This window comes from Argiope bruennichi, chromosome 6 (genome assembly GCF_947563725.1).
Source record: "Argiope bruennichi chromosome 6, qqArgBrue1.1, whole genome shotgun sequence".
Taxonomy (NCBI): domain Eukaryota; kingdom Metazoa; phylum Arthropoda; class Arachnida; order Araneae; family Araneidae; genus Argiope; species Argiope bruennichi.
Genome location: NC_079156.1, coordinates 1,927,552 through 2,071,730, shown reverse-complemented (window position 1 = coordinate 2,071,730; position 144,179 = coordinate 1,927,552).

Genomic DNA, 144,179 nt, shown 5'->3' with positions numbered 1-144,179 from the left:
ATCACCTGTGAGATAGTAATAAAAGAAAATCTCAAATTAAAAAAAAAAAACCGATGGTTGGCAGATCTACATATTTGAATTTAGAGTTGTGAAAGTAAAGGACATCTGATATCGCAAAAGCAAGGGGAAAAAATAAAGAAGTTTGTAAGATATTTGTTTTCACTCAGAAAACAATCGCAGAAAATTTCTAAGATTTAAAACAGTTCATTAGACGCAGTCTTCTCTGTTATAAGATCAGTGATCTAGCTTCGTTGTTATCCGAAAGAACTGAAGTACAATAAATTCGAAAAAAAATCCAAGCACAATGAAGAGAATTTCGCGAAAGCGAATGGTTAAAAGAGATTTAATGCCTATGGTGCATCATTAGGAGTTTGTTCAAACTATAAGAACAAAGTATAAGAAGTTTGAACAAAGTATAGGAAGCTTACAATAAAAAGAGCATAACCAACGTTCTGTGGGATAATCTTATGGAAGGAAATACAAGGATATTTCATTTAAAAAGGCCTTATACATTGTTTTTTCAACAAGCAGTCAGAGTGTCGTTAGACAGAATTTCTAATTGAAATTCTCAAAAACTTGTGTCTAGACCGGCCTAAAAAAACTAAAAAATAATAAAAGCCGAGGTAATGAGAAAGGAGAAGGTACAGTGCAAAAGAACTGCAGGTTTTCTACAGTACAATTTCAGCGACTGAGCCCCCTGGAACTTGCAGACAGAAAAGGCCATAAAAAAACAACCTGAATAAGTTCATCTGGAAACATTTATGAGCACTTTCTGATTCTGCTTAGGTGCTCGAAGTTTAATAAAAAATTTAAAAGAATGCTGATTTTTTTTAAGTAAGAGAATCCTTCTCCATATTGCAGTATCGAGCAAACACCCGACGAAAGAGTGAAGTTCTTCGCATGGATCCAATGAGAAAAAGGGTTCCCCACATCAAAGAGAAAACCTTACTCTGTGAAGTGGATTTTTCTTCGAATTTCCTATTATAAGGCACCTTGCTGGAGCATTTTGAGAGACTACAATACAATTTCAGGCAGTTTGGAAATTGCTGAAGTACTTAGGGACTCTTCTAGAAACTGAGAAAGAAATAACACACCTCAATTACTGAGGGTCCTTGCCCAGTGTTTCCACATAAAGCATGGTATCAAGGGACTTCAGTATGAACTAAAGTCCAAAATGCAAATTCGCCAAATTAATGAATAATGAAGTCACACAATACCCAGAAACAAAGATTATCTTTAGTAGTCTATAGGCGAGTTAGCCAGCGAACTGACGAGCGTTAGAACCAGCGAACTGACGAGGACCTAAAAATGCATCTGATCTGAATAAGTACACCTAGAATCATTTGTGGAAGTTTTCAGCATCTGTTGTGCGTACGAAGTTTTATATAAGATTTAAATGAATGTTGGTCATAAAATTAAGAGTGCCAACCTTCACATTCTATCTCGAGCAAAGACGCAATAAGGAATCAAGCAGTCCTTAAGTATAAAGAGAAAAAATGAATGCTCTGGAACAAAGAGAAAGACTATTCTCTTTAAGGCGGCTTCTTCCATCGAATTCTACTTTAAAAGCCACATTTGGAAACCGTATTAATCACTTTTTTAAATAAATAATCATTTGAAATATTCAGGTGCATTTGGGGCCTCTTTCAATAATTGAGGGAAGCATTCAATACCTCAATTACGTAAAATGCTAAAATTGCTAACTGGGCTTTGCTTCTGAGCAAGGTTGCGAGGGACTTGAGAGTTAACTAAATTAGAATCAAAGTCCCTTCTGGTAATTATTACATGAACGTTCTGTACCACGTTCAGTATTTTTATTCATAGAACTTTTGACTTTTAACACATCAAAAGAAGAAATCTGCTGATAATACATATTGATAACTGAAAGATCATGCAATCTACGTCTATCTGCTTGCCTGTCAAATCGATATATAAACAGGCAATGACTTAACAATATCTTTATATGCAGCACTTGGTACTTCTGTAAAACCTTTTTATGTACCAGTACTATGACTTTTTGTTGCAAGAAGACCCAATACTTTCGTTATCTGCAGTGCCAAGATTTGAGTCCTAAATTTCTGTGTGAACATTCTGCTGCATATGGTTTTTTAATGTATTTATTGGAAATCCAGACAACCCCTCCAAACTCTTTCATGGATATCGAATTCTTAAATAAGTAAAACATTGAGACTGATAATTCTCAAATTTGGATCCTAACAGACAGCAAAAGCTCAATACAAAAAAGACTGACCACACATTCTAAACAAGTTGGACCAATGCATTACCTCCAAATTAACTACATTTGCAAGGACCTGATCAGGGAGCATACCATGGATCCCTTCTCATGTGGGCAAACACGAATATGATATTGCCGAAGCAAGGAAGGCCAAGAAAGGAAGTCCCAATCCTTTACTCTTCTAGACTGCAGTGCTTAGAGATCCATGCCTTGTTTAAACTAAGAACTAAATCGAAATGGAAGATTCCCCCAAAGCATGACTGGTATGCCGGGAGGTGTCCAGAGTTGTCTCTGCCGTGCACTAGTCCAAGGAGTGCTCAAACGCGCTTATCCAGACTAAGGTCTGACCATATAAAAAGGACTTTTCTTCATCAGAGTTGAAAACATCTATACACATTGCCACTGCTGAACACATGCTTTCCCTCCCCATATAATTGACTCTATTGGCACCTCTGTGAGAAAGCTGGTGAATGACGTAAAGTCAGTTTACAATCTTATAGTTCAAAACATTCTCTTGGACTTGGTTTGGATTGGTTTTCAATCCAAAGAGGAGGAGAAACAGCAACACGTCTGTTCCCAATTGATTTCCTCAATTTCTATCTGGAATTTTGATTTGTTGCCCATCAGCTCACCTCTCATCTTTATAAAATAGCCTTCCAACACTTAGAGGGGAAGATGCTGGAAGACCTTGTCATGAGACATTGTCACTCATGTTCTAATCAAGATAGATGATGCATCATTTAATTAAATAAGCAGTTTTCATAGCTTCAAATGATTTCTATCATTTAGCTTTTAAAATAAAAGAAATGACATATTCATTTTCTTTTTTCACGTGTGAAGACGGAACTGGAAACCAAATTAAATATATTGTTACCTAATTATATGGTTTTCAATTCGTTTCGTCAAATATTTTCCCAGTAGTGCAGCTGAACTTTATTCTGAGTAAACGTATTTGCAGATTAAAAAAATACTTTCGTCAAGTTTGAGGAAACAACATTATTAAATTATCTGCAAAAAATAAAAATACTACCGAAAGAATAGATTCATCGTGCCCAGACAGACTTTTGAAATATCAACTAACCGTCCGAAGATGCATCGTGGCGGGGGATGCCGCTGGGCGGAATGGGTGAAGTACGTCGGGAGTTTAACTCCTGTCAGGGCTACCCTAGGCGTGAAGGCCATTCCATTATGCCCAGCTAAGGTTTACAGGCATTGGCGCTAAGCCAGATGTCTACCTTTGATGATCCAGTCTTAGGACATTGAATCTGACCATTTTCCCCGTCTACGAGACTATCTTTAAGCAGCTAAAATATTTCGGTTTTGTTCTGGATCCTGAAATACTGAGCAACAATCATATAAATCATTTTGTGCACAATCATTCTAAAATATATCTTCGGACCTGAATGTGGTGGTAACACTACTACTCTCAGAAGCATCTATATTTCTCTTATTCGGCATATCCTGGAATATTGATATCCAATATATTGTTGTGCTTCAGATTAAAACTTGCAGAAATTTAGACGAGTCAAGCTTAGTGCTTCTCGAATCATCAATGGCCTATGGAATTCTTGCCCCAATGACATGGTTAAATAATACAATACGCTTTGTAGCCAGTAGTCTTGGGTCACGAAATAGAACCTCCGCTTTCCGAATTTGGAGTAACAACCAAAGACTCAAAAGAAACAGTCCGTTTAGTCAAGTACTAACAAGCAGCATTGTCTCTTGTTTTGTGGAACAAAATCACTTGATGCAGTGTTTCGATCCCTCTGATGGTCTTGCTGGTGTATTTTACCATACTGACTACCTGTTCAAGTGAACAGATAAATCATCTAGAAATTTATCTAAGGCAACTGACTCTTGAGAGAAATAATCATATTCCATGAGACGCAGTTCAAATACATACGGAAGGTAATAAAAATAAAAATAATTCTAGTGGAATCTACATCAAATCTCAAGATGAAGAGTTAAAAATCTAGAAGAGTAATCCCGAATTCTGATCTGTTTTTGTTAGAGAGATTATTGCCGTCAATGAAGGACTAGAATTGCTCAAATCATTCACTTATAAAAATAAAATCTGGATTCTGTTAGATAATAGAAGTTCAGCTCAACACTTCACTAACTGGCGTAGTGTGAGATATAATGTGGCAGTGAATACACTCAGAAATCTAAAATCTCTTTCCTTGTGTCATCAGAATCACCTATAATGGATAATCTCACACAGTGGCATCATGTGTAATGAGATTGTGAGTACCGTTGAAAGTGATGCCTTTGTGCCTATTTACATTCTTACCTGCGTAGATATTTTCTCGAGAGCTAAAAGCGAGAATAAAGCCATTTGGATTGTTCCACCGGTACGTCACTGGTCATGAAGTGGGTCTCTGTCTCTTGAGTGCTGGAAGCAGGAGCCGACTCCTCTTACTGTCTGTCTTAGTGGTCATCTTAGAACTTTAAAATTATATGAGGGTTCAAAGCAAGGGCTGAAATCTTCCCCAATTATTTTAGGGAAGAGACTTCAGCTGATTGCATGCTTATTTGCCTGAGCCTCTCCAGCTAGGGTCTTATTGACAATCCATTTTACGTGTTTGACTTCTTCATGATGGACAATTTCATAGACTTAATATAGCTCTGCTGTCCATTTGTATGTGCAACAATACAACAACCGAATCGCAACAAAAAATCAAAAGAAAAAACTTGTTGGTGGTGAAACACTTGAGCAGCATTCGGAGAGTACATTTTTAAAATACTATTATTCAGTTTCCAATACTCTAATCAGTGATTTGACTTCTAAAATTTTGGAATCGACAAAAAAAAAAAAAAAAAAAAAAAAAAAACAGACGCTGTATTTATTTTTTAAGAAATTATTAAAATACAGATTCTTCAGCCTATTACAGAATTTTGAAGTTATGGAATAAAGGTTTGCAGAATCCAGCAAAAAAGCTTTTTAAATAGCCATTTTGGCTGAGAAATACTTGTCCAGCACTCAAGTCATTCCTTTAAAGTACATTTCTTTAAGTACATGTTTTTAAGGATTCCTAATTCGGCTTCAATTATCCTGTCGTACGATTTCTATTCTGCATGGATTGCGAAAAAAAAAGCAAAGAATTCTACTGATTGCATGAAAAATAATTACATACACATATTCACTGGAACCATATAGGCTATTGAAATATTGACTAAGAATATAATGAATCAGAGCAAAAAATTAAAAAAAACATTACTAAGTCTTTACTTTACAAAGAAAAATATCCAGTATTTTAATCATGAACATTTTGAAGATCAATCATTCAGTTTCTTATATCCTGAGATTTTAATTGATTTCTTCTTAAATTTTGAAAGCGACATGCTATATTCCAACAGGCATTGCAGAAAAGCTACTGGAAGGTGCATCGATCTTCTGGAAAATATTTAAAAATACAGATTAAATGGACCCATATAGACTTTGAAATATGGATTAAATAAAGGTTCTGAAGAATCGAGGCAAGAAAAGAAAAAAAAAAAAAAAGGCCCTTGATCAGCGTTCGGACTATGTATCGTTTTCTTAAATTTTGGAAGTCACATGAAATATTCAAACTTATTGCAAAAAAAAAAAAAAAAAAAGCTATTTGAAATAGAATTTATTTGCTGAGCACTGGATCACTGCTTTAACGAATTCCTGAAGGTTAATTAGGCCTCTTTTGAACAAACATCGACTTCATATTGTTTCGTTTTCATTAATAGTAGTGTAGTATTAATAATAATAAAAACTATTATTCATTTAATTAATAGCTTAATCACTTACGAAAAAAAATGTCCTCAATATACATTAAAAGTGATTTGGAATTATGAAATCAATCGAATTTGAGATTTATTATAAGACTGAGCAATAGGATGAAAAATTAAATATATTAAACGATTTATAGACATCCGAAAATACTTCCTTTTTGTATTTTCATCTTTAAAATTGTAGTTTGATTCATTGACATCTATAACACGAAAATAAAAATATTTTATTTCCAGTTGGAAAAATGAAATTCGAAAGAATGGATGTGAGTTTTTAATATTTCAAGATATAACTGAAAGTAGGATTATGAAGCTCTGAACATTTTAAAAGTATATACGTATAAAAAAAGAAATCCAGTGTAATATTTAAAAGAAAATTCTAAGATGTAGTTTAAGTTAAAAATTTTTTGCTTTGTTTTCTTGGTGTTTTTCTTTATTTCTTTGAGAACAGCTCAAATGTTTTGGCTTAAATCTTGAAAAAAATTCTCTCAATAACACTTCTTGTGGATTAAGAAATATCACTTATAATTTAGAGATTTCCAATTAAAAATGAAAAAAAAAACTATTTTAAAATAATCCCATATACTATAAAATTTGTAAACACCATAGATAGGTATTCAAGGAATCCGTTAAATAACGCCTGCTCTAATATATAATTCTTCAGCCATATATTATTTTAATATCAAAGATATTTTTAGATTAGATTAGATGAATTGAAACTTATTTATAATTGATAAAGTTTAATTGAAGGGGCTTGAAATCTTCTTGATGGCAAAAATCGGGAGAAAAAGAAAAATTAAAAAAAAGAAAAAGTCCTGCATAACTTAGTTTATTCAAGTGATTTAATATTATAATGTATTAATAAATTAAAGTTCTACCACTCCAGAATAATTGTTTTATAGAGTTTGGTTTTGAAAAAATTTAAAAAATAACACCATTTGTTGGAGTCTCATTCTTTTAAAGATCATTTTACTTTTTAAATTAAGTGGACACGTTTCGAAAATCTTTTAATGAATTTGTCAAACGAGTGATTGAAAAAGATCGATCGAAGAATATTTGTTTTCAGTCGGAATTTTTTAAAAAGATTTCATACTCTTGAAAAGAAATGTTAACGAAAAGTTTAAAAAAGTTTCGAAGGATAATTGCTTATTAAATTTAAATAAATAAAATAACACTTTTTGGATTTTGAGTTATTAATCTGAAAATAATATTTTAAAGTAATACGATAAAATTTATAAACACCACTAAAAATTTATTAAAAGATATTTGCATATAAATGAAATAAATTAAATTTATAATTTATATAAATACACACATATGTATATAATAACTTTCAAATAAATTCTTTCAAGGAGAAACAAAGAATGTTTCAAACTTATAATATATTTTACAAATTTGTTTTAATAAATTCAAACTTTTATCTCATGCAAAGATTTATAATTAGATGACCTCTTATTGAAATAGTTATGATTTTATTTGTTTTCATCAAATATATGTTATTTTCATGTATATTTATAAAATTCATATTTGAAAAAAGGGGATGAAAAATTTAAAAAAAAATAGAAAATAGAAAAAAAAAATTGAAAAGAAAAGAATGGATATAAAAAAGAAGAAACAAAAGAAAAAAGTGAAGAAAAGAAAAAGAAAAAATATATAAAAAATACAAAAAAATATAAAAAATTGTTAAAAAATGGAAAAAAATTTAAAATAATGAAAAAAATTAAGAAAAAAGGTCGAAAAATTCCCATTAATTGTACATGCTGCATATTATATAGAGTAACAATTTTATATATTGTTGTTTATCAGCCGACGAAGCAACGTTTTTGTAATTTTTCTATTGCCATATAAAATGTGAAATGTTATACATGATATATATATTTAGTCATCGTGTAATTGTCAAAAATCTTGACAACTGAATGTTTCAAACATAGAAAATAATATATTTAACAAATTTGTTTTAAAAAATTGAAACTATTTTCTCATGCAGAAAATTTAAAATTAGATGATTTCTTGTTCAAGTAGTTTGTGATTTTATTTGTTTTCCTCAAATGTATGTTATTTCCATGTTTTTTCATTAAATTTATATTTGTAAAAGGGGATTAAATAATAGAAAATAGGAAAAAAATGACGAAAAAATATATAATAAAATATAAAAAAATAAAAAAAAAATTTGAAAAGAAAAAAAATAGATAGAAAAAAAGAAGAAAAAAAAAAGAAAATGAAAGAAAAATATCAAAAAAATAAGAAAATATAGAAAATTACAAAAAATAAAATATAAAAAAAATGTTAAAAAAAGAAAAAATAAATAAATAAAAAAATTAAGTAAAAAAATCCCCTTTAATTGTGCTTGCTGTATATTATATAGAATTACAATTTTATATATAATTGGTTATCAGCTGTCCAAGCAAATGTTTTGTAATATTTCTTTCGTTATATAAATGTGTAATTTATACACGATATATATATATATATATATATATATATATATATATATATATATAGTCATCATGTAATTTTCAAACATCTTGACAACTGTAACGTCAATGTCCACGTTGTATGAAATTATAAGAAATTTTATTTTTCTCTCTGAATTTTTAATTTAAAAAATTGTTTATCTTATTCTATTTTAAAATAATATCTTTTTATATTTTTTTTCATTTTAATTAAGCATTATTGTAAGGCTACAAAATTATAAATACTTTTTAAAATAATAGGTTAATATTTAAATTCGTTAAGTTCCTAATTATGATTAGAATTTTAAAAGGGAATATCTTTAAACGATAAGAAATTATTTGAGCAACCTGGTATTCTTAAGTGTATTGATGTTTTGCTTCATTATAAATTTTTATTATATAGTTTCTCATTAAAATACAAATTATAAGTAAAGGAATTATTTTATGCACTGCAATAATGAAATTCACAATTAATTAATTATCACAGTTCTATAAACGCACATCTTTTGTATGCTTTCAGATAGTATTTACTTATAACTGTAATAAATACGTAAATTATTTTAAAAAATTAAGTTTTGCCATTAGGTATTTTGGATTAATTTGTTGTTGGCGTAAACTGAAATCTACAGAGATTTGAAACTTGTCTGAAATCTAAATAATCTTTCTTTCTAAATTGTAATATGGTTCATATGTTTCAATAAAATTTTTTGACATCTTTGAGAGACTATCAGCTAATTTTAAAAATCTTCTTGAAAACGGATTTTTAAGATTAATTCCAAACTCTGTTCACTGCAAAATTTTGTAGATAATAAATGAAATTATTATTGCAATAGAGCATTTTCGTTCAATTATTAAGACTGAGACAACGTGGAAAATTTTTCCTTTTATGAGCTTTAGGTATTGTTTCTGAATGTGATAACTTTCCTAGTGCCACTATAGTGTAGTAAACGGTTGTAAATATTTACGCATTTCCATTGAATGGATAAAATGCATACAAAGTAACTTGGAAACATCTCTAAAGTAGCCGGGCACATCGGTAGTCTCCACAAAAAATATTCACTCTATTTCGATAAAGATAAGCGATTAAGAAATGAGAGATGAATGCACGCGTATTGTTTTAATTAGGTATGTGTAGATTCTCACTTAAGAGCGAAATAAAGTGCGTTAGATTTCTTAATTGAATCTTTTCTTTTTCCATCTAAAGGGCCCCTTGTCAGAATATCCAATAAGGCACGAAGAATAGCTCCACCATTCATATTGTTTTATAAAGCTATAGCGTTCCGGACTTTTAATCATTAAACTGATCATAAAGGAAATAAATATTTTTTCTGTAATTCGTCAGAAAGAATTATCTATGAAATTGTTTTTTTAATTTATAAATACCTGTCATCAAATAATGCAATGGAAATTTGGTCCAGGTGTAGATTAGATGTAACAAATAAGAAAGTTTAACAATTATTTCTTTCATGTTATTTGATTATTAAAATTTGCTAACGTTTTGCCTTTATAATTGAAATGTCTGATTTTAGTATTTCTAAAGAATTTAACTAGTCAAGAGTATTAAAGTTTACTTGATAGTCAATTTGATGAAACTGAAATAGTTGTTCTTAATTGCAGAAATATTTCACGATTATTTCTTGATTCAATCAGAATTAATTTGCATTCAGTATTTTTAAGTGATTTAGTGACCGGTGATTTAAGTTTTCTGCTATCTAATTTTTGTTACAAAAAAAGAAAAAAATAGAGAAAGAATTTTTTTCACATTTATTTAAAAAAAATTTTGTGTCTTCGACATTAAAAATAAAAATATAGTTTCTATATGTGATCAAGGAATGCATAAAAAACAGGTAGGAGAGGGGACGTTTTCGATATTCAATAGAAAGCCATTCCAGTTTAGAGGACCTATGTCAGTACGTTTTCTAATTATGCAAGTTTTTCAATATATTTATCACTCTGGTTTGATGCGTTTTTTTCTGTTTGGCTTTAATGTTGTGATGTTGAGCAGTGTAGTCTTTTGAATCTACATGTATGCGTTTAATGGGTCTGCATCATACTTCTCATATGATATATGGTTAAGTTAGATTCTATAGTAGTTTAAAGGTATTTGTCAAGATACCTGAGTTACTGCCTGCCGTATCTTGTCATAGTCAGAAAATTAATTTTTTTGTTCAAGATATTTGCATTTCTATCTTGTAAGCTGGGCCATTATTAATGGCGCTTAATTGCTTGTATTTCTACTTAAGATAGTTAATTTATTCTAAGTTTCAATTACATTCATAAGTCAGGGAGTTATTAACCTGGAAAAGAAATACATTCCCCGCATTACCCTACATCTGTGAATTGTCTCTTATGAGATTGTTGCCTGAGTTAATAACATTTTTGATGAAATTTAGGTTGTCAAGTTCAAAAGAAACTGTGTGGTTAAAATTCGAGGTATGCTTCCTTTTTCGGACTGTTGTAGAGAAAGATTTCTATGTATGAATATAAAACGAAACCAATAATTCTGACGTACGTGATGTCTTCTTGGCCTTGAAAAAGAGATGTAGGATCGTTGTATGACTGGTGGTGTTAATTTTTTTGGAAATGAAGATAAGAAATTACTGTTGCTAAGAGTGGAACACTCAAATTTGTCAAGTTGTTAGAGTAGACCAAAACTGTTACTTCCAAGCAGGATTATTCTTTCGGCCAAAAAATGAATGCAGAATCGGAATTTACTTAATTCTATTTTGTAATATAACTTATTTCCTGATATTTTAGTCACTTTTTTAAAAAAGAGTTTGAAGCTTTTGCGTTTATTATGAGAAGGATCCAGTTTATCTTGTGGTTTATGTTGCTTAAATGTGTCAAGTATTTTGTTGGACAGATTATTATATTTACTTCTTTTGTACGAAAAATTAACGAATAATAATATTGCTAGATTTTTCAGTCGGCTCATTTTGACTATAATTTTCCACTTTTGAAATAAAAAAAATAATAAAATAAAAAAATCCTCTTCAAGAATAAAAATCATCAGAATATTCAAAAGTCAAACTAACGTAATAAATGGAAGCCTTCTTAGTGTAAATATACATATATATATATATATATATATAGATATAATGGTCTACATATCCCACTGGCCTCAGCATTGCAGGGACAATTACAGATCCAATGGACCTTTATGTATTTTTGAAACTTGGCAATGTAAAGGGTCCGGAAAATTACAGCAAGAAGTTAAAAAAGCTCTTTCTTGGCGAAGAAAAATACTCGATCGTTCCAACCATTGTAAGGATATATTGTGACGATTCTGTGTTTCAATTTCGAATTTCCTATCGTGTGACTTGTTTTCTGCTTCAATTTGAAATGCACGTAAAGAATGCAAATATTCGTGCCAAAGAAAAAAATATATATCGTGTACTAGAAAAAATTATTCCACCAGAAGCTGACTCATGCGATGGATTCATATAGGCTTTTAAAATCTGGAGTAAAAAAATTGTAAAAACAATCATTGCAAAAGAAAAAAAAATACTTCCTGGAAGCAACTGGGCGATTGTTCCAACCTGTAAAATATCTGTATTATGAAGATTTTATCATTCCATTACGAGTATGTGAAGGACTTTTGACTGTGATGAGTTTTTTAATGATTTTTGAACTCTTGGAACGTAAGATATGCAAATATAAATAGTAAAAATAATAATAATCGTATTATACTCGCAATAGACTCAGCATTGATCGCCTTGGTACTGATAACAAATACATATTTAACGTATTCATTTAGAATTCTTAAAATCTGGATTAAGTGAGTTGTCCGAGAATAATTGCAATAAAAAATCCTTAACGGATAACAGTATAGCATTGTTGGAACTATTGCAAAAACTATGATGTGCATTAAAATCCTTCAGTTTGGAAAATACTGTTCTATACTCACAATTCTGAATGATTTTTGAGTTTGTCTTACCGACTGCAAGTAATCACAGTAAAAATAAATAAATAAAAAAACCACTTTTGCTACCGGATGCAATATTTATCGTTTGAGAAGTAATTGCAAACATAAATATCACACACCCATACAGAATTTTAAAATCTTGAGGAAATAAAAAATCGATAAAGAAATCTGAATCGGGAAAGAAAAAAAAAAACTTCGTGCGGAAGGCGATTGCTTCAACCATTGCGAGGTATAATAGTGACGATTAACTGATCCGTGACAGATACTTGAATGGCCCGTCATGCTAAAACGTTCGTGTCCCAAGCTATTGCAAATAGAGGAGCACTATAAGTGACCATTGAATTCGAGAAAGGGACTGCAGTATAATGGTTTTTGGCTGTAAATCATTTGTTTCTTTCTTGGAGATTATAATTGCCTTCTTGGTAGATGAGCCCTTAGTAAATCAGTTTGTTTGAATGGGGCAGTTTGTTTTCATGTGATGTCTGAGGATGTGGATGCTGGAAATGTGTTCGATGAAAAAGTTTAAGGATGTGTAAAGCTTGGGTAAGCCATATAGGATTGCCAGAAAAGATCTGGGATGAACGAGTCAGTTAATTTTCACGCGGTGTTGGAGGATGTAGATGTTGCAAAGGATTTTGAGAAATAAGTTTAGGGATGTATAAGGCCTCGGTTATTGACATATAGGATTGGTTGTAAAGATCTCAGATGATTGGTCAGTTTGCTTTCGTGTAATGTTGGGGGATGTTGGAGATGTGTTCGATGAATAAGTTTAAGAATGTCTAAGGCTTCGATTATTGTCATGTAGGATTGCCTGAAAAAATCTGGGATGAATGGCTGTGCTTGTTTTCATGTGGTGCTGGAGATGTGGATGTTGGACAGGATTTTCAAGAATAACTGTTAGGATGTATAAAGATTCTATTATTACCATGTAGGTTTTGTTGGAAAGATCTAGGATGAATGGGTCAGTTTGTTTTTGAATAATCTTGAAGGATGTGGATGTTGGCGATGTGTTCGATGAATAAGTTTAAGGAGGTGTAAGGCTTCGATTATTGTCATGTAGGATTGCCTGAAAAGATCAGGGATGAATGGGTCAGTTCATTTTCTTGTGGTGTTGGAGGATGTAGATGTTATTCAGGATTTTGAGGAATAGGTATAAGAATGTTTTAGGCATCGGTTATTGACATATAGAATTGACTGAAACGGGCCTAGGATAAATGGATCAGTTTGTTTTCCTGTGATGTTGGAATATGTGTATGTTGGACAGGATTTTGTGGAATATGTTTAAGGATGTGTAAGACTTCGATTATTGCGATGTAGGATTGGTTGAAAAGATCTGGGATAAAGGGGACTGTTTATTTTCATGTAGCATTGGAGGATGTGGATATTGGGCAGGATTTTCACGAATAAGTTTAAAGATTTGTAAGGCTTCAGTTATTGACATAGAGGATTGGCTGCAAATATCTGGGATGAATGAATCAGTTTGTATTCAAATGATGTTGGATGAGATTCGGAGGAATAAGTATAAGGATGTTTTATGCTTTTATTATTGACCTATAGGATTGGCTGAAAAAATCCTGGGATAAATGTGCCTGTCAATTTTCATGAGATGTTGGTGGATTTATATGTTGGATATGTCTTAGAGGAAAGCATTTAAGGATATATAAGGCTTTCCCTCTTGACATATAGAAATGACTGAAAAGTTCCTAGGATAAATGGGTCGGTTTGTTTTCCTACAACGTTAGAGGATGTGGATGTTGGTGATGCGCTGAAGGAAAAATTATATGGAAGGGTAAGAGTTTTTTCTTATACCATGCAGGATTAACCGAAAGATCTTGATGGTGAGTGGCAGTAATTTGAAATCAAGAACATTTTGTTTTCACAGTAATACTTTCATTAAAATTTGTTTCTTCAACGAAAGTGCTTAGTAATTTTTTTTTTTTTTCATTTTTTCGACTTGCGATTTCTGCATCACTTTCAATACTATAGAATTCTTTTATTCAGTATTTAAAATTTTTTGTTCTCAAGGGGATCTCGCAAGATCTTTCAGAATTTTGATATTATAAGTTTCTTTAATACTTCAAAATTTTTTGATTGGATCTGATTTGTGGTTTCTGTTCATTCGTTCTGTATGGAAATAGCTGTTATTATTTAGTAAGGAAAATGATTGGCTTAGAATGTGTTGTTATAAGCAGTTTGATGAGAAAGTAGTTCTTTTGACATTAGTTTTGATGTAATGTGACTTTAGAGAGATGAATCTTCCAGGACAATCCAATTTTAACCTATGGAACTGAAGTTAAATATGAGATGTAATTTCAATATTTGTGCGAAAATTCAGTCTTAAAATCAGAAATTTTTTATCATTATACAAACTTTAATTATACTAGAGTATATATATTTAATTTTAAATTTTAAAAAATTCAATACCTTAAACATTGTTTTTTAATATCTTTAATTTTTATCTTGAGAATTTTTGAACTGTGACAAAATGAAAGTAATTAAAATATATTTTTTGTCCCTCTAAAATGATAGGTTCATAACAATTCAAAAATTCCACTCTCGATAAGAACTAAAACCTTTTTTCCCGTTATAGATTAAAGTGGAGTTCTGAATTGAAATATTTTGTTGTTGCTTATCATAATATTTTTGGTATTATATAAATTTCACTGCGTCATATTTAAATCTGTGAGAATCAGTATTTGAAATTAAAATATTTTAGGATTGGAACATCAAGAGAAATGTAAAGTTCGACTGTTCTATTTGTATGTTCAAAATATCTATAAAAATTTCAACAAATAAATGGAACTTTTAGATTAGATATAGAAATTCGAGTATGATTTATTATCACTTTTAATATCAATGTTATTAGAACAAAATATTCAACAAGAAATTTTTAATAGAATCCTACGGCAATATAATTGACTTCGAATAAATTTATTTATTAAAAAAATTATCTCATATCAATGCAAATTATCTTTATATTTTAACAAAATTCTAAATCAATGCAAGATGAATAGTGAAAATGAATGGCATTTAAATTCTTAAAATTATCTTAATCCTCCTTTATTATTCAGATTAATTCAGATCTTTGGTTTGCAAAATACACTTGAAAGAATAGGTCACAATTTAATATTTTAAATGGTACTGAATTTCTTCTTTGTTAAAACCACGTTGTCATTGGTTTTCTTCAAGTATTAAAAAAATAACGAATCATTAACTTTATTATGTATTTGGTAGAATTTTGTTTACTGATGTTTCAGCGAGCCCAACAAGTTGATAATTTTAACAAAATAAATATTGACGGTGAAATTAAAACCAATTTCTTATCCATGTTTGATGGAAAAAAACACAACTAACATCCAGGAAGTAATATAAGAATTTAATATCTATTACACTCGAAAAATGCTTCGCAAATTAAGAACATTTCCTTTAACTTACAAAATCATTACAAAATGTAAGTGGTCGCAGAATAATATTGACATCTATCATTTTTGTTCTTTGCCTCTAAAATTTAATTTTCTTAAATAGCATATATTTTTACCTCAACTGAAATTATTTGAAAAATGGAAATTAAAACTGAAAGGATCAATCTTTGAATTACTTAAGGGAAGATTTCAAAAAATTAGTGCTACTAAATTTACTTTATGTATACAATTTGAGACATTTTTTTTTCTATTACAAAAGGGCGAAATCAGAATTTATTTATAGCGACCTGCAAGACAGAGTTTAGGAAAATTCACCTTATCAAGGGGTTTATCAATTAACTTCGAAACATAAAATAATTTATTGACGTTGGTTTTTAGAATATTTCAGTCAAAAGATTTCCCGTGTTATAGATTAGTGAATAATACCCATATGTTTTAAATTATAAAAAAGGCTCCTTTTGCTTTTAAAACTAAAGAGCAAAAAATACTCATCAAAGAAATGCTTGCTTATTAAATTTGCGATGCAGCTTAGGACGTAAAATTTTTTTATTGGAAATTGCATCGTTTCGAAGTCTTTGTCGAATATTCGGACCAAATGACTCTGAGCTCAAGCGTATGACATTTTATTTTCTGTGTAATAACTAACTTCTATAGATTTAAAAATTCGAGAACAAGTTCCTCTTCTTCTAGATTCTGATTGAAATTTCTTTTTAATTAAATAAATCTTATAATTATTTTCCTGAGACCAAAGAGTTCTTAGTAATATTTGACACTATAAGGAATGCTTAATCTAATGCATTTCGAACAATAAGAGACAACTTCCATGTCTTAAAAAATCACAGATTTTTACCGTGTTCAAATGAGATGGGAATTGAAGGTATGATTTTGTTCTTTATTAACACAAAATTAATGATAAGTCAGTGACGTAACTTTACCTTTTTAGCATTGATTTCTTAAATGCATTATCGGATCTAGATTCTGAACTAAGTACAAGTATGTTATATGTAAGTTAAAATTGGAAGAATGCTATTATTAAATGTCATTATCCAATCTCTTCATTTGCTCATGCATTCCATTTCAATCGACTCTTCACAAAAAATGAATTATAAGAGAGTGAAAATTTACTTCCCTCGAAATTTGTAATAATCATTCGAAAAGAATTTTCATTGTTTAAGGGAACTTTATAGATTAATAAAGTATACTTGTCTCATTTAATAAATAAAGATTTGTGCATCAATGGAAACTTCTCTCAGATTTCTACACGAAATATTGTCGTATCCATTGCACCTGCATCGTTCAATAACGCTAGATTTGTCCCAATAACTTTCTGTTTGGTGATTGAAATTTCACAATATCTCATTTATCGCATGCTTTTTGCACTTACAGCAGCATTTAGATTTTGATTTTTGTCGAATTATATATATAGTAAATTGATCCAATTTCTCAGAAAACTTAGTAACAGATGTAGATGAGCAATTTATAAAGTAAAATGAAAATTCTGCACACGTAATTTCAAAGTTTCTTAGAAATCTTAATATACACTGAGGAAAGTGAAAGATTAAATTTAAAACAAAATCATTTAAACTGATCTTATACTAAATAAACATTTCGAACTGATAAGACTATGTAAAATTCGATGCATGATCATGTGACTTGAAATGATACAGACTTTATGCTGTTATGCATGGCAATGAAACGTAATGATGAATTAATTATGATTGTAGACGCGTTAAAAATAATATTTACCGGTTCATTTAGCAAACAATGTCAGCATATATCAGATAAAAGCTCTTACAATTGAAGAAATAATTTTTATAATTTGGTTTCATGCAGGTGAAAAATAATATGCGAAAGCATAACGTGGTACTAATTTTTTACAAAAATATTTTTTATGCTTTAGTTTTTGTATATCACAGTTTTCTTGAACAATGTACTCATTTAAACTGGTTTTTAAATGGATCTTTAAAAGAAGTGACAAAAGCTTCAATACATAATCTATTAAGATTAGTTTACTGTTTCAGGGTATAGTATTAATATGCCAAGTATTCATTTCGCATAGAGATTGGGTTCATTGGGAACGTTTATAAATATCGTGCGCCTTTCTAACCCATTAGGATTAAATAATAATTCAAAAAAATATGGCAAAAATATTTTTTTTGAAATTTAATGTCAGAATACAAATGATACCTGTATTTGTAAACCTGTAAAAAACGTGATGTGTCATGAGTGCTATCATAACTAATGCCACAAAATTTCATTGACAGTGTTTTCAAAATAATTATAAATGGAAATAATACAAAGAGAAAAATTTGAAACGCTATCAATTTGGACCTTAACCGAATAATCAGTAGTTCTTAAAAAATGTGCGCAACAAGGAGAAACTAACTACTGAGAAATTTATAATTTAATAGCTGCAGAGGTATTTCAATTATATGGAACTTGAAAGAATCGGTTTGAAAATTGTGTTATTGCTTAGAACATCAATTTTTACGAATCATTTTTAGTATGCATAAATAAAGCTTAATTTTGTCAAATATCACTTCATATTAAACATTATTATTTTATTTATTTCTGCATTTTCTAAAGATAAAAGTTTGTTTATCTGTGGGTTGTGTTTACGCTAAAGAAACAAAACTATTCGATTTAGAACTTTACAACTGACATATATAATCTATGGATGAAGGAATGTGCACATCGGAGGACTTTTTTAAAAATGAAATTATTATTTAAATTAATGAAAAATTAAACGAAATTTTAGTGTCTGGATGGCATAACTTTCAAAACTATTACAGCAAAAAAATGATTGCTTTATCATCATAAAATTGAAAAAAAAAATTATAATTTTTTTATAGTCCGTATTATTTTGGCTTCGGAAGAAACATATCAATATTCAGCTTATACGCATCCGGAAACGTAATGTAATAAATTTGCAATAATTTTTTTCGATCCGACTTTGTTTTAAAAATTATTGCATGGCACACAGAATTGAATTAAAACAAAATTGAAATTAACTGAAAGCGTAAGAAAATAGCATAAAACAACACGCTTTTAGTATGTACGAATTATGGATTTAATGTGTACGATAATGTTTTTTTTAGATTAGTAAATATACAAGAAACCGAGGGTCATAATAGAACTGAATGTATTGCCGAATAAATGATATGTCTGCTTTAAAGTCATTCTCACACATGCATTAACTCGTCACATAAACTAAAAGAAGCAATCTCTAGAAACGTTCAAGGAATGCATTTTTACAGTTTTCTCTTACTTCAAGCGTCGAAATACTCAAATAGTATGAAGAAGACACCGTGAAATTTGTAAAAATAGAGTATGAAATATTCAATCCAAGAGGATTAAGATTAAAAATTTCTCTCAATAAATGAATTGTTGAAATATACCGATTATTGCTCTGAAAATCTCTTTGGTATTCCAGGTATGATTTAGAAAATAAAAAAATGAAACAGGATGAATTATAAGAAGTAAAGAGATGTAGAAAACCCTATGGTAGCTTTAAAAAGTAACAAAGAGATATATAATATTTTGCTTGCAATTGTCTGGAAGAAAGTATTCGGGTTATAAAGAATCTTAGTAAATTTTCTTCACAGAAGAGTGCTTTCTCCTTCTGCGGAAGAAAAAAGAACAATTATTTAGAGAAATATTCTCTTGGGAACTCCTTGACTTAGACTGTAGGAGCGAAGAACCAGCACAAGAAATAAAAATGATGCAAATTTGTGCATCTTTTATTTAAGATCCTTGCTTTGAATGATGCTGTACAAAAGTACTGGAGCGACGAGCATTATAAAGTCTCCTAAGACTAACTAGAAATATCAAAGAACACACAGGATGCTTCGGAACAGACAGTGCTCGGAGATAATATTGGGCAGATAATATCTCGCGCCGTAAACTTAGTGGTAGATTATGGCAGAGAACATACAGACTTTTGACTTGTGAGGTGCGAAATACTCCTAAGCTGATTCTCAAAGCAGAATGATGTATAGTATCAAGTCTACGTAGAACCGTAGGACGAGCAGAGCCATACACCATACTTCCGTAATCTATACGGGATAAAGTCACTGCTCGATAAATTCTGAAGTTCGATCTGCTCCCAAAGTGGTTCTGGACAGTACCTTGAGAATGTTAATGACCTGTCGCACTTCTTCCGTAGATGTAGGACATGCGGAAGAAAAGTGAGCTTACGGTCAAATATTACCCTCTAAAACTTTATTTCATTTACCACAGGGATGGTAGCCTTACGAATCTGAACTTTGGGATCTAAATGAATACCCTGTTTCCTACAAAAATGTAAGCATTTACTTTTTTCTGGTCAAATCTTATGTCCATTTTCATTTCACCAATCTACAAGTTTGTTTACAGCAACCTGCAGTTGTCGCTGTATCAGGTGCATATTACTCCCTTGGCAAGAGATCTGTAGCATATAATGTGCCTTGAATAGATGGAGGTAAACCAATAATTATTTGGCTAAAATGGACAATAAAAAGAGTAACACTAAGAATGCTCCCTGCGGAACACCTTCAGTTTGAATAAAATTATTTGAATAGACGTTACCCATGCGAACTTTAAACGTTCGACAAGATAAAAACAAACGTTCGACAAGCTTTAAATTTAGAAAACCAAAGTTAAAAAGTGTTGAAAGTATGCCGTGACGCCATGTACGGTCGTACGCTTTCTCTATATAAAAATAAAAAAAATTATACATGGTGATTTCTTCTCACATATGTATTGCGGATTTGCGTTTCCAGAAGGACGAGGTTGTCAACAGTAGACTGCCCTCTACGGAAACCACTCTGCAACTGAGAGATGCATCCTTGTTTTTCTAATTCAAAAGTAAGACGAGAATTGACCATACTTTCTAAGGTTTTACAAAGACAGCTCGTCAAAGCTATTGGTCGGTAGTTTAGAGGATTGGATGGATCTTTGCCAGGTTTTAGGTTCGGGATAACAATAGCTTCGCATCATTGTAAGGGGTACTTGTACTCGATCCAGATTCTGTTAAGTAACAGTAACAGGATTTAAAGGGAAGCAGTATTCAAATGACGGATCATATTGCATGTAATTCCATCTGGCCCTGGACTGGTATCATGAGATTTAGATAACGCCTTTTCGAGTTCAAACATTTTAAATTTACAGTTATGAAAACTTGCGACGTCATTAAAATGCAAAGGCAACCGTTCCGCGGGATTCTTAATCGCCAGAAACTCAGGACTATAAGATTCTATTGCGGAAACTTGTGCGAATGCTTGGCCCAGAAAATTGGCTACTTCTAATGGGGCAGAATGTATCACACTTCCTGTTTTTAAAACAGGAATGGAAGGTTCGCAATAAATACCATTAGCAGCCTTTACTTTTTTCCACAACTGTTTGCTGGAGGTCATGATGTAATAGACGATACGAATTTAATCCAGGAGTCCCTCTGACTCTGACGACGAATGCGACGAGTTAGCGCTTTGGCTCTTTTAAAATCAATGAGATTTTCAGTTGTCGGGTACCTCCGAAAAATGTTCCACAATTTTTTCTGCTGCTTGTGGCTGTCGCGACAAGTCTCATTCCACCACGGTCTGCGAAGTTTTCTGAGACGTGGGGAGGTCTTTGGAATGGTGGCATTTGCGGCGTTTATTATGGTGTCAATAACAAGTTGCATTGCTTCCGTGATGTCATAAGTACTGATTATGGTCTCTGTGATATCTGCCAATTGTGTGAAAGTATCCCAGTCTGCCCGCTAGAATAGAAAACGCAGAAGACAGAGAGTCACACCGCCACTATCAGCATGGGAGACAATAATAGGGAAATGATCACTGTTATGTAGATCTTTGCTGACTGCAAAGTTCAACAGCGGCAAGAGTTCAGGAGAGTACATGGCTAGATTAAGGCTATGGAATCTATGGGTGGGTTCATAGAAGTACGTCTTCTCATCATTATTGAGCAAACAGAGACAATTATTAGTAATAAATTGTTCTATCTGTTGCCCATGAGAATTTGTACTGCCCTAACCCCATAACGTACTATGGCCGTTAAAATATCCAAGTATAATAAATGGCGAAGGGAGTTGGTCCACAAGGTTATCAAGATCTTGTTGACGAATGACATCATGAGGCGGTAAGTAAATGCAGCAGACTGTGACAAAATTTCGTGTGTGAACTTGAACAGCCACAGTCTGCAGAGAAGTGTGTAATAGGAGAGGTGTGCTCGGATTTAAATTCGACGTGAAAATACAAACTCCATCAGAAGGATGAGATGCTTTTTCTGCATCTTTACGAGTACAGTTATAACTGCCTATTTTGATGGGGATATTAGGTGTCAAGAAGGTCTCCTGAACACCAAAGCAGATAGGATGAAAGTTGTTGAGGATGGTCTTTATGTCATTTAATTTGGTCCGAAGGCCTCTGCAATTCCATGAAACGAAGGTACCCATTAAGAAACTTTTGCTTCAAGTGAAGGATTGAGAACTGTGTTGGGAAGTTTCGAAATTTCGGAACTCATTTTAAGTTCTTCATCCTCTTCTTCAGATGGATGAAGTGCCATTAAGACTACACGTTTGGAAGCGCCACCAAAAATGGACGTTAAGTCTTTGTGGAATGCATCCTGATTTGCGAGTCTCAAAGCAACCGAATTGCGTAAGGTTGATTTTCTAAGTTTTGGTCTAATTTCCTGTGGAGAAAGACCACGTTTTGAAAGTTGTAGTTTTAAATGCTTTCCATATTTCGATTTGTTTCTATTAGGTTTATCAGGTTTCAAGAATTCAATTTCATTGTTTGTGGAAGGCTCTGTTTCTGAATCGTTGACTTTTTAAGTATTTTTGTGTGGGTGACCGATTTAACACAATTTGGACAAGAACAATCTGCACAAAACTGTTTCTGTACCATAGAAGCATAAGTTAAACCAGGCGTAGGTGTTTGAGCTAGAATTGTACGTCTAGCTTCAAGATAAGTTATGTTTTCTTTGAATTTGAGAGTGGTTATTTGTTTCTAGAGTGTCCAAGTTTGCAAAGTCTCGAAAAGGAAGCATGATCTTCACCACAATTGACGCACTTTTCTCAGTGCGTCAATTGTGGTGAAGCCAGGAGTGCACTTCGCGCAGTGCACTCCTGGTTTTCATGACCTTTTTCAGCACATCGGGCACAAGTTTCTGTCCCGTGGCAATTAACTTTGGAGTGGCCGAAACATTGACATTGGAAACGTCTCAACTGATTAGGAATATATGCTGTAACAGGCAATTTCAGATAGCCTTTATATATAAATTCAGGTAGTTTAGGCGAATGGAATGTGAGGATCAGATGTTTCGCATAAATGAGTTGCCCATCCCACCGAATGGTTATGCGGCATACATGAAGTCATTTCTAAGAATTGAAAGTTTTGCATTTTGGGTTTAAGCGCTTTAAAGGACTAGTTCAAGTGTAAATAGAATGCATATGCCTGCTGCGTAGGAATTATTATACCCGCTGGCATGTTTCAAAGATTTATTATGGATCAGGAAAATGAATTTCAAATGAGTTAGTTGAGTATTCATTTAATATTGAGCATCATATCTGAGGAACTTTCATTCATTTTAATTTAAAAGTTTCCATTTAATTGTTTTCCAAAGAACCAAACCCTAAACTGTAGTAGTTTTTGTAATTTTTTATTCGAAATAAACCGAGTTAATCGAAGAAGTTTAACTGAGTGCCCAGCCCAAAAATGATCTGTCCGTGCGGACCTTTCTGAAGCTTGACATTGAATGGAGGACTTTTGCGATTTTGCGAAGATCAGGTGAGGAGTCGATTGTGTCTACCAAGACTAAATCGTAGAAGACGTGAAAACACATGTCGTTGCTGACTTCTTTCTAGAATATTGCACTTCGAGGAGGATAAAACTGTGACATTTTTCATATACGACACAGAAACGGAAATGAAAACACATGCTTCTATTGCACATTTAAAAATGACATTAAAACACTGGAATGGAGAGGGAAACCGGGAAAATGCCATAAAATGTTTGATGCCAAAGCAACTGAAAAAAAACATTTACTCGAGAGAATGGGAAATTAAAATAAGGACAAACAGCTTGTCGAATTTATTGATGGAATAAGATCCCTTAGCCCCTCCGAGAGATTCAATCACGTTTCATCCAAAACCCAAATGTTCTCTTTAGGTGGATAAAAGCACATATTGGGCGTTACGGCGATGATGGAATCAAGACTCTCGCCATCATCGAAGATAGATCTGTGAAAACTTTAAATCCTGGCGGTCAACTTAACCATTGTTTAAGGAAATCTATAGTCATTGTTTATAGAAATAGTTTTGAAGAAATGGTAAAACATTTGGTGCAGTGGAAACTCGGGCTGATTTGTTTTTGAAATCTTGAAAATTGTCAAACTTTCCTGAGATCCTCAAAAATTTCAAAAGTATAAAAAATAATATATAGCAAAAGAATGTCTGGTACTTCCATATGTTTCCCTTGGTAGTTCTATGTGGTAAAATTTTCCCGTTTATTACTGCGAAAAACGAATCTACAATGGAAAAAGTCACAAACATTTCCAAAAATTTAGGTGACGTGAGTATAAATAACTTTGGTTTTGAAAACAGCTTTTGATTCTCCCATATTGAATATGTTTCTTAAAAAAATGTTTTAAAAAACGCAGTTTATAAATTTAGTGTCATCATAATGGAACATGAAGTTTAGTTTTGTACAAAATCTGTTCTTTGAAATAAGAAGATCAATTTGACAAATGTTAACAATCTTTTAGAATCAAGTTTGCGATATTAAGCTTGAAAAAAATCTAAAATTTAAAAAAGGTCAAAAGCTAAGAAATCTTATGAGAAAAATTTAAAATAATTACCAAAAGTAGAAGTTCTTTTATCAAACAATCACAGTATCATCAGATGCTGGATAATTAAAGAAGGGATTAATTCAAGAAATGCACAGTTTGAGATATATATGATATAAATTTAGAAAACAAGATATTTCGGAGCTGTAAATTAGCAAGAGCAATGGTAGCAATTGAAAAGACGCGTCAGAAGAAAGAACTGAACAGAAGGTTAAGTTAAATGAAGATTTGATGATAATACGAAATAGATAATCGTAAAAGTAAATGAACGTAATAAAGTAGTAAACACTGGTGCGCAAAACTTAAGCAACAATGTAAATTTTAAACAGTTAGCATGAAAATGCAGAAAAGGGGTTATTGTGATTAGTACAAAGAACACGCAATTCAGTAGAAAGATGATGCATATGCAAATATCAGGAACATAAGGGTATCAGCGACGTGAATGTGCTGAAAACACGTACAGTTGGAGCAAAGAGCTGAAGACTACATGGAAAGGAATACATTCGCTACAAGTGCAAATAAGTTCTTTCGTGAAATATGGCTAGACGAAATCACCTGGACGACTTTACACGTGGAAGAATGTTTGTAAAGCAAGAGGAGGGGAGCAGTTAGACCAGTATATCTGAAAAGTTCGGAATCAACAAAAGTGTCATTTCGCTTGGAAGTGTGTGCTTGGTACCACCTAGAAAAAGTACCACCCTAGAAAAACAACTACATTGGATGGCTTTTATATCGTCATGCATGCGAAAAGACCCCGATACCAGTCAGCAAGCCCCACTGCTCAGCAAGTGTGTACAGAATCAGGGAGACAAATGTCGCGGTTTACTATGGCCAGTCGCCTTTACAAAGGTGGCCTATTCGTCCACCGCCCTGAAAGCTGCATCCCTTTGAAAGTTGGCCATCCGTGACACCGCTCAGAGTTGTGTTAGGAGTGTAAAAACTGGAAATATCATCCATGGAGTCGTGTCCTCCTTACGGATGAGAGTCTTTTCAGTACCACAAATGATTCTCAACGCCAATTCATTTAGAGGGAGGTCGGAAAATGCTTTCATTCGAATAACATCACGGACAGAGACCTCTAAGGTGGTCATGGAAATTGTCGTCGATGAGGCATTGTGCTGAACAGGTGTTCTGAACTCTAAGTTTTAGGCAAAAGTTTTGTAATTGGAGATCGCTATTGAAAGAAGGTGATCCTTCCCCATGTATGTCTGCTCTGACATGCTATTAGACCACACTTCTTTTTCATGCATGACAATGCACGATCACACCGTACTGCTGATGTTCAGCGGCTACTTCAGAGTAAAGATATCACACGAATGTATTGGCCAGCCTTTTCTCCTCATTTAAATCTCATAGAACATGTATGGGATGTTTTGGGGACATGCCTTGCTGCAAGATTCCATCCTCCAGGAACATCCAATAACTAAAACACAGGCTGATTGAGGAATGGGCACTCTTACCTGAAGAACTGTTGGACAATCCGGTGCTGAGTATGGAGAGACAGTGCAAAGCAATCATTTCAATAAGGATTTGGCATATCTCATATTACGAGATATCTGCTTGTTTTTCTTCTTCTTGGATGGACAATCACTTACTATATCCATTGTATTCATTTCCGCACCTACACTTTCGTCATCGTTTAAGTACAAAATGCTGTCTCTCATTTTTGAATTCTTTATCTCACAGATGATTTTTCGTTTAGTAATGGCAAAAAAGCACCTTTTGCTTAAGTTTTGCACACCAGTGGAAAAGAACGTATGTTCAGCATTTAAAACCCCATGAAGACTCCGAAACGATATGAAAACTATATAGCCTGTATTTAAATAATATTAATATTTTATGTAAATATTTGAAGATGGACTCAACATTTACTTTAACATTTAAAAATAAATGTAAATCATTCAACAGCAATGATTTTATATAGTATTTAAATGGATTTTATTTCAATGTATTAGATAATTTGCAAAGAATTGGTAATAACGTTTAAGCAATAATCTGAGAGTTTGTTACACTCGGTGTAGAAACTTAAAGATCTTTGTTAAGAAAAGACGATATTTGATATTTTTGCTGGGTATTTTTTGTTGTTGTTATTGAGAGAAAGTTATAATTGATTTTATTTCAGTATTATTGTTGCCTGTATTCCATTTCATGTGTTTTGTACTAAAATTTCTAATGTTAAATATAGAAAGATTTATCATGGCCATCTATTCTGCCATTATTAAGAGGATAAATATTCTATACATCAATTATTATGGAAGTGATTAAAAACATTACTGGAAGGGTAAAGCGATGAAGATATTTCTTAAAATTAATATCAATCCAGTTTGTTAAATATGTAAAGAGATATACTGACTAGCAATAGTAAATAGAAGTTATGGTTGTTTACAAACAATGGTTATTAGTTTTTGCCTATTGTCTTCTAGCTTCGTTGCAAATATTTATCACCATTCTTTATAAATATAATTTAGAATCTTTACTATTATAACAGATTTTGTTTTCGAATTACTTGTGCTACGAGCATTCTTCAAGGCAAACCGAAAGTCATTTCTCCTTTGAAGGAAAATTATTTTGTGAATGACGACATTTTATAAAATATAATTGTTATAAATGGGTTTTGCATTAGCATGAAAATAAATGTTCTTTTAGAAGTTTTTTTAAATTAATTTAAGCGAAACATGTGTCTTTTTATTAAGACGTGCATTATTTTATTGCTATATTTTAAGACTATGTAATGTTTTGACTGTAAATTGAAGTGTTGCTAATATTCTGGACAAAATCATTAGATCACATTTCACCAATATGAAAAGAACTTATTCATATTTTCCTGAATGCATGCTTTGTTTTGCTGGAAAATATGTTTTCTGAAAGTATGTGGCATGATATAAGGAGGTCTAGAAGTATAGCAGAAAAATGACTGATGTGAAAGATATGCAAATACGTATTTAATTAAATTTTTTTAATTTAAATAAATGAAAATCAATTGCACTTTTTTTCAATAAATTAAGCCAAAACAGAAGCCACCAAAATTAGAACTGACTTCATTTCATGATGAAGGTATGGGTTGATGAAGTGTAAAGGGATGACGAGATTCAGCGTTTCATCTAGACTGTTACTGAAAGAAAGATGACACAGGAAATTATAAACATTTGCGTACCATCAAATGAAAATTATTCTAAGCCATGCAAAAATGAAAAATTGTGTTTTGGCAAAGATGGTTTGCTAATTGAGTGCTGCTTTGATGATCTTCTAAAATTCATTACAATCAATTCTACGGAAATCAAATGAAAATTATATACATCTCGTATTCATAACAATATAGAAACATAGGTATTCTGGAATCAATTTGTTTGGCAAATATTATATATTGTTTTCTCATTTCTTTCTTGTCTTGTATAGTAAAAGACATTTTTAGTGAATTGCAAAGTAATCTTATTATTATTTCAAACGATGGCTCATTAAACACTGTTTATACTTAAAATCATAAACATTTTTATCTCTTTCGGGAAACAGATAATATAAAGTGAAGAAAGAATTAATTTTGCAAAAACATAGTTTACACCAAACGAGAATAATAAGTTTAAATTTTAAAAATTCTCATTTTGCTGTATTTCCCTTCTCTACATGCTTATATTCAAAAGAAGGACAGAAAGTGAGGATTGTTGGTTACTGAATTTTTTGTGAGAAATTTCATGCCAAAAAAATATGAAATTCTCCTCAAAGTTTTGAAATCGATAAAAAAAAAGCAATTTTTTGAAAAAATAACGCTTTATTTGATTCAAATCAAGAAATAAATCAGGATATCAGGAGTTAAAAACTATGGGCTTGATTTGCATTAAGAGAATTGGGACATCTGAAATAATCTGAGATGATAAAACAAACAAAACGATCGCTGAAAACCATTATTTGAAAATGATGCTGAGTGTAAGTACAATCAATTGTTGTGATTCGGAAAATTTCGCAGTTTATTATCGGTAACAAAGCAAAATACAAAGACCAATTCTTTTTGACGGTGGTTTCTAGTTCTCTTTTTTGTTTACAAAGGTAAATTAGAAATAATATCCTGCGAAATTAAATGTAGCAATATTCAGTATTTAATAGATACAGATAACGAAAAACAAGATAATATATTTAATTGAATATGTCTTAGTATGCGTACGAATATTAGTACGCGTACGAATTCGAGTACTAATTTTTCCTGTAATATCCAAATACATCATTAACAAATTATCGGCCAAAATATACTTCATATCAATAAGAAAACTATGAAAGATAATTTAATTCTCTTTGAGATGACTAAAATGTGCCAGACATTGAAATGTTGACATGTTTAAATCGAAAGTTTTACTGTGCGCATTTTGAGAAAACAGAAGACATGCATTGAACTGTAGTTTAGTTTTATATTAGACTCTTATGAAATCCGAGGAAATGATTTTGCTCCTCTATTAATATTGCTGTTTTTAGAAGATAATTCTATTGCTAATCGTTAAAGACAGAAAGTTCGGATATTAGAAATCTATTTCATAATAAATGTATTGAATAAAATGTAATAATTAACTTTATGAAGACAATGATTCGAGCTGAAAACAAGACATACTTAGGCACATTACTTTTGACAGAAACAAAAGATATTCCATGAGAAAATTGATTCCTAACTGAAAAATTGTGTATTCGAACCACCGGAAGCTTAATTATTATAGGGATTACACAATTTCAGACTGTTTTCGAAGATGGGCTTGGTGATATTATCATACAAAATATTTATAACAATTAGGAAATTCAAGTTTTTATTTACTTGAAACAATAGTTTCTAGGAAGAACTATACAAACAAATTTATATCCAGTGCAACGCTTCTTGTCGAACCAAGAAAACCCAAGCTTTAAATGAGTCTGGAAAAAATTCTATTCTTTCTAATGAAGTTTTGTGATAAAGTAGGGTTATTTTCCTCTACTAAAAATGCTTTTTTTCAAAATGAAATACTAAACATAAAGATGGTGGTTTAGAATTTCTATAAAAGGTAATTTGGGAATCGAGGAAATAACCTTTTTATACGTTGTGGATTTGTTTATAGCATCACTTTCAGCCCTTTCTCTTCGCGGTAGTTATAAATGACTTTTAGAGAGACTAAAGAGCAGTTTCTAGAAAGCTAAGAAAATTGCATCGTTCTCTTTACTTCAATAATTCTATGATCTGAAAGGGAAATATTTTTTTGGATTAAAAAAAAGAACTGTAGAAATAATGGTCAGGATTTCTGTTCGATTTTATACAGAAATTTAATGATCATTTTCTCACAGCAAGAAAAAAAAAGTAGCTTATTCAAAAGGTATTATAAAACACCGTCTAGAAATACTAAATGCTCAGTTAAAGAACATTAAAAAAGCCTATCAACTCAGATGACCAAGTTTGGATATTTCGGGTTCATCTGCTGTTCTTTTTGAATGCAATGATAATATCTTTGGGATCAAGTTGATAGTAATAGATAATAGAAAAATAAGAAATTCTGCTTTAAAAGAACCTCGGAGGAAACTCCAATGCTCTTGAAATTTTATTGATCGCACGTAGTGTGGCTGTTCAGTCCAATAATTTCCAAAATAGGTTGGTTGGAGTATCCAGCGGTGAAATATCCCAGACGGATAGTAACGTCATTTTATTCAATCTCGAAAAAAAACTTTAAAAATGAGAAAATTGGAACTATTTTATTACTCAAATTTTCTTTCATGTTATTTCCACGAAGATCTCAAGGCATATTGAAAATTGTATGTCTATTAGTTTACTTCTGTGCCTTACAGGAAATGATTGCATAATTGGATTCAGCGAATAACAAATTCGTCCAATCTGTGAATTAAGAATCTTCAAGGAAAGAAAGTATAAAATCTAAACGTAAACATTTTACATATTCACTGATCTCAATAGAATAATCAGATTACTCTACGTTATCCATCTTAGTTATAATAAGGAATAAATATTGTAACGTTTCCCCGTTTACCTCTTATGATCATTGGCAATCCGGTCAGATGTAACGTCATCTGTTTTCCCCACACATCTTTATGTGCCTCCGGACCGGCAAATGGGGACCCTCTTCCCCATTAGAGACATTGTGTCTGATCATTTGTTGTATCCAGATAAAGGATCACGTATGTGTGTTTCGTCTTTTCGAAGAAATCCATCGTATCTTTAGGCGAAAAGAACTTTAAAACGTCCAGATGTTAAACTTCTTTTTCATTATGAAGGTACTCCTCGCATCTTTGAGGAACGTACAAGCACGAGCAACCGTTGTCATTAAATTTCGAAGTCAACTGGACCTCAGCCGGTGTGTTAGTGTTGGACTGAATGTAATTAACGTGTGTTGGGGAGAGTCAGCTGCAAAGACGAATTATGAACAGACATTCCCACGATCGACTGGAAGCCATTTAGGAAGCATTACGGAGCAGCTATTGGGTGATAAGGAATTCAAATGATTCGATGGAGATAAAATGCCGGATTTTTGTTTTGAGATGAGAGAGGAGCAATAATAGCCATTTAATGAAACATGTAGGTGTTCGAAGGTGTTCCAAATTTTGCTTCGTGTGAATCGGGTTTCTGTGCTAAGATCCACCCATAAAGATCGGTAGATTTCTGGAGCTGCCCCTGTAGTAACTGCATAAATTAACAGCATATTACCGTGTTTTTCTTCTGTGTGTGTATTCTCCGAATTAATAGAGGAACTAATTCATGAATAACTTTCAACTGTAGTGTGAATTATGTAAATAATATTAAACAATATTATATAAGATATACTAGATCAGAACAAATTAAATTGGTGTTGGTAATTGGTTATATGTACACCAAACAAATTTGGTATACATATATAAAGCTGTAAATAAAGGATTTTTTTACGCTACTCTCTTATTAATCAGTCAGGATCAAGACATTACAATATACTTTCTTTAGTACGCGTTTCAGGTAAGATATACTTCGATTAATAGAAGTGTGGGTGCATATGTATATACTGGGGCCCATAACATTAACCATAGAGAGCTAACATAATAGGCGATTTTTTTTTGTTTGTTGTAGCATATGTTATTTCAAAATCTTTCAATAAATGCGCTAGTAACTTAGATGTTTGAAAGAAGGGATGTGTTGTTCAGAGTATATTAACATCTCAAAATCTGAGTCTCTTGGATATGATGAAAATTTGTTTTACTCTAATCCACTTCATATGCGACCACCTGAGATATGCACGTGATTGCTACCATTGGCAGAAACTTGTTGTCGTTCAGCATTAACTTGCTCTTAGTAATTGCGTTACTGGTATGTCTTTGATTAAGACAGGGACACCGGTTATCAGAGAAACCAGTTAAAAGAGATTGTTTTTTTTTATATCGTTCGAGTAGTTGCCATTTCTTATGAACACGGATGTAGCAATTAGATGATAGTCAAAATAACCTTTCTTGGTCGTTGTCTCCAATGTGTAATTTTTTTTTCTACGTTCTTTTCTATTCTGCGTCCCATTCAGTGAATTATCGAATGTTACAAGAGAAAAAATTATATTGTTATATTGTTTTTAGATGAGTGAACATCGAGAATCGAGCGTGAGAGAATGTTTCTATTTCCCAGGTTAAATCAATGGCAAGCTACGCTTATGTTGAATATTTTTGAATGTTGATAAATCATTGTTGAGTTGCAGAAATCGAAATGGATCTTAAGTTCCAAGTAGTAACAATTTGATACCGAAACGAAAGCGTTGCGATGAGAATGCGGAAGGTGCGTAGAATGTGTGTTTTAGAATGGAAGAGAAAAAAAAAACACATGCAGGTCAATGAACCGAACTTTTGAAAGAAGACCACATGCATAGAAAACATATCTAATCAGAATTTTTATTGTTAGTTGAGTTTGTTTCTTAGGTGTAAGGAAATAAAAAAAATTGAGTTGTGTGGGCCAGATGATACCGATCAAAGAGCAGTCAAGCTATGGATAGAAGAAAATTCCACATCCATAATAGCTGAATGATCAATGTTAGATATGATAAATGCGTATGAGAAGAGATTTTATTACAAACCTCCATATGAATCCACATACATGTTCACAAGGGTAAAAGTAAAAGAAGCGAAGGTATTCAAAGCCCATGTAACTATTTTTGCTGAAAAATATGACAGGAGGGAAAACAAATTTCAATTGTAAAAATGAAATATTACAACATTTAAAGAAATCGTGATTACTCAAAGTGCATTTCAATGTGCATAATACTGAAGAAATGTTTGCAGATTAGTTTTGCAGTTAGGCTCTATTGTCAAACGGTGACATTTTGTTTTATTCTAGCAATCGTCCATTCATGTGACTGAACTGAATTTAAAGCACACTTAACCAAGTTTTTGTTAATGAATCCGACTTATCTTATCCTTAAGATAAAGGATATTAAAAATCATCCGTACTTTGATGTCGTCTTAATGAATTGAAATGAGTGGGAAAATTATGAATGCAATTCACATGGACTTAGAAGAGAATGGAATTGCGAAGAAGACTTTAACTTCGTAAACTAAACTTTGTGCGAAGTCTCTGATATGACCATAAGGAACCATTTTCGCTCACGGAAGTTAAGGAAGACCAAGACTGGTGGCTGACTGTAATTTTTGTAATGTCAGCTGACTTCCCCAAGAAGACTGATAAGCCTGCATCGGCGTCAATGCAAATTTTGAGAACCAATAAAACCTACATAAAAAAAGCAATTTGTCTAACTCGGAAACATCAAAGAGAGGGAGGCAGACAACTTGAGGATAAAGATGAAAAAAAGGAGACAAAAAAAAAAAAACAGCATCAGTCAAGGAATTTCTGTTAATTTTACATTAAGAAAAGCAGGCCTATACCTTATTTATATTTTGATGAACATTATTTGAATGATAGGCTATTGCCTTCAAATGCCTCATAGCTCGACAAATATATTAGTGTCCAAAACTATTATACGAAAGATTAAAACATAAAATGTGTATTAATTTCAATTCAATTCTGTACATTGTGGGAATTTTCCGTTTCTAAATAAAATGAATGAATATAATAAATAGTATTTTGTGATCCATTTTTTTCTTTCATTCTTATATAATTATAGATTTCGTATTATTTTTAAAGGCAGTTAGAATGTGTATATTTTTTAAATGTAATAATTAGTGTCTTGGATTCAAAATGATAATTGTAAATGACACGTAGCATTTAAAATAACGCAGTTAAAATTCGAAAGCGAACAACTTTTTTAGTAAATAGTAACATTATTTGATCTAGTTGTCTGTGTGATAATTAATTGAAAATATTTCCTTTCTTAAGCATTTAAATATTTCTATTAATTGTCTGTCTCTTAGATTTTTCCTAGGAGATGTTTTTTAGGAAATATTAGGAGGTATTATTATTATCAATCATCATATCAAAGAGGACAGTAATATAAATATTTCATATATATAAGAGGATTGTTAAGAACGGGGTTTGGTCATCCTTTTTAATTAATATTGTTGTTTTGAGAGGAATTGCCTTCTCTTATTAAAAGAAAAGCTAACCATTTATGAATAGATTCTGCTTCTGGAAATCTTGATTTATCTCGAGAATTTCTCACGTGAGAAATACAGAAGAGACATAGGAAATGAAGAAGACAGAAAAAAGGTACAAGTGGTCTGAAAGCTAAAAAATATCAATATTTTAAGGAAAACTGAGACATTTCTCGAATATTTTGACACTGAGCCATATCATGCAAAATGCGAATTAAAATAAAGAAAAACAGTAAATATTTGAAGAATTATTAGTACAGTAGATATAAAAAAAACTTTTTTTCGTTGATATTGTTCAAGTTAGACTTTCAAGGAATCATTTTAGATCAAAAGTTACAGTTGCTTGTTTGAAAATTATAACCCGATTCCCAGTCAAAGATTTCCAAGTTGTTTCTTTTATAACACCACATACACCTTAGGTTTGAAGATTTTATTAAAAAGTTACAAGCACATAGAGAACCACCAAAATTTGTTTACAAAAGGTAGTAAAAATATTTGCTTTTTTTTCTCAGTGCCGACTTTTTTCTATGTATACCAAAATCTTCAGAAATATCTTCTATGGGTCAGTATTCCTTTTTTCAGCGCCTTCTGTACAACTTATAACGAATCTTTGAGACCTCAGAACTCTACAATAGAAGCAAATAAAACTACTCTCACTGGTCACTTATTGGTCATCTCTCACATCCTCTCCACATCAGCCTCACAGACCATTTGTGAAACGCCATTTTTCACTACAAAGCCTCCCGGATCTCTTTGAATTTTAATGATCCAAAGGGAAATCTTATCTTTTAAGACTACATTTTAAGAGATTACTCCGAATAGATTTTTTTTTTCGTTCTTTTCTCCGCAAAAGATCTTTGAGAAGTGCGTACAATTGTTTCTGATGATCCTATAACAGTTTATCCTGAAAGATAGGTCGTGAAAATAAAAGTAATATTCCCGAGTGTTTTAAAAAATCATTTGGTCTTAAAAGCTAAGATTCAAAATAAAATATGTAAATCCTTGAAAATTTTCCCTGTTTATAGTCAGGGATTTCTAAAATGTGACTCTAGAAAAAAATTATAACACATGTGTCAGCTGATCTACTCGACAAAATTTTCAAAAAGTTTCATTCATTGGTTGTATTGAAAGATCACTACATCGAATTTTTGAATTTTGTTTCCTCGACAATATCAGAAATGTATCCTAATTTAAGACGTTTTTTTGATGACAGAAAACTTAACTCATAATATTAGAAAACTCTCGAATTAAAAGAAAGATAATTCGATATTGAAAATATAAAGTTTTAATAAAAAATGATGTTTAAACTATATTATATACATCACAGATAAATGGAGGCAGCGAACTCCTCGAAATGGCAAACAAATTAAGTTAATTCAATGAACAAATAAAATTTTCTTCGGCAGTGAAAACAAAACTGAAAAATCTTTAGTTAGATTTTCTAGCATCTGATTTCAAGTATTTAAGAAACTTAAAATAAAGCACTTGCACTTGATTGAATCCATTATCATTTTTATACTTTTAAAGAAAAATAATTGTTTCGAAAAGCCATGCAAATCAATTTAATTGGATATGATTGGGTTGATCAAAGAATGCATTTATGGGATTTTTTTTTCTAACTCCTGTGTCCAAGAGACTATCATAAATTCTGATTTTCCTTATTCATTTTAAATAGAAGATTACTGAACGAAAAAATTAGAATTCAAGCGAAGCTGTAAATAGTATCGATATCAGAAGAAGAATCATGCGATGAGCATGTAACAGAGAAACTTTTAAGAGACGATATACAAAAAGTCAAACCGTAACAGGTTAAGAAAGCTGAAACGCATATTAATATTTTAAACAATGGGAGCTTGTGGATTTATGACAGTATTTAAAAAGCCAGAAATTAATAAAAAGCCATTAAATTGAAACAACAAAACTTTAAATGGTCAGCAGTCATTTGTTCTAAATTAGCATTTTTCATTTTTAGAAATCTGGAATTAAAAAAATCAAATATGTTTCGAGCCCTATCATGAAAATGAGCATATGAAAAGAAGTTTTCCAGTGGCTCAAAGAACAATTAAATATCAAACGTTATCAGGCTTTTAGACCTGCAACAAAATTTCAGATGGTTTTGTTAAATATAAAAGTTTAAACAAATCTCTACACATTAAAACATAATCTTATTTTTGGAATGATTTTTGAGATTTTATGTTGCTGCTGACTTTATGTCTCATGTGAAGCTAATTCCTTCTGATATACAGTGGCTCCCAAAATTGTGTATACACTATACTCTTTCTTCTTTAATTTTATTCTTTTTGATCTTAAAATTCCTATTTATGGCTAATAATTATAAGAACGACAAAATATGCATTAATAAAAGTTCTAGGCTAAAAAAGAAAACGGAGAAATCGATAATATTTTTATTACAGTAATTTTTATATCAAAGTTACAAATTCCAAAGTCACAAAATTGAGTATACACCTTATAAAATATGCGACTTGACTACTATTATTTATTTTCAAATGAATAAGTAAATCATTTTTGTTACTTTAATTGGCAATCATTGATTTCCAAGCGAAAACAAATGTTTTGGATATCATAATGAGCTCCAGAAATGAAACAAGTGTTGAAATTCGGAAACTTGTTATTCGATTGCCTGAAGATGGTAAATATCTACGAGAAATTGCAAGGGGAATTCAACGCAGTCACGGATGCGTTCAAAAAATTATCCAGGAGTATAAAATGTAAAGCCAGATTGTTAATAAACCTGGAAGAGGAAGAAAAGAAATCCTCAGTGTCACGACCAAGAGAAGAGTTATTGTTATTCGAGAGGTAGTAAACAATCCTAAGGTGAATGCTACAAAAATTGCTACATTTACTTCAAGAACAATTGGAAAGGGTGTTTCTGCAGAAACAATTCGAAGAGTAATCTGAAAAGCAAATTATAATGGTCGCCTAGCCAGAACAAAACCATTCATTTCCAAAGTAAATAGAGAGAAAAGAATTTAATTTGCTAAAAGTCATATTTCAAAACCTCCGTGCTTCTGGAATCAAGTAATATTCAGTGACGAAGTAATTTCAATGTTTTGGTAGTGATGGTTGATGTTATGTTTGGAGAAAGTCCAATTCTGAACTTCCTCCTAAAAACACCAATGCTTCTGTCAAGCATGGAGGTAGTTCACTTCTTGTATGGGGCTGTATGTCAGCAAAAGGAGTGGGAAATTTAGTATTCATTGATGCAATCATGGACAAAATCAAATATTTGGATACATTGAAGAACAATTTAAAACAAAGTGCCCAGAATTTGGGTTTAGGGTCAAGTTTTCTGTTTCAACAAGATAATGACCCGAAGCATACAGCTGAAATAGTTAAGTTATGATTGTTGTATAATTGTAAATTGCAATTGCACTCCCCTCTTCAATCTCCAGATCTCAATGTGATTGAATTTTTGTGAGCACAATTAGGAAAATCAGTTCAAAAAACCAATATTAGGTGCAAGGAACACTTAAAAATAGAACTACAAGAAGAATGGTCGAAAATATCCGGCGAAACAACTCGAATTCTAGCCAATTCAATGCCACACCGTTTACAAGCTGTTCTAAATGCAAAAGGATATGCAACAAAATATTAATTTAGCTTTTTCTCTTTTTGTTTAGAGATTTTGCTAGATGTATACTCAATTTTGTGACTTTGGAATTTGTAACTTTGACATAAAAATGACTGTAATAAAAATATTATTGATTCCTCCGTTTTGTTTTTTAGCCTAATATTTTTGTTAATATATATTTTGTCGTTCTTATAAATATTAGCCATAAATAGGAATGTTAAGACCAAAAAGAATAAAATTAAAGAAGAAAGAGTATAGTGTATACTCAATTTTGGGAGCCACTGTATATAGAAATAATGGTAGTGAATTGTATATTTCTGTGAAATAAAGCGTTAGTTATAGCAGCTGATGTGAAAGCATCTAAAGAATAGGCGAAGGAATTGAAATCAAGATACAAAATGACAGTTGTATCCTCAGAACATTTTCTGTGATTTGAATAAAATTTTGCGAAAAATGACGAAGAAAAACCGCAAACCAAAAAGGTTTTGATTAAAGTTTATGAATATGAATCTAACTTTTATTTTAATGCTGTCATTATTAACATAAAACATAAAAGTATTGGGGAACACGAGAAATAATCGTTGCAGAGAAGAGGTGCAAATGTGTTTCATATTCGGTCGTGGGCCAGATTCGGTTCAGGGAGTCCCTACGATATTTTGACATATCGAAAATTCCTTGAAAAAAATGATTGGACTCAAATATATCTAATGTGTAATATAGAGGTGAAAAACATTAAAGATTATTTCATTAAAGCTGATTTTGCCAATCAACAAGAAATATGGCTGAACTGAATATAATTAGGTGCTGAAACATCATCAAAAAAACTGAAAATATTGCAGATAGAAAATGTTCAAAAGAAATCATTGATTAAAAATTTTATGTGTGGGTTTGATCAAGTGAATTATCTTTCCAAGTACCAGCTTGTATATACAAAAAAATATAAATATGAAACATTCTTCTGAAAAGAAAAAATTTGAATAGGGAAAGTTTAATGTAGAAAATTATCTCTACTTTGACATTATTTCCTTTGTGAACAACTGAGATATATACATTTTCTTTTTTACAAAAAAAAAAGTATTTGTTTTTTTAAACATGGTAAGAGCTGTCTTAAGTTCTTTACTTTATGCAGATTCTCTCCATATTATATTTGCGATGTCTTTGCACTTTTTCTTATTCAAGATTGATCTAAGATTTCGAAGTTTTCATCAGTATAAATATTTTATGTCACAAAAATATTTATTGAGACCGATATTTATGTTTATTTACTAAGAATATATTAATTGGATTTAATATTTATTTTTTTAAAAGGGCCTTTGAAATATCTTATGAAAAATGTTTTAACCAAATTATTTTGAAATAAATCTTGTTGAAAAGAAATAGAAATTTCTTTGAAAAACAGCTTTTTGTGTGATGTCAAGTATGGTGTTTTATTAACGTTTCAATTTTTAGAAACTTGAGAATTTGATAGAAATCCATAAAGTGAAGGGATGATTCTGCAATTTCTCTCAACTACAATTACGCTGATAGGAACATATGCTAAATAGTCGGGGGGGGGGGGATATTAAACTGCATTTTGTAATTTGTCTTCTAATATTATTGTCTTTGTGCTGTTTTTAAATGCAATTCAGGAAGAAACGTGTAATTTATGTAACAGAAATGTATAAAATCCTGGAAATCATTATTGATTTGTATCACTTGCTGCTTGCATTCATTCGGAAAATAATAGGCAAATTTTTAAACACGTTTAATGATGCATAAAAAAACCCCCTTCATAACTGCATATGGTTAAATCAAAGATTTAAGAATACAATGATTAAATTAATGAATTCTTCTCAAAGAAAGTATTATTTGTTAAATTTTGTTTCTAATTAGTTACGACACTACAAAATGAATTTTATATTATTTTCTCACAATACTTGTTAAAGTATATATAGATTGAAAGAAAATTGTTAATCTTTGAGATGATTTTACTTCCAGTAGCAAGGAAAAAATTATCATAACTATGAAAAGCCATGAAATTTTCAGTATATTGCAAGCAGCAATATTAAATTATAATTCGTAATTACTTCAGCGTAAAATTGTTTAGAGAAAAATGCAAGTTACTTCGCATTCATGAATCCGAAATGATTCTTAAAAACCCTTTTAGCATGAAATGCATCTTTTAGAAGTTTTTTTCTAACGATAGCCTTTTGAGAAGCAGTAAATAAATCCCGTGGTAAAATACTAAAACTAGACTTTTTACTAGAGAAACTAAACATTTTCCAGATTCGAATATGGTTTTGTTATGATATTCTATCAAATCCTCTACCATGTCTCAAGAGATAATAAAATAAAAATAGATGTTTTTTTATTACTTTTTTTCTGAGAAGGAACTGTAACGAAGTGAATTTTCAATAGCCCTTAAATAATAGCGCTTGTCCTTTTATTATACTATTTGAATACAGCACTTAAATAATTGTTTTTCTATTAATTTTAGCTTTCAGTTAAATTCGAAGATAAAAATACTGTCTCTAGGGTTTTTTTTTTTTTTTACATGCTCAATTTTAATTAGATGAAATCTTGACACATCGGCACATGCTTTAGATTGTCGTGCTGTTACAGATAATAGATAATTCTGTAAACAAAAACTGAGCCTTTTAAAATGTGTTAGATGATCTCTATAAAATGTGCAGAGAATGTGAAAACATTTTAAGGGCCTTATTTATTTTTATACATTTTTCTTTAGCTTAACTTAGTTCATGCTTCTGAAAAAAGGCATTCATTCTTTTACACGCTTCCTAATGTGATAGACAAAAGAAATTTCGCTCACTTGTTTTTTGCCAGTAACAATATACCATATTATTAATTTCAGAAATTAATCATCTGTTAAAATTTGATTAATTTAATTAATTTTGTTCCTCTAAGATTGGAATTTCTAGTGATTAATTTGAGAAAAACTACAGCCATGTTATTTATTATTAATAAAAAAATTAATAAATAAAACATTTTTTTAAAAATCTTTAATAGAAGAGGGATTTGAAAAATTGATTTTCGCTCAACTAAATTTATCCACTGAATCGAAATGAGCTCACTTGATCCAAATCAGAAGGTCTTATGCATTTTCAACTTAGGATGGGGATCATTTTTTAGTGGATGCTGCTGCCATAATAAAAAGAAGACTAATTATTCCCTCAATGTCCGTTGTTAAATATGAATAAGTAGATTACATTTTAGATCGACAGATTTGAAAGATGTTTTGATATGATAACTTTGTCTTAAAAACTTGTTACGGAAAAATAATAGACAGGAAGATTCACTAATTGAGGGAATACATGTTAATTGCGTCGGTCATGGAAGATCATTGAAACCTGTTAATTTCTTTAATAGTAATAAATTGTAAGAAATGTTAACTATATAGTAATTTTATTAAATATTTTCCTTCCACTACAAAAACGACATTCAATAATCAATTTAATCCATACCAAACATTTTTCCCTTTCTACAAAAACAGCAGTTGATAAATTTTTTAAAATTTATTACAAATAATTCCTCCCTATTTACAAAAATTGCAGTCAATAAATTCTATAAAGTAAAGTAAATGAAAACGTGGTTATTGTTCCATCTATAATAAGAAAAATCCTTTTTATTCAAATTTGAAGAATTTATGTTTAGCTATTTAGATGCACTGCTTGCAAATTGATAAAGTAAATTTTCCTTTTTTTTATTCAGGTCTATACTGGCATAAACAGAGATAATTTAAATCCATCTTTTTAATTCAGTGCTGCAGTATCCACATTGTGACACAATTAATATATCTCAGTTTGGCTGCTCCATCAATATTTCTAATAAAAAGAGCTAATTCGTTTAAAAATGATATTTAACAATTCATCATCCCACAAAAATATCTAGTTAAATAAACTAAATCGCAGGCTAAATGCAAAGTATCCAAAAAATATTGAAGTTGGAAAACATTTAGTTTCATCTTTTTTCCAATAAAAAGATTGGATAAACAATACAACCAAAACTTTACATTATTTTATAGCATCTTATAAATACTTTTATTACTTAATCTTATTTGTAATTTTATAATACTTTTATAAAGATATTATGAAGATGATTATAATATTCCTGTGAAATTAAAAGTAATAATACTCGGAAAAAAGGTAGCTAATGTTGAGCAATACATTTAATATGCTCATTGCAGTAATTAGATGCATGAGTCCAAAAACTGATGCCGCGGAATCAGTCTTTGGATTTAAGCGTCGTAGAAAAATTATCGCGTTAATAAAGAATCAGTCTGTATTTGTATAAGTTCTAAGGATAAACCAGGTATCCATTCCTGATAAACCAATTTCAATTAAAAATATCGTTTTCTATTATTTTATTAATTCTGTTTTTTCTTTTACATGTATATTGTCACCCGTATGTCCTGAGCCTTTCTTCATTTGAAGAATCGATACGTGAAGCCCTCTTCATGGAAACCATTCTGAAAAACCATAAGATTTGATCCAACAATATGCACTCTGGAATCTTGATGGAAGCAGATTCTGGTTCTTGTTTTCCGCTCAGCATCTGAAGAGAATTCGGAAAGAAAATGTTCATCACGATGTTCCTTTCCAGCATCCAGACATTTTTCTTCCTATATGATATAAACAGATCAAAATCTTCCATCCTTCTATGACTTAAAGAAATTCCGGACTTGGACTTCTTTAAAGAACTCGATTAATTTATTCAAAATTCACATTCTCTTCATATAAAGAAGTCGGATGCGCAACTTTAATCGTTGGGCCATGGCTATTATGAACTTCATTTTCTAATAAGCTTTAGGCAATTTAACTGAGAACATTTGATTTTATCTTTTAGAAGACTTGGACATTTTTCCATGAATTCGATTTATCCGCACGAACTTTATATTGTTTATGAACTTTTATTAAAAAACTGAACTTCGAATCGCTACTGTAATTTTAGGAATGTACTTCTGATGAACTTTATGCTTGTAAGATGTTACGGAAATTTCCTGACTACATTTGATTTGCTGCATTGTATATCTTCCACGTGGAAAATATTTTTGCATGTATAGTTATTATTATTGTATACGTATCAATGTTGTAATTATCATTTTGCATGTATATCTATCATGTTTGTACTTATCATTTTGCATGTATATGTATCATTTTTATTGTATTGCACGTTTTGTAATCGAAATTGAAATGTTGTGTAAAATTTATATTATATTGAGAAACCATCTGCCCTCCAACAAAAGAAACTGGAGGTGATAAGATAGCCGGAATGGCTCGTGTGGACACGTACCTCTCGCATCCAGACACTTGCTTTATGAGTTGGGTGTGATTGCTGCGTAGTCAGTAGGAGTGTGTCATGTGTCACGTATTTTTAATATAAGCTGAAAATTTAGGTTGACAGTAAGGAGAAATAATATTACCTATGCAAATAATACTCCCTATAATATTAAATATATTCATATAAAATTTAATAGCTTTGGAATTTAACCAGCAATGCTTAAAAGTAATATGATTATTTAAATTATAATTGAGGGCTTAAAAGTAGGAAAACATTATTTGCAGGTACGCAAATAATGCCCCTTGTAATATAAAATATATTAGTATATTATTAAATGCTCTGTGGGTTTTTACCGGAAATTTGTAAAAATAACATGATTATTTAATGGGACAAATTAAGGCTCAAAAATAAGAATTTTTTGTCGGTATTTCACCCACGGATTAAGCGTAATGTGTAGGTACTGTATCCACAAATTAAATTTTATTTTTAGGTACTGAGAAATTTAGAATTCCCTTTGTAGTATTTATATTTTTAACTGGGATTAAATAATTTAATTACATTGTTAGAGAGATAATTCAGTTATTTGACGAAAACTTGTGATGCTTGGAAGTCTATTTCGCCACATGAATATCGTTTAATTTTTTTTTATTTCGATGTATTTATTGAATCCTTTAGAGCTGAAATTTCCTCTCAGATTTTGAATCAAATGTCAAAGTTGCAGTGCTTTTGTCGTTTTAAATGCCTTATATAAACCATGAAATATTTTCTAATATTCCATTCTATGTAAATCCGATGGAAATATGATGTTAATTCATTTCCTTTATACACTTTTTTAAAAGAACGACAGTCACAAAAATTAACTACCTCGTCATACATAAGTATTTAATAAACAGTTCGCGGTATATTAGTAGATAGTGTTTTCTCTAGCTGAAGTTTGTTTCGATCGGTAAGCCTTTCCTTATAGCAAAACATGAAGACATTAAGCTGCAGAAATTCAATTTTTTCTTGATTTTACTGCTTTCTATGATCAAATTTCTTATCCTGCAAATTTAATTTCTATTTCCAATTTATCTAGTAATGAAGCCGTTTGTCCTAAATTAAGAAAGAAAGTGCTTTATAGAGTAATTTTAAAGCCACTAAGAAGAACTCTTAATGACCAAGAACGTATAACTTTATTTGTTCTACTTTTCGTCTCACAATTTATATATTTCATTCTACTCCTTTAATTAATGTATTAAATGAAAATGTGCACATGATGTGTTGACAATCACCAACGCAGATTATTTGACCTGAAGATACTATATTTTAGAGCATGCAATCTCCAAAGGATGAGAATGCGCATGTACAGCCGTTATTTTTGAAATTACGATAGAATTTTAGATAGTTAAATATTCAGCCCAATTTTTTGCGTTTTTCAGCAATAATCAGACATTTATTATAGAAAATTATTTTTTAACTTTTCTAAAATATATAAATTAATTTTTATTGTTATAAATTTAGCTGTAATTTTTCTCAATCTCTAATTAAAAAAAAATGTCGTATAGTTTACATCGAGAGTTAACATTGCTCCAGCTAATAAGAAATAGCATACATTTTATCTACCGCAAAAAAAAAAAAAAAAAAAAAAATCTTTTTTTTTTTCTAGCGCATATTGCATTAAAAATACGTAAGTGACCCCTTAAAAAGAAAATATGATTTCGAAAATAGATTATTAACCCAGCTAGGTTTTCAATGCCATTATGATGCCATAGGATATAAATTCGACTCGGACAAACAAACGTGAAGCAACAAATTGACGTGAAGTTTGTAAATTAACATGCCCAACTTTGTATAAAACAATTGATGCTTAAAATTAATTTAGAAAAATAACCAAAAGCAATTTATGCATAAAGGTGTTAAGAGCATTATAATATATAAAAATTCCTATTTAACGAACCAGTCGATCATGGGTGCTAGTTTAAATATTGTGAAATCCTGGGAGAAAGGCTTCTTAAATTAACTGATAAATGACGCTGCACATCTGGGAACAATATAATTAAATTAATTTCTTAATTCATGATTTTTTTCTTATAAAAATGAAATAATGTATCATCAAGGGGAATACATATATTTGAAATATTTGTCAAATTTACGAACAAAAATAATTCTTTCGTCATATGGATGAAAACTTAAAACGATAAGAATGCAAATTCTCTGAAAATAACATTTCAAGTGCATATAGGACCTAATTTAAATTAGCTTAAAATGTTGTGTATCTAACTTAACGAGAATGGGATTCGAAAAAGATATTCTAACAGACTGAAGCTATTTCTTTCTAAAGTGCTTGTCGCGATCGACACAGTGGAACTGCAACGCATCTTTGCATCCTCGTGAGTGTATTGTACCTCTAAATAATGCTACCCTTAAAAGTAATGCAAAGTACCATTTAAATCATCTTTAAAATAAGATGCATTTTAATTCTTGTATCATTCCTATTTTAAATACGGCACATTTTTAATCAAAAATCAAATTAGCAGTGCTTTTATTGATTTGAATGTATTACATTCAGCTTGAATTAATTTCTAATATTTCAATCTACGCAAATTCGAGGTAAACCTGTTGCTAATTAATGTCCATCAAACATTTTATCAAACAACGTAGGTCATAATTTTAACTACCTCCTGTACAAATATCTGGTAAACTTTCGCTGTACATTTGGTAAAATATGATTACGCAGGTTACAATTTGGAATCGATATGCTTTCCGTTCAATCAGAACATGAATTTAAACTCGGAAAAATGTATTTTCTTTGAATTAAACTAGAGAAATCCTATGTTTCCTTAATCGGTTTTTCTGAGCATGTCTTGTGAAGGGGCAAATTTAACGTTTTAGCTTATAAAGTTCTGCAGAGTTTTTAAAATTAAAAGATAAATTCTTTTAAGTGCTTCTATAAAATACATTTAAATGAAGTCTCTAAAGCATAGAACTATTTCTTCTACTTTTCCTCCCTTAGTATGTGTATTTTATTATATTCCCGTTTTCAATAATATTCAATGAAAATGTGTGGGTGCATTGAAACTCAACGGAAGTGGTAGTTTGACATAAAGCTACTTAAATTGGAGCATATAAAATTCGAAGGAAAGGAAGGAATTTTTAATCGTTATTTTTGAAATTTCAATAGAATTTCAGTTAATAATAAATCCAGCTCGATTTTTGCGTTTTTTGGCAATAATCTAATAGTTTATTACAAAAAATAATTTTTAATCGTCTTTGAAAATAACAAATTAATTTTTTGTTAATTAATGTTTAAAGAACTCTAATTTTTTTCGGGATCGTACTCTAATTTTTTAAAAAATTATTTGAAATAATTTACTGTAATAATTTTCATCGCTCCATCTAATATATAATAGCATAGGTTTCGTCTGTGGTCAAAAGATAATGACTGTTGCTTATTACATTGAAATATAAACTTGAATTTGGAAAAAATTTGCATTTCGAAAATCGCACTCATGCAGTTATATTTTCAATGCCATTCTGATGTCATCGGATTTAACTTCATAAAAGGATTCCTGCGCAAAATAAACGAAATCTGTGTGAAGCTATCCAATTGGCGTATCTAACTTTGTATAATTCGTGCTTGGCTGTATTTCAGAAAGGTAGCTTGAACAAGTTAGGTATAAAGGAAATAATAGAACATTAGAATACCAATTAGTCGAGAAAGGCGGTTCGGTTTAAATACCAGTACTATAGAATCTTGGGGTCAACTTTCTGAAATGAACTGGTAACTGACACTAAACATGTGGGATCAATTAAATTAAATTAACCAGTAAAGGAAATTAAATCCTTCAATTAAATAAATTAAATTAATTGCTTAATTCATGATTGTGTTCCGGTAAGATTGAAATAGTGTGCTAGAGTGGAGAATGCACGGAGTTGAACTTTTCGACACAATAATATTATATAGGTGTATATTATACACAGATGAAAATTTAAAACCAAAGGACTGGAAAACACCGGCAAATAACATTTTATGTCAGTTGAGATCTGGTTTTAATTAGCTTCAATTGTTAAATCACTAACTTAACGAGATAGAGACTCGAAAACAATACAACAAAAGACTGAGATTATTGCTTTGTCAAGAACTGATCGTGACGGATGAAGTTTAACTGAAATTGACCTTTGAATCGCCGTGGCATACTGTACCTGCAAATAATGCTAACTTTAAAAATAATACAAAATGTGACACTATTCAGCCTTAAAGTAAGTTACATTTTAATTCTTATATCATTCGTCTTTTTAAAATATCCTATGTCTGAATGACGGCTCCAAGACTGTCCAACCTATACAGAGGCACAGAGCTCTGAACTTAAGTCAACTTTAAGAAACCTGAAGGAAAATTAACCTATGCTTTCTGTGAATGACAGTACAGTCCTATTATCATCATCATCATTCGTGGAAATCGAATTGACTTTTTCTCTTTCAAATGGGTAATTTCATTTCATTGATTTCTTAGGTTTGAATTTCAGTCTTTATCGCAGGGTCTAACAAACTGAAATGGCATCATATTATAATGAGCTATCTACCATTTTCAAACCTACGAAATTTTATCGTCTGCTTCATTTTAAATATGCAGTTCACGAGAGAGATTTCTGCTTCTAACCCTAGTAATGGCTTAGTGCATGTATTGATATATGGAGTATATGTCCGTTACTCTTGACCCCTACCTTGACTAGATATGTATGCATTTGGAAACAAAAGAACCGCCCCCCCCCATAGTTGAGAATGCCAGATATGTAGTTCCGAATTTTTTCTTGTAGACAATTTTATATTGCATGCTAATGCTGCATAGCACCTAGTGCGTGTTTTAGCTATTCTGTTGCTAGTAATAATATAAAAATAATATTAAATTGCCAATAAGATGAAACTATGCAGATATAACATCATGCTCAGAGTAATACGTTCTTAAATTTGAAATAATTGTAAATGTAATTTTTCGTCAGACTGTATTTTGTTGAAATTAGAATTAACTTTTTTAAGATTAGAAAGTTGTCTTTGTCTAGAGACACTGTCATTCATCGTTTTCTACTTACTGTCAACTTTAGTATTCACCGATTGCTCAATACTGTTTAAATATTAATTCTTCGTTAGTTGTTAACTCCCTGACAGCAGGATCATTTTATAATGACTTATGCTTATAGTGTTAGCACATTTAGCATAACATGTGCACGAGATATAACAAATTAGTAAGTTGGTATCAACCTACGAGAACGTAACAGATAACTCTGGAAGTCCTTGAGGAGTCAATGGAGGTTTTTAACGACAGCCAAAAAAGGTTGTTTTCTGAGCATATTTTTCACATCCAGAATTTCGGCATTCTTTTTATGAGCTGGCATGCGATTAATACGATGACGTTATATTCATAATTTGTTGCTAACTTTTTTTATATTTGCTATCCAAATCATGACTACGCGATAGGTTATTTTCCTTTGATTTGATTATTCTTGATTTTTGGATTCGGAGCAACCTTTTTCTCCCCTTCTAGAAAGTAACAGATTAAAAGAAACACTTCCGATTTAATGTTAGAGAAATAACAGAATAAAATTTGCAAAAAATTGCTAAATTTTGCATTTCTACGGATTTTGAATTTCTACCGATACATTTTTCAATGTTTATGTTTTAATTCGGGTGAAATGAATGCGGGAATACCCCCTCACTTGTATCCTGGATCTTTCATGATTTTTTTTATGAGCTGATGTGAGGTTGATGATAAATACACGATTAGAGAATACGTCCTGATTTATATTTTCCATAGTGCCAGGGTGAGAATTAGTCATGCAACAATAGCTAGAATTATTATATTTTAGTTAAAAATGTGTTGCCAAGATTCATAAAATTAAGTTAGATAAACTGAACTACCAATTATTAAATTTAAATTTCGAAATTAGATTTGATTGGGGCTCTTAATTCGGAAGTTTTGGGAAAATCTCAATTTAGAAAGAAATTAGAAAATAGGTTCAATTTAGCTTGCATATTGCGAAACAAAATGCTGTAGCTTAATGCAATTTCAACTTTTATAGAAATGATTCTTTTTGCACTTGATTAAATCATTCATATACACCATTGTTTACGTCAGGTTATTTTTCCTCGCGTTTTCTCTTTCGGTTTTTGCATATATTTTCTCATGTTTTTATCAAACCGTTGGAATTTGATAAAATTTGATTGAATTGAGTTTTCGGGGAGGATATTTTTCTGCGGGCTTTTCTTGACGATAGGAGATTTCGTTTATGATATTTAACCATATTTATTCGCCGTTCAATTTAATTTTTTACTCGCAGTTTCAGTTCGGTTTCTCTTCTTATGCAAGAGCAAAAAATTTTTTCAAACTATGTAATGGAAGTCACACGATCGGAAACAACAGATAACAACCAGTTCTATCTGACTGAATAAATAGTGCATTGCAACGCTAACCTGGGGAAGAGGAGAAAAGGAGGAATATTTAGATCATAAAGAGAGACATGAAATGAGGGTGTGGCTGGTGAAGATATAATCCTCAACCAAAAACACATGATTTGTTCCACATTCGGATAGCCAAAGAATTCGATCCTGTCGATACTGCTACGTTCAGTGATGGCGAGGTGGTCGGCTGTACGCAAGAAGAAGCCAGAGAATTCAGGAAAGATTTACTTTAATTTCTTTTCATAGAATGGAAATATTTTAGCATAATTTTTTTAAACAAAAATGTGTAATATAGTTCACAGACATATGGGAACAGGTTTTTTTTAAATTTCTAAATTCGATTTTATTTTTTATGGTCAGCTCTGTGTTGGCTGTAGAATTTTTATGGCCATCCCTATGCTGTCCGTTGGCCGAGTTCAGTTAAAAAAATTTAATATATTGAATAAGGGCAAAATTAAATCATATTATGAAGATCATTATAGATACGGAACGATTTGTGGCCTTTTAAGGAAATGACAATTCGAATAAAGGTGGCGTTCAGAGACATTTTACTGTTTCTGAGTTTAATTGTAACATTCACATCGAAAAAGATTTTTCAGTTGGCATCTTCCTTAGTCGCTTCTAAAACATTATCAGAGTTTAATTAGAAAGTTAGACATTCGTAACTGCAACAGCAATCTATTCTAAACATCAACTATTTTTTTACGTGACTAAGGATGTATTTCAACGTACATAGCAATGAAAGATAAAAAATGCCGATTGTTTTTGATGATTCAAATTTAGAAACAGAGCAATTTTCTTTGGTAAAAAAATGCGATCAATATTAACTCTCATAACTTATCAACCAAGAGTCCTGACCAAATGCGAGGGTCGAACTATTATTCCGAAAAAATTAAATGTAATATACATTAATATTTAGCTTTTTTGTGTGTGATGGACTTAAATATTTTGAACCAAAGTTAGAGGAATTCACATACCTTCTAAAAACTTTCATACCATACAGTATGCTGTGTTCAGAGATGAAACATCTAAGGTCCTAAACATTCTATAACTATAAACTCACTGCAGGGAGTTTTATCAAGAGAGGCATACAAAGAAAAAATGAGTGAAAGAATATAAAATAAAGTAACAACGCCGGAAAAATAGATGACAAGTCTATGCATATATATTATTTTTTTACAAAAAAATAATAATACTTCACAATGTAATAAAATTTCTGAAGAAATACACTTCAATTGAGAACAATCATTTAAAAAAATCTAAGAAGTTAAAAAAATTACCATACAGTTTAAGTCAGCAAAAGATATAAAGTAATTATGATTTTTTTAATATATTACTGTGAGAGTAATTTTTGTATTACTTATACTACTCAAGTTTTTGCTGTGATTTTTTTATTTCAAACTTACTTCATTATTGTCAGAATTCTTGTAATGATCTTGTACTGGAATGCCAACATACTTTTTTTAGCAAGGCACTAGTAATGTTGGTAATGACAAAAATCTTGAAACATAAGTGGTTGAAGCAAAGTTATGGAAATCCAGTTGAAAGAAAAGTGTCAAGAGCTTGCTGTTAAATGTTTAATACTTTTCGTTGAAATAGAACCTGCGGATTTAACAGGATTATTTTAAAATAAATATCGCGGTAAGGAGCATTCAGGACATGAGGCTATATATGTCTTCGTTTAAAGCTAATTTTGTGAAACACAGTGCAGTTAAATATGATCAAGAATCATAATGAAATTATCTTTTATCTGAATGGATGGATACTTGTTGAATAATTGTTAAATTTCATCATAAGTTAATTCGAAATTATTTCATGCTGTTGGTTTTATTATCTAATTTTTAATTAATTTTATAAAAATCGCAAAAAAAAAATCAAAAATAAATCCGACACATATTTTTTCCATATATTCCCACCCCCCCCACCTCATGCATTGAAGTAGTTTGATTTCACAACTAAATCAAACCCTTAACACTGCTAATAAAAATCCTTTTGTGCGATCTGTTAGTTTAATAGAACGCGACAATGGATGGTCTCAAAACTTGTCAAGAATACAGGAAAAGTGCCGAAGTAAAAGATTAGATTTAGAAATTTGCATTTTAGAAAAATGTAGTAACCCGCGCAAATTTAAGATTCGGAGGATTCTCTAAAACCCAGCGATTCATAAAAAGTCTAAAGATGAAACTGTTTGAACGATATAATCTTTATCTGTATATAAAACGTAAATGAATGTATTGTAATATAATGTATGTAAGAAGAAATTATGGATGTGCATGTCTTTGTTTCCGTACAGAAACTTTTCAACCCCGTACTTTTTACTCATTTTTTTTCCTTCGAGACGTAGTTGAATGGTTTGAATTTTACTGGAACACTGATAAGTATTATTGAAAATCATGTATGTAAATATTTTAAAAATGTGGAAAAATCATGGATAGATGAGAACTATTAAATTGAATTCACATAAAAGATCACTTTAAAACTAATACTAAAGTGATATTAAAATCACTTTTTTGAGGTAATTTAGAACGTTTTTACCGAAAATGCCAAATGTTTGTTTATAAGTCGATACCCAATTTAATCCCAAAATTTATAGTACTGATAACGACGACATTTAGAAAAAAGAACGATTAATTTTAATACAATAACGCGTAAAGGCTGGCAAAATTTCAAAAATTGCTTGATGCGCCCTGCGATATATATGCTGCAAAGTTTTTCAATAACCTCTTCAGAACAGGCTATCAAATTTAGATTTGCAGAATTTCACACACTACTTCCTCTTGTACAGCTATTGCTCACTGAAAAATGGTTTTACAAAATTCTAATTAGATTTATAACTGAACATTATTCAGAATATCAAACTTTTCCTCCGCGTGCTTTGGAATATATCATCACACACAAAAGAAAATCCATTTTTATAGTAGTTTGAAACATTTTAAAAAATAATCAAAACTACATACATGTCTTTGTATCTAAAATCGCTTCATATCCGGTTCAAAGCAAGACAGCCAGAAAACATTTTTATATCTACAGTACTGTGTGAATTAATTGGGACAAACATATTTTTTAAGAAAATTGTTCCTTCTAGGGGATTTTCTGCCTCAAACGGTTTCAACTGCATTTTCTTACAACGTGCGACTGCCCTTGACTAGGTCTTCAACGTGTCTCTTGAAAATCGGCTGGAAAGTAGGAAGTTGCTTTCCGCAAACTGTTTAAACCCGGCTCCGATGTAGAAAGTCGTCAATGCTTTCCCCTTAAATGCAATAAACGAGATGGGTCATCTGCTTGTTAAGGTCATTTTGTGGTTTTCGCTGACAGAATTTGGGTGGTCCCTCCAATTAGGGGAATGTACTCCCGAGAAAGGGAAGTAACGTTTTTCGTAAGAATTCGTGATTGCAGGATCGATTGGTGATATGAGTTGTATACTTCATTTCTGATTTGAATATTTCATTATTTCACCACAAATTTAATATCTAAATGAAAACTATTATACTTATTAAAGGTAGGGAATCCCTCATATTTACATGTCATAATCATTGTATAACAGTTAATGATTGTGATTAGTTCGCAGAAACAAGTTTGATTTTTCTGTACTTGATTGATCAAATATTAAAAAAGTACGTTTGAACTTTTAATAATACTTTTATTAAAATGCAGTAAAATAAAAAAAAATCCTTATATAAAATTTTTAAATTTATTTTCATCCCGATTATTAAGCGAGACAAATATTTATTTACAAATGTAATTTTAACTATTGCTTAAGCTTTGTATATAGATTTTTGGCCAAGCATTTAATACTTAATAAAAGGCAAATTTGAAAATTTTTGGATCTAATTATTTATTTTTAACTGTTTAGAGTGAGTTTTTAGTAAAAGTGTTTTTAATTATTTTTATAGACGTTTTTATTTAAAGTATCTTGATAAATGTAGTTACTATTATTCTTTTTTACTGCTTAATATTATTTTTTATTTCACTATTTAAATACAAGCGTTGTTTACTGCTTTTTGCAAATCATATTTGTCTTTCTTTTTTGGGGGGAGGGGGGGGGGCTCAGGTAGAAAAAAAACCGCTTCTTTTATAAATATAAAAAAATATTTTTTAGAAATTATATCTTTAAAATATATAATTATATTATAAATATATATTTAAAATCTCTATAAAAAATCAAAGCACATTCAAATGGGAGGACGTTTTGTGTCTTGTGACAGGCTGCGAAAATCATAAATGAAAAAAAAAAATTATTAGTAATAATAAGGACTATTCAAAAAAGTTTAGCATATGTAAGAAAGAAAATATATTTAATAAATGGAAAACATTTATTTACATTTAACAAAATTCGATGATGAGTATGATAATGCTTTGAAGAATAGAATTAATAAATGTATCTGTACAATTATAATTATTTCTCTGCATTAAAACAGTATTAGCTATTTAATCAAATTAAATAAATGCATTAAAGGCTGATACGATTTCTAACTGTTTGAACGCATCACAAGGCTGTAGATTCAGAACTTTTTTATCTATGCATCTCGGTTTCTTTCAATTGTTAGTATCCGGTAAGAAAGTCCACGTGTTTCTCTATGTGAAAGGAGTTTTTCGGCTTGTCCGCATTGTTAATAGAAGTTTTACGATCAAATCAAGCTGTGAAATGTCGGTAAGTTTAGTGCTTAAAGTTGCCCAAGTCACGTTGCAAAGAGAAGCGTTACATCTGGTGACAACAGCCTATTCAAGGAAAATTAGTGTCTCAAAATGGGTTACATAGAACATGCGCCAGGCAGATTGTACAATAGAAGTACTTTTAATACGAATCTTGCATTGAAAGGGAGGATATTTTCCCTTGCTAGGCATTCACTAAGACACGAATGAATTCTTGAAAGATGTTCTGATCAGTTCTTTTAATCTTTACCATTCTTGAAATTTATGAGTCTTGGATTCAAAAGATTTATTCATCATTCCTGAAAGAGCTGTTCTTTTTATAAAATTAACTTGGGTATTATGGCAATAATCTATGAAAAAAGTTTTTAAGCTTAGCTCTCTAATCAGTTTTAGATTTTATGTCAAACAAAGTGTGTGCTCTACTATTTTTGATTTTCGTATCTATTAAATTAAAGTTTTTTTTTCATAGAACATTTAAAGACGTACTTCTTAATATATTTAATAATACTTAATGACTAAAAAGTAAAATAAAAAATTCTATTTCTCTGTTCACTAATACAATGCAAGTGGGTTTTCTTATTAAATTTGTTTATATTCTGGTTGAAATTCGGCTATTGATCAGATACTTGTGAAGATTGTTTCCAATAGAAAAATTGCTTCCTTTAGGAAATTTATTTCTAATGCACCTCCTAAGGCCAATCCTAATAGCAATTTTCAAAAACAAGCTAAAACTTTTTCACCAATGCTTGATTCTGCACTTGAGCTTTACAATAATTAACTTTAAAGATCTAAAGTATAACAAAAGTTTTAACAAAAACATACCACTGAAAATATACTCAACATTAAATAATAAGTTGGATCATATCTTGATATCAACAATGGAAAAAATTAGGTTGAAATGATAGAAGCAACAAAGAAGACAATTTAATTTCACTTCCATAATGAAATATATTGATGTAAGATTCGATAAATTAATATACAAAAGTCAAATTAATTAATTTACTTTCCTTCAAATTATCACGGGAAATTTTTAATTACATTTTTATTATGCTTTAAAAATTAATAATTTACGAAAATATTAGCTTTTGGATTTTTTAAAAGCTATTTGTGAATATTATTTTTGCTTTGATAAAAAGTAGTTACACATGATAAGAAGATTTTAACATCATGAGACCCCGATGAGTCATCTGTGACTAAACCACCACTAACTTGCTGCTTTACCACACCAACATGATTCTCCGCACTGGTCTTTGCCAATTAATTCTAGGACGTAAAAATTCACGCTTCTCTCTATTTTTCTTATATATATAAAATAACTTTTATATATTTTATATTTTTTTATATATATATACTTTTATATATATATATAAAAGTATAAGTATTTCCGATTTAGCACAACCTTCTTAATATGTAATGTCATTGTTAAGCCACTTTTCTTCCATCCAATTTTTGTGACTGGTGGATAAGATCCTTTAAATGAAGAACTCTGCCCTTCCTCCACAAACTGGTAAAACTATTACAGATTCATTAATATCTATAATTTATTTTATTTTAATTAATGTGCCAAAATTTGTAGCAAGTATTTTTATTGTTGCAATGAAATAAAAATCTTATTTTTCACTCACGGGTTTTTAAACGTTGTTGAAGTTATGATTACTTACTCAAATTGTTTTTCTTTTATTTTATTTTGCATCTATGTTTTGAAATTCACATGTAGTGAAATACCTTATAAATATTGCCAATGAAATTCGTTTGAATTTTTCAGACATGAAGAGCATGGAAGCAACAGTCTGAAAGGGGTAATTCTTAATTGATGGGCACATGCAGCTAAGTCTCATTTTTATCTACGAGATAAGTTTCGAATTTTCAAAAAAAAAAAAAAAAAAAAAAAAAATCATAATGTTATAATTTAATAAAATGGGTACAGTTAAAATTTTGATTTCATTGATGGAGTTTGATGAAGGAAAGATTCTTTGCAATATTTGTCGGCAGAGAAATGCATGGATTTATGAAAATATTTCTGCACTAACTATTTTTCACAAGATTTGTGACAAAATTAGGAACGATATAAGAAATTGACATTCAAAATAATCACTTATTAAAAATATGAACGAAATGTTGATTTTTATCAGATGTAAGCCTCGTGAGTAAATGGATACATTAATATGTTTTCTTATTTTAGTATTAAAATTAACTTTAAAAATTTTGTATTTTAATTATTTCAAAATAAGATAATAAGTCAAAAATATTCAAGTTAATAATATTTTCATCAATATATTATCAATAAAATATTCACCTACTATATATTGACAAAAGATTGTTTTATTATTTTCAGAACTTAAAAAAATGGAATGAAAAACAAAAATCTGAAAACAAACAAAAAAAATCGTAAATATTTTTATTTAAAAAATTTTTAATAACAGATTATATTTTCCGAAATGAATGTAGTATTTTTAAATTATTAATAATAAATTTTTTATAATTTATTTTAATCAAAGAACTATATATTCCTTCATTATATATATATATATATATATTTAGAAAAAACTGAAGTAAAATTCACTGAATGTCAGTAAAAAGAATGTATTATATCCGTAATGCAATTTGATGAATGATAATTCTTTTAAATATTAAACAAATTTTCTATTGCTTATAAAAGTTTATAAAATCATATTGCGGAGTTTTTTTTAAATTTATTTTTCAACAAATTCTATTGTCTGCAAACATTGCAGATAAAAAGAGAAGTTCTTAATTCTCAGAGCGAAAACCAACTTCTTAGTTAAAAAACCGCATGGCAATTGCCTTGCGTCGACAGATTTATTACTTGATTGATCAGTCAGTACTATTCAAAATCCTCGGTGTTTAGGAGGTGGTGATAGTCGAGACGCGGGAAAGTTTACGCCCTGTTGTTAATGGTCGGGGGAAAGCAAAAACATACCAGGCCGGTTTACGAACGTGCGCCAATTTCTTTTCTAGTAAATTGTGTTCAACTTTTATTTTGACTGCGGCCGTTTTAAGAACATTCTTAAGCTAGACAGCAGGTGCTCGATGGGCTAGTCTAAGCCGGTTTGACCACGTAATTATGATATGTCGAAAAATTTTCCCTTCAGTTGCTGTAACAAGCGGTCGCTTGCGTGAATCGTCTCCTTCTGACGTGTATTTAAAAATTGGATATCACTCCCAGGAAAAAAACTAGAATTGTTACCCTCAGTCAGCATACTTCTATGACTATCAGGGATATTCTGCAGCAGTTAGAGTTGACATCCAGTGTTTCTAGGATTATTAATCAGCAAGACAATTTTGTGACAATGTCTCCACAACGAAAGAGTAAATGTGGAAGCAAACGAAAGACCACACCTCAAACAGACAAATTTCTTGTACGAAATTTTACAATGCATCTTTGCAAAACAAGTAGAGATCTTCAGAGAGAATTATTAGCTACTAGAGTGAGCGTGATTCATCGACAATTCGTCGAATGCTTATTGAAGCTGGGAGATTTGCAAGAAAACCAATACAAAACAGTTATTAACCCTTGCAATGACGAAAAAACGTTTCGATTGGGCCAGGAAATATCAATCCTGGACTGCACACAATTGGAAGAAGATTGTATTCAGCGACGAAACGCATTTTCCTGTGCAAGGGTTTCGAACAAGATTTGTCAGGCGAAGTGGTGGAGAACCCATCAGGGAACAAATATCTTATTCAAAAAGTTATGCCCCCTCAGAAACAGATGTTTTGGGGTTATTTTACTTCTGGAGGACCTGGCAGCTTAGTACCAGTTGAAGGAATGATGAACTATAAACAATACATTTCTATAATCAAAAGTAAAATTGTGCCTATGATGCAAAAGTTCGCTGGTGGTGTTGGTATCTTTCAGCAAGATCTTGCTCCATGTCATACTTCTAAGCCAATAACCAGAAACAGATGTTTTGGGGTTATTTTACTTCTGGGGGACCTGGCAGCTTAGTATCAGTTGAAGGAATGATGAACTCTAAACAATACATTTCTATAATCAAAAGTAAAATTGTGCCTATGATGCAAAAGTTCGCTGGTGGTGTTGGTATCTTTCAGCAAGATCTTGCTCCATGTCATACTTCTAAGCCAACAACCAATTTTTTTCAAAGACAGAACATAATGGCATTGTAAAGAGACGTCTGAGTTAAATGGACTGCTCAACAAAGAAAACAATGGTTGAGAATGCTATAAACGTTTAGTTTCGTGATGACGAGATCAAAAGTTTATGTTCTAATTTAGTCGAATCTATGCCAAATCGTGTACAGGATCTCATTCAAGCTAGAGAAGGATATATTTTGTATTAGATTGCTATACCGTGCATGTAAGTTAACGTATACTAAGTAAACAACATTTGTGAAAATTTTTGTGTTTGTCCCAATTAATTTGCACAGTACTGTAGCAAACCATATATATAAGCGGCCTTCAAAAAATGAAGCAAACAATAATCAAAAGCTAATTTTAATTTATTCTTCGCTCATTTAAACCTTTCTAAGGCCATGGGAAGAATGACTCCCACCAGATTCATCCATTTTGCATGAAGTTATGCAGTTTGGCACAAGTTCTGACACATTTTTCAATAGGAAAGAAACTTGGATGCTTCAATTTCTTATCTCGCTCAAAATGTTATGTCTTCATTTGTTTCTTTATTATTAATTCACACTATTAATTAATTAATCGAATTGAATTTTTGTAATAAACTAAATGAATTGCTTTTCTTAAATCAATCTCAATCCTATAATATATTTTAATATACCATGGCTAGAGAAAATAACCTTTTAAAAAGTGAAAGCTCCATCGGAGCACATGGCGAAAATGATTTTAAATAACATCAATTTAGTTTGAAGCAATGCGAGGGTTATTTTGGCATATACTTCTAATATGACAATGACGATAAGGTATTTTAAACAAATGTATTGGCATTACAGACTTCACCGTCCTGAGGATTTTTTTTTTTTTTTTTTTTTTTTTTTTTTACGTAAAACATGCAGATTCCTTGTAAAGTCCATTCGAAATGACGAAACTAAAAACCGTTTGGTTGCATGACAATAAGAAGGAAAATATGGAGGACGATTCAAATTTTTCCGATAAATATATCAGAAGAGTGAAGAAAGACAAAAATGGCCGAATTCTCAGATTAACCAAGGGCAGAAACGGCTAAAGAGTCAGCTGGAAATCGCTAACTTCCATCATTTTATATAAAATTGTAAAAGAAAACAGACGACATGAATATCAAAAAACTCGCTATCTATCTAATGAATAAAGAGACGATTGTTATGCCGACCTAATTACATTAATTTTTATAAAAGCTTTGAAAGTTCACGAAATGCAGACTCTTTCCGGAGCTCGGAGCACAATGGCCACAGTTATATAATCAAGAATGTGAACGGTAAGAAGCTGCAATCGAAAAGTTTCAACTAAACATAAACATACTCACTATATTTGCCAATTTTTGATTTAAAAAACAATCTTCATTCTATTTGGCTGATATTTTGAATATTTATTTTTCTATTGTTATTGTGCGTATGTGTGTGTGCGCGCGCGCGTGTGTAAAGATTTCAATCAAATATTCATATGTGATTCTGGCTTGATTTTAAGCACAGCAGAGAGTGATTTCAGAATCACAAGCAATTATCAGCTATTTAATAAATATAAAATTAGGAATAACGATTATGTTTTAGAATTTAAATTCACATGAGGGGAAAATCAATTTCAGAATAACGCAATAATGCAAATTTGAAACAAGCAATTAACGATATGGATCGAGAAATATCCCATATCTTCGAACCAAACTACACGCGACCCTAACTTACCACTTAATCTAGTGCATTCGAAAAGTGACAATATAATGGAATTTGTTGAATTTTGTATGACAACCCATAATAAATTTCTATAAAGGAATTAAAGCTGATTGTATAAATTAGGCATTGGTGGGGACCATCTTCGTTACTTCCATGTTAATTTAGGTCACTGAGGCGTTAAGGCACCCAAGTCTAAAGAAAAACCAACATCTCCTAATTTGACAAACGATAAGCACAGTTTGATTGCACGATTTATAACAGAGCAAGAAAATATGGTTTCTAAAATTGAGAGAAAAAAATAAAACAGGAGCATTCGAAATAAATTTCAAGATTTCAATTTCGGTCGAAAATCAAAGTAAAGGAGTTCCTATAATAGTCTGTTAATGTAATGTAGGTTGATACAACTTCATCACTACTAATTTGTTATACACATATTATGCTAAATATGCTGACATTATAAAGATAATTCATTATAAAATGATCATGCTGTCAGAGAGGTAACAACAACTAATGAAGAATTAATATTTGAATCGCATTGAGAAATTGGTGAATACTCATGTTGACAGTAAGTAGAAAACGACGAATGACCGTGTCTCTTGACAAAGACTTCTTTCTAATATTTAAAAAGTTCATTCTAATTTAAATAAAATATAGTCTGTTGAATAATTACATTTACAATTATTTTCAAATTTAAAAACTAATTACTCTGAGCATAATGTTGTACCTACATATTTTCATCTTGCTGGTAATTTGATATGTTTACATTATTAACAGTATAACTAGTTGAATATGGAACATTAGTTTGCATTATAAAATTGTGTGTATGAAAATGATTCAGCTATACAAATCTGGCAGGTTTAATTCTTGGAGTTAAACTTTTTTTTTTTTCTGCGGAAAATAATTTATTTCTCATTATTTGTTTCCGCTGAGATATCTTGAGAGTGTGTAATAAGCCACGAGAAATAACGGATCTCGATTATTCGGCGTGTGTGTGTGTGTGTGTACATTGCCCTCAATAGCATCAAAATACGCAAACACCTCTTTCATGTATTGCTTATTTAAAGTGTAGTAGGAGACAAAATCGTAAGAGAAGGATAGTAACGAATTGTTATTTCGTGATATTTAAGCTCATTAGATCCTAAGGTATAAATTCAAAGTAAAAAATAATAATTCGGTGAATTGAAAGTACCCGTCTGACGCAAAACGGGGCCATTTCCCACGAATGAGGATGATGGGACTCTCCTGTCCATCGTCGAAAAGAACCGTTAGTTTCTCTTTCTATAAAATCTAAAGGGCAATTATATAAAGCGCTTGTTTTAAAATGTTCCATTAGGAATTAGAGTCTTCAAATGTTCGGCAGAATTATGAAGGAGTTACAATGCATCTTATTCTGAGACTGATTTGAATCGTAATTTCGCATAATTTTTAACGGCAGCCTTATTTGCAGGTAGAATACGCTCACGACGATTGCAATGTGGAATGCTTTGAAACTGTATCGAATAAAGCTCGTTAATTGGCAAAGTAGTCAATAGGTCATAACCTAAGTCTAGTTGTATTTCTTTTTCGAGTCCGTAACTAAAGGATTAGGTTTTTGAGATAACATTATAAACGAAGTTGAAACGAGTTTTATGTTATGTTAGTTTTATGTTTTCCGTTTAAAATGATTTTTGTATTTTTCATTCTATTCCTTTTAAGATTCCATCAATGTGATGAATATGAAAAATTACTATTCATAGAAATGAATATATAACAAAACAAAGAAGATACCGCAAACGACGGTTAGCTTTCCTTTCTATTCCGTTCCAGACGGCAATCATATAACGAGGGTGGATTTTGGAATCTCTGATTAGGAATTCGGATCTTCACTTGTGCCACGATATAAACTCCACAGCCTTGCCGCCGTCCTTATATGTGAGCAACCTTTAAAAGTCGACTAATATGAGAGTTAAAATGTATCGTAGTCTGAGGCTGATTTGAGTAATATTTTGCATCGCTTTTAAGGTTAGCATTATTCGTAAGTACAATACATTGAAGGCGGTTTAAATGTATACTACAATTAAACTGTATAAATCAATTTAAAGACTTTGCAAAGTAGCAACTTCTGTCCCTCGGTATATTTTTTCGAGTAAAATCTCGTAAAGTTAGTGATATAGCAATTAAAGCTAATTTGTCAGGTCCTATTGCACTTGAAATTTTATTTGCAGGTATTTTTCATTCTTATTCTTAAAGATGTCGAATAGTTAATCCTTGCACATTCTCTATGATAAACTGTATTTCGGTCATGTCGGAAGGCAATCATGAATGAATCAATTAATTTAATTAAATTGATATCCGACGTGCAGTGTCATTTTCCTGTTAATTTCAGAAAATTGATCAACAGATTTCATAGTATGAGTATTTAACCCAATCGCTTTTCTCGAATACTCATTATTTTAAAATTCTATTCGTTTCTTTATGTACAATTTCTTTTTTTTACTTAAATAATTTTAAGTACCAATTGGTATATACAAAAATAGACACATTAATTTAGCTCCACACCTATATCGCTTATTTTGCACAAGATCTTTTTAATAAAGTTAAATCCTGTAACGTCATAATGGTATCGAAAATATAATTGCACGAGTAATCGATTTTCGAAATTTATATTATTGCTTCGTCTAAATTCACTTTATTTTTCATGGAGTACGAGCCAGTTATAAGCAAAAATCATTATCGTTTGACAACAAGTGAAAGCCGTGCTATTACATATTAGATGGAACAACGAAAACTATTTCTCAATACAAGAAATTTCTTTTCATTAATTAATAGCATTTAAAATTTAACTATGCATTTTAAAGAAATTTAAAAACTATTTTTTATGTATAATAAATTTCAGATTATTATGGCAAAACGAAAATATTGAGCTGAATTTATAATTAACAGAAATTCTTTAAAATATCCAAAATAACGTTTATTCCCACCGTTCGACACTTATTTCCTCCAATTTTTGTAGTTTTAGGTCAAACTATCTCTGCTATTGAGAGTTAACACTTTCATTTAATTTTATTAGGAATATAATAAAATATACAAATTAAGGGCTTATAATCAGAAAATTAAAAGAAATAATTCTATGCTTTAGCGCCTTTATATAGGAATATTTTATAGAGCCACTTAAATTTTTTTATCTTTCGTTTGGAAAACCTTTCAATACCATTTGAATTAAAATATTGTTAAATTTACCCAGTCAACAAAATATGCACCGTGTAAACTGATTGAGAAGACATCGATTTCCGCCAGTTTAACTTAAAAGAGAAAGTTATTTCGTTTAGATTATTCACGTTCTGATTGAAGGAGAAATATATGTATTCGAAGAGTCACCTTCCTAAGCTTATCACTGTGCACCAAATGTAGCGCCAGGCGTTTATCAGTTACCTAGACCGGGCAACACAGTTAACTTTTGTGACCTTCATTTTTTGAATCTTTTAACGTAAATAAATTAATTAGCATCGTATGTACCTCGCTTTTATTTTGTCTAGAAATATTAGAGATTATTTCATGTCTAATTTGATTTTTGAGCAGATCTTTAAATTGCGAAGGATAGAAGAGTTAAAATTTATCTTATTCTAAGGCTAAATTGAGCCATGTTTTGAATTCTCTTTAAGTTTTGCATTATTTGCAAGTACACTATACCTACATCGATTCAAATGTGCACTATAGTTAATCTGTATCAATCACGACAAGTGCTTTATAAAGTAATAACCTCAATCTGTCGGTATATTCTTTTTTCGTTATTAACTTAATGAAGTTCCTAAACATTAAAGCTAATTTAATCCTTAACATTTAAGCTAAAATAAATCAGCTCCTAGATACGCTTAAAGTGTTTTTGTAGATAATTTTCATCTATATAATCAATGCATTATGTTTGTTTTTAAATACATCAAATATTTCAAATTTGTGCATTCTTCATGAAAGTACACTATTTCATTCTTATCGGAACACAATCATGAATTAAGAAATTAATTTCATTAAATCGATCATAGACATGTAAACTCATTTACAACCGAATTCGAGCAGCATAGCTCACAAAATTTCCCAATATTTAAACTTTGCCGTCGTTATCGACCCACTGTTTGGAAATGTTAATGCACTAAAATTCTGATTTTTCCCTTAGGCATAACATTCTTCTGACTATTTCACTAAAATAGCTTTTAGCATCAGTAGCTTTATGCAAAGTGAGACATGTTAATTTATTAACTGCATATTTTTTGGGTGGTGGTGGTGTTCTATCTTCAGTTTATTTCTCAGGGAATATGCGAAAGTAAAGGCATGATCCCTTGTTTTTTTACAATATCTAAAAGTCATGCAATTACAAATTAGATGAAACGATGACAACTATTGCTGATAATTATAGACTTTTTTTAATTAGATATTTAGAAAAAATTACAACATAATTATACTAATAATATTAAGACAAATTATATATTTAAAAAATTACTTTTGACCCAAAATAAGTTTCGGTAGCCATTGTCCAAAAACGCAAAATTTTAGCTAAATTTTATAATTAACTAAAATTCTATTGAAATTTCAAAAATAACGGTTATAAATGGACATTCCTATTCTTCGAAGTTTCTATGCTCCAGATTTAGCAGATAAAGGCGAAACTACCTGCATCGGTGATTGTCAATACACCTGTACCTTTCGTTTAGTATATTATAGATTGGAATATAATAAAGTATACAACGTACGAAGTGAAAGGTACAAAAATAAAAGTTATAGGGTCCTACGTTATTAAGAGCTCTTCTTAGTGGCACTACTTAAGTACTTTTTCTTCCTTTACTTTTTTTTTGGGGGGGGGGACCCTCTTCAGTATTCTATATATTGGAAATAGAAATTAAATTTGCCCGATAACAAAATTTGATCAGATCAAAGGAGTAAAATTAAGGTAAAAAATTCCTCAGCTTAATATAAAGAAAGAATATTTCAGGAATTTAAATCTTTCGTGTTTTGCTAGATGGAAAAACATGTCGATTCGAAACAGTTATCGTCTAGACAAATCACTATCTATTAATATACTGCGAAGTGTATATCAGATATTTATGCAAGACAAAGTAGTTAATTTTTGTGACCAAAGTCATTTTAAAAAATGTAGAAATTAAATTAATTAACATTGTATTTCCTTCGGATTTACGAAAAATGGTCTATTAGAAGATATTCCATGGAGTATGCGATCCTTTCAAATCGGCGGAAGCTCTAAAAATTGCCTTTTGATTCAAGATCTGCCGGGATATTCCAGCTCTAAATGATTAAAAAAATAGTATTAAATTAGAAAATGAAATGATATTCATGCAAGGAACTTGGCTTTGGAGCATCAAACGATTTCGTCAAAACACTAAAATATTTCTCAAAAGTATCACTGAATAATTTAAACCCAAATAAAAATATAAATCCTACAAAATGATTTATAAATTTCACAATACCCGAAAATAAAATTTAATTCGGGGGTTGAGTACCTACAAATTACGCTTAATCCATTAGTGAAGTACCTACAAAAAGGATTTCTTATTTTCTAGCCTTAATTTATGCTTTAAATAATCATGTTATTTTTAAACATTGTCGGTAAAAATGTAAAGCTACTTAACTATATATAAAAAATTAAAATTATAAGAAGTATTAATTGCGCACCTGCAAATAAGGATTTCCTACCTTTAAGACCTAATTTATCCTTTAAATTTTGAATTGAAGCATTGCTCGTTAGGTTGTAATGCTATTAAATTATATATTAATGCATTTAATATTATATGGAGTATTACTTGTGTACCTGCAAATAATGATTTCTTGTTTTTAAGACCTAATTTATCATTTAAATGCTCATGTTATTTTTAAGCATTCCTGGTTAAACTCCATAGTTTCTGAACTATATATGAATTCATTTAATATTAAAAAGAGTATTCTTTGTATAGAGTTTCTCCTTACTGTCAACCTAAGTGTTCAACTTAAAGTAAAAATAAGTCACACATGACACACACCTACTGACTACGCAGCAATCGCACCCAGATCATAAAGCAAGTGTCTGGATGCGAGAGGTACGTGTCCACACGAGCCATTCCGGCTATCTTATCACCTCCAGTTTCCAGATGGTTTCTAATATAGGCCAGATGGTTTCTAAATATAATATAAATTTTACAATACATTTCAATTTCGATTACAAAAAGTGCAATGCAATATAAAGAAAATAATAAACATACCTGCAAAAATAGTTCTCACAAGGGAAATTATACAATACAGCTAATCAAATGTAGTCAGGAAATTTCCACAACATATTAGAAAAGTAAAGTTCATCAGAATTACTCTCCTAAAATTACAATAGTGATTCTAAGTTCATTTTTTTAAATAAAAGTTCATGAATAATGTAGAGTTCGTACGAATTAATCGAATTCATTAAAAATTGTCCAAGTACGTTAAAAGTTAAAATCAAATGTAGTCAGAGAAATTGTCCAATGCTAGAGAGATAAAGTTATTAAAAGTCACTGTCCAGCAATTAAAGTTGCGCTTAGAATCTCATTTTTTATGAAGAGTATATGAAGTTCGGATAAATAAATCGAGTTCTTGAAAAGAAGTTCAGATCTTTAATTTCTTGAAGTCATAAAGAACGGCTGAGTTTTATCTGTTTACGCAATATAACGGAAACTGTTTGGATGCTGGAGAGCAACATCGTGGTGAATATTTTCTTTCAGAATCCTCGTCAGATACTGAGCGGAAAACCAGAACCAGAATCTGCTTCCAACAAGATTCCAGGATGGATATTCTTGGATCACAGTTTCTGATCTGTCGCAGCGGTTCCAATGAAGAGGATTTCACGTATCGATTCTCCAAATGGAGAAAGGCTCGTGTTATACGGGTGAGAGCAGACATATAAAAGAAAAAAGGAATTAATAAAATATATGCAAATCGATATTTATAATGATAGGTGGTTTATCTGAAATGGATACCTGGCACATCTTTAGAATTTGTACTAATACAGAGAGATTCTTTATCCATGCGATATTTTTTATAAGACGCTTGAATCCAAAGACTGACTCCGCGGCATCAGTTTTTGGACTCTTGCATCTGATTACTGCGATGAGCATATTAAATCTATTGCTCAACATTAGCTATCTTTTTTCCGAGTATTATTACTTTTAATTTATTCCTCACAGGAATAATACTTTCTGGACAAGTCTCATATTAGTGTAATACATAAAAGAAGGAACCATATAAAATATAATTACAATTATATTTAATCTTATTCATCATAGGATTATAAATATACAAAGGAAATGTGCTTAGAATAAAAATTATAAAAATATTCATCATGTATTTAATATTATTAGAAAGCTACAAACAAAATAAGATATATGGAAGGTCATTTACTAAAACACTTATAATTATATTCATAATATCCTTAAAAATATTATAAAATTACAAATAAATTCTAAAAGTAAGTATAAATTTCTAAAAAAAAATTCGAAGATTTTTTTTGTATTGATTACCCAATTCTTTTATTGGAAAAAAGAGGGAATAAAATGTTTTTAACTGACTTTAAGATTTTTTGTATATTTTAAATTTAGCCCACGATTCAGTTTAACGGGATATATTTCATGCGATCATGAATTGCTAATGATTATTTCTAAACGAATTAGCATTTTTCATTAGAACCATTAATGGAGCAGCCGGACTGAGACATATTGTGTAACAATCTTGATATTGCAACCCTGTATTAATAAAAATGGATTTAAATAATTATTCCAACATAACCCTGAATAAAAAAAAGGAAAATTTATTTGATCTATTTGCAATCATTGCATCTAAATAGCTAAACATAAATCCTTTCAATTTGGATAAAAATAGTTCTTCATATTATCCAAGGAACAATATCGAAATTTTCATTTACCTTACATTAAAATATTTATAGACTGATATTTTTATAAATAGGGGGGGAAGGGTATTTTTCACAAATGAATTTGTTCCTCAACTCTAGTTTTTGCAGAAAGGTGAAAACAATTGGTATCCATTAAAATGAAGATTGTAGTTTTAGATAGAGGGAAAACACTGAAAGAAGTTACTACATAGTTAACATTTCTGACAAGTTACTACTATTAATCAAATTAATAGATTTCACTGATCTTCCCTGAAAGACGCAATTAACATGTATATTCCCTTAATTAGTGAATCTTCGTGTCTGTGGTTATTCTGTAGCAAGAGTTAAAGACAAAATGGCCATATCAAAGCTCCTTTAAATAGCTCGATCTAAACCGTAATCTACTTATTCAGATTTAACAACGGACATTGAGGGAATAATTAGAGTCTTCTTTTTATCATCTAGGCAGTTTCACTAAATAATGATTCCCCGGCTAAATTAAAAATGCATAAGACCTTCTGATTTGGATTGGTTAAAGAGAAGTCATTTTGATTCAGTGGATAAATTTAGTTTAAAGAAATTTATTTTGAAACTCTCCTTCATAAGCGATTTAAAAAATAGTTTTCGTTTTTATCTATTTTATATTTATTTTTTTCAGTAATAAACTATATTTTAGAAATTTTTCTCAAATTAGTTACTAGAAATTCCAATTTCAGAAAAACAGTATTAATTGAAATAATTAAATTTAACAGATAATTAAGTTCTGAAGCTTCCAACATAGCATATTGTTATTGGCAAAAATCAACTTCGTAAAATTTCATTTTTCTAACACCTTAGGAAGCGGGTAAAAGAATGAATGCATTTTAAGAAGCAAGTATCAAGTCAAGCTAAATAAAAGCGCATAAAAATAAATCATGGACTTAAAATGTTTTCAGATTCCATGCACATTCTTTAGAGATTATCCACCACATTTTATAGTCTTCATAATTAGCTATTATTTGTAACAACACGACAAACTAAAGTATGTGACGATGTTTCGATATCAAGATTTTGTCGAATTAAAATTTAAGAAGAAAAAATAATAGTCAACTAAAGTTTTTTCTCTATTAATTTAATTGAAAGCTGTAATTAATAAAAAAATAAACATTTAAAAGTTGTATTCAAGTATGATAAGGACAAAAGATCTAATGAAAATTCGTTACGTTACAGATTTTCCTCAGAAAAAAAAAGAATAATTCCGAAAAAAATAATCCATTTTCATTTTATTATCGATTTGGATATGATAGAGGATTTGATACAAGATCATAAAACAAAAGCATCTTCGAATCTGAATATAGTTTAGTTCTCCTGCTAAAAAGACCAGCTTTAGTATTTCACCATGTACTGATTCTCGGAAATGTATCGTAAGAAAAAAACTTCTAAAAGATGCATTTCTTGCCAAAAGAGACTTTTAAAAGTTGAAATTCAGAGTCATTTCGGATTCATAAATGGAGAGTGACTTTTATTTTTATCTAAATTTTATCTTTATTTTTATCTTATTTTTATTAAGAAATAATTAGGAATTCGAATGTAATAATTCGTTTTGCAATATACCGAAAATTTCATGGATTTTCAGGTTTTTGATAATTTCCATTTATAAGTAAAATCCTCTCAACGATTAACGTATTTCCTTTTTTTATAATGAAATATACTTTAACAAGTATTATGAAAAAAATGTTACAAAATTCATTTTGTAGTATCCAAATTAATCAGAAAAAAAAAACAATGCTTTCTTTGGGAAGTATTCGTCAAATGAATCGTTCCATTGTTAAATATTTCGATTTTAGATTCTCAGCTACTGCATGCAGTTTTGAGAGATTTTTGCATCATAAAACGTCTGTAAAATTTTGCATATTATTTTCCAAATGAATGCAAGCAGTAAGTGACACAAAACAATAATGATTTTTAAGATTCTAATACATTTCTGTTACTTGCAGTTAGCCTTTCCTTTAGTTTCTTTTTTACCAAATATTTAGGACTAAAATACTTTTCCGAGGGAAACAAGCAATGATTGTCAAAAGACATATTAAAATAATACAAATATTTATTCAGTTTGTCAAAGACGATTCTATACTCACGAAGCTGATCGTTTTATTTCTATTTTTGATTTTTATAATGTTTATTTTTGTAAAAATGACATAAAATTCTGACATATATCAATTGGTCACAGAGGAAATAAAGTCTGTGTTGAAAAAATTTGCTCCATTAAGAACTTTTTATTTAAAAGTTTTCCACTCAGAAAATGCTTAATATTAATATTTTTGAGTAACCCAGAATATCTGTAGTCTATGTAAATTTTCTGGATGCAAAATTCCAAGATTGTACTGGAATCACAGCTCAAATGATAAGACCCACACCGAGAATTTTTAATCAAAGATTTTCTTTTGACCATTTTCTAGTTGCAATAATCTCAGCTTCGTTTATTGATGTTGCAATGATTCATTTCTTCCAGCTAGACAATTGTCTTGTTGATTGACATAATCAAATCCCATCCTTAATAGAATATTCTTTAATATTTTTCATTTCTACATTACACATTCGTTAGGATACTTAACTTTTCAAATAAATTTTAATTAGATAGATTTATGTCCAATAATTTTTTCGAATTAATTTTCTAAATGGTGAAAGTTCATAGGGACTCCCTCAACCGAATATGGTCCACGATCGAATATGAAACATATTTACACTTTTTTTCTGCAAGGATTATTTCTCGTGTTCCACAAGCGTTTTTCTTCTTTATGTTAAAAATTACAACATTAAAATTAAATCTCGATTTATATTTGATTGCAAAATTTAATCAAAACCTCTTTGATGTGCGTTTTATTTTCGTCCTTTTTCACAAAATTTCATTCAATTCCCAGAAAACGTTATAAGGATTTAACTGCCATTTTCACTCTTGATTTTAATTCTTTTCCGATTCTTTAGTTTCTTTCACATCAGCTGCTATAACTAAAGCTTTATTAGAACATAAATATACAATTATCTACCATTATTTCTATATATTAGAAGGAATTAGCTTCAAATGAGACATAAAACTTGTAGCTACAGAAAGTCATAAATTTTTTTCCAATAACATGATGTCTATGATAATCTGAACAGATTGCTTTGAAGTTTAACATTCAACAGAACCTGAAATTCATCTGCAATTTTGTAGCATTTCTGAAAGACTGATCAAGTTTAATATTTAATTGTTCGTTGAGCCATTTAAAAACTTCTTTTTTATACTCCCATTTTCATGATAGGACTGGAAATATTTGTTCCTTTTTTTTTAATTCTAAGGTTTGCAAAATTAAATACATTAATTTAGAACAAATGGTATCAATTAAAAATAATGGGTACCAATTAATTACCAATTAAAGTTTTATTGTTTGAATTTAATGTCTTTTTAATTAATTTTTGACTTCTCAAATATTTTCATAAATGCATCAACTCCCATTCTTTAAAATATTAACAAACGTTTCAGCTTTTTCCAATTTTTTTCGATTGATTTAATTATAACCTGTTACGGTCTGACTTTCCGCATATTTTTCATTAAAGGTTTCTCTGCTTCATGTTCATCACATTATTCTTCTTCAGAAATCGATTCTATCTACAGCTTCCCCTGATTTCATTCAGAAATCTTCTCTTCAAAATCAAAAAGGAAATTTAAAAATCCTGATTGACTCTTTGGACACAACATTTAGCAGCAAATCACAGAATTTCTTTCCTTAATCATCACAGTTATATCCAATTAAAATGACTTCCATGGCTTTTCGAAGAAATTTGTTTCTTTAAAAATATAAGAATGATACTGGATTTAATCAAGAGTGAATGCTTTATTTTAAGTTTATTAACCGCGTAAGTTCACATGTTCGAAATCTAACAAAATATTTTTAAGCTTTGTATTCAGTTCGGGGGGGGGGGTAATTTAATCGGCCTCTGAATTCAATTAATTGGTTTACCATTTCGAGTCGTTCGCGGCCTCTATTTATCTTTGATGTATACAATAAAGTTTAAACATCATTTTTTTTAATTAAAACTTTCTTAATCTTTTCAGTATCGGATTCTCCATTTCATTTTTCCGCTCAAGGGCTTTTATTGTTATGAGTTAAGTTTTCAATTATCAAAGAAACGTTCTATATTAGGAGACATTTCTGACACTGCCGAGGAAGCAAAATTCAAAACTTTGATGTAATGATTTTTCAATATAACAGATTACTGACACTTTCTGAAAATTATGTCAACTAAACCAGTTGACTCATGTGTTATCAAAGAATGCTCAAAATTTCAATTTTTCAAAATCCCTAACGATAAGCATTTCAAGTATGACAAGCGCCACATATTATATTAGGAAACTTAGCTGTTATGTCCAAAAGGTTTTTCAAAACATTCTGGAATATTACTTTCATTTTCACGACCCATCTTTCAATTATAAGTACTTCTCAAAGATCTTTTGGGGGTAAAAGCGAATTAAAACTATTCGGAGTAATCTCTTAAAATGGTCTTAAAATATAAGGTTTCTCTTCTGTTTCAAGTCTGTAGAAGTGAAACAGATCACTGATGCTCTGCAGTCAATGATGGAATCAGTTGCAACAATGTAACTGAGACTGATGTGGAGAGGATGTGAGAGATGACCCACAGGTGACCGAAGAGAAAAGTTTTATTTGTTTCTATTGCTTAGTTCGCTGGTCTGAAAAATCTGATTTCAGTTGTACGAATTGAAGTTGTCTGATTTCAGTTGTATAGTTTCACTGAACTATATGATTACTGATACATAGAAGATACTTTTAAAGATATTGATGTACTTGTAAAATTTTCGGCTTTGAGAAAAAAAAATCAAATGATTTTAAGAACCATTTTGGCGGTTTTCTATATGCATACTACTTTTGAATAAGATCTTCAAATGTTGAAATTCAGTTTCTTCCAAAATCTTGAAATTCTGTTTCATTTCAGTTCTCATTGCAGAAATGTTTCCTCATTGAAAGCTGATTTACTCACTTTTCTGTTACGTAATGGAAGAGGCATTATATATTTTCTGCAATTCCTACCACATTTCTCTTGAAAATTAAAATATCTTTACTGTACTTAGAATAGTTTTAGTTGAAGCATTCGTTAGTATTCTTTTAAAGCTTACAGTTCTTTTCCAAAAATTTCTGCTATCTTCATTATTGTTCCTATTGATTCATTTTGAAGCTTCTTCATTATTCCATAATATCCAAGGTAAAAATAAATATTCTGATTTATACTGGATATTGTTCGGTATCAGGCAATTCCGTTTACCAGCTAAAGAGTAGATTTGGGTTAAAAAAGGATTTTTAATTTATGCTTTAGTTTTAGGAATAAACGATACTAGTCATAATTGCACATAATTCTTTGAGGTTTTCTTCTGATTAAAAATGGCAAATAGCCTATAAAATTTCATTATTTTTATTTTCAGCTCCGGTAAACAACAAACCTTTTAACTATACGAAATATTTATACTACTGTTATCTTTGATATGTTGATTAATAATAAAATGATGAGCATATTTCCTAAAACCCATCTTCTAAAAGATAGACAACTATTACAGCAAGTGCTATGCTTAAGACAGGAAATAGTTTCAATTAAATTTCGTGTAGAGAGCTAGATCAATTCATTTGATCACATATTAAAAAATGTTCGAATTGGAATTTTAACTACTTTATTTTAAATGCTAGGTATCACTTATAAATATAATTCTGAATCTATTTCGTTAATCACTACATATAAAAGATATATACAACTAAAATGCATTTTAAATAATACGAATCTATGATTATAAAAGGAAAACAACGAATCCGACAACATTACTTGATGTACTGGTTCATTTTATTGAAAGGTAGGAAATCTATACAAAACTAAAAGGAAAGCAATGGACCACACATTATTTATTATATTCATTCGTTTCATTTAGAAACAGAAAGTCGACCTAATATAGAGAGCTGAAAATAAAATGATACACGTTTAATGTTTTAAGCTTTTAATAAAGAGTTTTCGTGATTAACATGATTATTGAACAATCAGGCATTTGATGGATAACCAGTCATTCAAATAATGCTCATCAAAATATCAATACGGCATAGGCCTGATTTTCTCAATGCAACGCGTGCAGAAATTCTTCTTCTTCGTCATTATCCGCATGCCGTATGCATATATCTCTCACAGTACTGGAGATTCTTTAATCTTACGATTGGATGAGGGATGCAGACAGAATTCACCAACTAAAACTTAGTAGTGTGTTTTAAATACAGTTCAGGCGCATGAGTTGGCGATTGCTTGAATAAAACAAAATGTAATTTTTTATCAGTTTCGCACAATTTCTAAACTAGTCTTCAGTATAACACGCATTAAATTGTGTATTTAATAATAGTGAATATTTTAAACATTGTTATTTTTCATTTTTACATATCACGAGCAATTTGTTTCCTCCCCTGTCAGAGTTGCACAGCAAAAATAGTTAAATGGATTTTGCTTGTGTTCGCTTTCTTGATTTTTTTCCGTTTTGAAAATATCTGTGTGTTCGGATGAATGTTTGTAATAATGCCTTGTCTTGTCTAGACATACCTAATAGTGATCATTCAACAACAATACACTAAGAGTATTCTTTGATCCACGGCTTGGCTGCTTCTTCATCTGGCTCACACTATCCAAAACTCCTCTCTTTTCTTCCACCTATGAAACCAGCCCACTTAATCTAACAAGTATTGTTTGCCCATTTTTTCCAACTCTTATGTCTTCTGATGAATGTTCGGCGCACTAACTTGTGCTGTCTTTCATCTATTTTTCTGAAACACTCATTGCTCGCAACTTCCGCATCCTTACCTTTTCTGCATAGCTTTCTTTTCCGTATCAAATTGTTACTACTCGAAACTCGAGATTCATTTCGATTTTTGCACCTCAGCAATGAATCGTCTCTGAGAACTGGTGTCCTTGTCGTAATAAAAGATATGCCAGTAACGCAATTACTAACCTCAAGTTAATGCTGGACGAGAGCAAGTTTCTGCCAATGGTAGCAACCACGTGCATATCTCAGGTGGTCGCGTATGAAGTGGATTAGAATAAAACAAATTTTCATCGTTTCCATGTGACTCAAATTTTGAGATACTAATATACTCTGAACAACACATGCCTTCTTTCAAACATCTAAGTTAATAGCGCATTTATTGAAAGATTTTGAAATAACATAAGTTACAACAAACAAACAAAAAATCTCCTATTACGTTAGCTCGCTATGGTTAATGTTATGGCCCCCAGCACATATATATGCACTCACACTTCTATTAATCGAAGTATATCTTACCTGAAACGCGTACTAAAAAAGTATATTGTAATGTCTTGATCCTGACCGATCAATAAGAGAGTAGCGTAAAAAAAATCCTTTATTTACAGCTTTATATATGTACACCAAAACAACTTGTTCTGATCTAGTATAGCTTATATAATATTATTTATTATTATTTACATAACTCACACTACAGCTGAAAGTTATTCATGAAATAGTTCCTCTATTAATTCGGAGAATACATACACACACACAGAGAAGAAAAACACGGTAATATGCGGTTACTCCAGGGGCAGCTCCAGAAATCTACCGATCTTTATGGGTGGATCTTAGCACAGAAACCCGATTTCACACGAAGCAAAATTTGGAACACTTTCGAACACCTACATGTTTCGTTAAATGGCTTTTATTGCTCCTCTCTCATCTCAAAACAAAAATCCAGCATTTTATCTCCGTCGAATCATTTGAATTCCTTTTCACCCAATAGCTGCTCCGTAATGCTTCCTAAATCCAGTCGATCTTGGGAATGTCTGTTCATAATCCATCTTTGCAGCTGACTCTCCCCAAACACACGTTAATTACATTCAGTCCACCGCTAACACACCGGCTGAGATCCAGTTGACTTCGAAATTTAATGACAACGGTTGCTGGTGAATGTTCGTTCCTCGAAGATGCGAGGAGTACCTTCACAATGGAAAAGAAGTTTAACATCTGGATGTTTTGAAGTTCTTCTCGCTTGAAGATACGATGGATTTCTTCGAAAAGACGAAACACAAATATGTGGTCCTTTATCTGGATACAACAAATGATCAGACACAATGTCTCTAATGGTGAAGAGGGTCCCCATTTGCCGATCCGGAGGCACTTAAAGATGTGTGGGGAAAACATCTGGACGGAATGCCAATTATCATATGAGGTAAACGGGAAATGTAACAATATTTATTCACTATTATAAATAAGATAGATAACGTAGAAAAATCTGATTATTCTATTGAGATCAGTGAATATATAAATTTTTTAATTCTAAATTTCAAATGTTCCTTCCTTGAAGATTCTTAATTCACAGATTGGGCGATTTTATTATTTGCTGAATCCAATTCTGGAACAGTTAAAAGCTCTTTTCTGTCACTTAAATGCAATCATTTACTGTAAACCACAGAAGTAAAATAACAGACATACAATTTTCAATATGCTTTGAGATCTTCGTGGAAATAACATGAAAGAAGATTTGACTAATAAAATAATTCAATTTTCCTCATTTTTAAATTTTATTTCGAGATGGATTTGAAAGATACTATCCATCAAGGATCTTTCATCGCTGGATACTCCAACCAACCTATTTTAGAAATTATTGGACTGAACAGCCACACTACGTGCGATCAATAAAATTTCAAGTAGATTGGATATTCCTCCAACTTCTTTTCAAGTAGAATTTCTTATTTTTCTCTTATCTATTACTATCAACTGTATCCCAAAGATATTCTCATTGCATCCAAAAAGAACAGCAGATGAATCCGAAATATCCGAACTTGGTCATCTGAGTTGATAGGCTTTTTTTAATATTCTTTAACTGAGCCTCTAGTATTTCTAGACGGTGTTTTATAATACTTTTTGAATTAGTTACTTCTTTTTTTTTCTGGAGAAAATGGTCATTAAATTTCTGTATCATATCGAAGAGAAAACCTGGTCAGTATTTCTACAGTTCTTTTTTTAATCCAAAAAAAAAAATAAAAAAAATTGCGCTTTGAGATCATAGAATTATTGAAGTGAAGAGAACGATGTATTTTTCTTAGCTTTCTAGAAACTGCTCTTTAGTTTCTCTCAAAGTAATTTATAACTACCGCGAAGAGAAAGGGCTGCAAGTGATTTTATCAACAAATCTACAACGTATAAAAAGTTTTCATTTAATCGATTCCCAAATCACATTTTATAGAAACTCTAAATCACCATCTTGATCTTCAGTCTTTCATGTTGAAGAAAGACAATTTTAATAGCGGAAAATAATTTTAGTTTCTATCAAAATTTCATTTAAAAAGATAGAATTTCTCCAGATTATCATTTACAGCTTGAGATTTCTTGGTACGACAAAACCGTCGCACTGCATATAAGTTTGTATAATTCTACCTAAAAACTATTGTTTGAAGTAAATAAACCTTGAATTTTCCATTTCTTATAAACATTTTGTATAATTTCACCAAGCCCATCTTCGAAAACAGTCTGAAATTGTGTAATCCCTATACAATTAGGCTTCTGGAGGTTCGAATATACAATTTTTCAGTTTGAAATCAATTCTCTCATAGAATATCTTTCGTTTCTGTTAAAAGTAATTCTCCTAAGTATCTCTTGATTTAGCTCGAATCATTGATTCTATAAAGTTAATTATTACATTTTATTCAATACATTTATTATGAAATAGATTTTTAATATCCGAACTTTCTGTCTATAGAATTATCTTCTAAAAACAGCAATATTAATAGATGAGCAAAATCATTCCATCGGTTATCATAAGAGTCTAATATGCCACTACTCTACACTTCAATGCATGTCATCTGTTTTCTCAAATGTGCACAGTAAAAATCTCGATTTAAACATGTGAACATTTTAATGTCTGGTTCGTTTTGGTAATTTGTTAATGAGGGATTTGAATATTAGAGAAAAAATCAGTACTCGAATTCTTAAGACATATTCAATATTATCGATTATCCTGTTTTCGTTATCAGTATCTATTAAATACTGAATATAGATACATTTAATTTCGAAGGGTATTATTTCTAATTTACATTTGTAAACAAAAAAAAAAAGAATTATAAACAACCCCCAGAAAGAACTGATCTTTGCATTTTGCTTTGTTATCGATAATAAACTGCAAAACTTGAAGGCGAAATTTTCGGAATCACAACAATTGATTGTACTTACACTCAGCATCATTTTCAAATTATGGTTTTTAGCGATCGTTTTGTTTGTTTTATCATCTCAGATTATTCCAGATGTCCCAATTCTCTTAATGTAAATCAGGCCCATAGTTCTTAAGTCCAGATATCCTGACTTATTTCTAGATTTTAAGCAAATAAAGCATTATTTTTTTTCAAAAACTAGCTTTTTTCTTGGTATCAAAACATTAAGAGGAATTTAATATTTTTTTGGCATGAAATTTCTCACAAAAAATTCAGTAACCAACATTCTTTCCTTTATCCCCTTCTCTTGAATATAAGCAAGTAGAGAAGGAAAATACAGATAAATGAGAATTTTTTAAATTTAAACTTATTATTCTCGTTTGGTGTAAACTATGTTTTTGCAAAATTAATTCTTTCTTCACTATATATTATCTGTTTCCCGAAAGAGCTAATAATGTTTATGAATTTAAGTATAAACAGTGTTTAATGAGCCATCGTTTAAAATAACAATAAGATTACTTTGCAATTCAGTAAAAATGTCTTTTACTATGCAAGACTCAAAGAGATGACAAAACAATATCTAATATTTGCCAGACATCAAACGAATTGATTCCAGAATACCTATGTTTCTATATTGTTATGAATACGAGAGATATATAATTTTCATTTGAATTCCGTAGAATTGATTGTAAGGAATTTTAGAAGATTTTCAAAGCAGCACTCAATTAGCAAATCATCTTTGACAAAACACAATTTTTCATTTTTGCATGGCTTAAAATAATTTTCCTTTGTTGGTACGCAAATGTTTATAATTCAGTGTGTCCTCTTTCCTTTAGTAACAGTCTAGATGAAACGCTGAAACTTGTCATCCCTTTACACTTCATCAACCCATACCTTCATCAGGAAATGTGGTCAGTTCTAATTTTGGTGGCTTCTGTTTTCGCTTAATTTACTGAAAAAAAGTGCAATTGTTTTTCATTTATTTAAATTAAGAAAATTTAATTAAATATGTATTTGCATATCTTTCACATCAGTCATTTTTCTGCTATATTTCTCGACCTCCTTATATCATACCACATACTTTCAGAGAAACATATTTTCCAGCAAAACAAAGCATGCATTCAAGAAAATATGAATAAGTTCTTTTCATATTGGTGAAATGTGATTTAATGTTATTGTCCAAAATATTATCAACACTTCAGTTTACAGTCAAAACATTATATAGTCTTAAAATGTAGCAATAAAATGTTGAACGTCTTAATAAAAAAAAAACGCATATTTTACTTAAATTAATAAAAAAAAAAACTTCTGAAAGAACATTTATTTTCATGCTAATGCAAAACCTATTTATAACAATTCTATTTTATAAAATGTCGTCATTCACAAAATAATTTTTCTTCAAAGGAGAAAGGGCTTTCGATTTGCCTTCAAGAATGCTTGTAGCATAAGTAATTCGAAAATGAAATCTGTTATAATAGTAAAGATTCTAAATTATATTTATAAAGAATGGTAATAAATATTTGGAATGAAGCTAGAAGACAATAGGCAAAAAATAATAACCATTGTTTGGAATCAACCGTGACTTCTATTTACTATTGCTAGTCAGAATAGATGACCGTGATAAATCTTTCTATATTTAGCATTAGAAATTTTAGTACAAAATACATGAAATGGAATACAGGCAGCAATAATACTGAAAGAAAATCAATTATAACTTTCTCTCAATAACAACAACAAAAAATACCCATCAAAAATATCAAATATTGTCTTTTCTTAACAAAGATCTTCAAGTATCTACACCGAGTGTAACACACTCCCAGATTATAGCTTAAACGTTATTATCAATTCTTTGCAAATTCTCTAATACATTGAAATAAAATCCATTTAAATACTATATAAAATCATTGCTGTTGAATGATTTACATTTATTTTTAAATGTTACAGTAAAGGTTGAGTTCATCTTCAAATATTTATATAAAATATTAATATTATTTAAATACAGGCTATATAGTTTACATATCGTTTCGGAGTCTTCATGGAGTTTTAAATGCTGAACATACGTTCTCTTGTACTGTTGTGCAAAACTTAAGCAAAAGCGGATTTTTTGTCATAACTAAACGAAAAATCATCTGAGAGACATAGAATTCAAAAATGAGAGACAGCATTTTGTACTTAAACGATGACGAAAGTGTAGGTGCAGAAATGAATACAATGGATACAGTAAGTGATTGTCTATCCAAGAGGAAGAACAACAGGCAGATGTCTCGTATTATGAAATATGCCAAACCCTTACTGCAATGATTGCTTTGCACCGTCTCTCCATACTCAGCAACAGATTGTCCAACAGTTCTTCAGGTAAGAGTGCTCATTCCTCAATCAGCCTCTGTTTCAGTTGTTCGGTGTTCTTGGAGGATGGAATCTTGCAGCAAGGCATGTTCCCAAAACATCCCATACATGTTCTATGAGATTTATATCAGGAGAAAAGGCTGGATAATACATTCGTGTCATATCTATACTCTGCAGTTGCCGCTGAACATCAGCAGTATAAGGTGTGACCGTGCATTGTCATGCATGAAAAAGAAGTGTGGTCTAATAGCACGTCAGAACAGACACACATGGGGAAGGATCACCTTCTTTGAATAGCGATCTCATATTACAGAACTTTTGTCTATAACTTAGAGCTCAGTCCACCTGTTTAGCACAATGCCTCATCGACGACAATTTCCATGACCATATTTTCCGACCTCCCTCTAAATGAATTGGCGTTGAGAATCATTTGTGGTACTGAAACGACTCTCATCCGTAAGGAGGACATGACTCCATGGATGAGATTTCCAGTTTTTGCACTCCTAACACTACCCTGAAAGGTGTCACGGATGACCAACTTTCAAAGGGATGCAGCTTTAAGGCTGTGGACGAATAGGTCACCTTTGTAAAGGCGACTGGCCATAGTAAACCGCAACATTTGTCTCCCTGATTCTGTACTCACTTTCTTTCTGAGCAGTGTGGCTTGCTGACTGATGTCGGGGTCTTTTCACCTGCAGGACGATACAAAAGCCCTCCACTGCAGTTGTTTTTCTAGGGTGGCCACCACCAACTTTTCTAACAATTGTACCTTCCAAGCACACACTTCCAAGCGAAATGACACTTTTGTTGATTCCGAACTCTTCAGCTATACTGGTCTAACTGCGTCCCTCCTCCTGCTTTACGAACATTCTTCCATGTGTAAAGTCGTCCAGATGATTTCGTCTAGCCATATTTCACGAAAGAACTCATTTGCACTTGTAGCGAATGTATTCCTTTCCTTGCAGTCTTGAGCTGTTCGCTCCGACTGTACGTGTTTTGCGCACACTCACGTCGCTCATACCCTTTTCTTCCTGACATTTGCATACGCACCACCTTTCTACTGAATTGCGTATTCATTGTACTGATCTCAATAACCCCTTTTCTGCATTTTCATGCTAACTGCTTAAAATTTACATTGCTGCTTAAGTTTTGCGCACCAGTGTATATTACTTTATTACATTCCTTTACTTTAACAGTCGTCTATTTCATATCAGCATCAAATCTTCATTTAACTTTACCTTCTGTTCTGTTCTTTCTTCTGACGCGTCTTTTCAATTGCTACCATTGCTCTTGCTAATTTACAGCTCCGAAATATCTTGTTTTCTGAATTTATATCATATATATCTCAAACTGTACATTTCTTGAATTAATCCCTTCTTTAATTATCCAGCATCTGGTGATACTGTGAGTGTCTGATAAAAAGACTTCTACATTTGTTAATTATTTTAAATTTTTCTCATAAGATTTATTTGCTTTTGACATTCACAAATTTAAAATTTTTTTAGGCTTAATATCGCAAACTGGATTCAAAAAGATTGTTAAATTTGTTAAATGAATCGTTTTATTTCAAAGAACAGATTTTGTACAAAACTAAACTTCATGTTCCATGATGATGATACTAAATTTATAAACTGCGTTTTTTAAAACAGTTTTTTAAGAAACATATTAAATATGGGAGAATCAATAACTGTTTTCAAAACCAAAAGTTATTTATACTCACGTCACCTAAATTTTTTGAAATGTTTATGACGGTTTCCCATGTAGATTCGTTTTCCTCAGGAATAAACGGGAAAATTGAACCACATAGAACCACCAATTGAAACATATGGAAGTACCAGACATTCTTTTGTTATATATTATTTTTTGTCCTATTCAAATTTCGGGGGATCCACCTAAAGAGAACATTTGGGTTTTCGATGAAGCATAATTGAATCTCTCGGACTAACTAATGAGGGGCTCTGGGATCTTATTCCATCAATAAACTCGACAAGCTGTCTGTCCTTATTTTAATTTCCCATTATCTAGAGTAAATGTTTTTTTTTCAGTTGCTTTGGCATCAAACATTTTCTGGTATTTTTCCGGTTTTCCTGTCTATTCCAGTATTTTAATGCCATTTTTAAATGCGCAATACAAGTATGTGTTTACATTTTCGTTTCTGTGCCGTCTATGAAAAATTTCACAGTTTTATCCTCCTCGAAGTGCAATATTCTAGAAAGAAGTCAGCAACGACATGTGTTTTCACGTCTTGTACGATTTAGTCTTGGTAGACACAATATTAAATGAATTATCACCTAACTCATTTGAAATTCATTTTCCCGATCCGTAATAAATGTTTGATACATGCCAGCGGGTATAAGAATTCCTACGCAGCAGGCATATGTATTCTATTTACTACTAGTCATTTTATTACTAGTCATTTAAAGCGCTTAAACCCAAAATGTAAAACTTTCAATTCTTAGAAATGACTTCATGTATGCCACATAGCCATTCGGCGGGATGGACAACTCATTTATGCGAAACATCTCATCCTCACATTCCATTCGCCTAAACTGCTTGAATTTATATATACCGGCTATCTGAAATTGCCTGTTACAGCATATATTCCTAATCCCTTGAGACGTTTCCAATGTCAATGTTTCGGCCACTCCAAAGCTAATTGCCACGGGACAGTAACTTGCGCCCGATGTGCTGAAAAAGGTCATGAAAACCAGGAGTGCCCTGCGCCAGAAAAGTGCGTCAATTGTGGGGAAGATCATGCTTCCTTTTCGAGACTTTGCAAACTTAGACACTCGAGAAACAAATAACCACTCTCAAATTCAAAGAAAACATAACTTATCTTGAAGCTAGACGTAAAATTCTAGCTCAAACACCTACGCCTGGTTTAACTTATGCTTCTACGGTACAGAAACAGTTTTGTGTAGATTGTTCTTGTCCAAATTGTGTTAAATCTGTCACCCACACAAAAATACATAAAAAGTCAACGATTCAGAAACAGAGCATTCCACAAACAATGAAATTGAATTCTTGAACCCTGATAAACCTAATAGAAACAAATCGAAATCTGGAAAGCATTTGAAACTACAACTTTCAAAACGTGGTCTTTATCCACAGGATATTAGACCAAAACTTAGAAAATCAACCTTACGCAATTCGGTTGCTTTGGAACTCTCCACAGTCCACAGGACTGAACTACAGTCTTTGTGGTTCAGTCCACAAAGACTTAACGTCCATTTTTGGTGGCGCTTCCAAACGTGTAGTCTTAATTGCACTTCATCCATTTGAAGAAGAGGATGAAGAACTTAAAATGAGTTCCGATATTTCGCAACTTCCCAACACAGTTCTCAATCCTTCACTTGAAGCAAAAGTTTCTTAATAGGTACCTTCGTTTTATGGAATTGTCGTGGCCTTCGATCGCAATTGAATGACATAAACACCATCCTTAGCAACTTTCATTATATCTGCTTTGGTGTTCAGGAGACCTTCTTGACACCTAATATCCCCATCAAAATACACGGTTATAACTGTGCTCGTAAAGATGCAGATACAGCATCTTATCCTTCTGGTGGAGTTTGTATTTTCACGTCGAATTTATATCCGAGCACACCACTCCTATTACACACTTCTCTACAGGCTGTGGCTGTTCAAATTCACACACGAAATTTTGTCACAGTCTGCTGCATTTACTTACCGCCTCATGATGTCATTCGTCAACAAGATCTTGATAACCTTGTGGACCAACTCCCTTCGCCATTTATTATACTTGGATATTTTAACGGCCATAGTACGTTGTGGGGTGAGGGCAGTACAAATTCTCATGGGCAACAGATAGAACAATTTATTACTAATAATTGTCTCTGTTTGCTCAATAATGATGAGAAGACGTACTTCCATGAACCCACCCATAGATTCCATAGCCTTAATCTAGCCATGTACTCTCCTGAACTCTTGCCGCTGTTGAACTTTGCAGTCAGCAAAGATCTACATAACAGTGATCATTTCCCTATTATTGTCTCCCATGCTGATAGTGGCGGTGTGACTCCCTGTCCTCTGCGTTTTCTATTCTAGCGGGCAGACTGGGATACTTTCACACAATTGGCAAATATCACAGAGACCATACTCAGTACTTACGACATCACGGAAGCAATGCAACTTGTTATTGACACCATTATAAACGCCGCAAATGCCACCATTCCAAACACCTCCCCACGTCTCAGAAAATTTCGCAGACCGTGGTGGAATGAGACTTGTTGCGACAGCCACATGCAGCAGAAAAAATTGTCGAACATTTTTCGGAGGTACCCGACAACTGAAAATCTCATTGATTTTAAAAGAGCCAAAGCGCTAACTCGTCGCATTCGTCGTCAGTCAGAGGGACTCCTGGATTAAATTCGTATCGTCTATTACATCATGACCTCCAGCAAACAGTTCTGGAAAAAAGTAAAGGCTGCTAATGGTATTTATTGCGAACCTTCCATTCCTGTTTTAAATACAGGAAGTGTGATACATTCTGCCCCATTAGAAGTAGCCAATTTTCAGGGCCAAGCATTCGCACAAGTTTCCGCAATAGAATCTCATAGTCCTGAGTTTCTGGCGATCAAGAATCCCGCGGAACGGTTGCCTTTGCATTTTAATGACCGCCGCAAGTTTTCATACAACTGTAAATTTAAAATGTTTGAACTCGAAAAGGCGTTATCTAAATCTCATGATACCAGTCCAGGGCCAGATGGAATTACATGCAATATGATCCGTCATTTGAATACTGCTTCCCTTTAAATCCTGTTACTGTTACTTAACAGAATCTGGATCGAGTACAAGTACCCCTTACAATGATGCGAAGCTATTGTTATCCCGAACCTAAAACCTGGCAAAGATCCATCCAATCCTCTGAACTACCGACCAATAGCTTTGACGAGCTGTCTTTGTAAAACCTTAGAATGTATGGTCAATTCTCGTCTTTCTTTTGAATTAGAAAAACAAGGATGCATCTCTCAGTTGCAGAGTGGTTTCCGTAGAGGGCAGGCTACTGTTGACAACCTCGTCCTTCTGGAAACGCAAATCCGCAATGCATTTGTGAGAAGTAATCACCTTGTATCATTTTTTTTTTTTGATATAGAGAAAGCGTACGACCGTACGTGGCGTCACGGCATACGTTCAACACTTTTTAACTTTGGTTTTCTAAATCTAAAGCTTGTCGAACGTTTAAAGTTCGCATGGGTAAGGTCTATTCAAATAATGTTATTCAAACTGAAGGTGTTCCACAGGGAGCATTCTTAGTGTTACTCTTTTTATTGTCCATTTTAGCCAAATAATTAATGGTTTACCTCCATCTATTCAAGGCACATTATACGCTATAGATCTCTTGCCAAGGGAGCAATATGCACCTGATACAGCGACAACTGCAGGTTGCTGTAAACAAACTTGTATATTGGTGAAATGAAAATGGACATAAGATTTGACCAGAAAAATGTAAATGCTTACATTTTTGTAGGAAACAGGGAATTCGTTTAGATCCCAAAGTTCAGATTCGTAAGGCTACCATCCCTGTGGTAAATGAAATAAAGTTTTAGGGGGTAATATTTGACCGTAAGCTCACTCTCCTTCCACATGTCCTACATCTATGGAAGAAGTGCGACAGGTCATTAAACATTCTCAAGGTACTGTCCAGAACCACTTTGGGAGCAGATCGAACTTCAGAATTTATCGAGCAGTGACTTTATCCCGTATAGATTACGGAAGTATGGTGTATGGCTCTGCTCGTCCTACGGTTCTACGTAGACTTGATACTATACATCATTCTGCTTTGAGACTCAGCTTAGGAGCATTTCGCACCTCACAAGTCAAAAGTCTGTATGTTCTCTGCCATCATCTACCACTAAGTTTACGGCGCGAGATATTATCTGCCCAATATTATCTTCGAGCACTGTCTGTTCCGAAGCATCCTGTGTGTTCTTTGATATTTCTGGTTAGACTTCGGAGAGTTTATAATGCTCGTCGTTCTCATGTACTTCCATTCTACGACAGAGTCAAACTGCTCCTTCGTGATTATGAACTTCATGATAAGGTAATTCAGACTACCGATCCATTTTCCTTTCCTCCCTGGTATATTCCTTAGTTTTCATTTTTAAAACCCATCTCTAGTTTTGAGAAGCAGAGTACAGCCCCTATTGTCTACCAGAATCTGTTTATTTGTCATTGCTGTCAGTATTCAGATTATTTAAAAATATTTACGGATGACTCGAAATCAGATGATCATGTTGGTTGCGGAATAGTTTTCGATACCGACATATTTAGTTACCGTCTAGATTCCTCTCTATCTGTTTTATTTGCTGAATTATAAGCCATCTTTTATGCTCTTCAGAGGATTTCACTCTCTTCTGATCGTAAATTTTGTATCTGTACTGACAGTATGAATTCATTGACAATGTGTTCCAACTCTAATAATCAGATTCACCCGATTGCCGTGGTAATCCTCGATCTTCTAAGGATTTTAAAAAACAGGGAGTTTAAGATATTATTTTGCTGGATTCCGAGTCATGTCGTAATCACTGGTAATGAGCTGGCAGATAATGCAGTGTATCTTTGCTTTCCTAGCCAGACATCCCGTTCTGTGATGCTAAAAATATTTTTCAACGTCGTCTGTACTCACTCTGGCAGGAATCATGGAATAATCATACTAATAACAAACTTCATAAAGTAATTTCATCATGGCCTTGTTTACCAGTGCAAGAGCAAGACGTCAAATTGTCTATGTACCACATTGGTCGCACTCGTTTTACTCATAAACAACATTTAATCGGTGATAGAGCTCCTTGATGCTCTAGATGCCAAGTGATTTTAACCGTTCTTCATCTTTTAATAGAATGCCCTTATTTTGATCATCATCGTTTACGTTTTTTTCTGTGCTTCAACAGTGGACATGCAAATGCTCGTGGTGGAACATCCCCCAAAACATCTTTTTAATTTTTTCAAAGCAATTTTTTTTTTATAATTTCATTTAACATTTCCATTTGTTGCCAATTTTACAATGTTAGAAAACATGGCCTTGCAATTTTATTAATAAGTTTCTAATTTTACAGCATTTTACATAAAAACGTCTTATTTATTTTAACCATACGACTGTCGCAGTATAGTGAAATATGGCTCTTACGCCACTAAATCCCACTATCCATCCATCCATCCATCCATCCACCAGAATAAAACGTCTTCAGTCCGAACAACAATTCTCTGCATGGGATCAGTCAGTTCAAGATTCAGGTTAGTTACTCAGGACAAGTCAAGAGTACTTTTGTCCAGCATCATTCAAAGCATCATCGCTCCTAAAGTCTAAATCAAGGAGTTCCCAAGAGAATATGGTCTCTAAATAATTGTTCTTTTTTCTTCCGCAGAAGGAGAATGTACTCTTCTGTGAAGAAAATTTACTAAGATTCTTTATAACTCGGATACTTTCTTCCAGACAATTGCAAGCAAAATATTATATATCTCTTTGTTACTTTTTAAAGCTACCATAGGATTTTCTACATCTCTTTACTTCTTATAATTCATCCTGTTTCATTTTTTTATTTTCTAAATCATACCTGGAATACCAAACAGATTTTCAGAGCAATAATCGGTATATTTCAACAATTCATTTATTGAGAGACATTTTCACTCTTACTCCTCTTGGATAGAATATTTCATACTCTATTTTTACAAATTTCACGGTGTCTTCTTCATACTATTTGAGTATTTCGTCGCTTGAAGTAAGAGAAAACTGTAAAAATGCATTCCTTGAACATTTCTAGAGATTGCTTCTTTTAGTTTATGTGACGAGTTAATGCATGTGTGAGAACAACCTTAAAGCAGGCATATCATTTATTCGGTAATACATTCAGCTCTATTATGACCCTCGGTTTCTTGTATTTTTACTAATCTAAAAAAACATTATCGTACACATTAAATCCATAATTCGTACATACTAAAAGCGTGTTGTTTTATGTTATTTTCTTGTAGGAAGGAGACATGACGAGCCGTTGTACCTCATAATTTTTCCATGAGCTGTCCATGATGCAGGACAATGGTGCGAATCTCATGACGGGCAAATGCAACCCAACGCTTTCACAATCTCGGGAATTCCAACAAATCACGCAGAAAAAAGATCCGATTATTTGAATAAAAAAAGTTATTCAACACATTAAAATGCTTGAGATATTAGGTAATAAATTCCATTGAAACATGGAACAAAAATATTTTTGAAAGAGTCCAACGTTTTCTTTAAAAAAAAAAAACACGTTATAACAACCCATTGCGCAAAATCCGGATGTTCATATTTGGCATTAGAAAACCACCTCTACTTACACAAGCTACGGAAAATCTTTTATTTCTAAATCAATGATATTAAAGTAAATTTTTAAATCTAAAAATATGGAGAAAAATATTTAAGAATCGGTCAACTTGTTATGATAATTTTCTAAGGAGAGTAACTGTTAGAATAATTAAAATTTTCAGAATTATACAATGTTTAAAAAAAAGTTCTATAACCCTAATCGTATTAAATGATACGAATATATATTTCTTAGATTTTTCCAAAATTTTGCTGAAAATGTTTTATTCTTTTTTTTTTACTAAAAACTAGTTTGGTCATACAAGCTTTTATGTGAAGAGAAGTGTTAAAAAAACTGGTATTCAAAAATCCGTTAGAAAATGAATATTTCACATATTCGGTGATTGGGTTGCTTTAGCTTATATAAACAGATGTATCTTATTTAATAATTTGGTCTTCTTGCTGGCCTTAACTCCGATGTCCCATTCAAACTTATCTTGATTTCTTTTTCTACTTAGTACATACCATATAATAAAGATTGCTATAATTACACTATTTTACGCTCCGTAAATAATAATACGCCGCACATAATATTTTAAAAAAAATGCACTTTTTGAATTAGCGTTTCAACTAATGTTCTGAGATCTTGAAAAAGACTTATTTTGAGACTTTCTTAAATTATTTGGAATATATTTTGATGCATCTTCTGAGTAAAAGCAAAATAATTATACAAAGACGATTCTCTTTTTGATATTTCATATGAACTTGATTCGTGGTGAGTTCTTCCCTAAGAATATTAGAAAGGGACCAAGTTCTTATGGCAAAAAATAAACGACAGAGCTTAAAAACTTTTAAAAGTTATGTTATAAATATCATAATAAACAAATAAAATCTTGAAATTGGCTTGTACAAACTACAAAAATCATACAAAATTTATAAATCTAAAAAAACGAAACCTACTGCAATTATTACACAAAATAAAGATCCCCAAATGTTATATATACATAAGTTAAATACAGAATATCTAACTTATTACTAAACAAATTTATAAATTTCAAATAGTCCGAAGATTTTAATTTCTATTAAATCGAATTTATCAAAACCCATTTTTAAAAATGTATCACATTTATCATATTTATGAAAGTATATCAGGTATTCTAAACCAGTAATAAGGCATAATTTAGGAATTTTTTCAATGATTTATTCGTAAATAATTGTTTTTTCTTTTTTTCATTTAACACGTTAAGTCATTTAAACACGTTATGAGCTAAAACAACTGACGTTTATTTTCTGATTGCTTTTTATCAAAAAAAAAGTTATTTTGTTCATCGAACGATACATTTTATTTTATGGACAATTTTAAGATAATTTCTATCAATGGAATGGAATGTTACTGATAAGTGAATAAATGGAATGGTGCCGATATGCGTTAAATTTGAATTCAACATTTTTACGCAAAAATTTAAATAGGCTGAATAATCTTGATTTAATGTATAAGTAGAAATTTCTTCAAAAATCAGAAATGTTTTGGCTTTCAATTCTCGTATACATTATGGCATCAAAAATATAAATTATGCATACAATTTAATTTTTAATTGAAACATTATAATACTTTCCTTCAGTTTTAAAGATTCCTATTTTAATGTCAATTTTAAAGATTTATGTTCTGCAGTGAATTATGTAAATGAAAAAAAATTACAACAGAAGTTTGAATAAAAAAATTTGAAGACGATTTTACAGTGTATATCATCTTGTATAATTTTGAGACAAAACATCCTTTTAACACTTATTTCAAATACTCCAAAGGTTTCTAATTGAATTCCGCTTAGTATGAGATTTTTGACCCATCGCATGCTTTGCTGCATACCACTTGTCAATATTGTTAGTCATGCAATTCAGATGCTGTTTAGTGATACATTTGTGTAATTTTTACCCTATTTTTAAGAATTTTTCTGATGTATCTTTTTCAGTTACGTAACATTGACATGCACTACATTGTTCGAACCATTCCCTGCATTTACAACAAGATTTTCTATTCTTAAAATAAATGGTTTCTTAATTGCTTGACAATATTGATAGCAGTTAATGTTTGAAAACCTTGTTAAAATTTTAAAAAATTATAAATTACCTTGTAAATGCAATATTGATGTTTTAAAGCTGTAAGAAACACTGCACATGTACAGTATTGAGAACTACACTCCTTTTTTACCATTGTCGTACCTTTCTGCTGAAGTGGTTTTCAACTCCTGAGGCTCCATCGGAGGATCCAATGGACGCGACACATCTAAGGAACGGACACACAGATTCCGCAATGGCGGGCAGGAAACAACTTCAGCTCACGCATGTTGTCCGACCAGATGGAATCAGATGAAAAATCGTTATTGCACTAAAGTGCAATGTATTCCGAATAATATATATATTGTTGTAATTAGATAACTTTTTGTTGCGTTTTTACAGAAAAACCGTGACTTGCTTTAGTGTTTGGCAAACTCTTCGATATTTGACATATTATATAAAAAACAGTAATAATTCTGATGTTATGCAACGGAGAAGGAGGGGGTCTACCTTCTTATACTTAAAAATTGGGACACATTTTATAACAACATCAGACTATTGCATATAAAGGATATAATTTTATTAAGTTTTGTTCCTTTCACGTATTTTACTGAATGTAATAGTCATAAATTATCCTTAATTAGACTTAATGCCGAGAAATATATAAACTTTTGAAACACCTTGCGAAAAGAGAATTAAAGAAGCCTATTCAATTTCTAGACAAAAAACAATTTTCGTTAACCATGATCGTATTGCGAGTAAAAATGCTGCTGCTTCTTACCAGGTAATGCTGAAGGCATTCAACGATTATCATATGAGTCGATGGAAAAGTGTGGAAAAAAAATAGCTTTATATTAGTCATGTAAGCTAGTTTGAAATGCTGATTCAAAATAGGAGATTTAATTATGATATCTTTACTTTAATTCGAATCTATTAATTGTAGGCGGCATTTGTTTACATAATACAGAGCTAACTAAGAGTTTGAATGCAGTCGATTAATGTTACGCTTTCAGTTAATTTCACTTTTGTTTTATTTCAATTCAGTGTGCCATGCAATATTTTTTAAAACAAAGGCGGATCGAAAAAAATTATTACAAATTTATTACATTACGTTTCCGGATGCGTATAAGTTGAGGATTGATATGTTTCTTCCGAAGCCAAAATAATACGGACTATAAAAAAATTATATATATATATATATTTTCAATTTTATGATGATAAAACAATCATTTTTTCGCTGTAATATTTTTGAAAGTTATACCATCAAGACACTAAAATTTCGTTTAATTTTTCATTAATTTAAATAATAATTTCATTTTTAAAAACGTCCTCCGATGTGCACATTCCCTCCATCCATAGATTATATATGTCAGTTGTAAAGTTCAAAGTCGAATAGTTTTGTTTCTTGAGCGTCAATACACCCACAGATAAACAAACTTTTATCTTTAGAAAATGTAGAAATAAATAAAATAATAATGTTTAATATGAAGTGATATTTGACAAAATTAAGCTTTATTTATGCATACTAAAAATGATTCGTAAAAATTGATGTTCTAAGCAATAACACAATTTTCAAACCGATTCTTTTAAGTTCCATATAATTGAAATACCTCTGCAGCTATTAAATTATAAATTTCTCAGTAGTTAGTTTCCCCTTGTTGCGCACATTTTTTAAGAACTACTGATTATTCGGTTAAGGTCGAAATTGATAGCGTTTCAAATTTTTCTCTTTGTATTATTTCCATTTATAATTATTTTGAAAACACTGTCAATGAAATTTTGTGGCATGAGTTATGATAGCACTCATGACACATCACGTTTTTTACAGGTTTACAAATACAGGTATCATTTGTATTCTGTCATTAAATTTCAAAAAAAATATTTTTGCCATATTTTTTTTGAATTATTATTTAATCCTAATGGGTTAGAAAGGCGCGCGATATTTATAAATGTTCCCAATGAACCCAATCTCTATGCGAAATGAATACTTGGCATATTAATACTATACCCTGACACAGTGAACTAATCTTAATAGATTATGTATTGAAGCTTTTGTCACTTCTTTTAAAGATCCATTGAAAAACCAGTTTAAATGAGTACATTGTTCAAGAAAACTGTGATATACAAAAACTAAAGCATAAAAAATATTTTTGTAAAAAATTAGTACCACGTTATGCTTTCGCATATTATTTTTCACCCGCATGAAACCAAATTACAAAAATTATTTCTTCAATTGTAAGAGCTTTTATCTGATATATGCTGACATTGTTTGCTAAATGAACCGGTAAATATTATTTTTAACGCGTCTACAAGCATAATTAATTCAGCATTACGTTTCATTGCCATGCATAACAGCATAAAGTCTGTATCATTTCAAGTCACATGATCATGCATCGAATTTTACATTGTCTTATCAGTTCGAAATGTTTATTTAGTATAAGATCAAGTTTAAATGATTTTGTTTTAAACTTAATCTTTCACTTTCCTCAGTGTATATTAAAATTTCTAAGAAACTTTGAAATTACGAGTGCAGAATTTTCATTTTACTTTATAAATTGCTCATTTACATCTGTTACTAAGTTTTCTGAGAAATTGGATCAATTTACTATATATATATTTCGACAAAAATCAAAATCTAAATGCTGTTGTAAGTGCAAGAAGCATGCGATAAATGAGATATTGTGAAATTTCAATCACCAAACAGAAAGTTATTGGGACAAATCTAGCATTATTGAACGATGCAGGTGCAATGGATACGACAATATTTCGTGTAAAAATCTGGCAGAAGTTTTCATTGGTACTGAATTCTTTATTTATTAAATGAGAGAAGTATACTTTATTAATCTATAAAGTTTCCTTAAACAATGAAAGTTCTTTTCAAATGATTATTACAAATTTCGAGGGAAGTAAATTTTCACTCTCTTATAATTCATTTTTTGTGAAGAGTCGATTGAAATGGAATGCATGAGCAAATGAAGAGATTGGATAATGACATTTAATAATAGCATTCTTCCAATTTTAACTTACATATAACATACTTGTACTTAGTTCAGAATCTAGATCCGATAATGCATTTAAGAAATCAATGCTAAAAAGGTAAAGTTACGGCACTGACTTATCATTAATTTTGTGTTAATAAAGAACAAAATCATACCTTCAATTCCCAGCTCATTTGAACACGGTAAAAATTTGTGATTTTTTAAGACATGGAAGTTGTCTCTTATTGTTCGAAATGCATTAGATTAAGCATTCCTTATAGTGTCAAATATTACTAAAAACGCATTGGTCTCATGAAAATAATTATAAGATTTATTTAATTAAAAAGAAATTTCAATCAGAATCTAGAAGAAGAGGAACTTGTTCTCGAATTTTTAAATCTATAGAAGTTAGTTATTACACAGAAAATAAAATGTCATACGCTTGAGCTCAGAGTCATTTGGTCCGAATATTCGACAAAGACTTCGAAACGATGCAATTTCCAATAAAGAAGTTTTACGTCCTAAGCTGCATCGCAAATTTAATAAGCAAGCATTTCTTTGATGAGTATTTTTTGCTATTTAGTTTTAAAAGAAAAAGGAGCCTTTTTTATAATTTAAAACATATGGGTATCATTCACTGATCTATAACACGGGAAATCTTTTGACTGAAATATTCTAAAAACCAACGGCAATAAATTATTTTATGTTTCGAAGTTAATTGATAAACCCCTTGATAAGGTGAAATTTCCTAAACTCTGTCTTGCAGGTCGCTATAAATAAATTCTGAATTCGCCCTTTTGTAATAGAAAAAAAAAATGGCTCAAATTGTATACATAAAGTAAATTTAGTAACACTAATTTTTTGAAATCTTCCCTTAAGTAATTCAAAGATTGATCCTTTCAGTTATGAGGTTATGCTATTTAATAAAATTAAATTTTTGAGGCAAAGAACAAAAATGATAGATGTCAATATTATTCTGCGACCACATACATTTTGTAATGATTTTGTAAGTTAAAGGAAATGTTCTTAATTTGCGAAGCATTTTTCGAGTGTAATAGAGCTTAAATTCTTAAATTACTTCCTGGATGTTAGTTGTGTGTTTTTTTTTTTATCAAACATGGATAAGAAATTGGTTTTAATTTCACCGTCAATATTTATTTTGTTAAAAGTATCAACTTGTTGGGCTAGCTGAAACATCAGTAAACAAAATTCTACCAAATACACAATAAAGTTAATGATTCGTTATTTCTTTAATACTTGAAGAAAACAAATGACAACGTGGTTTTAACAAAGAAGAAATTCAGTACCATTTAAAATATTAAATTGTGACCTATTCTTTCAAGTGTATTTTGCAAACCAAAGATCTGAATTAACCTGAATAATAAAGGAGGATTAAGATAATTTTAAGAATTTAAATGCCATTCATTTTCACTATTCATCTTGCATTGATTTAGAATTTTGTTAAAATATAAAGATAATTTGCATTGATATGAGATAATTTTTTTAATAAATAAATTTATTCAAAGTCAATTATATTGTGGTAGGATTCTATTAAAAATTTCTTGTTGAATATTTTGTTCTAATAACATTGATATTAAAAGTGACAATAAATCATACTCGAATTTCTATATCTATTCTAAAAGTTCCATTTATTTGTTGAAATTTTTATAGATATTTTGAACATACAAATAGAACAGTCGAACTTTACATTTCTCTTGATGTTCCAATCCTAAAATATTTTAATTTCAAATACTGATTCTCACAGATTTAAATATGACGCAGTGAAATTTATATAATACCAAAAATATTATGATAAGCAACAACAAAATATTTCAATTCAGAACTCCACTTTAATCTATTACGGGAAAAAATGTTTTAGCTCTTATCGAGAGTGGAACTTTTGAATTGTTATGAACCTATCATTTTAGAGGGACAAAAAAATATATTTTAATAATTTTCATTTTGTCACAGTTCAAAAGTTCTCAAGATAAAAATTAAAGATATTAAAAAACAATGTTTAAGGTATTGAATTTTTTAAAATTTAAAATTAAATATATATACTCTAGTATAATTAAAGTTTGTATAATGATAAAAAAATTTCTGATTTTAAGACTGAATTTTCGCACAAATATTGAAATTACATCTCATATTTAACTTCAGTTACATAGGTTAAAATTGGATAGTCCTGGAAGATTCATCTCTCTAAGGTCACATTACATCAAAACTAATGTCAAAGAACTACTTTCTCATCAAACTGTTTATAACAACACATTCTAAGCCAATCATTTCCTTACTAAATGATAACAGCTATTTCCATACAGAACGAATGAACAGAAACCACAAATCAGATCCAATCAAAAAATTTTGAAGTATTAAAGAAACTTATAATATCAAAATTCTTAAAGCTCTTGCGATATCCCCTTGAGAACAAAAAATTTTAAATACTGAATAAAAGAATTCTATAGTATTGAAAGTGATGCAGAAATCGCAAGTCGAAAAAATGATAAAAAAAAACTTACTAAGCACTTTCGTTGAATAAATAAATTTTAATGAAAGTATTACTGTGAAAACAAAATGTTCTTGATTTCAAATTACTGCCACTCACCCTCAAGATCTTTCGGCTAATACTACATGGTATAAGAAGAAACTCTTACCCTTCCATATAATTATTCCTCCAGCGCATCACCAACATCCACATCCTCTAACATTGTAGGAAAACAAACCGACCCATTCATCCTAAGATCTTTTCAGTCATTTCTATATGTCAAGAGGGAAAGCCTTATATATCCTTAAATGCTTTCCTCTAAGTCATCTCCAACATATAAATCCACCAACATCTTATGAAAATTGACAGACACATATATCCCAGGATTTTTTCAGCCAATCCTGTATGTCAATAATCAAAGCATAAAACATCCTTATACTTATTCCTCCGAATTTTATCCAACATCATTTGAATACAAACTGATTCATTCATCCCAGATATTTGCAGCCAATCCTCTATGTCAATAACTGAAGCCCTACACATCTTTAAACTTATTCATGAAAATCCTGCCCAATTTCCACATCCTCCAATACTACATGAAAATAAACAGTCCCCTTTATCCCAGATCCTTTCAACCAATCCTACATCGCAATAATCGAAGCCTTACAGATCCTTAAACATATTTCTTAAAATCCTGTCCAACATACACATATTCCAACATCACAGGAAAACAAACTGATCCATTTATCCTAGGTCCATTTCAGTCAATTCTATATGTCAATAACCGACGCCTAAAAGATTCTTATACCTATTCCTCTAAATCTTGTCCAACATCATACGAAAACAAACTCACTCATTCATCCCAGATATTTGCAGCCAATACTATATGTCAGTAACCGAAGCCTTACACATCCTTAAACTTATTCATCGAACACATCGCCAACATCCACATCCTTCAAGATTATTCAAAAACAAAGTGACCCATTCATTATAGATCTTTTCAACAAAACCTACATGGTAATAATAGAATCTTTATACATCCTAACAGTTATTCTTGAAAATCCTGTCCAACATCCACATCTCCAGCACCACATGAAAACAAGCACAGCCATTCATCCCAGATTTTTTCAGGCAATCCTACATGACAATAATCGAAGCCTTAGACATTCTTAAACTTATCCATCGAACACATCTCCAACTTCCCCCAACATTATACGAAAGCAAACTGACCAATCATCTGAGATCTTTACAACCAATCCTATATGTCAATAACCGAGGCCTTACACATCCCTAAACTTATTTCTCAAAATCCTTTGCAACATCTACATCCTCCAACACCTCGTGAAAATTAACTGACTCGTTCATCCCAGATCTTTTCTGGCAATCCTATATGGCTTACCCAAGCTTTAAACATCCTTAAACTTTTTCATCGAACACATTTCCAGCATCCACATCCTCAGACATCACATGAAAACAAACTGCCCCATTCAAACAAACTGATTTACTAATGGCTCATCTACCAAGAAGGCAATTATAATCTCCAAGAAAGAAACAAATGATTTACAGCCAAACACCGTTATGATGCAGTCACTTTCTCGAATTCAATGGTCACTTATAGTGCTCCTCTATTTGCAATAGCTTGGGACACGAACGTTTTAGCATGACGGGCCATTCAAGTATCTGTCACGGATCAGTTAATCATCACTATTATACCTCGCAATGGTTGAAGCAATCGCCTTCCGCACGAAGTTTTTTTTTCTTTCCCGATTCCGATTTCTTTATCGATTTTTTTATTTCCTCCAGATTTTAAAATTCTGTATGGGTGTGTGAAATTTGTATTTGCAATTACTTCTCAAACGATAAATATTGCATCCGGTAGCAAAAGTGGTTTTTTTATTTATTTATTTTTACTGTGATTACTTGCAGTCGGTAAGACAAACTCAAAATTCATTTAGAATTGTGAGTATAGAACAGTATATTCCAAACTGAAGGATTTTAATGCACATCATAGTTTTTGCAATAGTTCCAACAGTCCTATACTGTTATCCGTTACGGAATTTTAATGCAGTTATTCTCGGACAACTCACTTAATCCAGATTTTAAGAGTTCTGAATGAATACGTTAAATATGTATTTGTTATCAGTACCCAGGCGATCAATGCTGAGTCTATTGCGAGTATAATACGATTATTATTTTTTTTTACTATTAATATTTGCATATCTTACGTTCCAAGAGTTCAAAAATCATTAAAAAACTCATCATAATACAGATATTTTACAGGTTGGAACAATCGCCCAGTTGCTTCCTGGAACGAATTTGTTTTTTGTTTTTTTTGTTTTTTTTGCAATGATTGTTTTTACAATTTTTTTACTCCAGATTTTAAAAGCTTATATGAATCCATCGCATGAGTCAGCTTCTGGTGGAATAATTTTTTCTAGTATACGATATATATTTTTTTCTTTGGCACGAATATTTGCATTCTTTACGTGCATTTCAAATTGAAGCAGAAAACAAGTCACACAATAGGAAATTCGAAATTGAAACACAGAATCGTCACAATGGTTGGAACGATCGAGTATTTTTCTTCGCCAAGATAGAGCTTTTTTAACTTCTTGCTGTAATTTTCCGGACCCTTTACATTGCCAAGTTTCAAAAATACATAAAGGTCCATTGGATCTGTATTTGTCCCTGCACTGCTAAGGCCAGTGTAATATGTAGACCATTATAATTTTTGTTTTTTTTTTACACTAAGAAGGGTTCTATTTATTACGTTAGTTTGATTTTTGAATATTCTGATGATTTTTATTCTTGAAGAGGATTTTTTTTTTAATTTTATTATTTTTTTTATTTCAAAAGTGGAAAATTATAGTCAAAATGAGCCGACTGAAAAATCTAGCAATATTATTATTCGTTAATTTTTCGTACCCAAGAAGTAAATATAATAATCTGTCCAACAAAATACTTGACACATTTAAGCAACATAAACCACAAGATAAACTGGATCCTTCTCATAATAAACGCAAAAGCTTCAAACTCTTTTTAAAAAAAGTGACTAAAATATCAGGAAACAAGTTATATTACAAAATAGTATTAAGTGAATTCCGATTCTGCATTCATTTTTTCGCCGAAAGAATAATCCTGCTTGGAAGTAACAGTTTTTGTCTACTCTAACAACTTGACAAATTTCAATGTTCCACTCTTAGCAACAGAAATTTCTTATCTTCATTTCCAAAAAAATTAACACCACCAGTCATACAACGTTTCTACATCTCTTTTTCAAGGCCAAGAAGACATCACGTACGTCAGAATTATTGGTTTCTTTCTACATTCATACATAGAAATCTTTCTCTACAACAGTCCGAAAAAGGAAGCATACCTCGAATTTTAACCACACAGTTTCTTTTGAACTTGACAACCTAAATTTCATCAAAAATGTTATTTTCTCAGGCAACAACCTCATAAGATACAATTTGCAGATGTAGTGTAATACGGGGAATGTATTTCTTTCTCAGGTTAATATCTCCCTGACTTATGAATGTAATTGAAACTTAGAAAAAATGAACTCTCACAAGTAGAAACGCAAGCAATAAAGCGCCATTAATAATGTCCCAGCTTACGAGATAGAAATGCAAATATCTTGAACAAAAAAATTAATTTTCTGACTATGACAAGATACGGCAGGCAGTAACTCAGGTATCTTGACAAATACCTTTAAACTACTATAGAATCTAACTTAACCATATATCATATGAGAAGTATGATGCAGACCCATTAAACACATACATGTAGATTCAAAAGACTACACTGCTCAACATCACAACATTAAAGCCAAACAGAAAAAAACGCATCAAACCAGAGTGATAAATATATTGAAAAACTTGTATCATCAGAAAACGTACTAACGTAGGTCCTCTAAACTGGAATGTCTTTCTATTGAATATCGAAAACGTCCCCTTTCCTACCTGTTTTTTACGCATTCCTTGATCACATATAGAAACTATATTTTTATTTTTAATGTCGAAGACACAAAATTTTTTTTCAATAAATGTGAAAAAAAAATTATTTCTCTATTTTTTTCTTTTTTTGTAACAAAAATTAGATAGCAGAAAACTTAAATCACCGGCCACTAAATCACTTAAAAAAACTGAATGCAAATTAATTCTGATTGAATCAAGAAATAATCGTGAAATATTTCTGCAATTAAGAACAACTATTTCAGTTTAATCAAATTGACTATCAAGTAAACTTTAATACTCATGACTAGTTAAATTCTTTAGAAATACTAAAATCAGACATTTCAATTATAAAGGCAAAACGTTAGCAAATTTTAATAATCAAATAACATGAAAGAAATAATTGTTAAACTTTCTTATTTGTTACATCTAATCTACACCTGGACCAAATTTCCATTGCATTATTTGATGACAGGTATTTATAAATTAAAAAAACAATTTCATAGATAATTCTTTCTGACGAATTACAGAAAAAATATTTAGTTCGTTTATGATCAGTTTAATGATTAAAAGTCCGGAACGCTATAGCTTTATAAAACAATATGAATGGTGGAGCTATTCTTCGTGCCTTATTGGATATTCTGACAAGGGGCCCTTTAGATGGAAAAAGAAAAGATTCAATTAAGAAATCTAACGCACTTTATTTCGCTCTTAAGTGAGAATCTACACATACCTAATTAAAACAATACGCGTGCATTCATCTCTCATTTCTTAATCGTTTATCTTTATCGAAATAGAGTGAATATTTTTTGTGGAGACTACCGATGTGCCCGGCTACTTTAGAGATGTTTCCAAGTTACTTTGTATGCATTTTATCCATTCAATGGAAATGCGTAAATATTTACAACCGTTTACTACACTATAGTGGCACTAGGAAAGTTATCACACTCAGAAACAATACCTAAAGCTCATAAAAGGAAAAATTTTCCACGTTGTCTCAGTCTTAATAATTGAACGAAAATGCTCTATTGCAATAATAATTTCATTTATTATCTACAAAATTTTGCAGTGAACAGAGTTTGGAATTAATCTTATAAATCCGTTTTCAAGAAGATTTTTAAAATTAGCTGATAGTCTCTCAAATATGTCAAAATTTTTTATTGAAACGTATGAACCATATTACAATTTAGAAAGAAAGATTATTTAGATTTCAGACAAGTTTCAAATCTCTGTAGATTTCAGTTTACGCCAACAACAAATTAATCCAAAATACCTAATGGCAAAACTTAATTTTTTAAAATAATTTACGTATTTATTACAGTTATAAGTAAATACTATCTGAAAGCATACCCAAGATGTGCGTTTATAGAACTGTGATAATTAATTAATTGTGAATTTCATTATTGCAGTGCATAAAATAATTCATTTACTTATAATTTGTATTTTAATGAGAAACTATATAATAAAAATTTATAATGAAGCAAAACATCAATACACTTAAGAATACCAGGTTGCTCAAATAATTTCTTATCGTTTAAAGATATTCCCTTTTAAAATTCTAATCATAATTAGGAACTTAACGAATTTAAATATTAACCTATTATTTTAAAAAGTATTTATAATTTTGTAGCCTTACAATAATGCTTAATTAAAATGAAAAAAAAATATATAAAAAGATATTATTTTCAAATAGAATAAGATTAACAATTTTTTAAATTAAAAATTCAGAGAGAAAAATAAAATTTCTTATAATTTCATACAACGTGGACATTGACGTTACAGTTGTCAAGATGTTTGAAAATTACATGATGACTATATATATATATATATATAGTGTATAAATTACACATTTATATAACGAAAGAAATATTACAAAAACTTTGCTTGGACAGCTGATAAACAATTATATATAAAATTGTAATTCTATATAATATACATCAAGCACAATTAAAGAGGGATTTTTACTTAATTTTTTTTTATTTAATTTTTTTTTCTTTTTTTAACATTTTTTTTATATTTTATTTTTTGTAATTTTCTATATTTTCTTATTTTTTTCATATTTTCTTTCATTTTCTTTTCTTTTCTTTTTTTTCTTTTTTCTATGTTTTTTCTTTTCTAATTTTTTTTCTTTTTTATATTTTATTATATATTTTTTCATCATTTTTTTCCTATTTTCTATTTTTTAATCCCCTTTTACATATATAAATTTAATGAAAAAACATTTAAATAACATACATTTGATGAAAACAAATAAAATCACAAACTACTTGAACAAGAAATCATCTAATTATAAATTTTCTGCGTGAGAAAATAGTTTCAATTTTTTAAAACAAATTTGTTAAATATATTATTTTCTATGTTTGAAACATTCAGTTGTCAAGATTTTTGACAATTACACGATGACAAAATATATATATCATGTATAACATTTCACATTTTATATGGCAATAGAAAAATTACAAAAACTTTGCTTGTTAATATAAAATTGTTACTCTATATAATATACAGCATGCACAATTAATGGGGATTTTTCTTCCTTTTTTCTTAATTTTTTTCATTATTTAAAATTTTTTTTCCAATTTTTTAACAATTTTTTATATTTTTTTTTTGTATTTTTTGTATATTTTTTCTTTTTCTTTTCTTCACTTTTTTCTTTTGTTTCTTATTTTTTATATCCATTCTTTTCTTTTCAATTTTTTTTCTATTTTCTATTTTTTTAAAAAATTTTCATCCATTTTTTCAAATATGAATTTTATAAATATACATGAAAATAACATATATTTGATGAAAACAAATAAAATCAAAACTATTTCAATAAGAGGTCATCTAATTATAAATTTTTGCATGAGATAAAAGTTTCAATTTATTAAAACATATCTGTAAAATATATTATATTATAAGTTTGAAACATTCTTTGTTTCTCCTTGAAAGAATTTAATTGAAAGTTATTATTATATACATATGTGTGTATTTATATAAATTATAAATTTAATTTATTTCATTTATATGCAAATATCTTTTAATAAATTTTTAGTGGTGTTTATAAATTTTATCGTATTACTTTAAAATATTATTTTCAGATTAATAACTCAAAATCCAAAAAGTGTTATTTTATTCATTTAAATTTAATAAGCAATTATCCTTCGAAACTTTTTTAAACTTTTCGTTAACATTTCTTTTCAAGAGTATGAAATCTTTTTAAAAAATTCCGACAGAAAACAAATATTCTTCGATCGATCTTTTTCAATCACTCGTTTAACAAATTCATTAAAAGATTTTCGAAACGTGTCCACTTAATTTAAAAAGGAAAATGATCTGTAAAAGAATGAGACTCCAACAAATGGTGTTATTTTTTAAATTTTTTTCAAAACCAAGCTCTATAAAACAATTATTCTGGAGTGGTAGAACTTTAATTTATTAATACATTATAATATTAAATCACTTGAATAAACTAAGTTATGCAGGACTTTTTTTTTTAAATTTTTCTTTTTCTCCCGATTTTTGCCATCAAGAAGATTTATCTCAGAAGCCCCTTCAATTAAACTTTATCAATTATAAATAAGTTTCAATTCATCTAATCTAATCTAAAAATATCTTTGATCTTAAAATAATATATGGCTGAAGAATTATATATTAGAGCAGGCGTTATTTGACGGATTCCTTGAATACCTATCTATGGTGTTTACAAATTTTATGGTATATGGGATTACTTTAAAATAATTTTTTTTCATTTTTAATTAGAAATCTCTAAATTATAAGTGATATTTCTTAATCCACAAGAAGTGTTATTGAGAGAATTTTTTTCAAGATTTAAGCCAAAACATTTGAAAGAAATAAAGAAAAACCCCAAGAAAACAAAGCAAAAATTTTTTAACTTAAACTACATCTTAGAATTTTCTTTTAAATATTACAAAGGATTTCTTTTTTTTATACGTATATACTTTTAAAATGTTCAGAGCTTTATAATCCTACTTTCAGTTATATCTTGAAATATTAAAACCTCATATCCATTCTTTCGAATTTCATTTTTCCAACTGGAAATAAAATATTTTTATTTTCGTGTTATAGATGTCAATGAATCAAACTACAATTTTAAAGATGAAAATACAAAAATGAAGTATTTTCAGATGTCTATAAATCGTTTAATATATTTAATTTTTCATCCTATTGCTCAGTCTTATAATAAATCTCAAATTCGATTGATTTCATAATTCCAAATCACTTTTAATGTATATTGAGGACATTTTTTTTCGTAAGTGATTAAGCTATTAATTAAATGAATAATAGTTTTTATTATTATTAATACTACACTACTATTAATGAAAAACGAAACAATATGAAGTCGATGTTTGTTCAAAAGAGGCCTAATTAACCTTCAGGAATTCGTTAAAGCAGTGATCCAGTGCTCAGCAGATAAATTCTATTTCAAATAGCTTTTTTTTTTTTTTTTTTTTTTTTTTTTCTGCAATAAGTTTGAATATTTTATGTGACTTCCAAAATTTAAGAAAACGATACATAGTCCGAACGCTGATCAAGGGCCTTTTTTTTTTTTTTTTTTTTCTTTTCTTGCCTCGATTCTTCGGAACCTTTACTTAATCCATATTTCAAAGTCTATATGGGTCCATTTAATCTGTATTTTTAAATATTTTCCAGAAGATCGATGCACCTTCCAGTAGCTTTTCTGCAATGCCTGTTGGAATACAGCATGTCGCTTTCAAAATTTAAGAAGAAATCAATTCAAATCTCAGGATATAAGAAACTGAATGATTGATCTTCAAAATGTTCATGATTAAAATACTGGACATTTTTTTTTTGTAAAGTAAAGACTTAGTATTGTTTTTTTTTATTTTTTGCTCTGATTCATTATATTCTTAGTCAATATTTCAATAGTCTATATGGTTTCAGTGAATCTGTGCATGTAATTATTTTTCATGCCATCAGTAGAATTCTTTGCTTTTTTTTTTTCGCAATCCATGCAGAATAGAAGTCGTACGACAGGATAATTGAAGCTGAATTATGAATCCTTAAAAACATGTTACTTAAAGGAATGTACTTTAAAGGAATGACTCGAGCGCTGGACAAGTATTTCTCAGCCAAAATGGCTATTTAAAAAACATTTTGCTGGATTCTGCAAACCTTTATTCCATAACTTCAAAATTCTGTAATAGGCTGAAGAATCTGTATTTTAATAATTTCTTAAAAAATAAATACAGCGTCTTTTTTTTTTTTTTTTTTTTGTCGATTCCAAAATTTTAGAAGAAGTCAAATCACTGATTAGAGTATTGGAAACTAAATGATAGTATTTTAAAAATGTACTCTCCGAATGCTGCTCAAGTGTTTCTCCACCAACAAGTTTTTTCTTTCGATTTTTTGTTGCGATTCGGTTGTTGGTATTGTTGCACATCCAAATGGACAGCAGAGCTATATTAAGTCTATGAAATTGTCCATCATGAAGAAGTCAAACACGTACAATGGACTGTCAATAAGACCCTAGCTGGAGAGGCTCAGACAAATAAGAATGCAATCAGCTGAAGTATCGTCCCTAAATTATTGGGGAAGATTTCAAGCCTTGCTTAGAACCCTCATATAATTTTAAAGTTCTAAGATGGCCACTAAGACAGAGAGTAAGAGTAGTCGGCCCCTGCTTCCTGAACTCAAGAGACAGAGACCCACTTCGTGACCAGTGACGTACCGGTGGAACAATCCAAATGGCTTTATTCTGGCTTTTAGCTCTCGAGAAAATATCTACGCAGGTAAGAATTTAAATAGGCACAAAGGCATCACTTTCCCACGGTAATCACAATCTCATTACACATGATGCCACTGTGTGAGATTATCCATTGTAGGTGATTCTGATGACACAAGGAAAGAGATTTTAGATTTCTGAGTGTATTCACTGCCACATTATATCTCACACTACGCCAGTTAGTGAAGTGTTGAGCTGAACTTCTATTATCTAACAAAATCCAGATTTTATTTTTATAAGTGAATGATTTGAGGAATTCTAGTCCTTCATTGACGGCAATAATCTCTCTAACAAAAACAGATCAGAACTCGGGATTACTCTTCTAGATTTTTAACTCTTCATCTTGAGATTTGGTGTAGATTCCACTAGAATTATTTTTATTACATTCCCTATGTATTTGAACTGCGTCTCTTGGAATATGATTATTTCTCTCAAGAGTCAGTTGCCTTAGATAAATTTCTAGATGATTTATCTGTTCACTTGAACAGGTAGTCAGTATGGTAAAATACACCAGCAAGACCATCAGATGGATCGAAACACTGCATCAAGTGATGTTGTTCCACAAAACAAGAGACAATGCTGCATGTTAGTACTTGACTAAACGGACTGTTTCTTTTGAGTCTTTGATTGTTACTCCAAATTAGGAAAGCGGAGGTTCTATTTCGTGACCCAAGACTACTGGCTACAATGCGTATTGTATTATTTAACCATGTCATTGGGGCAAGAATTCCATAGGCCATTGATGATTCGAGAAGCACTAAGCTTGACTCGTCTAAATTTCTGCAAGTTTTAATCTGAAGCACAACAATATATTGGATATCAATATTCCAGGATATGCCGAATAAGAGAAATATAGATGCTTCTGAGAGTAGTAGTGTTACCACCACATTCAGGTCCGAAGATATATTTTAGAATGATTGTGCACAAAATGATTTATATGATTGTTGCTCAGTATTTCAGGATCCAGAACAAAACCGAAATATTTTAGATGCTTAAACATAGGCTCGTAGATGGAGAAAATGGTCAGATTCAGTATCCTAAGACTGGATCATCAAAGGTAGACATCTGGCTTAGCGCCAATGCCTGTAGACCGTAGCTGGGCATAATGGAATGGCCTTCACGCCTAGGGTACCCTGACAGGAGTTAAACTCCCGACGTACTTCAAACATTCCGCCCAGCGGCATCCCCCGCCACGATGCATCTTCGGACCGTTAGTTGATATTTCAAAAGTCTGCCTGGGCACGATGAATCTGTTCTTTCGGTAGTATTTTTATTTTTTGCAGATAATTTAATAATGTTGTTTCCTCAAAATTGACGAAAGTATATTTATTAATCTGCAAATACGTTTACTCAGAATAAAGTTCAGCTGCACTACTGGGAAAATATTTGACGAAACGAATTGAAAACCATATAATTAGATAACAATATAATTAATTTGGTTTCCAGTTCCGTCTTCCCACGTGAAAAAAGAAAATGAATATGTCATTTCTTTTATTTTAAAAGCTAAATGATAGAAACCATTTGAAGCTATGAAAACTGCTTATTTAATTAAATGATGCATCATCTATCTTGATTAGAACATGAGTGACAAGGTCTTCCAGCATCTTCCCCTCTAAGTGTTGGAAGGTTATTTTATAAAGATGAGAGGTGAACTGATGGGCAGCAAATCAGAATACCAGATCAGGAACAGACTTTTTGCTATTTCTCCTCCTCTTTGGATTGAAAACCAATCCAAACCAAGTCCAAGAGAATGTTTCGAACTATAAGATTGTAAACTGACTTTACGTCATTCACCAGCTTTCTCACAGAGGTGTCAATAGAGTCAATTATATGGGGAGGGGAAGTATGTGCCCAGCAGTGGCAATGTGTATAGATGTTTTCAACTCTGATGAAGAAAAGTCCTTTTTATATGGTCAGACCTTAGTCTGGATAAGCGCGTTTGAGCGCTCCTTGGACTAGTGCACGGCAGAGACAACTCTGGACACCTCCCGGTATACCAGTCATGCTTTGGAGGAATATTCCATTTCGATTTAGTTCTTAGTTTAAACAAGGCATGGATCTCTAAGCACTGCAGTCTAGAAGAGTAAAGGATTGGGACTTCCTTCCTTGGCCTTCCTTGCTTCAGCAATATCATGTTCGTGGATGCCCACATGAGAAGGGATCCATGGTATGCTCCCTGATCAGGTCCTTGCAAATGTAGTTAATTTGGAGATAATGCATTGGTCCAACTTGTTTAGAATGTGTGGTCAGTCTTTTTTGTATTGAGCGTTTGCTGTCTGTTAGGATCCAAATTTGAGAATTATCAGTCTCAATGTTTTACTTATTCAAAGAATTCGATATTCATGAAAGAGTTTGGAGGGGTTGTCTGGATTTCCAATGAATACATTAAAAAACCATATGCAGCAGAATGTTCACACAGAAATTTAGGACTCAAGTCTTGACACTGCAGATAGCGAAAGTATTGGGTCTTCTTGCAACATTGAGTCAAGTACTGGTACATCCAAAGGTTTTACAGAAATACCAAGTGCTGCATATAAAGATATTGTTAAGTCATTGCCTGTTTATATATCGATTTGACAGGAAAGCAGATAGACGTAGATTGCATGATCTTTCAGTTATCAATATGTATTATCAACAGATTTCGTCTTTTGATGTGTTAAAAGTCAAAAGTTCTATGAGTAAAAATACTGAAAGTGGTACAGTACGTTCATGTAATAATTGCCAGAAGGGACTTTGATTCTAATTTAGTTAACTCTCAAGTCCCTCGCAACCTTGCTCAGAAGCAAAGCCCAGTTAGCAATTTTAGCATTTTACGTAATTGAGGTATTGCATGCTTTTCTCAATTATTGAAAGAGGCCCCAAATGCACCTGAATATTTGAAATGATTATTTATTTAAAAAAGGGATTAATACGGTTTCGAAATGTGGCTTGTAAAGTAGAATTCGATGGAAGAGGCCGCCTTAAAGAGAATAGTCTTTCTCTTTGTTCCAGAGCATTCATTTTTTCTCTTTATACTTAAGGACTGCCTGATTCCTTATTGCGTCTTTGCTCGAGATAGAATGTGAAGGTTGGCACTCTTAATTTTATGACCAACATTCATTTAAATCTTATATAAAACTTCCCACACACAACAGATGACGAAAACTTCCACAAATGATACTAGGTGTACTTATTGAGATCAGATGCATTTTTAGGGCCTCGTCAGTTCGCTGGTTTTAACGCTCGTCAGTTCGCTGGCTAACTCGCCTATAGGCTACTAAAGATAATCTTTGTTTCTGGGTATTGTGTGACTTCATTATTCATTAATTTGGCGCATTTGCATTTTGGACTTTAGTTCATACTGAAGTCCCTTGATACCATGCTTTATGCGGAAACACTGGGCAAGGACCCTCAGTAATTGAGGTGTGTTATTTCTTTCTCAGTTTCTAGAAGAGTCCCTAAGTACTCCAGCAATTTCCAAACTGCCTGAGATTGTATTGTAGTCTCTCAAAATGCTCCAGCGAGGTGCCTTATAATAGGAAATTCGAAGAAAAATCCACTTCACAGAGTAAGGTTTTCTCTTTGATGTGGGGAACCCTTTTTCTCATTGGATCCATGCGAAGAACTTCATTCTTTCGTCAGGTGTTTGCTCGATACTGCAATATGGAGAAGGATCCTCTTACTTAAAAAAATGCAGCATTCTTTTAAATTTTTTTATTAAACTTCGAGCACCTAAGCAGAATCAGAAAGTGCTCTTAAATGTTTCCAGGTGAACTTATTCAGGTTGTTTTTTAATGGCCTCTTCTGTCTGCAAGTTCCAGGGGGCTCAGTCGCTGAAATTGTACTGTGGAAAACCTGCAGTTCTTTTGCACTGTACCTTCTCCTTTCTCATTACCTCGGCTTTTATTATTTTTTAGTTTTTTAGGCCGGTCTAGACACAATTTTTTGAGAATTTCAATTAGAAATTCTGTCTAACGACACTCTGACTGCTTGTTGAAAAAACAACGTATAAGGCCTTTTTAAATGAAATATCCTTGTATTTCCTTCCATAAGATTATCCCACAGGACGTTGGTTATGCTCTTTTTATTGTAAGCTTCTTATACTTTGTTCTTATAGTTTGAACAAACTCCTAATGACGCACCACAGGCATTAAATCTCTTTTAACCATTCGCTTTCGCGAAATTCTCTTCATCGTGCTTGGATTCTTTTTCGAATTTATTGTACTTCAGTTCTTTCGGATAACAACGAAGCTAGATCACTGATCTTATAACAGAGAAGACTGCGTCTAATGAACTGTTTTAAATCTTAGAAATTTTCTGCGATTGTTTTCTGAGTGAAAACAAATATCTTACAAACTTCTTTATTTTTTCCCCTTGATTTTGCGATAACAGATGTCCTTTACTTTCACAACTCTAAATTCAAAAATGTAGATCTGCCAACCATCGGTTTTTTTTTTTTTTTTTGAATTTGAGATTCTCTTTTATTACTTTATCACAGGTGATAACAGATGACCTCTATTTTCAGTACTTTAAAGTCAATTATGATGGTCTGCCAACGTTTTTTTTTTTGTTGTTGTTGATTCATGCGGAGAATGGCTGGATGATCTGCCATCATTTTATTATTATTACGTTGAAAATGGCTTTATTACTCTCTCATAGGTCACCCGATGGTATTGAGAGTGGGCAGAATTATAAGAAAGATTACATTATTCGCCCACTCGCAAATTAAAAGCTGGCAGTGTAATGTTTGAGTATGAGAATCTGTTCTCAGTGTGTTTCTCAACTTTAATTAAGTGGTATTTGCATATAGAACATATTGTACTGACTGAGAAAACCCCACACATCTTTTTCATTTATGCAGTTTTATCTTTCCATTTATTATTTATGTTGCAATTTCCCAAAATAGTAGTTTCCTTACTTTTAAAATCTACAAAAAATTATTAAATTAATTTATTTTAAAAACTGTCTGAAATATAATTTAAATTTTAAACTATTTTTTAAATTGTTATATTTTTAAAAAAATATTAAATTAATTTATTTTTAGAACTGTATGAATTTCATTTTTAAATTTAAACAATTTTTAAACTGTTAAAATTTTAAAAAAATATTAAATTAGTTTATTTTTAAAATAAAAATGTATGTATACTTATTAAACTATTTTTAATACCTTATATTCAGATAAGCAACAGAAAATAAAAAAAATACATTAAACAAATGCTCATAATTATTTAATGGAATTATGAAATCAATATCCATTCTGATATCATATGAATATCAAGGCTGCAATGTTAGAGATGCCAAATTTATTTCTTGCATTCGCAAGATCATTCTCATGCGGATGCAAGAAAGATTTTTCAGATTTTTAGAAAAAGATCCCATCTTGTATTTCTACATGGAAACAAATTTTATTTCAAGGCGTGAATATATGCAAGTTTTGTTTTTCGAGGAAAAAAATGCTTCGAATTATTCGATCTTATTAGGTTTCGTGCTATATGATATTTATTATTATTTTTTTAAATTTTGAAACGAGAATACTTTGTGAATATAAAACTATGTATGTTAATATATTTGCAGACATTTCTATTTATTTTAAGTGTTCTATATAAAATACTATCATCCTTTTTCTGATCACGATTTCTATGCCTTTGTTTTTGACTAATTAAAAATATGGCAATTAACTTTAACGATATAGTATTTCAGCCATATTTATATTAATTCAGATTTCCGTTTATTATTCTTTTCAAATATATGTTAGTAAAATTAAAATTATTTTCAATAATATCTCAATCACCTTTAATTGAAATATATTCAAAATTGGGCAGCTAATATCTTTACGTGGAAAATATCACGGAGATTGTGGCTCAAAATAAAAGAACATTTATTTCATAAAATTCCTTTTGTATAAATTTATAGAGATTGATTTTTCTCATGTATATAAAAAAAGAGTGTTCTAACAATTTCGCACTCGCTTCTTGATGACTCGGTGATTTACAATTTTGCATGTTTATTACCGGTTTATCGATGTATTTTAATGAGCGTTGTATACAATTGTCGTCACCAGGTGCTAATTTAAGAGCGAAAGAAATATTTTCATTTTTCAATAAAATGCCAAAAAATAAAAAATAAAAATTTTAATTAAAATATATTTTTTCTTTTAAATAGAACAGTGATATCGTTCTTTTCAAAAAGTTTTATCATCTTGTTGGAGTCTCAGAAATGTTATCAACTACAAAAAAATTACGGATCTATTTAATACTGTGAAACTTTAATGAAATGAACCCAAATGTCACCATTATTCAAATTAATGAATTAATGTAAATATTTTACGTAAATACTTAGAAGTGTAAGTACACTCTAATATTCTTTTTGTACTAATTTAGAATAATACACATTTTAAATTTTCAATATCGTAAACTTACATTTGGAAAATAATCATAATAATGACATGGTCTTAATTTCTTTGCAGAAATAACGAATCATATTAAATATATTATAATTGATTGCAAAATAAAACATAAGTATTTGTTTAGACATGAAATAATGCTGAACAATTTGTATTGACATTCAAATGTACACATTTTAAATTTTCAATATTATAAATATACATTTGTAAAATATGGTGATAAAGATTTGATACAAGCTTCATTACAGAAATAATAATTCATATTTAAACATAATTTACAGCAGAATAATACACAGGCATTTATTTTGGCATGAAATAATACAGAACTGCTTGTATTATTTTCAAATTAAGCTGTTGCTTACTAAATTTCAAAAATTAATCTTCTCATTTATCATTATACTCATTAAAATCAAGAGATGAAAAATTACCTCAGCACAGATGTTCCAATTAAATACTTATGAAAAATTATAAGAGCAACCTGGAGAAAATTATTTCTTCAAAAATGTTTAGTTTTTATTTATATAATAAATCAAATTGAAACAACAATTTATATGTACTTTAATTTATTATTAGTTCCAAATTGTTTGAATTAAATTCTCAAACATTCCCAACTTCGTATTTGGAGGAAAAGATTTTTTTACTGTCTGAAAATAAACCAATGTTTCCGAAATTAAAAACTAAGTTAAAATTGATTCTTTTATAAGCAGCATTAAATTTGTTCTTACTTTAAAAATCTTTATTATATTAATATAAATTAAATTAATCTTAATAAATTAAATATATTATATGAATATAACTGTTCTTACAGTAATATATCCTTTCTGAAGAATTAATACAAATCTCAAGTTTGTTAAATCATTGAATTCTATGCACCTATTTCTTAAAACTAAAATATCACTCCTTCGGTTTTATTAGCCAGTAAAGGCATTTTTTTTTCTGATTTCATAATCGTTCATTTTATTTTAATCAGAACTATTCTTCGGATGTGCTTAGAATATTTTCTGAGGTTTCATAAATAGGCTTCCAGTGCATTTAATTTGAAATTGAGGAAATTTTTTTAACGGATGTGACAGAAAACTTTTAAGAGCATAAATTTGAATACACCTGTTGATATATTGGGAAAAAAGGAAAATGTTTAGAGAAGTTCACTGCAAAACTAACACAATCCCGTTACCTACATGCAATCGAGACCAATAGCAGAAAAGTACATTTTTTTCTGATTATTAATATTGAAATATTAAATTAGAATGGTTGTCAAGAATTACTATTCGAATTTACGTCAGAAGTAGACAAAATAGACGTCTGTTCTTTAATGAGTTTCATATAATTTTGCAGTTTATAAATTATTCAAACCAGAGAGCTTTAATTTTCTTTGGTATAAAGCCAAGAATACAACAAGAAAAGAAAATTTTTCAATGGTAAAATATGCGAATTTGATTTCTATATGAAGGATATAAGAATTTTGACTGATATAAACTCATCTTGGAATTTTTAAGATTACAGCTATGCAAGAAGCTTTGACTTCCTAAATTGTGTTAAAAGTGTCACTTTACTATTTTGAAAATTGCTATAACGTCCCGTTAGCATGAATATAAAAGTAAAGCGAATAATTATTCTATCTCGCTTTATGAAATATTATAAGAATTATGAAAAATATATTTATTGAAAAAATATAAAAAAATATATTTAAAAATATATATATATATATATTTTTTTTTTTTTTTTGCTGAATTATAAAGTCAATTTGTTTCAACAATGGAAATTTAGTCTATACTCTGAGAATTTTAATTTCGTATTTATTCTTAAAAATTGACATTTTTGGATTATCTCATTTCATTTGCTTCGTAAAATGTAGCTTTATAAGTTCACATTACTTTAAGATTATTTAGCGACATTGTTTATTTTGAATCTTTGTCAGGCGAAAGGCACCTTTAAATGGGAAAAAGCTTTCTCCGAAATTCCATTTGGAACAAGTGTTAGGACGCTTTACCATTTGTGGAGTTAATGTACACTCTGTCTGTATAAAATGGTTGATCCTTAGATTTGAATCCTCAAGCGTGTGGTCATGAAGCCACCACGGTTCTAGGATTCATTGGTAGGCAAGGCTTTTGTTGGTTCAAAATCGCAGCTTCTAACAAAAGCATTATTGGATGCAGGGGTACAAGATAGTGCCCTATGTTCACCCAAGCAAGCGTTCCATTTAAAGGCTTATTTTCTGTCTTTTGACGCTGATCTCAACTACGTTATGCAGTTACATGAAGAATAAGCAATGCATTTAATAGCATTTAGGAATCAAGCACTGTGTTACTTTGGTGCTTGTATTGTGTAAACCAATGATGTTCGTCAATGTTACAACTGAACATTTGGCATGTACTAGAAAAAATAACAACATTTCTTATAATAAGTTATTTGACATTAAAAGATTCCTATTCAATTAAATGTTTTAATTATTTTTTTAAAAAACAAAACAAAAATTTTAATATTTCATTAGAATGTTGGTATTTGTCACCATGCCTCTCTTGATTTCAAGATGGCAATTTTCAAAAGAGCCACAGCAACATTAAATCATTTGATATAATGAATTCTATAAGTATGATCAGGTCTGTTTTTTTTTTTTTTTTTTTTTTTTTTTTTAAATACTTTCTTCAAAAAAAATTATTGACGTAAGCTTCAAATCTTCGATTTTCCCTTTACAATTACAAAGCAATATTGAATGAAAAAGAATGCTTGTAAATACACTTAATTAACAGATTTTAAAAAATTACTAAATTTAAGTTATATTTTGAGAATTTTAGCATTAGCGCAAATGCCATGTTTATAAGAAATTATATTTCATCATGTTGATACATTTCATTAATAATTCCGCAGATGCTTCTGTTAGTTTCATGACTTCTCATTGCACAATGGCATTCGTGTTCATTCACACATATAGGAGAGCTCTATTTCCCATATTGGACACCCCATAAATGAGAGAACGATGAATTTTAGCAGCCTTCAGGATGATATTTTTTTAATAGTATTAATATAATTAAGCACATTTCATAATCAAGATTTATACGAATCATAAAAGTATCATTCAAATAAACTGGTATTATCATATGCATTTCTATTGCTAAAGGAATAAGAAATCCAACTTCAAACAGCAAATGATTTAGGGAAATAAATCATTTTAGAAATTTGTGCACATTAATATTTTGGTGATTTAAATTTTTTATTTTCTGAAATGATTTGGCTTCCCATTCATTTATGATAAATATAAATATGCACATTTCATAACTTCAGCATCCATTTGATAAAAGTGTACTGTAAACATTTCCATCTTTCTTTAGTAGTCAATTGAATATTTGAAAATTTATAATTTAGGAGGTAATGTAAAATAGATTTTCACTTTCAAATCTATTGTTTACTTTGTATGTGAACAGCTGAACGATTAGGTGAGGATTTTTTACAGAATACGTAGGTGGTAGAAATTTGTGCGAAAAAAACTTACTTTTTAGGTTTTACTGATTTCCAACATAAATTAATAAGACTATCTGGGATAAATAAAATATATAATGGATTGGGAGGAATTCTGGAAATAATGCATTCCAACATACTCTTTTAAAAATGTTATAAATTTAAAATCACGTAATATTATTAATCATTTTACATAAATTCCACATCTCGATAAGAAACATTCATGACTTATTAAAAAAGGACATTTGTTCCAACATTAACTACGCGGCTGCGTATTTTTTAAAATGTATGAAATAATGTATGAATAATTTATTAATAGAAATTATTAAATTTCTCCTTATTTAAACTCGCCTCTTTAGATTACTAGCAAAAAATGCATAAAAAATCTAAATAGATTACAGATGTGGCATCTTACGACAGTGAATAAAAAAGAAGAGATATTTGATGCTTCTTAGAAAAGTAAAGCGAACAAAACAAGAGTAAGCATGCGATCCTTCAGCGACTTCTTAGAATATAGATTTATATAATTTCAATTCCATTTTATGAACTATCGGCGAAGTTATTCAAGGAAAACGTAGTAATAGCAATTTTTAAAAAAAATCTTATATTCAGATTGTTTTTAAAATTATTATTTGTCTGCCTTACTATATTATTTGATCATTTGAGATACAAAAAATAATTATAAGTGTAAAAATCTGATGTAAGCTACAAGAATCGGCAATATATATTTTTAAAAAAATCTGTTACTATTTGATATGGACAGAGATAGTGATATGAGTGAAGAAAATTCTTATGCAAACACTTGAAAATGATATATGTGTATGCAAAAAAAGTTTTTTTTTTTTTTTTTTGAAATTGACTTTATTAAACTTAAACAATAACTACATTCTATGTCTTCAATTACTTTTTAAGTATTACTCATAATAGAAATATTTTCAGGGCATATGATTAGAATAATTATTCGAGGCGGTCCTCGTTTTCTACACTGACGAGAATCTCATTTGACGCTTGAAATTATATCACACTCGTATCTCTGGTTCTTGCGATTTGGAAAAATTGTCCTGACCCTTTAAGGAACAATGAATTCTTCTATCATATTTTCAGTCGAAATGTCTTTAAAAAGGATTCTGCTCTTTGAATAATTTTTTTACAAAATAAAGAAATTCCCTGCAATTAAAATCAAAATTTCAAAAACCAGACAGCAACTCTTGAGCTCAAGCATTTGAGAGAAAACACAGACATTGAATAAACGGAAAGAAAATACAGAAAAATATAAATATGCGTCACAAAGGCGTTGGAATAGGATTTTTCTTCCCTCATTCAGTAATTATTCATGCATTGGTCTTAACCTCAACCTCTCAGTGAGATTTAGAGCGAAAAAGTTAATCTCAATATATGATTCTTGCAAAAAATGAACACTGAAAATTTTCATGGTTATTCTGTAGTCTAAAAAATCGAAAAATACATAAAATCCACTGCACCTACTTTTTTTCTACAGGATAGGGCACATTTAATTATTAATATTTGTGTTTTTTGGGACAATAGGAAATTCGTATTAACTTTTTATCAGTATTACTTTAATAAAGAGTTTTTATCTAACAGATAGATTGAATATTTTACATTAATTTTTCTTTTAATGATTGGTTATCTAGTTAGAGATCATTACTTTTCGATTTTTAGAAAAATCAACATTCCTATCAAAAATTATTAGGAAAAATGTCCCAATTATTGAAAGTAAATCAAAAGTAAGCAAAATGTAATGATTGGTCTAAATTCTAAAGTGATACGAATGTTTCATCACAAATTTCGTTATTATTAAAAGAAATATGCAAACAAAATGCATGAAAATAAAAAAATTAAAATATCTTTCAATTTCAGGTGGTTGTATGATATTAAAAAAATACCATAAAGCAGCTTTCTTTATTTTGTAACCTGACCTAAACTTTAATTTCTTTGAAAAATATGTCGCTAAGCACAACTTTCATTCTCGAATTTTTATAGGTTTATATGGTATAACGTATTTGTAAATATTCTGTATTTTTTATTGAACTGAAAGATCATCGCACAACGATTGTACAAAATGCTTTTCAATGCAAGATCTTAATTTCTCTTCCCAATTTTTTCCAAAAAGTATCAATTATTAATCGAAGAGAAGCAATTAATTGTGATAATCAGTCGATGGGTTCTAAATGTTTCCATTTTTTTTTTCAATTAATGTAATACTTATCAAATACACGACATTCTGGAAATTGATCTAAGTGACTTTCGAAAAAAAAGTAAATATTGTTCCTTTTTTCACAGTAAACTCATCAGCTTTCATTGCGTTAAGAACTTAATTTTATTTATGAAATGTTTTGTCAAATAATTATTTAACTTTAAAATTTTTGTATATGTAGCATTTTTATTTTAGCGTTTTAATCTTATTTAATTTTATTAATTAAATGTTTTTCATTATAATCACTAGGTATTGTATATCTCGTTACTTCATTTCGTTAATGAATTGTCTCAAGCATCGTCAGGTTATGCAAAATTCAATAATTTTGATGTTCTACGAGTGCTTTTGTGCATGTTGAGGTTCGAACTCGCAACGTTAGGGTTCATAGCCGAGTAACAAAGCCACTAGACAAAAGTGTACACTCTTCTCCGGAAAATGTTATCTGGCTTATAATGTTATTACCACAACAACAGTCCCCCACCAGTGAGTCGGTAGAGTTTATCGCGCCAGTTATGGCGAGCGACGAACGTGATTATCGCGCTAGGCGTTATGGCGAGCGACGAACGATTGTTATCGCGCCAAGTGTTATAGCGGGCGACGGCGAGCGTGTGTGAGCGGTTGCTGCCGGTACATGGAGCCACGACAGCTGAATGAAGGATGCGGTTGTTCAGAACCAGGGTCACCAATGTGCAAGTTGAGGTTCGAACTCGCAACGTTAGGGTTCCATAGCCGAGTAACAAAGCCACTAGACAAAAGTGTACACTCTTCTCCGGAAGTTGTTATCTTGCTTATAATGTTATTACCACCACACTTTCATAACTTTGTAAATTGGAATAAATACTTCTTATATATTAATGTATAATTGCAGAATTTTTAATGAAAGAGTTAAATACGTATCTCTATATCTTGTTGATTAAATTACGTGATTTTATAATTTATTGCTTTGTGCTTTGTGGGGGGAGGGATTGTGCCATTCTTTGAAATTTTAAATGATTAAATTGTCTGTATTTATGCTGTACCTATTTTAATTACTATACACAGTCAGCCATATTAGTTCCTTTAGAGGATGCACACAAGAAGATCCTTTCACTAGGATTGGCAGCAGCATTTGAATCCACCCCATTATCTAACAATACTATGACAAATATGATGTTTAATCATCCTGACTATTCGTCACCAACAATGACATCATGGGCATTTTTCCACCCTCCATCTCCGTTAATACATCACCAGTGAACGGATGACGGTATAAAAATTTTTTCGAATTCGGCGAATTAATTTGCGTTGCAGACCTCGATGCAATTCAGAAGAAAAGTATTTTTCTTAACATTTATTTGAATATATGTCATCAAATCGAAAGATAGAATCATGTCGACTTATCTAAATAAAATTGATTTTCGCGTTTATGATTATAACAATACTATGACAAATATGATGTTTAATCATCCTGAGTATTCGTCACCAACAATGACATCATGGGCATTTTCCCACCCTCCATCTCCGTTAATACATCACCAGTGAACGGATGAGGGTATAAAAATTTTTTCGAATTCAGCGAATTAATTTGCGTTGCAGACCTCGATGCAATTCAGAAGAAAAATATTTTTCTTAACATTTATTTGAATATATGTCATCAAATTAATAGTTAGAATCATGTCGACTTATCTAAATAAAATTGATTTTCGCGTTTATCATTATATTACTTGTTAATATGGTGAAAGATGAGTTGAAATATACATTAAATTTGAATAGGAACAAACGAGTTCCTTTTTGCTTCTAGGCAAAAATTGTAGATGAAAAGAAGATGTTCCGGGAAAAAAAGCATTATTTAAATTTGAATAATTTATTAAATTCATATAAATAAGTTTGTTAACTTTTAAAAACGACGTTAAATCCATTTTCAATTAAACAATAGTACTGAATTCGAAAATATTGGAAATTTTAAGACAAGATTATATTTTAAGATCATTGAAGAAGAATGATATTGAAATCTCAATTTTTATCTTTGATTTTATTAAAACTTTTAAAATTGCTTTTTAATTATTTGTTGCTGTTAATTGTTTTAAAAAGTCGCATTTCTCGAAAACACCTACATCAGATTTTTAGTATTTGCGTTATTCACCAAATAAATGTATAAACCGCAATGGGAAAAGGAACCTTTTGGATGAAGCGAATTTCTACGTAAAGAAGCTTTACACAAACACTAAAGCAAGCAATGTATATGGATAATCGTGGTCAAAAGATATAAAATTTATATTTCTCAATTTACCTTGTTTAATATCTTTTAAAATTGTTACGGTAAGCGTATATATTTTTAAAAACCTTAAAAAATAAAAAAAGATATTTTTTTAATTATATATTAACATATTTTGCATAAAATACTAGATTTCAACAGGCCAATTTTCATATTTAAGGTTTATAAGTTGTAAAAGAGCACCGTTTTACTTTAAGAAAGCTAAATATTTTGAGGCCATTCAAAAAATCTTCATTCTGATTTTAATTTACATATACATAATACAACTCTTGGATTAACTATTTGTTTTTATTTACATCAGATAAAAACTGTAGTTGCAAAAAGCAAACAAAGATGAAGAGAGAAATTTCCATAAAAAATTCCTTTAAAGGATAATAATTTTCAATAAATTTAATGGATTGTGCACTTATTTTAACAAATTATCACTTTCGGAGTTTTCCAAATTTTTTAGATTTGTAGCCAGAATGGATGAAATTTTTATTAGATTAAAAATAGTATATCATAAAATAAATTAGTATATCATAAAATAACTTTTATTCGCATATTAATAATCTCACAAAAGAAGCACTAAGCACTGTTTTGATGTGGGGAATCCGTTTGTTAAATTTATCCAGTAAATTAATTACTTCGCATACAAAGTAAATTTTTCTTATGAAATTTTGGAATAATGCTGTCGTAGTCTCCCGATTTTTTCTTCTGTACAATTTAATTTCATTTCATTTCTTACTTAAAAAAAATAGCACATTAAAGAATTGCTTATTAGGTTCAAAAATATTATCGTTTCTAACTTGAATTTAACGCACCGTATATTGCTACATGCTTCTCAATATAATAAAGTTTTATATATAATTCCTTTGAAAATAAGTAATTTAATAAATAAAGAATGCATTAATCGTAGGTTTATGTCGATTTTAAATTAATTAACAATTTTGTTTTGACTCTTATATGCAGTTAATAACGTACTTTCCATTCTGAAATTAAATATTAAATTGAAATTTAAAATTCATGCTCACTTTAAATAGGATTAAAAGCGCGTATCTGCAATTTACAAATTTTATTCGAGATATTTTTTTTTAAATATCTTCCCGATAATAGATGTCAGTGCTTTAATATTACAATCAAGATTTAATCTAAAAAGTTATATATATATATTATACATTGCAACGTGTTGCAATAACGAATTTTCATCCTTTTCCATCTGATGGGACAAACATGCGAGAACAGAAGCAGTTGCCTGACCGACAATGTGGAATCAGTGAATCCATTCCCCAGAACTGTTCCGTCCACCGCATCCTTTGACACAGTCCCAGAAAACGAGAACTACCGCAGCGAAAAAGCTTGGCAGCGGTAAAAAGGGAGTGCTCGTTCTCAGAACTCTATATGTACAGCTCAGTTGCTGCTTTAAAATATCGCTGTTGCATATACAAGTTATTCCTTAAACAGCTTTCAAAATCTTTACGAAATGACCTGGTTTTTAAAAAATAGACATTTTCACAATAAAACAGGGAGTTGCAAACGCAAAAAAGTATATTTTTCAATTATTTTATCAGTTAATTCATTAACAGAAACGAGCAAAGAAGATAAAATTCCGGACAGGATTAATGGAATAGAATTTGTGAAAACACAACAATACAGACACATGGATAGCAAACTTCAGAAAATGGTATTGTTTCGGATGGCATTACACGTGAAAGTTTTTTTTTAAATGTTTCTAGTCCTTTTTCTTATACTATCTCCCACTTGCCACTTTCTTCATCAGGCTGCATAAAATTTTAATTTTAAAACATTTTATGCAGCCTTGAAGAAATTATATTACATGCGCCTACTTTTTAACTGACGTTCCAATTTTTAATACTTAATTCATTAAGATTTCTATCTTTCGTGGTCGCCCTTTGCGCCCACAACCCCATATTATTTTGTGAAAATGTCTTGTTCCTCTATGTCTGACTATGCCTTCCCTATTTTAAAATGTCCCTCAGCATTTTAATGAATTGGGTAATGGATTGAAAAGAATCCGGTATAATGCATTATACAAGTAACGATTTTATCATCATTATTCGTAAAAAACTTTTTTCATCATTAAATAAATCAATTATGGGACATTAGATTTCTTCATCCTCGTGCTTTGACCATCACACTGTGGGTCCAAGCATGGTTAATATATTTAATCATTTTATTGTAAAGCATATAATTCAAATCTAAATCATTTATAAGTAATATTATTCTATAAAAATAACACATATCAGGGCATCTCAAATGATATATGGAACCCTCATTGAATCTATGCCGGAATTTTCCAAACCAGAAGGTCTCGTCCAATTAGATACAGATAAAACAACAAAATTAAGAAACTGATATTCTATTTTTCTATAATTTGTTTAAAAAAATCTTATATTTGATTTTTTTCTTAAAGTGTGACATAATTTTATAGCTGAGAAGCTTTTTTCTTCCTCTTTAATTAAGTAATTAGAAATTTGAACAAAAACCAACGCATTAGGAATAACTTCCAGGGATAATTTACAAATCAGCAGGTCTTAATTTCTAGTCGTGAGATTAATTTTGATTTAGGAATACTGAAAATTTGAGTTATTTTTTATCGCTTTTTAGATGCACGATTGCAAATCGATTCACATATGCTTGCAAAAAATATACTATTATTTTTTTACCTATGTACTTTTTGAGAGAAGAATTTATCATTGTAGTTTTATTTAATGCTATTAAATAAATTTATATGAATCAGTCTATAACAGGAAAAAGAATTACCATTAGAATATGTTTCTGTTTGTCATTGCAAGATTAGTTAAACATTCTTCAAATATTAAGTACTTACATTATTATTGAAGAGTTTCATAAGAAAGCAAAATAAGCTAATCAACAAATTGCAAACAAAGTAAATTATGATTAAATCTTGCTTATTTTACACCAGGTTACCAAAGTTCCTATGAGTGAAAATTTGAATCCTAAACTTCAAAGGGACAATCAAACAATAATCGCATCACAAAACACAACTCCAGTTCTATAGATTTTTTCTCATTGACCTTAAATAGATCATAATATCATTAAATGATGTTAATAGAAAACATTTATGAAACTATCATCTAGAAAACTTTTCTAAATAAGTGTAAACTGCTATATAGTATGAAAATTAGATGCTTATATTAAACGCGAAACGAAACATGTATCTTCACATCAAACAGATTGATTTTTCATTAAAACTGAACAGCATCTAAAACAGATGATCGAATTAAAACGCGGCTCGTATTTTAATCACAGTTTCTCTAAGAGTGTTCGTATACAGTTCTAAAAACTTCTCAAATTTCGTTTATTTTATGATGCTGACTAACTTAAACTATTCGGAACAGTATTTTCCATTTGTATGAAATTAGATTTCTTCAAAAGAAAATATTCAATGAAAACTCATTTTCAAAAATACGATCATAGAGAACCTCAGAGAATATTTAGCAACCAGTACAGAACATACAATCTTCGCATAAATATTAATTAACAATAATTAAAATTTCAATAAAATTGCATATCTAATATTGAAAGATGAACAAAAATCAAACATACCGATATAAATCTTGAGCTTTTCAGCATTGATTATAAATCAAAATAATGACACAAAGCATTTTCACCGTGCATTTCAAACATAAATGACTAAGTAAAAGCAAAATAAACAGAGTGTAGGTACCTGCGCATGCGTGATGCCGAATCCTTTAAACAGCATTTCTGTTCTGGAAGTATTTTTAAAAAATAAATCGCTTGAAAACACAATTTACGAGTGCGAAAGGTAGGACATCCACACTTGCAGTGCGGAGCGTTCGTTCAATTTCGAGATTTTTTCTATTTAAAAACATTTTTCTTGCTTCTACTTTCCTAACTAGTAATTTTCTATTTAAAACTCCGATAAGTTATGCAAAATATTTCATCGTAACTCTATTTAAATATTTATTTTGTCTCTGAATTACGTGATGATATTGTTTCAAGTATTTATTATTAAATTTAATTAATGTTTTGATTTTTAATTTGAACAGTTTACTTAAAAATGCACAATAATCCTGAACAAACAAGAAAAATAATTAAACTGTGCCAAGTGAATCTATAAATTAAATGATTTATCTTAGATATTATTATATATTTTTAATATAAAAAATATATACGTTAGAGTTTAATGTATTAGCACCAGTTTTTAATAAAGAGAAAAGATTTTAAAAAATCTCAAAATAGAAATAAATGTATTTTCCAGTTTTAAATGATGGTTTGATATGTTTAATAAAATAATATTATTTATTTGTTGTTTCATTTCTTGTAGACATCTTGAAATTAGAAATACTAAAAACATTTGCAAAAAATAATATCTTAATATATATTAATTAATAAATATTAATAATAATATATATAAAATATATTTTGATAAATTTGTATAAAACGATACATTTGTACATAAAGCAAGTGAAGCGAAATTTAACATAATAATTTAAGGATAAACTTTCACTCATTGAATGTCTGTCTGGGTGCTCTCAATAGTGAATTTTTTGGGCGTAAAAATACACCCACATTTAGTATATAACTTTTTAACCCGGCTTTCGCAAACAAAATTGCCTGGGATTCGCGGCTGCTGTCTATCTAATTAGAATTTCCTTCTATACTACTACAATTTAGAAAAAACAAATAAGCATGCATCTTATGAGATAGTGGTCTGAGTAACAGGCATGGATCATGGGAGTGGACTTGTTAAAGCTATAAAAATAGTGTTTATATGAAAAGAAAACTTGCACATTCTGCAGTTGCAAATAATAAAGAACGGAATATCATGCAATACAAAATACATTTCAGAAACTTCTTTAAAATTTTTCACTTAATATCAATTAAATTATTTTTTTGCGATTTTTCTTAAAGAAAATCCCATTGGTGAAAAATGCATTTTGCAGTCGTCGTTACGTGCACCATTATTTAGTGTCTTAAATAACTGGTTATTAAATACTGATATAAAAAGCTTCTCCTTTCTTATTTTAACTTATTCAATCATAGAAAAAAACTGTAATTCCATATGATTTTTCAAAACATTAAGTCTCGTTTCATAGTGTTTTCATAAGGTGAGAGAGAATACTCTACAATCAAGTATATTTGTAAAGAAATCACTTTATTGACTTAGAATTCATATTATAAATATTATTTCAGACTTTTATTATGATCATTTTTGGAGGGAATTGATATGGCTATGTAATATTATTTCTTCTGGAGCTTAAGAATATTTTTATTGAAATATCGTTTGATTAATGCGTTTTCTTACAAAACTATTAAAGCAGAATAAATGCTTAAACTTAATTCAGTAATCCAGGTAAAAAATAATCTCCTTTGATGTAATGTTATGAGTAAAATAATTCGAATCCATTCTTTAGAGAAACTAATTCTTCCTCATTTCGCAAACAGAACGTTAGAATGTAGAAACAACAACAGAAAATTGGTTTTTACAGAATAGTATATACATGAGAAGAAGGCTCGGACGTGACAAACAAATAATTCGTCTTGCAACCTTCAATCTATTTAATGTTTTGAGATATTTTCAAGAAATTTCTAAAAATGTCAAGAAAAACATTGTTGATAACAAAAATGTTGACGTCATTAATGCGCGCGCACTTCCGTTTCTGACTCGGTTTGTTTTGTTTTAGTTTGAGAGTGATCGACCGTGAGCCTCCGTGATATTATTGCTGTTCAGGAAAATATATTCAGCATTTTATTTTGGTAAGTTCTTATTGCTATTTATACATTTTTTTGAGAAATGTCGTAAATATTGATTTGTAGTTAGGCAATATTTAGTTTATTTGAATTCGTAAAATTATTTGATGAAATTCAATCGGTTTCGAAACTTTTAATAATCTGTTTTATAAATATCTCATTCAAGGATTTTCAAGAATTTAAATGGTAAACAACAACGATTGTTATTATGGAGGCATAAATATATAGTGTAATGTTTTCATTTTGAATATTTTTTCTAACCGAAGAACAGTATTAGACAACTATCAAATTAATTTTCTTGCTCAAAAATATATATGATATGTTTGTCTTATAATATCTGAAAGCTTACACGTTGCTTATATTCAAGAATTTTAATAGATCGAAAAAATATAAAAAAGATATGTCAGATATATTAAAAAATTTTTAATGTCCGAAAATTTTATTAAATTAATCTTCTATAGAACATTTAAATGAATTGTTTGTATTCCATATAGAATATAAAGCAAATTATAAGGTCAATGAATAACTTAATTTAAAATTCTTATATTCTTATATTAATTCGATGTGCTTCGGATATTGAAATTGCAACCCCTAGAACGTTATGCTTTTTTCTTATATAATTAGATGACACATTCTTCGGTAATAGGCTGTTGCATCGATTACATTAAGTGTCAATATCTGAAATGTTTGTGGATTGCATACAGTTTATGCCGAGTCTTAGAAGGATCAAACTTTATAATACTATTCGATTATTTGTTATTTACATGATCGAGCTTAAATTCGAGAAGCGATGATTCAATTCCGTATGGACATGATAATTAAGGTGTTTCTGTTCGAAATCACTGATTGAAACATGCTATTTATAGGCAGGTACTCAAATAAAATGAATATCCTCTCAATAGGCCATCTTTTCCACTATAGTTAAAACAACTTTAGCTTCAAAAAATAAACTTATAAAGGAGCCAAAATCTTACAAAATATTAAATAAAATCTTTAATGAGTAGAAAGACGTTTTACTTGAGAACTCAGCAGATATCGTCATCTTCTTCTAAAGTGGTGGAATAATGAAAAGCCAGAGGCACTTTTATGTGTGTATACAAATAGACATTCCATCTTTTTGCATCTGATTATATAAACTCACCTGAAAATGGATTAATTCGTTTTCCCGTACGACGAAAAAACTAAGAGGATACACGATATGCAATTATTGTTAAGACCGGCAAAGGTGCAAAATAAATTTCGCAATTTAGCCAGCAGTAATTTAACGCAGTTAACAGTGCAACGAGCTGAAATCAAGAAACCACTGCCAGGGTCGAATTTAGCATATTTATTAATATAATTATTCTTAAAGAATCACAATGCGAAAAATCTCACTTAAAGAACTAAAATGTATGCAATGAACAATTTTAAAATTTATTAATATTGTTTCGAAATACAAATTAAAATTTTTAACTTCATAATCTTTCAGAATGAATAAGTCAATATTATATTTTTTCAATTTTTAAATTTCTAACAATTTTGTTAATGATTAAATCACAGTGCTTGACATTAATTCTACAGCTTAATCATGAAAGCACTTTGAATTGGCATTTGGAAAAAATTGTTTTCTGAGGATCAGATATTTATATATTATTATGAAAAATTTCAAATTTAAATTTGTGAATTTATACTATGAAATATTAATAAAATAAAATTTCTCATTTTATTCTAGTTCTTATTAAATTTGCAAATTTATGAAAGGAAAGGTAGTAATAAAATTTAATTTAACTTTCATTCTTGGTAATTTTCGTCTATAATTGTTGTGGTATATTTTTTGAACTAAAATTTGTAAAGAACATTTTAAATTTCTATAGGAGATTTGAGAAATATTTATATTCAAAGAAAGAGAGATTTATAGAAACACAATATTGTCCCCTAACTGATTGGGGAAAATTTAAGATGTCAAAGCAAGCCATGAATATTTATTTTATTCACATATTTACTTTACACATTCTTAAAATAATTTTTTATTTTAAAAATCAATTTTAAAAATGAGCGCTTTGCTTTGAGATCAAAACACTTATCAACCGAATATTTGAAATCCAAAAAATTTTATACAACTAGTAAAATCAACTTTTCATCCAGGGTTCCAAATTAAAATTATAATAAATTTTTTTGACATTTTCATTATCTTCTAACACGAATAGCAGTGTATAAACAAATATTTCTGTTTTAAAAAGTAATAAATGGGATTCAGAATCGTATTCAACGTTTTGCTTCAAGACTTGATGCAAGACATTTAAATTAAGGGGAAATCTTTCATTTAAAAAAATCATTCGATGCATGAATTCGCAAATAAATCATTTAGGTTACTGATTTAACATTGAAAATTAGAATCTCGCGGTCACTTTTGCTTAAGTATTTGTGTTTTCTTGAAATTGTTTCTTTTCATCATAAATTATTTTTTGAGCTCAAAAGTATTCGATTCCTTGGTGGGCTTAATATTATTGTGCCGATTTTTTTGGTTTACATTTACTTAATCATGAAAATAAATGCAAATATTTGATGATAGGACATTATCTGATCGTCTTAAAAGCTGTGAGCGAGGTAGAACGGAAGAGAGGCTGATGTCAAATAACCCAACGTTTAGAAACGTTTGACGAGAAGAAAACTGGCATAGAGAATTTCGTTGCAATTTCGATTGTGAAAAGTAAAAATGCAAACTACCACAAAAAACTGAGTTCAAGACAAAAATTTAAGGAAGGGGGATAAAGGAACAAACGAAGCAAAAAAAATATGTTCGAAACTCTAAGATAAAAATAGTAAAGGAAGTTTTTGATCTTAATATGAAACGTTAAATGTTTTTTATCGAAGCATGCTAATTAATTCATATTATCTTGATTTTTCCTTATCGATATAGATTATCTTAAATTGCTATTCTGAATACTATGAATGAAAAATTTATCTGGTATGCTATTTGTTGTTATATCGATTTTTGTGATTCATAACTCTTAATTTAATTAAAATATTTTTTTGGAATATCACAAATAATCTGAACTCATCTTTTAAAGTGAGCATTAATGAGTGATATGCAACATAAGTATGTCCAATAAATTTTAAGCAGGGAATTATCAAAGTGGATTAAATTTATTCTATTTCATCGAATGTTTCTTGTCAAGCAATGGAAATTTTTTTACTATTTAACAATTTGTAGATAGTTTCTGTCTTAACTCTAATTATTTGTCGCCTCCCAAAGCGTTTTTATAACTTATGTACAATTATTAAAAAAAACAATGCGCCGAATGCTTTTAAAGCAAATTCATACATCAATCAAGTTGATGCCATTTCAATTTATTATTCTTTTAATATCCGTTATGATATTAACAAATAAAATTCTGATTCGCTTTTGTTTCTGCTGGAGGTGATAAAATGCATACAAAATATGCATTAATAAAATATACTATTATTTTTCAACACTTTCACTTAAGAATTAAATCTGCTTTCTAAATACAAATCCAGAATTTCAAATTAAATCTTACAGTACCGATAATAATTTGAAAAAGCAAATCATTAAATGTCCCGATTTTTTTTAATTCTTGACTGTTTTACAGCTTCAAACCTTGTTTAAACCGTTTTACTCCTGAGTCCATGTTCCGTGTGAATTTCAGCAAGAAACTGTGGTAATGAGTGACTCTCCACACCTTTTGGTAAAAAAGTTGGAATATAGACTCTCCCCAAGCGTTTACCTACAGTTCTAAAATCCATTTGAAGTCTGGCAAGTTCTTGAGCTCCATTTCTTGAAAAACTCTCCTATAAAAAACATAACGTTTAGTTGTGAAACATAATCTAAGTTTTCTATGGAACAAATTATAAAATTGCATCATTCATTAGCTCGGAAATCGTTGCATGACCGAAAAGAGGGCGAGTCACTTGACTTAGGCAATGCAATATTGTGATTTCTATGGTTTAGAAATAAATCGATTTTCAGCTGCATTCAGAGATTACCATGGGATAATATATTTAACATTTACAAAATTCTGCTTTAGCATACTATAAGAACTAATTTCGTTTTAAAAAATACTTTAATCTCTCAGAAAAATTTGCATCCAAATAGTGGTTTAAAAACTCAAAAATCAGAGGAATAAATTTCATTTTTTTCGGATATTAATAGCTCTTAAGGCCAACACTATTTAAAAACTCCTTTTCTTTAGTTACAATTTCATATTTAAAAATAATTTGATGATAGATTATTTTAGAATTAACCGAATTATGAAAAAAATATATATATATTTTTATTAATGCATCCAACGTCTTACAAATCTGAAGGCGAGAGTTCTCAAGTTTTAGAATCCATGATTAAAATTGTAAATTCATAAAGACGACTATTTCTTAATGTATATTTTTTGCATATAATACTTTTTGCAAATATAATATTCATGATAAAAAAAATTACATTGGGATAGAGGTTCTCCTTAAAATTTTGAAGAAAAAGTAATTCGTCTGCCAATGAAAAATAATTAGTCTGAAATTATTATTTTCTCTTCGTTCAGAATTAATTACTTATATACTGGATTATTTCAAGTTATTTTTGATGTATTCATACATTTTACATAATTTTCTAATAATTTTTCAATTTTCATCGTAATAGAATGCGATATAATTGCACTCAATTATCACAATACAGAAATATGTCATATAATACAGAAAAGTAGCAATTCACCTGTAGAATGCATTCTCAGATCCCCGTGCTTGTAATTATTATGACTGCTAAATTGCTGGATGGAAGAAAACGTCATCTTCATTAAGAAGCAAAGAAAATATAGTTCTTATTTTTTTTTTCGAGCATAATTTCCTCAAAATTTTTTTTGAGAATTGGCTAGATCAGTTTCATGATGATGGAAGTATACTATTCATTTGTTGCTGGTTTTGTTAATGGGTCAGTTTTATCATTTCCGGCTTTTCGTATTCCCATATGAAATCTATTGTTAGGGGATTTTGCGGGATTTTCTCAATATTAGTCTTATATTTTTGAAATTAGGAGATGCCGTGGTGCCTCCTTGTCAGCACGAATTATTTAGATTTTGATGCTAACTACTGTAGAGAAATTTACTGTTCATAGTAAATCTGTAAGCTCTCTTGGCGTACAGTGCAATTTTCATTTCGGTTATTATTATTATTAATTTTTTTTCGCTGTGTCCATGTGCCTGTTCTCCAAATGCACGAGAAACTATGTTTTTGATCTACCTTGTATACTTTAAGATGGAACTGATGAACATTTGTTCTTGCTGTTTCATTTTCATTCAGCAGCGTTTGGTTTCGATGGAGGAAATATGTTCCATGGAACGTCGAACCAATTAACGTTTCACTTAAATATGACTTCTTTATGACTCCATTTGACGTAAGCAAAAATTTGGTTATGCAGAGGGATGTTAAGTGCACCTCATATTAGAGCTGTAGATGAAATGGGTGAATCTAAACTGTTAATGAAAAATATATCTTTGATGTGGCTTGATTTCCACTTCATAATATTGGGAGAACTTAAATTTTAACCTATGTCCAGAAAAAAATCCTATTTTTTTGAAACCATAATTATCGAAATGCCAATAAAATAACTCAAAAAATGTAATATACTAGATGGGTGGACGCCTTTTCAAAACAAACAAAATTCGGATTTCTGTGTATTTTGGAATTAAATCCTTTTAAGAAATATCTGCGTTTCCAACGAGTGCGAACACGATAGGTCTAAAAAATTAGATTTAGAGAAGCTTAGTGAATGGCTTTACTCTCAGAATTAAATCCTGCCTGAAAATTTTCAAAATAATCTGTCCTCGAGCAGATTGTATGTTGACCTGTTTATGCATGTATGTCTATGCATGTCAATGACTCAATAATATAACTTGATGGGTTCATAAATTATATCACATGATCATTACATTGCAAAGCTCGATATGTGCACAATTTCTTTTTCATTCAAAGCGAATCATGTTAAAAATGCATGCATAATTAATTGTCTTTATTAAAACACGATATTGAACACAATTTATTTTATAAAAACTAATAACATGACCATGTGCAACAATTTCGAAAGAAGACGATTCCCATCAGTTCTTAATGCTTCATTAAGTTTTCTTAGGAATGTGGAGAAATGCTTTCAATAGATTCTGAAATGTCACTCTGACGATGCGAAAATGCAGTTTAGTTATTGCAATACAGATGATCCTGCATTTTAAAGCCCGATGCTTCTTGCTTTTATGTGCATCTAATATCACAATTTTTAAATTCTGATTGTGAATCAACAGGCGTCTAGCCTACCAATGAGTTCTAGCCCACCGTGGCTTTGTGCTAAGGCGAGTTGCAAACTCAGTTCAGTATTCTAAATTACTAGGAAAAATCGTAATTTACATTGGCCTAGGATATATAAAGGGTTCCATTCGTCAAATGTCCTGCCATTTGTGCAAAATGGAATTTGAGAGAGAGATGCTTGCTGAGGAATCGCTCTTTTCGTCTGCCCAACTTACAGAATTTGCGATATTGCAAACAACAGTGATGTAATTTCTAAATATGAATTTACTAAAATTATACACTTTTCAATATTTCTAATTTAACAAGCAGCATTATCAATCCTTTAAGAAAATCCAGTTTCAGGACTGAGTAAGAAATTACCCTTTTCAAGACAAGTTAATATTAAATATTGCATAATCTTTTTGCTTTAAGTATTTCTTTTTAAAAGTCTTGGATTTTAATATGCGAGTTAGACTAAATTTCAGTGTCTAATTTTTTATTTATTTTGATGTCAATGGGTCGCTATAGTCTAATATTTAGTAGATTAAATAATTCCTTTTACTATTTCATAACTGAAGTTCAAATATGGTAATAGAAAGAAAAATAACATTATTTTTTTAAAACAAAACTGATAAGTGCTCACAAGAATATTAGTATTTTCACTGTTATGGTAAATGTTCATAGTAATTTTTTTGATGCATTCTTCTCGCTGATGTTTATTGAAGTAATTTAATGCCTTGCAATCAAACAGGCAGAAAACGTCCGATGGTTGCAATTTATTTAAAATTTAACTTCTCTGTCCCAACGTGCAATAATGCAGAGCAATTCCGGGTTTTTAATATCCGAGAGAAATCTACAATTAATGCCGACTCAATCTCCCGAATGTTTAGTATCTAAATTTGAGAATGGGGAAAAATCCGAAAGAAGAAACACAAAATAGGTTATAACTACGCCGTCATTTAGACTCTTGAGGAAATGCCATCGTCTTCTTTAAAATATCGGCCTAATTACGGTGCATGCAATGCAGGAATTGCATGTATCATACAAAAGAAAATCCCTTTACCACTAAACAGCTTATATGGGTCAAATACCTTAATATTTTTTTTTTCAAAATTAGAAACAGATTCAAGTATGTCCAATTAATTTTGTTATATGTGAAAACTTTTGCAAAAAAAAAAAAAAAGGCGTAAATTGAAAGAAATATTTGCTACTCAATTTAAGGAAGTTCGATAAAGAAAAATCAGTCAAATTATAATGGAAATTAATTCCCCCCCCTTCAAATCGTAATTAGAGGATTGTACTATTTCGCGTGATCTCCAACTGCTGTTTGCAATTTTAAACCTCATGGGAACTTTTAATTTCTTCATTAATCTTACTGAGTAAAATTATTGTTTGTCTGTTTTAAGTTTTGCAGTGAAATTTATCTCATTACTTTTTCTTTCTATTGAATTTTCATTAATCACTTAATTTATGTTATACTTCGGAACGTCAGTCTTATTGAATATGTATTATTTTCACTAGAAATATTTTTGTCTTGCATTCCTTGAGGCTGTTGTCAAAGAATATAAAATGGAAGGAATATTGTTTTAAAGTTATGAAAATCAAATATTATAAACTTAATATTAAGAAAAAGATATATTTTTTCGATTATTTAATAATATAATTTCGATATAATTATGTCAGTTATTAAGAAAGACGCATTTCTTTTAGAAGTTCAACAGTTCAAATTGCTTAAAGTGACATAGGACTTATAAAAGAAATTATTAAAGTTTGAATTCGAAGAATTTATTATGTAAGTAAATCTAGGCTCTCTTAGAAGAAATATATAACCCAGGTTGCTCTTATAGTTATTGCGTAGTATTTATTGATTGGAAAATACTCAGGAAGATTGTGTTTTAACTCTTTATTTTTTGAAAAAAATCATTTTTAAAGAATGCATAGATACGTTATATTTTATTCGAGACAGATAGTGAGAAAATTGTTCGTTTCATTCGCAATTAATTATTCCATGTATGAATTACAACTTTGCAGTATCCTACATTTTATGTTATTACTTTCTGAATATTCGAAATAAGTATTTTTAATGCTGCAAAGAATGTTGTTTTGTTTTAATATATAAATAATATTGAAAAATATTCAGACTTGAAAGTTATTTAAAAAGTTTTCAAGTTTTTATCATTAATTGAAAAACGTTGATATATGTGTGTAATTTCATCAAAATGTATTGATTCTAAATTATATTCATGAACTTTGAAATTCATTTCTTAAAATGCTGAGACTTCAAAAAAAATCATGAAACACTTTTTAAAGCATGAGATTATTAATATATTGAAAGAAAAACTTTTTTAATAAATAAATTTTATTTTTACTTTCTAGAATCAAATGTTCATAACATTATGGAATGTTCAGATAAAACTGACCAAAGAATGACAAAATGTGTGAAATCATAATTGATCGGAACATATCATTTGATTGCAATTAAATTCCTAAAAATTTAGAATAGTACATTGTCATCGATAAAGCGATTGTAGAATAGCACACATGGAAGCGAGTGCCTTATTAATAAAAATGTCTCTTTCCAAATTTTTACCAGCTAAAGTTCAATGAATGTGTTTAAAAAATTTCGTGAGATCTTTGTACTTTCTAGAGCCACAATTTTCACGCTGTTTCTAAAGTGTTTGTCTAATTTTCATATAATATTTCATTTAAATATTTTTCAGATAATACTGAAATTTTTTGATATGGACAATGTTTAACGAATTAATAAATAAAACGCTAGGCTTTATATATCAGTGATTGTAGTTGAAATATTACTTTATTAAAATAATCATATTTTAAAAGTTAATAATACAAGTTAAAGATTTATAAATTGTTAACCGCAATCCACTTAGAATATTTCATATATAATATTTATAAGAGGAAAACTGATTTTAAATAAATCAAAACACGTAATTTTATTTAAACGCTGTTTACTAATGTCAATGATTCGTAAAAATATGAAAGATTAATAAATCAAGTATTTAATACAAAATTTTTAAAGCATTGCGTCTTAGTTAAAATTAGGAAATCTATATTTTTGTACTCAAGACAAAATTTATTCCGATATAGGAATATTATGTTTCTTTGGTTTCTAGAATTTTAAACAAAACTTCTTACATTCCTATATTAAAATTCTTGTTTCTGCAAGAAGTTTCACTTATTTAGAAATTGTAATCATTTTAAACTTGATAATTATGCGATGGCAGAAAGCAATGATTATTGATTTCATAATTCAAGTAAATAATAAGTGAGCCTCTATTTAATGCATTTTTTTTTATCACAGATGTACTTATGAAAAAAAAAATTAGGAGTTAAAATAGTGTTTGATAAAATATTTATTTAAAAAAATTAGATAATACATATTTTAGATACAAGTAAACTATTATTTTGAAAAATTGCAACTTAATTTTTACTCAATAAAAAATAAAAGCAAATAAATAAAAATAATACACGAATGGAAATTTTAAAATAAATTCAAGGAACTACATACAAATGGGCATAACTTAAAAACAAAGAAAACAGATTTGCATAAAGCTTTATAAAATACGAATTTTTCTCTTCTCACCAATTAATCAATTGGTTGCGGCTATATATGAAGCTAGATTTAATGATTATCAAGAAGACATACTTACAAACCCATATATTTAAATGTACTGACATTCAGTATATCGAGTGGGAAAATGATTTCAACAATTCTGATTGCTTAATATGTCTAAATGAAAGACTAAAAAAAAAAAAAAAAAATCTTAGCTGAGGCTCTTAAGTCCCTTGACATAGATACCATGAATTATATAATAAAGAATGAAAGACATTTCCTTTCCTATCACCGAAATAAAATATCAAGCAATTCTTACTGCTTGTTGTGACTGCTGGAAGGAAAAAAAATTATTCCAGACGTACAATTATCTCCTGTCATCGACTAACTAAATCGGTGATATACTCTGTAAATCAATCAACTCTGTGATTCATTCAACGTATCTTCCGAGAACGATACAACCAGAGGACTTTCCTGTTACACCCTGGACTTGCATAATGTGGACTATATGTCTGCTAAATGACATCAAGAAAAAAAAAAGGAAATTAAATTTTATTTCTTATCCCCAATTATAGGCATTATGAAGACTGGATATACTTTCTAACAAAAAATAAGGACCGAATGCCAAACATTTTATTTCCTATCACCGAAATAAAATATCAAACAATCCTCATTGCTTCCTGTGTCTGCTGGAATGAATAAAAAAAAAATAATCCAGGCGTATAGTTATCTCCTGTCATCGACTAACTAACTCGGTGATATACTCTGTAAATCAATGAACTCTGTGATTCATTCAACGTCTCTTCGGAGAACGAAACTACGAGAGGACTTTACTGCAACTCTCTGGACTTGCACAATGTGGACTATATGTCTACTAAATGACTTCGAAAAAAGAAAATAAACGACTAGAGGGAATTTTATCTCCTTTCCCCAATTATAGAAATTTATGCCGAATGGATATACTTCCAAACAAAAAATAAGGAATGAATGAAAAACATTTCCTATCACCGAAATAAAATATCAAACAATCCTCATAGCTTCCTGTGTCTGCTGGAATGAATAAAAAAAAATAATCCAGGCGTATAGTTATCTCCTGTCATCGACTAACTAACTCGGTGATATACTCTGTAAATCAATGAACTCTGTGATTCATTCAACGTCTCTTCGGAGAACGAAACTACGAGAGGACTTTACTGCAACTCTCTGGACTTGCACAATGTGGACTATATGTCTACTAAATGACTTCGAAAAAAGAAAAAAAACGACTAGAGGGAATTTTATCTCCTTTCCCCAATTATAGAAATTTATGCCGAATGGATATACTTCCAAACAAAAAATAAGGAATGAATGAAAAACATTTCCTATCACCGAAATAAAATATCAAACAATCCTCATAGCTTCCTGTGTCTGTTGGAATGTAGAAAAAAATTAATCCAGGCGTACAGTTATCTCCTGTCATCGACTAACTAAATCGGTGATATACTCTGTAAATCAATGAACTCTGTGATTCATTCAACGTCTCTTCGGAGAACGAAACTACGAGAGGACTTTACTGCAACTCTCTGGACTTGCACAATGTGGACTATATGTCTACTAAATGACTTCGAAACAAGAAAAAAAACGACTAGAGGGAATTTTATTTCCTATCCCCAATTATAGAAATTTATGCCGAATGGATATACTTCCAAACAAAAAATAAGGAATGAATGAAAAACATTTCCTATCACCGAAATAAAATATCAAACAATCCTCATTGCTTCCTGTGTCTGTTGGAATGAATAAAAAAAATTAATCCAGGCGTACAGTTATCTCCTGTCATCGACTAACTAAATCGGTGATATACTCTGTAAATCAATGAACTGTGTGATTCATTCAACGTCTCTTCGGAGAACGAAACTACTAGAGGATTTTACTGCAACTCTCTGGACTTGCACAATGTGCACTATATGTCTACTAAATGACTTCGAAACAAGAAAAAAAAACGACTATAGGGAATTTTTTTTCCTTTCCCCAATTATAGAAATTTATGCCAAATGGATATACTTCCAAACAAAAAATAAGGAATGAATGAAAAACATTTCCTATCACCGAAATAAAATATCAAACAATCCTCATTGCTTCCTGTGTCTGTTGGAATGAAGAAAAAAATTAATCCAGGCGTACAGTTATCTCCTGTCATCGACTAACTAAATCGGTGATATACTCTGTAAATCAATCAACTCTGTGATTCATTCAACGTCTCTTCGGAGAACGAAACTGCGAGAGGACTTTACTACAACTCTCTGGACTTGCACAATGTGGACTATATGTCTACTAAATGACTACGAAACAAGAAAAAAAAACGACTAGAGGCAATTTTATTTCCTTTCGCCAATTATAGAAATTTATGCCGAATGGATATACTTCCAAACAAAAAATAAGGAATGAATGAAAAACATTTCCTATCAGCGAAATAAAATATCAAACAATCCTCATTGCTTCCTGTGTCTGTTGGAATGAAGAAAAAAATTAATCCAGGCGTACAGTTATCTCCTGTCATCGACTAACTAAATCGGTGATATACTCTGTAAATCAATCAACTCTGTGATTCATTCAACGTCTCTTCGGAGAACGATACAACCAGAGGACTTTCCTGTTACACCCTGGACTTGCCTAGTGTGGACTATATGTCTACTAAATGACTTCAAGAAATAAAAAGAAGGAAAGGAAATTTTATTTCCTATCCCCAATTATAGGCCATTATGCCGACTGGATATACTTTCTAACGAAAAATAAGGACCGAATGACAAACATTTCATTTCCTATCACCGAAATAAAATATCAAGCAAAACTAACTGCTTGTTGTTCCTGCTGGAATGTCTAAAAAAAGCTTTATTCCATACGTACACTTATCTCCTGTCATCGACTAACTAAATCGGTGATATACTCTGTGAAGTAATCTATTCTGTGATTCATTCAACGTCTCTTCGGAGAACGAAACTACTAGAGGACTTTATTGCAACTCTCTGGACTTGCACAGTGTGGACTATATGTCTACTAAATGACTTCGAAACAAGAAAAAAAAACGAGGAGAGGGAATTTTATTTCCCCTCTCCAATTATAGGTCTTTATGCCTAATGGATTGACTTCCAAAAAAATAAATAAGGAAAGAATGAAAGACAATTTTTTGCCTATAACTGATTAATCAGTGCAAGGATTGAATAAGAGATATAACAATATTTACACTCCCTGAATGAGAGTTTGTGGGTGTAAGTCGCAATGCATTCTATCAAATCCAAAGATATAAAAGCTGTTTGGTGCGGCTACCGGAGTGATTTAAAAATAAACTTTCATTTCGGACGTAGAGTTATTTATCGCCATCGAATAATTGATTCTGTGACATGCTTTGCGAAACAGCCAACTCCATTCAAAGCGACTTTCGAAAAAGATAAAAAAATAAATAAATAAAAAAAAAACCAGACGTTCTTGTCTGTTATCCTCTAGACTTAAGTACTCCTTTTTTTTAGTCTTTTTTCTGCGAAAGCTTTCTCATTTTCGAAAGATTTTTCTTTCTACTTGTATGATTAAAAAAAAAGACAAAATGAAATAAATTTTTAGACATCAACATTTATTGTCAAGAACGGTGATACTATAAAATGAGATGGAAAAAGGTCAATTTAATCATAAATTAACTATGCATAGAGATTTCTTTCATTTTCAAGGCAATTTCCGTCTAGTTGAAGGAATTATGGTTTCTTTCTCATCAGAAATGTCCTAGAGATAAATCCTTTAAATCAATTGCAGTATTCAGAGAATTAGAAAAGGTTCAAACCAAGACTTATAGCAGCAATGAAGATAAAACTAGTATTACTGAAATCGCACAGCGCCCTCATGAAGTTGCATTTTTCTATAATAGTAGCAGTATTTAACTAATTTATTATTGATTCATTAAATTACCTATAAAAATTAATTTTTTTACATAAAAATATGGTAATTAATGCTGTAAAGAGTGCGTATTTGAGTGCTTTTGACATTTAAGAAATGAAATGTATTCAATTTTAATGAAAAAATTTTCTCAGTCCATAATTAAGCATTATTAATGCTATAGAATTATGAAATCAATCAAATAAGTAAAATTTGTCATTAGAGTGAAATACTAATAGAAACCAAATTTAATCAAATTGAACGAATCATTGACAACATAAATTTGAAAATATTCCAATAGTGTACTTTCATTTAGAAATTCAACCTTACGAGAAATACTCGTAGTATAAAAATGATACACTTAAGTATATGAATGTGAAACCGATTATAAAATTATGCCTATAAAATAAAATAATAAAAACAATAACTTAAAAATTTATAAATATAAACGAGTATATATATATATATATATTAATCCTTTGAAGCAATCTAATAAAAAGCTTTAAAACTTCTTTTTAACAAAGATGGCGAATAAAAAACACCGTTGGATTTTGTTTTAAATATAAGTTTCAGATATTTATTCGGTAAAAATTTTCATGGATAAATTTTGAGATTCTCATAATTTCATAAAAAAAAAAGTAATATTTCAACCACATTTTTTAAGTCCAATTTAATTGTGTTTGGATTAAATTAGATAGAATATAATATTATTTACATTATATTAAATTTTATTCTTGTAGTTTCTGAGATAAAACTTTCAGATGGCCAATATCTGAAGAAATATTGTTCGTGTATTTAAAAGATGCCTTAAATTCAATCAGCAACTGAAATTAAAAAATAAAAACCTTATGTTTTTATATGGTGATCATTCCTACGTAGTTGGTTCTGAATGAAGCAGTTATAGTTTAAATATTATAAAGAATTAAGAAATTAAAATGAACTAAGTGAATAAGAAAATCATTTAAAATTATAATAGCAATATTTTTTTTAGTTGACAATTTTTTTAGCGCATTCAATTTCTTATTTTGAGAATTTAGAACATTTTTGAAGTCTCAGTTTTTAAAAATCATTTTGTTTCGATGTTTAAGTGAAATTGTTTTGTAAAATTTTTAATCAATCAGATAATAAATAACTTTAGCATATATATATATTCTTCTATCTCTGTTAAAACATGAATGCCGCTCCTGTCTTTGTATAAATTTTAATACCATGTAGAAAATTTATAATTGTTTTTTTGTTAAAATAATTTATGATTTTATGTATTTATACATGTTTGCTGCTTATTTCTTAATTAATTTAATATTTTGAAAAAGGGAAAATTAAAAAATGAAAAATATTGGAAAAAAATATAGGAAAAAAAATATTTTAAAAAAATACAAAAAAAAATGTTGAAAATAAAAAAAAAGAAAGAAAAAAAAATATCAAAAAAGAAAAAAAAATATTAAAAAGAAGAAGAAAAAATATATATATAAAAAATTAAAAAAAAAAACTAAAGAGAAAAAAATACAACAAAAAGGAAAAAAAATGCTTAAAATGAAAAAAAAATAAAAAAAAAAGTAATATAAAAAATTTAAAAAAATTAAAAATTTCCCTTAAAATCAGCTTATTTTATAATTGTTGTAAATAATGATTTGATTTCAATTTGTATTGACAAAGTATCCTTATGTATTATTGTTTGCCATTTATCTACTGAAGAGATATTGTAATATTTGGATTTTTATATAAAATGTAAAATATTATATTTCATCGATTTATGTAAATATATAATGTTCAAGATTTTTTTTGACACTGAAGTATATAAAAGTCCTGGAAAAGGAAAGAAAGATGTTTGTAGTGCATCTGCGTGCTTTGTATAAAATAATAAGAAAAATTATCGTTCTTTCTGAATTATTATTTCTAAAAAGCACTATCTTATCTCTTTTAAAAAATATTAGTAATATCGTTTCCTAATTGTTTAATATCGTTTCCAATTGTCATTGAGCATGATGAAAAGATTTGTGTTAATCGCCTCAGATAATATTACAATTTTTATAAGTAAAAATACTAATTCTTTTAATTATAAAATTTAGAGAATTATCAGGAATTTTATAATTTTGACATAAGTTTAATTGGCAAGGATATGAAGAATTATCTTGAGCAACCTGGGATTAATCTATAGTTCTTTTTAGAAAAAATTATTATTTAAATCAATTTTAAATTGAATGGTGTTAAATAGTTTCTGATTGAAATCCACTATATAATTCAATTAATTGTTGGATTAATTGTTACGATGAAGTTTATCATGCAATTCCCACAGTGCTCTAAGGGCATCAGGAATGAGTCTTCTAATGGAACATAAATAACTCTTTAAAAAAATAATGATTAAATTATTTATTTTTATGTTGAATGAATTTATATTTATTGCTGAAGCTAAGAATTTATTCGAAATGAGCATTCGTTCAAATTCGGAGACCTTTGAAGCAGCATTGAAAATTAAACACTGTCTTCCTAAATTATAATGTATTAATTGATAATTAAATAAGAATAAATTATTTCCTTTCTAAATTTTGAAGTTAATATTTTACCCTTAATCCAAACTCAGTTCACTGCAAAAACTTGAAATTTGAAAATTGTTATTGTTTATTAAATGAGATTGTAATAAGAATTGCTAACTAAAACACTTTCAAGAAAATCATTAAAATCTTAAAATCCCAAAACTAATGCTTTATTTCTGTATGTTTAGATATTGCGGGTTTTTTTCAATTACCATTTCATTGAGCCATTAATATACTGTTTATAAATGAAGAAAATAGAGGTTCTATTCCTTTTAATTTATAAAAACCCATGCAAACTGTTTCAAAAAACAATTCTAAAAGAACCAATTCCTACCTTTCCAACAACTCAAATTCGCTATTGGCATAAAATAAATTTTTAAAGAGAGAAGAATGCACTCATATTGCTTTAATTAAATATCTACGATATCCGATTTACAAGAGAATCAATAGAAAAGTGTAATATCTTTCTTGATTCAACAACTGAAGTTCTCATTTGGGTAGACTGCTTTCAGCGCCCAGTAAATAAATGTCAAATATTATTGCCTGGAACTATAGAGCCCCAAACATTTCAGTATTAATTATCAAAGAATTTTATCTTTTCTTTCAAAAATTACATGAAAAGCATGAAATTCTTTAACCATTGAATTTATAACATTAAATCCTCATTACTTAGAAGTGCGTTTAATGTATATATTTCCTGCCTCATTTTAAAATACATTTTTTTTTAGGATTTAATGCACCCTTTTTTGTTGCTCACATTTTATGTTAAATCCCAATTGAAAGAATAATTATAATAATGACGCTTAATAAAATGATTTCAGTTCTGCAAAATCCATATATAAATAGTTATTTATATGCATTAATGAATATTACAATGCATGATGTTCAAACTATTTTATTCAAAGGAATTGCATGATGGCTAAGAATTCATTTTATACCGCCAATTATTTAAAATCCTTTTGGATTTCTCTTCTTTGAATGAATAATTGATCCCCAAAGTTTTCTTTGAATAATCTTTGGGTTGGGAGCATGAATCGAATATATATTCATTATGTCCAATTTATATAAGAAAAACTACCAAATGATAACGAATTTGGCATCTTATTTTTTCTAAGTCAAGTAACTTCAAATGTATGGATGTAATTTACATTAGAACATCAAAAACTGCATCATCTTTTGTACCACCCCCTCCCGTTCTGCTGATACATTTTTGAGCTGATATCAGAAAATACATAACATACTATAATCGTCTGTGCAAGGGAAAAGTTTCATTCACTTTAATTTTAATAACCGTGGTTTGATTAAATCAATAGATAAAATAGCGAATATGGAAGAAACGTGCCACATATTGTTTCAGAATTATAAAAAATCCTACTTTTAATTAATAAAAATTAATTTAAACATAACAAGACAAAAACGCAAGCTAACAAATGAATAATTCAAGCATTTCAAAGATAATCTATACTCTGGCAAAGTGATTTGATACTCTTTATAATTTGGACCACAAAATATTTCAATCTTTTAAAGGAATGAGGAAAGCGATAATAAAAGGAAAGAAAAAAGGATTTAAAATTACAAAATAAAATGTTAAGTGATTCCGTCAGTGCATTTTAAATCTTTGTTCTGCTTGGAATTCATTCAGATGCGAAATTTAGTCGTAGATTGAATGCTAATTACCATTTTTCCCCATTCAAAATCCTTTAAGGTCTTGTGCTGGTTTGTTGATATGGAAAGAAATGTTTCACGAGCTGGTTGTTGTCAGACTAACAGGATTTCCACATTCTTTGCAGCTATCGATGTCGTTATTATTTAAGTTCTACCTTCGGGAGAAAGTAGGAAAAGGACCCTTTCTTAATGTGAAATAGAATGTCGTTGCGATTCCAGGCTACCAAATGAAAAACTTCTAACAAAGCTTCGATCACAATTTTCTTACCAATTTTATTTACTCTGATGTCTATCCTGGGACACTGGGATGTCTATAAATTCTCCATTGTTTTCTTGGCTAAGGTGCCTGAAGCT